The sequence below is a fragment of the Lepisosteus platostomus genome, unplaced genomic scaffold, assembly GCF_059453375.1.
Source record: "Lepisosteus platostomus isolate fLepPlt1 unplaced genomic scaffold, fLepPlt1.hap1 Scaffold_60_H1, whole genome shotgun sequence".
Lineage (NCBI taxonomy): Eukaryota > Metazoa > Chordata > Actinopteri > Semionotiformes > Lepisosteidae > Lepisosteus > Lepisosteus platostomus.
The window spans coordinates 401,516-524,187 of NW_028291676.1; the positions used below are offsets into that span (position 1 = coordinate 401,516).

Below are 122,672 nucleotides of genomic sequence, written 5' to 3' on the forward strand. Positions count from 1 at the left end.
AAACAGGTAAATGTCTCAGGGGCCCATTCCTCATTCTCAAGACACATGTATGCAGTACGTACATCATGCATTGAGCAATAGGGATTAAAGACACCACAGGTAAGGTTAGAAGACATTCTGACTATATTCTAAAATATTGGACTCATATTCTTATGATGGCAGACATGATGCTGTGTTTAAAATCGGGGTTAATGGACATTATATGACTGTCAATTCTGTTTTGTTTTGGAGACTCTTGGCTGCCTATGTGGTACAGTGCAGCGTGAAGAAAACATTTTCCAAAACTGTGTCAGCTCAAAAGTTGTAAGAAAATCTTTCCAGCTGCTTTAACTCTCCTCATTTTTGTCATTTAATTGTCTGTCGGCACTATGTAGCAGCATTGCATGACAACCCATCTCACCACGGAAAGGAACCTAACAGCTTTTGTAAGAGAGGAGAAAAGGACCTGGCCCGTACGGGACTCGAACCCACAACCTTGGTGTTATTAGCTCTAACCAACTGAGCTAACCAGCCTCACGACAGCAATCCTCTCTGTGCTGCAAAAAATCGAACTCAGGGAATTTCTTTTGCCCTCCTTTGAATTGAAAGCCGTGTAATTCAGTGTCTCCGTCACTATGCTGGGGCATTGGGACCCGCACAGACCTCAGGGTGAGCGCCCCCCCGCCGGCACCATTAACACCGCTTCCAGCTGGAAACTTTGTTTTTCCCTGTAGCTCACCCTCATCCGGGTACTGACCTGGCTCACACCTGCTTAGCTTCAGTGGGTTTTCAGTTGCAAGTTGCAAGGGGATGCAAGTGATGGAGCCGCTCGCTGCAAAAGCCACTGCTTTGGCTGGGAATCGAACCAGAGCCTCCCGCGTGAGAAGCGAGAATTCTACCACTGAACCAACAATGCTCAGTGCCCAGGCCTTCAAAAAAGACGCTTTTTTGGTACTCTGTTAAAAAAGCGTCGACATTACCTCTTTCAAAAGGCTTCACTTTCCTAGTCACATTCCAAGGCTCATTGAACCCCGGCTGTTTCCTCCAGCGGTATAGTATTGCAGTTAGACAGCACGATGCCTGCAAGACTAACCGGCGGAAGCGGGGTATTGGGAAAAGTTTTCAACTAGCAATAATTGCGCCTCGGCTAAACCTCACAGGCTACGATACTGCCACTGCGCAAAGCTGACGGTTGCCAGGCAACCGCGGGGATCCTATGGAAATCGTTATCGATCGTCTCATGGCATGTCGTTGCTATAACGCTTCATATTTGTCGTCTTCTTCTTCTTCTAGCTTGAGGTTTTGAAGAATTTCATGACAGACAAGGGCTCCGTCGGGAACAAAGGGCGTTGTGAGAAAACCGTTGCTTATTTTCAGCAGCAGAAATACAACCCTTTAAATACAAGATGACAGAACAATGACGAAGGGCATGCCGGGAGGAACTCATGCACTACAGAGGAAAGGGGGCGGGCACGTACAGTTCACATTCAAGCCACAAGTACTCTTCTCGGATGTTGCATAAACAAATCCTAACGTCCTGAAAGCATTGCAGCATGTTTGTGTCCCACTTCCCGTGGCTGCAGGACGACTGACACGAACGGACAAACACAATTTGTGGCGTTTAGCGTGACATAGTCTTGCAGGCATCGTGCTGTATCACTGCAATACTATACCAGCGTCTGTCGAGATCACTTTTGAGTCAGCGCGAAACGCCGTGTGCTGTCAGTTTGATTTCATATTGCTCGTAGGGCGCCCGGCTTTTGTCTGTCAAACGTTAGGTTGCGCTTCTTCATGCTGCATCGTCGGCATGAGTGGAGCTTTTTAATTGTCTGTACTTGTCTTACTGCGCCCCATAAGAAATCGTTTGTCCCCGTTCAAAAGAGATTGTGCGACGTCCTGCAGCGTTCGCAAAGCAAACCTTTGACAGTTTGAAAAGAGGAATTTATTCTGCTTCCTGTGCGTGCAGTAGTTACAAAGTTGAACGTCTTTACACGATCTGCTGCAGTTTTCAGTGGGCGGGCTTTGTCAGATGGCTTGGAAAAACGCACTGTGTTTCGGCTCGGGAAACATCATGAGCAGTGTCCTGCATGTTTTCTGTGTATAGCTGTCTTTTAACGCATACAGAATTCATTCGAAATCATTGATTTCTCCAATTAACAAGGGTCCCTTTTTGAACCTGCCAGAAGCATTCTTTCAATGTAACAGATTTACTCCGGGGAAAGGCAGCATTACATTGAGAGTAGATCAAGCTTTCAGCACCCGTATCGGACTGCGTGTATGCAGACACCGCTCAGAATCCCCTGTAAGATTCTCCTTCAATTCCGTTTTGCAGTGCTTTAGCTCTTTCAAAAGGCTGCGCTTTGCTAGTCACAATCCAAGGCTCATGACAGCATTTGAAACCAATCGCCACTGTGTTGGCCGGGAATCAAACCCGGGTCAACTGCTTGGAAGGCAGCTATGCTCACCACTATACCACCAACGCACGCCCACAAGTGCCCTGCAGGACACCACCAGAGAATGCTCACGATTTCGGAAGCTGTCTCCGGGACGTTCTGATTCCACACATCCTGAATAAATCATGATATTGTTAGTTGCTGTAGCTAGACGTTCAAATGAGTTTCATGGCCAGATGGACTGTTTCCTCCAGCGGTATAGTATTGCAGTGAGACAGCACGATGCCTGCAAGACTATGTCACGCTCAACGCCACAGATTGTGTTTGTGTTGGACAGTTGGACCCTACAGTTGGACCCTCGTCGACAACCTGAATAGCTTATTCAGAAGCAGTGCTGGACCGGGAACGAACCAGCTTCTTCCCAGGTACAAGAGTGACTTGTGAGGACTCGCGGTCACACTCTGTGCATAGAGACTTTCTACCAGCCAGCCGGACTGCTGGTAGATCCCCTCGGAGCAACGACTGCCCTGTGCGCCGCAGTCAGATTCCTCCGCCCGTCCTACTCCGAGCTGCACCTTGACTGGTTGGCCGGTAGCCAGAGGACGCCGGGACAACGCCCATTGGACAACCGCTGGAACAGAGGCTGCAACAGAGCCTGTCAGCTGGTTTGGTGTTCGTGCCGGGAAATTCCAAATCCATACACAGTGGATAAGTAAACCCCATGTTCTACATTGCGTCTCGAGAATTCAATTGTACCTCAACACAAGTTGTTATCAATTTAATTCATGAGTAATGTATTTACTTCTGAGTTTAGAGTAACAGTGGGTAATAACACTGATTAGCGATTTGGTAACCGAACGATATATATTGACATATATTCTCTGTTGTGTATCTCTTTGTGTTTGCATCTCTTCGGGATTATATACCTTGTATATTGATAACCCTCACAGTAAGGTCTGCCACTCGTATCCAGGCAGACTAGTATATGTTTGGTGCACAATTTATATTAATAAATGTATCTAGTGTATTGAACCCCTGTGTGTGCGTTGTTAGTTGTTCTGACGATTGATTTTCTAAAAGCCCCAACGAACAACCTTGTGATTACTGCTACAATTAATAATTGTCTCAGTAAACCCATCAAACCATTACATTTAATGGCGTCCCTGGATGGGCGAGTTTAGAATGAAATGAGAATCAGTCGCACAGAATAACTGAAGTTCAGCACAGCACCGCGGCTTCTATACGCGAATACCGGGTGTGCTGATAACTGCGTAAAGAAATCCCCCTGTTTTCTAGCGTTTAGTGTAACGTGTGCTGATTGGAAATCCATCTGCTCGGGTGTCTAGATTCCATACTGTATTTTGGAAAAAGAAAAAAAAAAGTAATACTCTTAAAGTTTCTCTGACGTAATGACAATGGCTGCTAAAATGTCTGAAGTGGAGTCGCTTATAAGTACTATTTCTAGCGACGACAATCCTGGTTACTGGAGTGGTATCGAAAAGTTGAACTTTGATGATATTGAGAAGCTGCAAGTAGATTTAGTAGCTAAGGTAGCGAACCAGCTTAACACAGGAGTGTCTGTGAACGCAGTTCTGGTCCTATCGAGTTTCACCTTAAATCTAGCTAAACAGCTGGAACTGTCTTTGTCCGAGCTGACAAAGTTTCAAAAGCTTCAGGGAACGCTAGAAAGATATAAGGCGGAGCGAGTCGAGTTGTTGGATATAATCAGAGAAAAGAGAGTGAAAAATGAGGAAAGTGAAGACTGACTCAGGGAAGTTTTAGGTAAATTAGATGACTTGTCTGCTAGAGAAACTGCGGCTGAGGTAACTAGGAGAGACCTGGAAGCGAGCTCGAAAGAAAAAGAAAAAGAAATTGAGAGTTTAAATGAGCTCAGCCAGGAAAGGCAAAAGGAGTCAGATGCTGCCGTACTGGAAGCAAAATAGACTAGATCCCACTTGCATGCCAGCCCACCTAGCAGCCTGGAGCGCTCACCCAGCGCGCCGGGAGGAGGTTTCTCCCGGCCAGGGTCTGTGGTCGGATCGGCATGGGGGAGATCGCCGAGTCCTGCGCGAAACGCAAGGGCGAGTCAATTCAGGCATAGACCCCCTGCTCCTGATCACGGCCGTCTCCCTGCCCGCGGAGAAACCGTAAAAATTAACCTCCACTCCCTGAGGCAGTTAGCCAAAGATGTAGAAAGGTTTGACCCGTCAGTGTCAGGGAATAATGTGGAGACCTACATCGATGAGCTGAGATATACTTTGCAGTTTATGCCCGAAGCGTCCGAACAGGAAAAGGCTATGTAAGTAAGGAAAACTACCAGCCGAGCGGTCCACGAGTGGATGTCTAGACAAGGACCGGAGGTCTGTAATAGCTTCGAGGAGCTGTGTCAGGCAATGATCGGAGAATTTTCGGCTTTTATCGATCCCATAGCTGCCGTGGCTGCTGTGCACCATATTAAGCACGAAAAAGCTGAAGCCCCTCGCGACTATTATCAGAGGCTTAGGCGCACTTATTTTGCAGGGCGGAATGAAGAGGGTTGCGAAGAGAACGTGAATTTCAAAGGTTTATTCATTGCTAATCTGCATCCCTCAGTCAGGAAAATGATTGTGATGCACACACAGCGATGAAAATGGCTGACATTAGAAGGTTGGCTCAAAAAGCCTGGGGAGCTGAAGTCTCTGCTTCCTCAGAGCGAAAACCTGCTAAAACGGCCGTGTTCGCCACTAAAGCCAGCAGGGTTGACGACTCGCCTCAGCTCGAGGCAGCTGAGGTTCCTGAGCTCGCTAAGCCCCGGCGCAAAATAGGCAGGCAGGACCGCACTAAGCGTCAGAGCCGCCGTGAGCGCTACGGGGAAGGCAAGGGCTCAGGCAAAGTCTATCAGAAGACTGGACGAAGGGAGTCGACTGCAGCCCGCCTGGCCAGGCTTGAACAAGCCCTGCCTGAGAGATCAGGACAGGGTAAACCTTCCGCAGCGAATACCAGAAGTGTGAATGAGCTTAGGGGGACCACGCCCCTTCTCACTGGAGGAGGCGGGGATCCGTCCCAAGCCCCTCCCTCAGTCTATCTGATTAGGTGGGAGGGTTCCTGCCTGGAAGAAGGCTGTGACTCTGAGTTGGGCGCTGACCCCGCCCCTGAAGTCAAAGAAAAGGCAGGCTTCCAACAATTCTTAGGGAATCTCAGCCAGAAAGGCAAAGCAAGGCGTATTTATATCAAGGTTTCTCTTGAAAACGTCTTAGATAGAGAAGCACTGATTGACACTGGGGCTGAAATTAGTTTGATGTCAGCCAATCTACTCAGCGAGCTCAAACGAGTAGCGAAAGGAAAAGGCATCAGACTTAAGGTAGAACCGTGTAAGATAGATATTTCCAGCTATACCCAGGATCATGCCAGGATCACACACCGAGTGTGGGTGGCACTTAGGTTCGGGCCAATGAACGTGGTGCATCCTGTTTACATCTCTAGGTTAAAAACAGAGCCACTACTCATTGGCCAAGACCTGCTTGACAGGCTGGAGCCTCTGGTGGACTGCCAGCGTGGAAAATTGTGGGCTCAGGTCAAAAACCCTAAGCCTGTTGCACAGCAAAAAGGGGGATTCAGTGGTTATGCTGTGATCACACAGTGCCCACTGAACACTATAGCTGAGTTGGAGGTTCCTCCTGGTTCCTCTGGACGAGAATAAATGTCTCTTCTTGCTTTCCAAAACTACAGGGAAGTCCTGCCCAGGCCAGCACTCCCACGGTCTCCCAACTACAGGAGCAGTGCTCCAAGCAGCTGCTTGACCCGCCAGGTAAAGCACACCCCCTTTTCATCCCTGAAGAAGAGTGGATCTCCCTGTCCGGTAATGAATGGGAGTCCTTTCTGTGCACCCTGGTACCTCAGGGGGTCCAGGACTACCACCCCATGGTGGTGGGAGGGGGTCCAGGTGGCAGAAGTGCAGGTTGATGATGTAATTCTTAGCCTCAGCTCTGAGAAGTCCATAATCAGTGAAGGTCTGTTCGAGGACCTGTCGCGAAGCTGTCAGGTGACCCTGGTGACGCAGTCACAGGTTCTGTGGTGGGCACCCCCACCTCATAGGTCCATTTGGAGCAAAGGAAGCTGTGTAGCTTCCATCTCCATCGGAAAAAGGAAGTTTGCTCACTACTTCCAGGTAGCACCTCAGCTGACCCATTCAGTCTGCATTGGTGCAGACCTATTGGTTCGACTGGGCGCCCAGCTGGACACAGTAAACAGTGTGCTGTGGAAACGGGTGGACCCAGATGCCCACTCTCTAAGCGGTGACCCCGAGAACATTCGGTCAGGTCAGACGATTCCTCAGGCCTGCCAGGTAGTAAACGAATCGGACCTGATCGTTCCTGCGTCAGCAGCAGGGTTTCCGGTACGCCTTGTCCTAAAGAAGGGACAGAGAATGGACGCTGAGATGGTTTTCTTCCAACCATCAGCTCAGTTTATCAGACTGAACCTAGCAGTCTGTTGTACCCCCAGACTGGAACGGAATGGCCGAGCCACCTGCCTGTTGGTGCAGAACATAGCAAAACAAGATGTCAAAATCCCTGCTCGCACTGACATGGGACTGGAATTGACAATAGTTTCTATGATTTCGAACTGGCCATCCCAGTACTGGGGCAGCTCCCTGGTCCCTTGGCTTCATAAAAGCGCCACTGTAATAAAGAAATTAAATCCAAAATCAAGAGGGCAGTTGCCTACTGAAATACAAGAAGTCATCAATTTTAACCTAGCAACACATTAAAGGCTGCATCTATACAAGTACGATTCTAGAAATGCTCACCAGATTACGTTTTAAGAAGGAACTGCGCTTCAGGTTCTGCCGAGATCTTAATTCGGATGGCAGGATTCAGAGTCCGGAGTGCGGACTGATTGCACACGGAGGGTCCATATACTGTGGATCCCTCAGTGATCTTCCGCGTGTTCGAACAGCCAGCGTGTGACTCCCCTGTCCCCGTGACCTCATTGCTCTGCTCTCTCCTCTGTGCAGCCGAGCCCGATTCACGGTAAAGTGAAAAAAAATATGCCCTCAACGTGAGATTTACTCTGGAGCGAGGATAGATGTTACCTTTTTATCATTGAACAGGATGTATGTGATATGGCGACTAGGTTCAATTTTGTATCCTCTTTAAAAGATTAAGGACTGGGGTGAGCGTGATTTACCACCCTTTCAGCTAAGAACCCGACGTGCGCACCGTTTAAGCTGCATAGACTCGGTCGTTTAACTCTTCTCCATTAGCAGGGTTAAGGTTAAAGAAAAAAAACATTGCTGACTTCTTTTTTTTTTGCCAGCTGCTAGCGCTGATTAGCAAGGTTTGTATTTCATGTTTTGCAAGTTGCATCCATTTTAAGAAAAACAAGTCGTGTTAAAGACAGGAAATGAATACTTGCATTTAATTAAGTCTAGCCGTAGGCGGTTATCCACTGGGATTCAGACCCAGGGCCTCCTGTTTACTAGACAGGCGCTTTAACCAACTAAGCCACAGCGCCCCAGGAGTGCTGTCCTTTTGCAGCCACTTGGACACACCACTCAGACACATCTGCATTCGGTGTGTGCTCCGCCTGCTCGCTGAGCAAGTTGCCACCTTTACATACAATAGCAACATCGACACCAAGAGAAAGGATGACAAATGGCTTTTATCTGGAACTTTTCATGTCCAAGGAGCTCAATGTGCTTTCTGTGTACAACAGGGCCACTGAACTCCACGCTGGCCACTGAACCACAGCAGTGGCTTGCTGGCTTGACATCTCCCAAGGAAAATGTTGAAATCGCATGTGGAACAGGAAAATGACCCTCAAGTACGAGGGGAAAAAAAGAAAAAGATCATCTGGAGCGCGCCAACCCAGTTGGGACAGCCCAGTTTTGTTAACGAGGTGGCCGAGTGGTTAAGGCGATGGATTGCTAATCCATTGTGCTTTGCACGCATGGGTTCAAATCCCATCCTCGTCTGTTTCCATTCTGTTTTTGATCCCTATTGCTCAATGCACAGTGAAAGCATTGCATACATGTGTCTGACAATGAGAAATGGGCCCCTGAGACAGTCATTTGCCTGTTTCACAAATGATCGTATTTTACTAGAGATTCTGTTTGGGATTCAGATGTGCATTCGGACAGCAATCCCTTTCAAGAAATGATACGTTCTGGATGAGGTCAAAGGTGCTGGAACACTGTATTTAGGATGTGTTTGCAGTTATTCTGTGTTTCTAGCTTCAACCCAGTGATATATATATATATGCTCACTGATTTTTTGGTACATGCCCAGGGCAATAATCATTATGAGGATTTATTTCCATATGTGCTAGAGGTAGTGTTGTGAAATACTTCAACACACTGGATCGCAGGTTTAAACCTGCACTCTTACTCCTTAAATACCAACAAATGCAGATATGTAGCAATCATATTGTAGCTGACACTCATTTGCCTGTTTCACAAATGATCATATTTTACTAGAGATTCTGTTTGGGATACGGATGTGCATTCTGACAACAATCTCTTTCAAAAACTGATTTTACCTTATTGCAGCTTTGCCCCTCTTGCCTCTTTGGAAAATATCTCCATCTTGTGGTCGCTGTTGGTAATGTCTAGACAATATCTCCATCTTGTGGTCGTTGTTGGTAATGTCTAGACAATATCTCCATCATGTGGTCGTTGTTGGTAATGTCTTCTTATGCCCTTTTTTTATTTCAATTCTTTATTAGTTGATTCTAGAATCTCTACAATAGAGCTGAAAATATCAGTTTTGTAGCAGACAATATGACATTAGTTATAGTCCAATTAAGACTTTATTACCCTGTTTGTAACATAACAAATTAAAATTGATTAAAACTAAGTTTGGAACACCAGGGAACATAAAAAATGATTTTTAGGAAAACCATGAGGTTCTCTGTGTCCGATGCCTGCAAGGGGAGAAAGCTAGAATCCTTTGCTTTTTCAAAATTTGAAAATAAACATCATATAACAACAGCTTTCATTCCTAGGAGTGAAAAATAACCATTTTTGAAGACATATTAGTTTCCAAAACACTACAATAAAGTTAAAAACATCCGTTTTATATTACTTTTAGTATTTTTAGTGAAATTAGTCATTTATTGCACTATTTTTAATATAATCTCTAATTAAAAGTGAATAGAATTAAGTTTGGAGCAACAAGGAACACAAAAAAAAAAAGATTTTAAGGAAAAAAATATTGTCTTCTGTGCCAGGTGCCTGCAAGGGGAGAAAGCTAGAATCCTACCCAGGCTCCTGGAGCTCTGTCCTAGCTAAAGGAGGGTGAATCCATCCCATTCAAAGCTCCATGAAAAAATGATATTTTTAAATTTGAAAAAAAAAAAAACATTATAGAACAACATCTCTTGGTCCACAGAGTGCAAAAATCCAACTTTGAAGAAAATCCATTGACTGATCCCCGAATCCTGAAGTTTCTTCGCATGATATCGGGCTTGCAACCACTTTCTGGAAAATGATGAAAAATGCCAAAAATGAAAAAAAAGTTATCAATTCTAGAGCCTAAGAGGTAAATAAGACAAATGTATATCTCCAAATAATTTTATGTGCTTCAGAAGAGCCCAGGAAAGTTTTTTGCATACATGAAACCACGCCCGTTTGCACGTAAGCAGACATGGTTGCACACACGACTGCATGAAAGCACGCGTGCATGCAAAATCATCCTGTTAAGCATTTGAAAAGCCGCACCACGGCGCACTTGAAATAGCTCTTACATTAGTGGTCGACGCAGGAATCGCCTTTTTATTTACGCTCTTACCAACGCGATGGAAAGCAAAACAAAGCAAAGCAGAGCAAAACAAAACGAACAAACGCAAAACCCTCACGTCCCGCACTTGCATATAACGCCGTTACATGCCCAAGCGGTATTGTACGTCATCCTAGCACTGCACCCCGGGGCGTACGGTATATGGGAATGAGCACACGCCACGAATTGTCTGAAATCACTCCCTACAGCTGTAAGGCGCCTTGAAGCGTGCACCCCCAACATTCTTCTTTGCGCATCTGTGAAAGGTAAACTCTTGAGCAAACTCTGAACCAGCTCTAAGGAAACTAATCCGATTAGACGTTACTTTGACTCATCCTTTAACAGTTTTCAGTCTCTGTCTTTAAACACCTTGCTCAGTCACATTCAAGCCACAAGTACTCTTCTCGGATGTTGCACAAACAAATCCTAATGTCTTGAAAGCATTGCAGCATGTTTGTGTCCCACTTCCCGTGGCTGCAGGACGACTGACACGAACGGACAAACACAATCTGTGGCGTTTAGCGTGACATAGTCTTGCAGGCATCGTGCTGTCTTACTGCAATACTATACCACTTGAGGAAACAGTCCATCTGGCCATGAAACCCATTTGAACGTCTAGCTACAGCAACTAACAATAACATGATTTATTCAGGATGTGTGGAATAAGCACGTCCCGGAGACAGCTTCTGAAATCGTGAGCATTCTCTGGTGGTGTCCTGGAGGGCTCCCCCGGGCATGTGTTGGTGGTATAGTGGTGAGCATAGCTACCTTCCAAGCAGTTGACCCGCGTTCGATTCCCGGCCAACGCAGTGGCAAGTGTTTTCAAATGCTGTCACAAGCCTTGGATTGTGACTAGCGAAGCCTTTTGAAAGAGCTAAAGCACTGCAAAACGGAATTGAAGGAGAATCTTACAGGGGATTCTGAGCGGTGTCTAAATAAATAAATTCACAGCGTCCGCGGATGGCATTTTGCAGCTGGAAGTAGATGTCGACGCTTTTTGCACACAGCACCAAAAAAGCATCTTTTTTGAAGGTACAGGCATTGAGCATTGGTGGTTCATTGTTAGAACTCTCGCCTGCCACGCAGGAGGCTTGGTTTCGATTCCTGGCCAATGCAGTGGCTTTTGCAGCGAACGGCTCCATCACTTGCATCCCAACTTTTGCAACTCGCAACTGAAAACCCACTGAAGCTAAGCAGGTGTGAGCCAGGTCAGTACCTGGATGAGGGTGAACTACAGGGAAAAACAAAGCTTCCAGCTGAAAGTGGTGTTAATGGGGCCAGCGGGGAGGCGCTCACCCTGAGGTCTGTGCGGGTCCCAATCTCCCAATATAGTGACGGAGAAGCTGTGTTGTAAAAGGGCGCTGTCTTTTGGATGAGATGTAAAACCGAGGTCATAGTGCTCTGTGGTCATTAAAAATGACCACCAAAACCTTTGACAAAAGCTCTTGGTAATTGATGGTCTTCAATAATGTTTCTCCTTTAGGTACATTTAAAATCAGCTGAATAATGCTGTGAAACCATGAAACTGCATGAGAAAGCCCGTACACTGAATTACACGGCTTTCTATTCAAAGGAGGACAAAAGAAATTCCCTGAGTTCGATTTTTTGCAGTACAGAGAGGGGCACTGTTACGAGGCTGGTTAGCTCAGCTGGTTAGAGCGTGGTGCTAATAACGCCAAGGTCGCGGGTTCGAGCCCCGTACGGGCCATGTCCTTTTCTCCTCTCTTACCAAAGCTGTTAGGTTCCTTTCCGTGGTGAGATGGGTTGTCCTGCAACGCTGCCACACAGTGCCGACAGACAAGAGTGTTGCGGGAGAAGAGAAAAGTGTTTGAAGATTTAAGAGTGTCTTAGGTGGAGCCAAAATCAAGTGGCACAAATGCAAGTGGGAAGATTTCCAATGTTTAATATGGTCAAAATAAGCGGAAGTTACCAGCTGGTCCGGCACAGTCTGCCATGCTTTTGTCATATACTGTAAAGTGGTGTCAAACTGGAGCCTCACCATTTGCATATGTGAGGCTCCAGTTATACATCGATTGTCACATTAAATGACAAAAATGAAGAGAGGTAAAGCAGCTGGAGAGGTTTTCTTACAACTTTTGAGCTGACACAGTTTTGGAAAATGTTTCCTTCACGCTGCACTGTACAATATAGGCAGCCAAGAGTCTCCAAAACAAAACAGAATTGACAGATAGGAGAAAATTCCCACTCGTCCTGAAGTTCCCAAAATCCAGCACTGAGCGTAAACAAAGTGTCTAAGTAGCGTGGGAATGTTAAACCTAACCCTAGCTGGAGTTTGAGCAATCCAGCACTGAGAGTAAAAAGATGAGTCAAAGTAACGTCTAATCAGATTAGTTTCCTTAGAGCTGGTTCAGATTTTGCTCAAGAGTTTACCTTTCACAGATGCGCAAAGAAGAATGTTGGGGGTGCACGCTTCAAGGCGCCTTACAGCTGTAGGGAGTGATTCGAGACGATTCGTGGCGTGTGCTCGTTCCCATATACCTTACGCCCCCGGGTGCAGTGCTAGGATGACGTACAATACCGCTTGGGCACGTAACGGCGTTATATGCAAGTGCGGGACGTGAGGGTTTTCGTTTGTTCGTTTTGTTTTGCTCTGCTTTGCTTTGTTTTCCTTTCCATCGCGTTGGTAAGAGCGTAAATAAAAAGGCGATTCCTGCGTCTACCACTAATGTAAGAGCTATTTCAAGTGCGGCGTGGTGCGGCTTTTCAAATGCTCAACAGGATGACTTCGCATGCACGTGTGCTTTCATGCAGTCGTGTGTGCAACCATGTCTGCTTATGTGCAAACGGGCGTGGTTTCATGTATGCAAAAAACTTTCCTGGGCTCTTCTGAAGCACATAAAATTATTTGGAGATATACATTTGTCTTGTTTTCCTCTTAGGCTCTAGAATTGATAACTTTTTTTTAGGATTCTAGCTTTCTCCCTTTGCAGGCATCGGGCACAGAGGACCTCATGGTTTTCCTAAAAATCTTTTTTTTTTGTGTTCCTTGTTGTTCCAAACTTAATTTTAATCACTTTTAATTAGATATTTTATTAAAAATAGTGCAAAAAATGACTAATTTCACTAAAAATAATGTAATATAAAACGGATGTTTTTAACTTTATTGTAGTGTTTTAGAAACTACTATGTCTTCAAAAATGGTTATTTTTCACTCCTAGGAATGAAAGCTGTTGTTATATGATGTTTATTTTCAAATTTTGAAAAAATCAAAGGATTCTAGCTTTCTCCCCTTGCAGGCATTGGACACAGAGAACCTCATGGTTTTCCTAAAAATCATTTGTTATGTTCCCTGGTGTTCCAAACTTAGTTTTACTCAATTTTAATTTGTTATTATGTTAAAAACAGGGTAATAAGTTTCTAATTGGACTATAAATAATGTCATATTGTCTGCTATAAAACTGATGTTTTCATCTCCATTGTAGAGATTCTAGAATCAACTAATAGAGAATTAAAATAAAAAAGGGCATAAGAAGACATTACCAACAACGACTACAAGATGGAGATATTGTCTAGACATTACCAACAACGACCACAAGATAGAGATATTGTCCAAAGAGGCAAGAAGGGCAAAGCCGCGATAAGGAGATTGCTGTCAGAATGCACATCCGGATCCCAAACAGAATCTCTAGTAAAATATGATCATTTGTGAAACAGGAAAATGAGTGTCAGCTACAATATGATTGCTACATATCTGCATTTGTTGGTTTTTAAGGAGTAAGAGTGCAGGCGGTTTAAACCTGCGATCCAGTGTGTTGAAGTATTTCACAACACTACCCCTAGCACATCAGGAAATAAATCCTCATAATGATTATTGCCCTGGGCATGTACCAAAAAATCAGTGAGCATATACATATATCGCTGTGTTGAAGCTAGAGACACAGAATAAGTGCAAACACATCCTAAATACAGTGTTCCTGCACCTTGACCTCATCCAGAATGTATCGTTTTTTGAAAGCAATTGCTGTCAGAATGCACAACTGAATCCCAAACAGAATCTCTAGTCAAATATGATCATTTGTGAAACAGGCAAATGAGTCTCTCAGGTGCCCATTGCTCATTTTCAGACACATTTATGCAATACTTTCACCATGCGTTGAGCAATAGGGATTAAAGATACCAGAGGTAAGGTTTAAAAGTGATTCTGAGGTGCAACACATCAGCGAAACAGCTAGGCATCTGAAATGCGGGGTTTGAGAGCCCTTCAGGGAACACCGTACCCTAAAGGTACCAGAAGTCCACTAGTATAAGCATTAAGTCACTGTCAGCCCTGTTGCAATGTGATTGCTACATATCTTCATTTCTTTGGTTTTTAAGGAGTAAGAGTGCAGGGGGTCTAAATCTGCGATCCAGTGTGTTGAAGTATTTCACAACACTACCTGTAGCCCGTCTGGAAATAAATCCTCATTCTGATTATTGACCTGGGCATGTACCAATAAATCACTGAGTATATATATATATCACTGTGTTGAAGCTAGAGACCTGTATGTAATAATATGATGCTAAAATGTTATTTTCACATGTAAGAAAACCGGCTCAGGGACGCCAAATATGTAATGTTGCCATAGCAAAATTAAATGTAGTGGCTCTCTGAAGGCACCAGTTCTGTAGGGTTTGGGCATTTACTGAGACAATTATTAATTGTAGCAGTAAATCACAAAGTTGATTCTTTTGATGGCTTTAGAATCCAACCATGTGACATAACTCAAACAACGCGCACACACAGGTACTAATACACGAGGATACATTTATTAATACATAAAATATGCATGTAAACCTAACAGATCTTATCGAGAGGGTTATCAGAATACAAAAGATATATATTCAGTCAGTTACGAAGTGTTACACATATCAAGAGGACATACGTTCAGTATATCATTCATTAAGACCGTTTCGTTAATGAACTTGGTTATAACTTCTACATTAGATACTCAAACAAGTACATAACTCTTAGGAATTAAATTGATATCAACTGGTTGGGATAACAATTGAATTCTTGAGCTGTAATGCATTGAAGTTGAATACTCATCCAATCTTTGGGGATTCAGATCTTCCTGCGGGCACAAAGAAACAGTTGCAGGCTGTTGCTGTCCAATCCGCGCTCTCTGGCTCCGTGCCAGGCTGTGCTGTGCGGCTTGCGATGCTGCGCTGCTGATGCTCACTGTGGGCTTTAACTAGCAAAGTTTGTGCACAGGAGAAAAGATGACTGTGGGTCCCAGCAAGTCAGGAAGAGGACCGGTTCGTTTCTGATGAAGAGCTAGTTCTGAATAGTGATTCAGCTGTCCACAGTTCCGACCTGTTCACGAGGCCTGCTGCTGGTGCTAACCTCGGGTGGATCCTCTGGTTATTCTCTGGCAACCTCCGCTCTAGACTCTTAGAACAAAGGAAAGTTCTGGCACTCGGACACACTGGCCGTTCCGTGGTTGTCCGGGCTGAGTCTCAGGATGGTCAGGAGGTGCGCTGCGAGAATGTCCTGCCCTTGGGAGCCTTCTGCTCCTGGGCCGCCCTGCCCTGGAATTCTCCTTTGAATTCCCTTTAGAATTGTCCACAGAATCCTCTGAATCCTCCCTTCTGAATCTTACTGAATCTCACAGGCTCTCTGTGTTGCCTGTTTTTACCTGGAGGAACTTCAGCTCATTGATTGGCTGAAAGTTCCATGGGCATCAGAGTCCCACGTGGGTTACTCAGCCCTACCAGTCCCTGATTGATTGATCAAGGTGAGATATGAGTCACTTAGTCCTGACACTTAGTAATGCAGTCCAGATGTCCAACTGGCACTCCCTAGACAGATAGGCGCCAATGGATGACCATTGATCATGATAGCCAGGCTTAGCTAAGTGCATCCCCCTTTGGGAGCTGTCCTAGAACCTTAAATCACCCTGCATGAATAGTCTCTCTGTGGCTGCACCACAGAGATGAACAGAGAAATGGGGCCTCATTTGGGAAGGCTCAGAACACTTAATTCTGCCTTATTAATAAGCCTCGCCGCTACACACATATATTAATATAATAAATGATTGCTTTTGCTTTATAAACAAATCTAATTAAAATAAAAGCTTAAGTTTTGTATTTATCTTGTACCATAGAACATGATTTTCTTTGTATTTCAATCCCACAAAGTGTCCAAATGACGCACTACATGATATAAGGAAGATTATCACATGCATATCGGTATTATCTTTCTTACGAAAATGCATTCCTTTCATTACCTTTTACTTTTTAAAATGAACTCAAATTGTGTATAATGTAATAATTTAAGTAGAATAGATTCTAATAATATAATGATCCAGTGTGTTGCACTACTTCACTGCTTCACTGCTCTATGCTGTCTGGAAATAAATCCTCAGACTGCTTACTGCCCTGGGCATGTACCAATGAATTACAGGAGCACATCTATTTCTCACTGCGTTGAAGCAGGAGACACACAGTCTCTGCAAACACATCCTAAATACAGTGTTCCAGCACCTTTGACCTCATCCAGAACGTATCATTTCTTGAAAGGGATTGCTGTCCGAATGCACATCTGAATCCCAAACAGAATCTCTAGTAAAATACGATCATTTGTGAAACAGGCAAATGACTGTCTCAGGGGCCCATTCCTCATTGTCAGACATATGTATGCAATGCTTTCACCGTGCATTGAGCAATAGGGATTAAAAACACAGCAGGTAAGGTTAGATGTCATGTTCTATGATCATTTCTTTCAGCATTAGGGACTAAATATACTAAACGTATGATACTAAAATGTTATTTTCACATATATTAATGTAATAAATGATTGCTTATGCTTTATAAATAAATCTAATTAAAATAAAAGCTTAAGTTTTGTATTTATCTTGTCCCATAGAACATGATTTTCTTTGTATTTCAAGCCCACAAAGTGTCCTTTGATCTCTATTCTGTGGTAATCCACGATGACCCCGTTCTTCAGGTGATTCATCATGTCCTCCCTCGCCTGTTGAGAGGCCACCTGATCTCTTCTGCCGTGGCGTGCTTCATACACACCCTCTTGAAGTGAGCAGGAAGCTGATCAAAAGTATTCAGGCACATCTTGCACACCAGGGGAATCCTCGCGGGTTTCCTTTGAAAATAAATAATACCATCTGTGTATAGAAACAAGCTAAGACTGATTTCTTAAATTATCCTTAAAATTCTCTCTCATAGTTTGAGCATAATGATTTTATTGCATTTATATAAGAATTGCTCATTGCTCCAAAATAAATAATGGTCTCAGTCACAGACTTTCCAATAGAAGCCATTGTGGAGTTCAGCAACTGCAGGTCCTAGAAGTGGGGAAGGAATTTTAAAAGAGAAATTGAATTACAATACAGAAGGAATGGCTGAGGGTTCACTGAAATGTATAAATATACAAATTCCAAAGACTGAGTCCATATAGAAACAACTACTTTTCATTTTCAGTATAAGAAAAAAAAAACTATCTTCCAAAGCATCATAAAATTGTCCCTTCTTCCAGACCCTACTTCTCTCTTGTAGTAGTACAGCAGACCTTTCCAGGTGAGCAGATCACAGAGTCCGAAATGAGCTTCCTCCATCAAGCAAAGTACCTGAACATGACTCTGTCTTCATAAAAGCGCCCCTGTAATAAAGAAATTAAATCCAAAATCAAGAGGGCAGTTGCCTACTGAAATACAAGAAGTCATCAATTTTAACCTAGCAACACATTAAAGGCTGCATCTATACAAGTGCGATTCTAGAAATGCTCACCAGATTACGTTTTAAGAAGGAACTGCGCCTCAGGTTCCGCCGAGATCTTAACTCGGATGGCAGGATTCAGAGTCCGGAGTGTGGACTGATGGCGAACGGAGGGTCCACATACTGTGGATCCCTCAGTGATCTTCCGCGTATTCAAACCGCCAGCGTGTGACTCCCCTGTCCCTGTGACCTCATTGCTCTGCTCTCTCCTCTGTGCAGCCGAGCCCGACTCACGGTAAAGTGAAAAAAAAGATGCCCTCAACGTGAGATTTACTCTGGAGCGAGGATAGATGTTACCTTTTTATCATTTAACAGGATGTATGTGATGTGGCGACTAGGTTCAATTTTGTATCCTCTTTAAAAGATTAAGGACTGGGGTGAGCGTGATTTACCACCCTTTCAGATAAGAACCCGACTTGCGCACCGTTTAAGCTGCATAGACTCGGTCGTTTAACTCTTCTCCGTTAGCAGGGTTAAGGTTAAAGAAAAAAAAATAGCTGACTCCTTTTTTTTGCCAGCCGCTAGCGCTGATTAGCAAGGCTTGTATTTCATGTTTTGCAAGTTGCATCCATTTTAAGAAAAACAAGTCGCGTTAAAGACAGGAAATGAATACTTGCATTTAATTAAGTCTAGCCGTAGGCGGGGATCTCCTGTTTACTAGACAGGCGCTTTAACCAACTAAGCCACAGCGCCCCAGGAGTGTTGTCCTTTTGCAGCCACTTGGACACACCACTCAGACACATCTGCATTCGGTGTGTGCTCCGCCTGCTCGCTGAGCAAGTTGCCACCTTTACATACAATAGCAACATCGACACCAAGAGAAAGGATGACAAATGGCTTTTATCTGGAACTTTTCATGTCCAAGGAGCTCAATGTGCTTTCTGTGTACAACAGGGCCACTGAACTCCACACTGGCCACTGAACCACAGCAGTGGCTTGCTGGCTTGACATCTCCCAAGGAAAATGTTGAAATCACATGTGGAACAGGAAAATGACCCTCGAGTACGTGGGGAAAAAAAGAAAAAGATCATCTGGAGCGCGCCAACCCATGTCCGGACAGCCCAGTTTCGTCGACAAGGTGGCTGAGTGGTTAAGGTGATCCATTGTGCTCTGCAGGCATGGGTTCGAATCCCATTCTCATTGCTCTCCATGTCTGACACGTGTGCCTGTTCGACATCGGCCCTCCTGTTGTTTGCTCCGGTGCTAGAGCCGTACATTTTCTAGCAGTGGCTGAACATGGTATAGTAGGCCAACGTCGGTATCGAGCAGTGACAGTAACAGTACTTACTGCGCCCCATAAGAAATCGTTTGTCCCTGTTCAAAAGAGATTGTGCGATGTCCTGCGGCGTTCGTAAAGCAAACCTTTGACAGTTTGAAAAGAGGAATTTATTCTGCTTCCTGTGCGTGCAGTAGTTACAAAGTTGAACGTCTTTACACGATCTGCTGCAGTTTTCAGTGGGCGGGCTTTGTCAGATGGCTTGAAAAAACGCACTGTGTTTCGGCTCGGGAAACATCATGAGCAGTGTCCTGCATGTTTTCTGTGTATAGCTGTCTTTTAACGCATACAGAATTCATTCGAAATCATTGATTTCTCCAATTAACAAGGGTCCCTTTTTGAACCTGCGAGAAGCATTCTTTCAATGTAACAGATTTACTCCGGGGAAAGCCAGCATGACATTGAGAGTAGCTCAAGCTTTCAGCACCCGTATCGGACTGCGTGTATGCAGACACCGCTCAGAATCCCCTGTAAGATTCTCCCTCAATTCCGTTTTTCAGTGCTTTAGCTCTTTCAAAAGGCTTCGCTTTGCTAGTCACAATCCAAGGCTCATGACAGCATTTGAAAACATTCGCCACTGCGTTGGCCGGGAATCGAACACGGGTCAACTGCTTGGAAGGCAGCTATGCTCACCACTATACCACCAACGCACACCCACAGGAAGCCTACAGGACACCACCAGAGAATGCTTTTTTTAAATTTTTTTTTTATTAAACATAGAATTTACAAATACAAATACAACAAGAGGATCAGAGTCATGTACAAGAGAAAAAAAACGCAGCAGAAAAAAGCATTTAACTACCAGAGGTAATTAAGTAATTATGTGATCAAATTGTATATTTTACACGTATCATATTTTCCTTGCTTTAATATTTCTCAATTATTTATAAACTTTAGTTTCAACATGCATGCGTTTCCTGTAAAAAATAAAACTCAGCACACAGTTTTTCTTTTAACAACATTTCGAGTACCTCTGGCATTCATGAAAAAGACATACACAAAAGCAAATAACTAACTCTAAGACTGTCTAAACTATTGAGTTTTTCAAAGAACCATGAAGAAAGATGTGAAGACGGGGGTTTGAATTTAATCCTTTCTGTAGGGGGTTTAGACTTCTAAGTCACAAGCTGGGGTTTATGGCAGGAAAGGGGGCTTTATTGTTCCTTGCATGCAATAAACTCATCTGTTTTACTTCATCTCGGGATCAAGAACCTTATTTCTTCTGTTACAACAAATTTGGCGTAGTTGGCGGATGCTCCAGAAGGCGCAGAACTTCCCATCGGCAGGAGAGACGGTCAGCGCGCACATAACTAAGAGGTAAGGACTCCTCTTTTATTTAAAAGTCCCGACTCTCTCTGACCGATTGGGAAATCTCTGCTCCCTGCGAGAATCGCCCGAGATGACGGAGTAAACGTGAGTTTCTGAATTCCTCTGGCCTGGGGAAGGCACCGGTGTATGTAATGGGTTGGTTGCTGTAAGCCCAGAATTTGGTCTGGCAGGGGTTCCGCGGTATTGTGTACAGGCGTTCGAAGCTGGTGTATGCCTTAATTGCGCGTGGAGTTTTGAACGGGTTTTGGACCCTTACCGTGAAGTTCAGGACTGGTGTGGGTCTTAATTGCACCCGGAGTTCTGAAGGTCAGAACTGGTTTGGGTCTTAATTGCACCCGGAGTTCTGAGGCTCAGAATCGGTGTGGGCCTTAATTGCGCCCGGGGTTCTAGAGCAAGTGGTGCATTAAATGCACGTAGTTCAGGACTGGTGTGGGTCTTAATTGCACCCGGAGTTCTGAAGGTCAGAACTGGTTTGGGTCTTAATTGCACCCGGAGTTCTGTGGCTCGGGATCGGTGTGGGCCTTAATTGCGCCCGGGGTTCTGGAGCTGAGTGGTGCATTAAATGCACGTATAATCCAGGATTGGTGTGGGCTTTAATTACGCCCGGGGTCCTGAGATTAGCTACGCCTTGATCGTGCACAGATTGGAGTGGCGTGGTTTCTGGCGTGGCGTGGTTTTTTTTTTGTTTTAAAGGAAACAGGAGTAGAAGAGATATATGTATGTATGTTTTTGGTGTTTTCCTTGTTTGTGAAATACATATACACACGCACGACACTAACATAAACACACCTCATAATAAAGAGCAAAGCATTAAGTAGCAGGATTTAAAGGACGTTGAGACCCGAGAATCGCCCTGATTGAGCTCAGTGCGTAAGTCCACCCCGGGGCAAAAGCAGCGATGCTGGCGTTCTGGGGATGGTGAATTACTGATCAAGAAAGGGGGTTTTCGAGGTCTCGTTTCTTACCTGTGAACAGTGCGGTGTAAGTCCTCTCTAAAGTCTCGGAGAGGCATTTAGATCTGGAGGTAACAGACGCCCTTGGCTGAATGAGTGCAGTAATGCACAGGTTTTTCCAAGTGAAAACATCCCCCTACTGAATGAGCTGTTACCTCACACACGACAAAAGTAAATCTTAAAGAGACCGAACATGTGCGCTAACTGATGGTTTGAGAAAGTGGTGGAAGGGTCCGTTTAAATATCGGAAAAGTGTAAGTTGACGGAAAAGAAGGAGAAAAATATGGAAAAAGCTGAGTTTGTCAGAGGGAATTTGGGGGCGAAGACGCCTGTAAAGAAAGCATATATGAGTATTGATTGGCAAAAGCACAAGCATGTAGCTCCCACCCTGGTGCACGGCCGGCACCAGTGGTGGCAGATACATGAGAAAATGTATGTGACTTAAAAGTGTGTTTACGGGGAAAACAAAAACCCGGAAGAAAAGATATTTTACTCGCTACGAAAGAGTATAGAAAAAAAGCTAAAAGAGGCAGTACAGGAGAATGAGAAACTAAAGAAGGAATTAACTCCTGGTCACGCTGCACTGGTTAATGTGCTGCAGCCAGCGACTAAGTTATATCCTGCTCTCCCACAGGGGAACAAACAGGCAGGAAACGAAAATAATTGGGATCAATTCCCTCAGTGGCCATATGGAGAAGGGGGGTCTGATTGGGATAACACTTGGTATGAGTGTGATAAAGACGGATCAGGGTCTCCCCTGTTAGAGGGAGGGCGCCCGCAGATCTGTACTCTCACTCGAAGTGGGAAAGGACTTGATGTAGCAGGGGCTGGCGCCGTTGATGACAGTGCCACTCTAACACTGTCTCGCACCCCGTCGAGGGGGTCTGCAATCGCACCTACCTTCCCTGATTTCCCCCATACGATCAAATCCAAAACCGTAAGATATTGACCGGTGGGCTAAAGTACCGCACCCGAAATTAGAAATGCAGCGAACCTGGAGTGCGCTTCAGGAATTAAAAGGATTCATGTAGAAGTAAAACAAGAATACAGCACATTGTATTACGAAGAGAAAAATATATTCTCGATGTGTATGTGTGTTTTATGAATTTGTGTGCCGGCATGTATGTGTGTAACTGTGAGTTTTGGTATACTAAATGACAGTGTGAGTGTGTTTAGCCAGCGGGACTGGCTAGAGACGTAACTAAAGAGACTTGACGAAAATCAACTTAAGGAGATTGGAAAATATAAGAGAGTCTGAAACGTATAAGTACAGTACAGGTGGACGTAAAAGTAGTTAAACAGTTTTTGTATTATTATAAATTATTATAAATTGTAATTTATACAATTAGTTGCAATAATGGAAACAATTTGGTTTTATTCGAATGTCTCGAAACCAGACATGCTGAAACGGTGTAGGTTTAGAATCGAGACTGAAATTCCCTCCTCCCTTGAAATTCCCTAACAGATAAGGGTACGTAACGGCTCATGCGATGCTCAGTTGCAATTTGTCCCAAAACAAACAAGAACAGCAGCTGAGGGTTTGAGTTTGAACATGCACTGTATTAAAGCAGCTTTTATTTCCATTGATAAATGCTAGATATTCCTACAGAGATTCTCCAGGTGAGTAAGCGATTCCTGTTTCTGTTTCTATTTCTGTTTCATATATATATACAGTATATATATGTTACATGTGTCTCTGCAATAGTATAAATGTGTTATACACTATCAGGGGCTGCTTTTTTGTGCACCTCATCTACAACAAGGGTTTTTTTTTCATTTATGTTTGTAAACCTTCACCATTTGAGGAAGTGAGTTAGATAAGAAAGTTACAGGTATGGTGAGCAATGACTGACAAAGGCACGTACTGCGTATTCCTTACAGAAGTGTAAGCAATTTGTTCTAAAAAACACCGGCTAAAGTCCAACATCGTTAGCAATCTTATTACTTAAACAGAATTAACATCAATAAACTGTAAGGTGCTGGTACATGCGAGTAGATTTGATCTTCTATTAAACAAAAATGCAATTACAGCTCTAAAAAGGTCAACCTAGACTTCTGTAACAGATCTGTTCAGGTCATCGCTGTTTCTCTGACCTTGTGAGTCTTTGGAATTTTAAAAGTGTATTTTGCTTGCCTTTCATGTGGTCTGTGTACAAGTCACTGTGGCGTATGCGGTCCTACACAGCCTTGCTATAGACGTGACGAGCCTCCGCTATGTTGCAATGGAGAACAGGTTCAGTACGGAGCTGCCGAGAAAATTCAGCTGGAAAGCTCGTTGCAGAAAAGCATCGTTATCTGTGTCCAGCGGCAAAGCGTCCATCGTGGGTGCTGAAGAATCGATTTCACAGGCTGCGGGTCCAGGCGACTTAGAGTGTTAAAGGTCCCAGCGAAAACGAAACAGCGCTGGTCCTTTTACACGCACGCACGCAACCAAATGCAAAGGACGCCGTAGTCGGCAGGATTTGAACCTGCGCGGGGAGACCCTAACGGATTTCAAGTCCGTCACCTTAACCACTCGGCCACGACTACAGCGAGCGCCGCGGCCGCTGCCTTCTTGCTACAATCGAACAGGGAGTGCGAGGCGGCGGCGGCAGCGGAGGCAACTTTTTTCAAGTTCGCTCTCCGTTTAAGAAACCTTTTACGCCATACGTGCAAGCACACACACACACACACACCTCAGAGGACTTAAGGGTGGCTTCAAGTTGGAATGATAAAGTCTCCCCGTTCGGACATGAAAACAGAACGTTCTTAGGCAGAAAGCAATCAACAACGGAGACATGTGGATGACGATTTTAGTCACTGCACTTTGAATAGCATTTTTACTCCAGTTACAGGAGATGCACCAATGGCCCTTGACCTACGCTCTTACCAATGCCTTGAACATTCAAACAAAACAGCCCTCAAGTCCTGCGGTTTAATATAACGCTGTTACGTGTCGAGGCAGTATTTGACTCTGTCCTACCGTTGAGACACGGGGCGTATATGGAAACGAACACATGCTACGGATCGTCTCTAATCGGTCCCTACAGTTGGAAGGCTCCTTGAAGCGTGCACCCCCATCATTCATCTTTGCGCATCTGTGAAAGGTAGACTCTTGAGCAATGTTTGAGCCAGCTCTAAGGCAACTAGTGCTATTGGACAGACACCTCTGGAAGATCCTAAGAGTCTCTTAACACCACTTCCAGCAGCAAGCTTAATTGTTCGCTGGAGGTCTCCCACCCAGGTACTGACCAGGCAAAGAATCACCAGTACATTGAATGAGGAAGTTAATCCTGAAATCCAATTACATATCTCAAGGTAAGACAAATCCATAAGAACATGTCTTAGTATTACTTCGTTTACATTAGTATGGCACTGAGTTGGAGCTCCTCTTTAAGCTGTGGTTTAGTTTTGCATTCATGTGTTTCTAGAGCAGTTATTTATGGGGGTGGGTGGGTCTTTCACAGAGGCTCAGGACAAATCCCCCGCCTGAAAGTCTAATGTGTGCGTTCAGACAGTCACAGGTCAAGAGCCAGGCAGGAGGACAATGGACAGAAGAGCCAACGAACTAAAAATAAAAGAACAGATATGAAAAAGCCACCATCTTTTTCTTTTTGACATTTTCCGACTTTTATGCAAGCCAGGACAAAGTTGCTCGTAGCTACTTGTGGATTCAAATACTCTATCGAGTGCTTTGATGAGTTTTTGCAATTTGATTGTCGTCCTGTCAGCCTGTTTCTGTTTTTTTTTTTCAATCTAGGGATGGAAAGTATGAGGGAAATGATGGAGCAATCAATAACCGCTCCAGAAAAATGGCAGAAAGAAATGGTCCGTCACTAAGGACATTTGTGAAGCAGAGGAGTGACATCACCACAAAGGCGACACATTCTGCTGATGGTTTTGGTGAATAATGATTGAGGCGCGTTAAGAGAAAGGTAGCTGTGTCAGCATGCGTAGGCTGCAAAGGATCAAGCAAAGGTTTACTCCATGCTGAAAAGAGAAGAAAAGAAGCACAATGTTTCGACTGTGGAGCCTTCTGCGCCATCTTCTTTAGCGGTGATGATGTTTACATTGGAAAAACTGAGACATGTGTCCCCGGGTGGGCTTGAACCACCAACCTTTCGGTTAACAGCCGAACGCGCTAACCGATTGCGCCACAGAGACTGACGGCCGCTTGTGCTCCCTACATTTGCAGGTTTATGGTCAAAGAAAACAATCACTTGCGCTTCTTGCAGCCGGCAATCTTTTTCCACTGACAACCAAGAAATGGATTTCATCTTTCACAAGCTGTATGGATTTCTTCAAAAACAAGTTATTCCAGAAAGGAAATGAATTCTTGCATTAAACTGAACCAAGCTGTACATGTTTGTCTGAAATGATACATTCGGCACAACAAGACACGGAGAGAGGCACCGCTGGTATACAGACCCAGGATCGCCTGCTTACTAGGCGGGCACTTTAAGCCACTAGGGAACAGCGCCAGCGGAGCACCGCGCTTTTACAGACACTTGGACACATCTGCGTTCGGTGCGCACTTAACCTGCTCTCTGAGCCCGTTGCCTCCGTCCCATTTAATAGCAGAACTGACGCCAAGAGAAATGATGAGAAATGGCATTTATCGGGCACTTTTCATGTCCAAGGAGCTCAATGCCCTTGACACCTCCCCAAGGCGACAGAGCTGTGCATTCTTTGGCGACACCATTTTTTCTTTTGTTTAATTTCTATACTTATTGATAGAATAAAAACGATATGTCATGTACTGTAAGGGAAATGTCTCTTTTCATGGGGAAAGCTAGCACCAGCAAATGTTGTGTTTAGAAGAAGTGATTTAACATGACACGTGACCTAATTTACCGGAGCAAAAGCTCACCCAGCAAGCCCTGCTTTACTTCTACAGGAGAGAAGTACTGTAGAGTCTGCAAGATGTTCAGCTGGGTAGCTACGTCAGCATGCCTCGGCTGCAAAGGAACAAGTACTAGGTTTATTGCATGCTGAAAAGAGAAGAACGGAAACACAGCGTTTCGACTGTGAGGTCTTCTCACACCTGAAGAAGCCTCACACCTGTAAAAGGCTCCATGGTTTTCTTTCTTCTCTTTTCAACATGGAATACACCTATTGTCTGCAAGATGTGACAATTTCATGGTGTTTTGGAAGAAAAGCTTTTTTCTTTGAATTCAAAATCAATCGGAATTTCAGCACGACACATCAACACTTTTTCTGTTTTAAGGAGATGATATTTTAAACCTGATAAAAATAGTAGGAAACACAAGTTTCTTGCTGTGAAAATTTAGATGGGGAAGTGTACTACTAGTAGCAGTGTAGAGCTCTCTGTGGTGGAGTGCAAGCGCATGTTCTATGGGCCAGTGGCGTAATGGATAACGCGTCTGACTTCGGATCAGAAGATTGAAGGTTTGAGTCCTGCCTGGCTCGTGAGGCTTTTAAACCTCTCAGGTTCCTCGGTAACAGGTTGCCGTCATGTATATGAACTATAGAAAAGCATTTGCCACAACCCGTAAATTAGCACGCAAGTGCGGGCTGGTGAACACAGAACTGTATGGAGATCATCTCCAGCTCCGAGCTCAATTGCAATGAAAAAACATGCAGAACAGAACTGGAGAGCAGCTGAATTTGTGCTCAGTAGGGTGGGGAGGACTCAGCATTGCTATTGTTCTAATTGGCATGAACTGCAGGGGATCTGAATCAGAACATGTCAGTTAGTTCGATCATTGCGTCAATATGTAGGCCACGTTAATACAGAATTATTACTTTGTCTGTCTCGTCTTTGCATATAGCTGAATGTCCCTGACAATTTCATGTTAGTTTTTAAGAACGACATTGGTGCTAATATATACATATATAGCATATAAGGAACACGTAAAAGTTTAGTCCATGCTGAAAAGATAAGAAAACCGCCACAACGTTTCATCTTGGAATAAATCTTTACTTGTTGTTTTGCAGCCTACCCATTCTGACCTAACTCCTCCCTTGAAATTCCCTAACAGATAAGGGTACGTAACGGCTCATGCGATGCTCAGTTGCAATTTGTCCCAAAACAAACAAGAACAGCAGCTGAGGGTTTGAGTTTGAACATGCACTGTATTAAAGCAGCTTTTATTTCCATTGATAAATGCTAGATATTCCTACAGAGATTCTCCAGGTGAGTAAGCGATTCCTGTTTCTGTTTCTATTTCTGTTTCATATATATATATACAGTATATATATGTTACATGTGTCTCTGCAATAGTATAAATGTGTTATACACTATCAGGGGCTGCTTTTTTGTGCACCTCATCTACAACAAGGGTTTTTTTTTCATTTATGTTTGTGGACCTTCACCATTTGAGGAAGTGAGTTAGATAAGAAAGTTACAGGTATGGTGAGCAATGACTGACAAAGGCACGTACTGCGTATTCCTTACAGAAGTGTAAGCAATTTGTTCTAAAAAACACCGGCTAAAGTCCAACATCGTTAGCAATCTTATTACTTAAACAGAATTAACATCAATAAACTGTAAGGTGCTGGTACATGCGAGTAGATTTGATCTTCTATTAAACAAAAATGCAATTACAGCTCTAAAAAGGTCAACCTAGACTTCTGTAACAGATCTGTTCAGGTCATCGCTGTTTCTCTGACCTTGTGAGTCTTTGGAATTTTAAAAGTGTATTTCGCTTGCCTTTCATGAGGTCTGTGTACAAGTCACTGTGGCGTATGCGGTCCTACACAGCCTTGCTATAGACACGACGAGCCTCCGCTATGTTGCAATGGAGAACAGGTTCAGTACGGAGCTGCCGAGAAAATTCAGCTGGAAAGCTCGTTGCAGAAAAGCATCGTTATCTGTGTCCAGCGGCAAAGCGTCCATCGTGGGTGCTGAAGAATCGATTTCACAGGCTGCGGGTCCAGGCGATTTAGAGTGTTAAAGGTCCCAGCGAAAACGGAACGGCGCTGGTCCTTTTACACGCACGCACGCAACCAAATGCAAAGGACGCCGTAGTCGGCAGGATTTGAACCTGCGCGGGGAGACCCCAACGGATTTCAAGTCCGTCACCTTAACCACTCGGCCACGACTACAGCGAGCGCCACGGCCGCTGCCTTCTTGCTACAATCGAACAGGGAGTGCGAGGCGGCGGCGGCAGCGGAGGCAACTTTTTTCAAGTTCGCTCTCCGTTTAAGAAACCTTTTACGCCATACGTGCAAGCACACACAAACACACACACCTCAGAGGACTTAAGGGTGGCTTCAAGTTGGAATGATAAAGTCTCCCCGTTCGGACATGAAAACAGAACGTTCTTAGACAGAAAGCAATCAACAACGGAGACATGTGGACGACGATTTTAGTCACTGCACTTTGAATAGCATTTTTACTCCAGTTACAGGAGACGCACCAATGGACCTTGACCTACGCTCTTACCAATGCCTTGAACATTCAAACAAAACAGCCCTCAAGTCCTGCGGTTTAATATAACGCTGTTACGTGTCGAGGCAGTATTTGACTCTGTCCTACCGTTGAGACACGGGGCGTATATGGAAACGAACACATGCTACGGATCGTCTCTAATCGGTCCCTACAGTTGGAAGGCTCCTTGAAGCGTGCACCCCCATCATTCATCTTTGCGCATCTGTGAAAGGTAGACTCTTGAGCAATGTTTGAGCCAGCTCTAAGGCAACTAGTGCTATTGGACAGACACCTCTGGAAGATCCTAAGAGTCTCTTAACACCACTTCCAGCAGCAAGCTTAATTGTTCGCTGGAGGTCTCCCACCCAGGTACTGACCAGGCAAAGAATCACCAGTACATTGAATGAGGAAGTTAATCCTGAAATCCAATTACATATCTCAAGGTAAGACAAATCCATAAGAACATGTCTTAGTATTACTTCGTTTACATTAGTATGGCACTGAGTTGGAGCTCCTCTTTAAGCTGTGGTTTAGTTTTGCATTCATGTGTTTCTAGAGCAGTTATTTATGGGGGTGGGTGGGTCTTTCACAGAGGCTCAGGACAAATCCCCCGCCTGAAAGTCTAATGTGTGCGTTCAGACAGTCACAGGTCAAGAGCCAGGCAGGAGGACAATGGACAGAAGAGCCAACGAACTAAAAATAAAAGAACAGATATGAAAAAGCCACCATCTTTTTCTTTTTGACATTTTCCGACTTTTATGCAAGCCAGGACAAAGTTGCTCGTAGCTACTTGTGGATTCAAATACTCTATCGAGTGCTTTGATGAGTTTTTGCAATTTGATTGTCGTCCTGTCAGCCTGTTTCTGTTTTTTTTTGTTCAATCTAGGGATGGAAAGTATGAGGGAAATGATGGAGCAATCAATAACCGCTCCGGAAAAATGGCAGAAAGAAATGGTCCGTCACTAAGGACATTTGTGAAGCAGAGGAGTGACATCACCACAAAGGCGACACATTCTGCTGATGGTTTTGGTGAATAATGATTGAGGCGCGTTAAGAGAAAGGTAGCTGTGTCAGCATGCGTAGGCTGCAAAGGATCAAGCAAAGGTTTACTCCATGCTGAAAAGAGAAGAAAAGAAGCACAATGTTTCGACTGTGGAGCCTTCTGCGCCATCTTCTTTAGCGGTGATGATGTTTACATTGGAAAAACTGAGACATGTGTCCCCGGGTGGGCTTGAACCACCAACCTTTCGGTTAACAGCCGAACGCGCTAACCGATTGCGCCACAGAGACTGACGGCCGCTTGTGCTCCCTACATTTGCAGGTTTATGGTCAAAGAAAACAATCACTTGCGCTTCTTGCAGCCGGCAATCTTTTTCCACTGACAACCAAGAAATGGATTTCATCTTTCACAAGCTGTATGGATTTCTTCAAAAACAAGTTATTCCAGAAAGGAAATGAATTCTTGCATTAAACTGAACCAAGCTGTACATGTTTGTCTGAAATGATACATTCGGCACAACAAGACACGGAGAGAGGCACCGCTGGTATACAGACCCAGGATCGCCTGCTTACTAGGCGGGCACTTTAAGCCACTAGGGAACAGCGCCAGCGGAGCACCGCGCTTTTACAGACACTTGGACACATCTGCGTTCGGTGCGCACTTAACCTGCTCTCTGAGCCCGTTGCCTCCGTCCCATTTAATAGCAGAACTGACGCCAAGAGAAATGATGAGAAATGGCATTTATCGGGCACTTTTCATGTCCAAGGAGCTCAATGCCCTTGACACCTCCCCAAGGCGACAGAGCTGTGCATTCTTTGGCGACACCATTTTTTCTTTTGTTTAATTTCTATACTTATTGATAGAATAAAAACGATATGTCATGTACTGTAAGGGAAATGTCTCTTTTCATGGGGAAAGCTAGCACCAGCAAATGTTGTGTTTAGAAGAAGTGATTTAACATGACACGTGACCTAATTTACCGGAGCAAAAGCTCACCCAGCAAGCCCTGCTTTACTTCTACAGGAGAGAAGTACTGTAGAGTCTGCAAGATGTTCAGCTGGGTAGCTACGTCAGCATGCCTCGGCTGCAAAGGAACAAGTACTAGGTTTATTGCATGCTGAAAAGAGAAGAACGGAAACACAGCGTTTCGACTGTGAGGTCTTCTCACACCTGAAGAAGCCTCACACCTGTAAAAGGCTCCATGGTTTTCTTTCTTCTCTTTTCAACATGGAATACACCTATTGTCTGCAAGATGTGACAATTTCATGGTGTTTTGGAAGAAAAGCTTTTTTCTTTGAATTCAAAATCAATCGGAATTTCAGCACGACACATCAACACTTTTTCTGTTTTAAGGAGATGATATTTTAAACCTGATAAAAATAGTAGGAAACACAAGTTTCTTGCTGTGAAAATTTAGATGGGGAAGTGTACTACTAGTAGCAGTGTAGAGCTCTCTGTGGTGGAGTGCAAGCGCATGTTCTATGGGCCAGTGGCGTAATGGATAACGCGTCTGACTTCGGATCAGAAGATTGAAGGTTTGAGTCCTGCCTGGCTCGTGAGGCTTTTAAACCTCTCAGGTTCCTCGGTAACAGGTTGCCGTCATGTATATGAACTATAGAAAAGCATTTGCCACAACCCGTAAATTAGCACGCAAGTGCGGGCTGGTGAACACAGAACTGTATGGAGATCATCTCCAGCTCCGAGCTCAATTGCAATGAAAAAACATGCAGAACAGAACTGGAGAGCAGCTGAATTTGTGCTCAGTAGGGTGGGGAGGACTCAGCATTGCTATTGTTCTAATTGGCATGAACTGCAGGGGATCTGAATCAGAACATGTCAGTTAGTTCGATCATTGCGTCAATATGTAGGCCACGTTAATACAGAATTATTACTTTGTCTGTCTCGTCTTTGCATATAGCTGAATGTCCCTGACAATTTCATGTTAGTTTTTAAGAACGACATTGGTGCTAATATATACATATATAGCATATAAGGAACACGTAAAAGTTTAGTCCATGCTGAAAAGATAAGAAAACCGCCACAACGTTTCATCTTGGAATAAATCTTTACTTGTTGTTTTGCAGCCTACCCATTCTGACCTAACTCCTCCCTTGAAATTCCCTAACAGATAAGGGTACGTAACGGCTCATGCGATGCTCAGTTGCAATTTGTCCCAAAACAAACAAGAACAGCAGCTGAGGGTTTGAGTTTGAACATGCACTGTATTAAAGCAGCTTTTATTTCCATTGATAAATGCTAGATATTCCTACAGAGATTCTCCAGGTGAGTAAGCGATTCCTGTTTCTGTTTCTATTTCTGTTTCATATATATATATACAGTATATATATGTTACATGTGTCTCTGCAATAGTATAAATGTGTTATACACTATCAGGGGCTGCTTTTTTGTGCACCTCATCTACAACAAGGGTTTTTTTTTCATTTATGTTTGTGGACCTTCACCATTTGAGGAAGTGAGTTAGATAAGAAAGTTACAGGTATGGTGAGCAATGACTGACAAAGGCACGTACTGCGTATTCCTTACAGAAGTGTAAGCAATTTGTTCTAAAAAACACCGGCTAAAGTCCAACATCGTTAGCAATCTTATTACTTAAACAGAATTAACATCAATAAACTGTAAGGTGCTGGTACATGCGAGTAGATTTGATCTTCTATTAAACAAAAATGCAATTACAGCTCTAAAAAGGTCAACCTAGACTTCTGTAACAGATCTGTTCAGGTCATCGCTGTTTCTCTGACCTTGTGAGTCTTTGGAATTTTAAAAGTGTATTTCGCTTGCCTTTCATGAGGTCTGTGTACAAGTCACTGTGGCGTATGCGGTCCTACACAGCCTTGCTATAGACGTGACGAGCCTCCGCTATGTTGCAATGGAGAACAGGTTCAGTACGGAGCTGCCGAGAAAATTCAGCTGGAAAGCTCGTTGCAGAAAAGCATCGTTATCTGTGTCCAGCGGCAAAGCGTCCATCGTGGGTGCTGAAGAATCGATTTCACAGGCTGCGGGTCCAGGCGATTTAGAGTGTTAAAGGTCCCAGCGAAAACGAAACGGCGCTGGTCCTTTTACACGCACGCACGCAACCAAATGCAAAGGACGCCGTAGTCGGCAGGATTTGAACCTGCGCGGGGAGACCCTAACGGATTTCAAGTCCGTCACCTTAACCACTCGGCCACGACTACAGCGAGCGCCGCGGCCGCTGCCTTCTTGCTACAATCGAACAGGGAGTGCGAGGCGGCGGCGGCAGCGGAGGCAACTTTTTTCAAGTTCGCTCTCCGTTTAAGAAACCTTTTACGCCATACGTGCAAGCACACACACACACACACCTCAGAGGACTTAAGGGTGGCTTCAAGTTGGAATGATAAAGTCTCCCCGTTCGGACATGAAAACAGAACGTTCTTAGACAGAAAGCAATCAACAACGGAGACATGTGGACGACGATTTTAGTCACTGCACTTTGAATAGCATTTTTACTCCAGTTACAGGAGATGCACCAATGGCCCTTGACCTACGCTCTTACCAATGCCTTGAACATTCAAACAAAACAGCCCTCAAGTCCTGCGGTTTAATATAACGCTGTTACGTGTCGAGGCAGTATTTGACTCCGTCCTACCGTTGAGACACGGGGCGTACAGATGCAGCTATTCAAAACAAGCGGGCGATACCACATTATTTTGCGGTGCGCTTTACGCAGTCTACCACGAGTTACCGTAAATTCTCCTATAAAACCGCAATTAAAATAATAGTATCCGGAATTTCTGCAAGGTGGAGCTAATAAAGCTCAACCTCTCATGTTTGAGCTGTCGCCATCAAAGTCTTTAACGAAGATATTACTAATAGTATTAATAATGAATGACCTTGGACAAGCTGTAAACTCAAAGTAGTGCCCTGGTCCACATTCTTTTTTTCATTGACCGTCTTTGTAAAAGTAACACCACAGCATTTCGCAATCACGCATTTGTTTCCAATCATGCAAAGTACAGTAATTTTTGAGAATCTCCGATTCACCATGCCTTTCACATGCTCATAAAAGAGATTGATTTAGGAACATAAATATATTACTGTATGCAAACTGTACTGTATACAGTATGTATATGTACATGTATATTTAATGTCTTTACTGTGCCCGTTTAAGCATTGAATATTTATATGGAATTTTACCACTGAAGGGAAATCTTAGTACCTGAGCATAAAAGGAATAGGAGCATACTGTAACACGTGTGAAGGCCATAAACAATATTAATTTTGGAACTTAAACATACAGTATATGGCTGGTCTCGGTACTTTAAAGAAAACATACACACCAGTATTCCATTTCTCCCTAAACATTTTAAGCATCGAAGTCTTTAACTAACGTGATACTGGAGTCAACAAGCTCCGGTACAAGAATTTGATTAAAAGGGAATATAATATGGAATCGCGTATTTAAAGAAATTAATAACGATATAATTATACTCATGTACCGCAACACAAGAATTGTTACATAATGTTTTGTAGGGCTTTTTCTACGTTCTTTGTGTGACCTTGCTGGTGGTGCTGTGGGTTAGCTTCCTGGCTCCCACATCACATGTTGTGTGTTTGAATCCTGCTGGAGCCGTTACTTTTTTTTTTAATAAACATTTTTTAAAAAAAATACAATGTTTCCCTGGCTCAGAGATTAAATAAAACTTCACTCGCACCAAACAAATTTATATTTCTAATTATCACAACATGATCAAATTTAAGTCATTTTAATAACAATGAATAGTCACCTAGGCGTTACAATATAAACATTTATATTGATTTAAAACCCATAAATAAAGCTGATACTGTTTAGACTTTTAATTATTTAAAACTGTATTACAGCAGCATAATGCACAATGCAACGTAATAATAATAATAATAATCATAATAATAATTGCTTACATTTATATAGCGCTTTTCTGGACACTCCACTCAAAGTGCTTTACAGGCAATGGGGACTCCCCACCAATGTGCAGCATCCACACATAAATCGCTATCTTTGTCTTCCGTGTAATAATGTTCACCTCTCTGTCCAGCAATTTAACAATAGTAATAATAATGAACTTTATTGTATATGGCGCCTTAAAAGCTGGCTCCTCAAAGCGCTTTACAGGATAAAAACAATAACAACAATACTGTTAGGCTGGGCAAACGATTTTTTTAAAAGAAATACAAAATGAGATATAATGATGTGTTCCGGCTTAGACATTAATGAAGAGCATAACACGTGGGTGGCCAGCGGGAGTGCTGGCTGTGACGGATTAAACCGGTTTCACAGGTATTTTCACAGTAGAAGGGGACCAGATTTCCAGCGAAAGACACCTCCCCCCCTCAAAAACCAAGGAAGTACAGTACTTACTAGTTAAGAAAGCTAGGCTCCTCAACGAAATCGCTTTAACATGCTAATTCGATGGTGTAACAGTCCGGGCGTGGCAAGCTTCTAATGTCAACCCGACTATGGCGAAAGGAACCCTTCTTTTATTGGAAGAAAATGAACATATTCTAGTCCTAAATGAATTAATAGCAAACATGGTTTACATAAAAGACATTTTTCCAAGAAAGTTTAGCCTTTGTCACTAATGAAACCACTAAATAAAGACATAAATAAAGAAATCCCCTGGTGCAACATTCACAGGTTAGACAGGAGGTTCAGCTGGACGCTGAGACTACTGCGCTGTGGACACACCTGATCCCAGATGCCGATTCCCTCTGCTGTGACCCAGGGAACCTGCAGTCAGGTAACATTATTTCTCACAACTACCAGGTAGTGAGTGAGATTGACCTGATTGTTCCTGCCTCAACGGCAGGGTTGCCAATACACCCAGTCCCCCAGAAGGGACAGGGAATGAAAGCCGAGCCGGTTTTCTTACAGCCACCAGCTCAGTTTGTCAGTCTGAGTCTGACCAACAGTGGTTCAGCACCAACCACTGGAGCTGGATGGGCAAGCCACCCGACTGTTAGTGCAGAACATGGAAAAGGGGGGTGTCAGAATCCCCGCCTGCACTGACATGGGCCTGGTGGGTGATGGTGAGTTCAAAGACAGTGAACTAGCTATCCCAGTGCTGGGGCAGCTCCCTGAACCCCTAGAGAGGGAAGGGGGGAGCGAGCAGGTGTCCTACACCCACGCCCAGCGAACGATTGTAAACATGCCGATAGAGGGATTCCTCAATCAGGAAGTGTGCAGGGTGGACCTGAACAGTGAGAATGGAGTAACAATCCCAGATCCCTCAGGTGCTCCAGATGACCACTAAGCCAAGGGTCAGGCATGCTCCACCGCTGCACCACCCCCTGCAGGGTTCCTAGAGCACAGGCATGAACAAATCGAAAAAGCAGATGTCCTGGAAATGGAGGAGCAGCGTCAGCAGCTGCGTCAGATCTCCTCAGATTTCCAGGATGTTGGTGCCCAAGATGCCACATGGCATACTGAGAAAGAGACCATGTACATGCTGCGCCAACTTAGAAAGGCAACAGTCACTCAGAAGGAGATGACTGGGATCAGCCACCCGAAAAGACTTTTGGGAGGACTGATTGCTGCCGCCACTGTTGTGTGTTTGCTATTTCTGATAGGTTTGCGTGCTACTGGCCCCAAGGAGGCCATAGTACAGCATGGTAACTTGACACTGTACGGTCTGGAACCAGACAACATAAGACCCAACTTGAGGTCGTGGATGCCTTCAGGTGCCACACTATTGAATTGGATAGAAATCCAAGAAACAGTAAGCCCTCAGGAGGTACAGGTAGTTAGTTTGCTTTAATGGAACAAACCTCCAAACCACCCTGGCAGGTGCCCAACACAGGTGTCATGGTTCATCAGGGGGGCTGGGAACAGGAACCGGTGTTATTGTAACACTGCTGCTGGGAAGCTGGATCATGGCTGACAATGTACTCTGAATGCTGTACTCTTACATCAAGATGTACTCCGGGTAGCACAAATGAGTCAAAGGTAGCATTTCAAAAGAAAGGAAGTTACTTCTTCCCCAAATATCTGCCTACAGAGGTATCAGATACTGACAGTGAACTTCCTGATTTGTAATGCCTAGACTGAGATGATGTCTCCTACCGTGTTTATACATACTCCAGATGTTATTCATCCTGTTTGTTCCCAATGCTGGTTCCGGTATGAATTCTTGAGGAGAAATGTGGACATTTAAGGTTAATGTTCTAATGACAGGGGACATCACTTAACTCTGTTTTGTTTTGAAGGCAACAACGTCTCAGGACCTCGTGACCTTCAAAAAGGGGGGATATGTAGAGGCAATGCTTGTTAATAAGACAGAAATAAGTGTTGCTGTGCTTTCCCAAATGAGGCCCCATCTCTCTCTTCATCTCTGTGGTGCAGCCACAGAGAAACTATTCATGCAGGCTGATTTAAAGATGTTTTCTTTTGATAAGGGACAGCTCCCAAATGGGGATGCACTTAGCTAAGCCTGGCTATCATGATCAATGGTCATCCATTGGCGCCTATCTGTCTAGGGAGTGCCAGATGGACATCTGGATTGCATTCCTAGGTGTCAGGAGTAAGTGACTCATATCTCACCTTGATCAACCAGTCAGGGACTGGTAGGGCAATGTAACCCATGTGGGACTCTGATGCCCATTAAACTTTCAGCCAATGACAAGCCAAGTTCCTCCAGGTAAAAACAGGCAACAGAGAGCCTGGAGAACTTGAACTTGAACTTGAACTTTATTGCCATATGTAACCGGTACTGGTACAATGGAATTCTTACTTACAGAAAGTCTCTCGATTGTAAAACAAGTGTAAAAAACAAAACAAAGTGCAACCAGTGCATCAAGACAATGTACAAACAAACAATAGACAATGTGCAGGAGAACTAGTAGGACTATTCCAGTAGGAGAATTCTAAGGAGAATTCCAGGGGTGCAAGACAATTCCATGGCAGGAAGGCCCAGGAGCAGAAGGCTCCCAAGGGCAGGACATTCTCACAGCACGCCTCCTGACCATCCTGAGACTCAGCCCGGACAACCACGGAACGGCCAGTGTGTCCGAGTGCCAGTACTTTCCTCTGTTCTAAGAGTCGAGAGTGGAGGTTGCCACGAGTAACCAGAGGATCCACCCGAGGTTAGCATCAGCAGCAAGCCTCGTGAACAGGTCGGAACTGTGGACAGCTGAATCACTAATCAGAACAAGCGCTTCATCAGGAACGAACCGGTCCTCTTCCTGACCTGCTGGGACCCACAGTCATCTTTTCTGCTGTGCATAAACTTTGCTAGTTAAAGCCAACACTAACTAGCCGGTCAGTGAGCATCAGCAGCGCACTGTCGCAAACCGCACAGCACAACCTGGCACCAAGCCAGACAGCGCGGATTGGACAGCAACAAGCCTGCAACTGCTTCTTTGAGTCCGCAGGAGATCTGAATCCCCAGAGATTGGATGAGTATTCAACTTCAATGCATTACAGCTCGAGAATTCAATTGTCATCCCAACCAGTTGATACCAATTTAATTCCTAAGAGTTATGTACTTGTTTTGAGTATCCAATGTAGAAGTTATAACCAAGTTCATTTACGAAACGGTCTAAATGAATGATATACTGAACATATGTCCTCTTGATATATGTAACTCTTTGTAACTGACTGAATATATACCTTTTGTATTCTGATAAACCTCTTGATAAGATCTGTTAGGTTTACATGCATATTCTATGTATTAATAAATGTATCCTCGTGTATTAGTACCTATGTACAGCGCCAGCAGCCATATCACCCTACGCCAACAGCCATATCACCCTGCGACTCACAACTGGCAACCCACTGAAGCTAAGCAGGTATGAGCCTGGTCAGTACCTGGATGGGAGACCTCCTGGGAAAAACTAAGGTTGCTGCTGGAAGAGGTGTTAGTGGGGCCAGCAGGGGGCGCTCACCCTGTGGTCCATGATTGTCCTAATGCCCCAGTATAGTGATGGGGACACTATACTGTAAACAGGCGCCGTCCTTCGGATGAGACGTAAAACCGAGGTCCTGACTCTCTGTGGTCATTAAAAATCCCAGGGCGCTTCTCGAAAAGAGTAGGGGTATAACCCCGGTGTCCTGGCCAAATTTCCAATTGGCCCTTACCAATCATGGCCTCCTAATACTCCCCCTCTATGAATTGGCTACATTACTCTGCTCTCCTCCCCACTGATAGCTGATGTGTGGTGAGCGTTCTGGCGCACTATGGCTGCTGTCGCATCATCCAGGTGGATGCTACACATTGGTGGTGGTGGAGGGGAGTCCCCATTACCTGTAAAGCGCTTTGAGTGGAGTGTCCAGAAAAGCGCTATATAAGTGTAAGCAATTATTATTATTATTATTATTATTATGTGTGTGCGTTGTTTGAGTTATATCGCATGGTTGGATTCTAAGGCCATCCAAAGAATCATTTTATGATTTACTGCTACAATTAATAATTATCCCAGTTAATGCCCAAACCCTACAGAACTGGTGCCTTCAGAGAGCACGCTACAATCTATACAAGTACGATTCTAGAAATGCTCACCAGATTACGTTTTAAGAAGGAACTGCGCCTCAGGTTCCGCCGAGATCTTAACTCGGATGGCAGGATTCAGAGTCCGGAGTGCGGACTGATGGCGCACGGAAGGTCCATATACTGTGGATCCCTCAGTGATCTTCCGCGTATTCAAACCGCCAGCGTGTGACTCCCCTGTCCCCGTGACCTCATTGCTCTGCTCTCTCCTCTGTGCAGCCGAGCCTGATTCACGGTAAAGTGAAAACAAATATGCCCTCAACGTGAGATTTACTTTGGAGCGAGGATAGATGTTACCTTTTTATCATTGAACAGGATGTATGTGATGTGGCGACTAGGTTCAATTTTGTATCCTCTTTAAAAGATTAAGGACTGGGGTGAGCGTGGTTTACCACCCTTTCAGCTAAGAACCCGACGTGCGCACCGTTTAAGCTGCATAGACTCGGTCGTTTAACTCTTCTCCATTAGCAGGGTTAAGGTTAAAGAAAAAAAACATTGCTGACTTATTTTTTTTTTTGCCAGCCGCTAGCGCTGATTAGCAAGGTTTGTATTTCATGTTTTGCAAGTTGCATCCATTTTAAGAAAAACAAGTCGTTCAAGACAAGAAATGAATGCTTGTATTTAATTAAGGCTAGCCGTAGGCAGTTGTCCATAATGACCAGTTCTGTTCGAGAAGACAGAACAAAAAAGGCACCACTGGGATTCGGAGCCAGGGTCTCCTGTTTACTAGACAGGCGCCTTAAGCAACTAAGCCACGGCGCCCCAGGAGAGCTGTCCTTTTGCAGCCACTTGGACACACCACTCAGACACATCTGCATTCGGTGTGTGCTCCGCCTGCTCGCTGTGCAAGTTGCCACATTTACATACAATAGCAACATCAACACCAAGAGAAAGGGTGACAAATAGCTTTTATCTGGAACTTTTCATGTCCAAGGAGCTCAATGTGCTTTCTGTGTACAACAGGGCCACTGAACTCCACACTGGCCACTGAACCACAGCAGTGGCTTGCTGGCTTGACATCTCCCAAGGAAAATGTTGAAATCGCACGTGGAACAGGAAAATGACCCTCGAGTACGAGGGAAAAAAAAGAAAAAGATCATCTGGAGCGCGCCAACCCATGTCCGGACAGCCCAGTTTCGTCAACGAGGTGGCTGAGTGGTTAAGGTGATGAACTGCTAATCCATTGTGCTCTGCACGTGTGGGTTTGAATCCCATCCTCGTCGCTCTCCATATCTAACACATGTGCCTGTTAAACGTTGGCCCTCCTGTCGTTTGCTCCGGTACTAGAGCCGTACATTTCCTAGCGGTGGCTAAACATGGTATGGTAGGCTAACCTCGGTATCGAGCAGTAACAGTATTTACGTGCCGCTGCTGCCAAGTGGCCCTGGGTTGAGACCACGTTTTTACTTACTTGCAGCACGAATGGAGAAAGTGATTTTTGACAGTCTCTCGAGAGACATCGCTAGGTGTTTAGGGATAGACTTTGTCAGTTCCCCCTAGGATGATGGCCTCTCAAATAGTTTGTGATTCCTCTATACCTTTATACAGAAGAAGCCTGCTTCGTGGCTTAAATCCAAGCTAAGGAAACGAGTTAGAGGTCTGATGCAGAACTGTGAATTCAATGAACGGGAACACTACAGTACATTGCACTGCATGTGTGAGGAAAGCTGCCCCCTTCAGTCCCTTGTCGACCGAACAGAGGACTGTAAAGGATACCGCTAAGAAACTTTAGGATGCTGGTTGGAATCCAGCTCCAAAGTAGCCCCTTTGGGTGTTATGTCATCAAAAAGTAAGAACAGCGAATCTCCCTTTGATCAAAAGCGCAACAGAACTGTTTTCCGTGGAGCAGGTTTCAGACCCGTAGACCTGTTTTATTTGTAGGGCAGGGCGCATTCCTAAACGCGAATCTCCTGTTTTAGAAATGCTTTGGGCGGCGTGAAGTGAAAATAAGAAATGGGCTCCAGATGCACATGGAAGCAATCAAGTGTTTGATCTGAGCTGTTTCAAAGACTGCTCAAGAGCTTTCCTTTCACAGAGGCGCAACGATTAATGATGGGGGTGCACCCTTCAATGCGCCTTACGACTCTAGGGAGTGATTGAGACGATTCGTAGCTTGTGCTCATTTCCCTCTATTCCCCGTGTTGCAGTGGTAGGATGATGTAAATTACTGCTTCGACACGAAATGGCATTATAATCAAGTGCAGGAGCTGAGGGCTTTTGTTTTGTTTCGTTTTCCATGGCGTTCGTAAGCGCTCAAAACAAAGGCAATTCCTGCGTCTAACAGGAATGTAAATGCTTTTGAAAGTGCAGTATGGTGCAGCTTGTAAAATCCTTGTCCACATTTGTGGTTTGTTGATGTTTTTTCTGTCTGCCAAAGTTGCATTTTGACATCCGGACGGGGAGACTTTATCATTTGAACGTGAAGCCAGCCTTAAACCCTCTGAGGTGTGACTGTCTGCCGGCACGTATTTTGTCAAAGGTATTTATTTTTTTTTAACGGAGAGCGACTTTGAAAACGTATCCGCAGCCACCTCGCACTCCGTGTTAGATTATAGGAGGAATGCGGCGGGAGTAGGCTCTCTTTTGTCGTGGCCGAGTGGTTAAGGCGATGGACTTGAAATCCGCTGGGGACTCCCCGCGCAGGTTCGAAACCTGCCTACTCCGGCGTCTGCCGCACGTCACCTTGTGCCTGTGCCTGTACTATAAAAACGCTAAATTGCTTGGACCCGCTGCCATGGAAAGCAATCCTTCAGATAACCACACATCTTGGGTTAGGACCTCTGGTGCTCTACGTATGCCTTTGAAAACCTAATGAATAAAGCTGAAAGAACCGACACGATATGTGGGTGCTCGTAAAGCACGCAGTAAAGAACTGTTAACAGCAAGGGTTTCAGTGGGTTAACTGAGGAGAAGGCGTGATCGCTAATTGTTGATTTTTTATTTGGTGTTAGAAACACTCTTACTGTGCATGAAGTGCAACAAATGTAGCCACAGAAATTGCACCACGCTTTCATGTATGCTATTGCAGACACCAACGTTGCCTAGATAGAAAACCGAAATAGCCGTGGGTTTGCTTGCAGGTCTGAAGGATCTCTCTTCGAATCTCAATCATTTGTCAATGGAAGTAAAAGGGGCTGCAATCTGATACGTTCAGAATCAAACCTGCAGCTGTTGTTCGACTTTATTTCTTGACTAATTACAACTGAGTGTCGCATGAGCAGTTACGTAAACTTGTCTGGTATATTTGAACACAAATGCCGTTCTTCAATTAAAACTAACAGTACATTGTCAGGGACATTCAGTTCTATACAAACAAGAGACAGACAAGAGAATATTTCTACCTTTCATGTGGACTACGTGTTGACTTACTGATCGGAATAATTGAAAAGTTTGGGTCATAGCCGATGCAGTGCGTGCTAATTAAAACAACAGCAACGCTGAGCTCTCAGCACCATACTGAGCCCAGGTGATTTTCTAAAGCTGTCAGGTGCAGTTCATTTACATGAAGGAAATCTCTTACTGAGTACGATTACAATGCAGTAAGTAGCACAGACTACTTAGAGGAGTAGCCTGATGCGTTTACTGACCCGAGCCGGGCAGGAGTCGAACCCACAATCTCCTGATCCGTAGTCAAACGCGTTATCCATTGCGCCACTGGCCCTCGTGTGACACTGTTGGACTGTAACCCAGTGAGATCAGCACTGCAACTAGTAAAATACCCCCGGTCCATTCTTTTCCAAAAGTGAGGAGAAACACCTGTTTACTACATTTTGTCTGTTTTAAAACCATATCTCTTTAAACCAAACCAAGAGTTTGTCTTTTGCACTGATATTCTGATTCATTTCGATTTCAAAGAAAAAAAAAACATTATCTTCCAAAGCATCATAAAATTGTCCCTTCTTCCAGACTCTACTTCTCTCTTGTAGTAGTACAGCAGACCTTTCCAGGTGAGCAGATCACAGAGTCCGAAATGAGCTTCCTCCATCAAGCAAAGTACCTGAACATGACTCTGTCTTCATAAAAGCGCCCCTGTAATAAAGAAATTAAATCCGAAATCAAGAGGGCAGTTGCCTACTGAAGTTCAAGAAGTCATCAATTTTAACCTAGCAACACATTAAAGGCTGCATCTATACAAGTACGATTCTAGAAATGCTCACCAGATTACGTTTTAAGAAGGAACTGTGCCTCAGGTTCCGCCGAGATCTTAACTCGGATGGCAGGATTCAGAGCCCGGAGTGTGGACTGATGGCGCACGGAGGGTCCACGTACTGTGGATCCCGCAGTGATCTTCCGCGTGTTCAAACCGCCAGCGTGTGACTCCCCTGTCCCCGTGACCTCATTACTCTGCTCTCGCCTCTGTGCAGCCGAGCCTGACTCATGGTAAAGTGGAAAAAAATATGCCCTCAACGTGAGATTTACTCTGGAGCGAGGATAGATGTTACCTTTTTATCGTTGAACAGGATGTATGTGATGTGGCAACTAGGTTCAATTTTGATTCCTGCGGCGATTCCTGTGTCTACCACTAATGTAAGAGCTATTTCAAGTGTGGCGTGGTGCGGCTTTTCAAATGCTCAACAGGATGACTTCGCATGCACGCGTGCTTTCATGCAGTCGTTTTTGCAACCATGTCTGCTTACGTGCAAACGGGCGTGGTTTCATGTATGCAAAAAACTTTCCTGGGCTCTTCTGAAGCACATAAAATTATTTGGAGATATACATTTGTCTTGTTTTCCTCTTAGGCTCTAGAATTGATCAGTCAATGGATTTTGTTCAAAGTTGGATTGTTGCTCTCTGTGGACCAAGAGATGTTGTTCTATAATGTTTTTTTTTTTCAAATTAAAAAATATCATTTTTTCATGGAGCTTTGAAGGGGATGGATTCACCCTCCTTTAGCCAGGACAGAGCTCCAGGAGCCTGGGTAGGATTCTAGCTTTCTCCCCTTGCAGGCACCTGGCACAGAAGACATCATTTTTTTCCTTAAAATATTTTTTTTTTGTGTTCCTTGTTGTTCCAAACTTAATTTTAATCACTTTTAATTAGAGATTTTATTAAAAATAGTGCAAAAAATGACAAATTTCACAAAAAATAATGTAATATAAAATGGTTGTTTTTAACTTATTGTAGTGTTTTAGAAACTACTATGTCTTCAAAAATGGTTGTTTTTCACTCCTAGGAATGAAAGCTGTTGTTATATGATGTTTATTTTCACATTTTGAAAAAATCAAAGGATTCTAGCTTTCTCCCCTTGCAGGCATCGGACACAGAGAACCTCATGGTTTTCCTAAAAATCATTCGTTATGTTCCCTGGTGTTCCAAACTTAGTTTTAATCAATTTTAATTTGTTATTATGTTAAAAACAGGATAATAAGTTTCTAATTGGACTATAAATAATGTCATATTGTCTGCTATAAAACTGATGTTTTCAACTCCATTGTAGAGATTCTAGAATCAACTAATAGAGAATTGAAATAAAAAAAGGCATAAGAAGACATTACCAACAATGACTACAAGATGGAGATATTGTCTAGACATTACCAACAACGACCACAAGATAGAGATATTGTCCAAAGAGGCAAGAAGGGCAAAGCTGCGATAAGGTAAAATCATATTTTGAAAGAGATTGCTGTCAGAATGCACATCCGTATCCCAAACAGAATCTCTAGTAAAATATGATCATTTGTGAAACTGGCAAATGAGTGTCTGCTACAATATGATTGCTACATATCTGCATTTGTTGGTTTTTAAGGAGTAAGAGTGCAAGGGGTTTAAACCTGCGATCCAGTGTGTTGAAGTATTTCACAACACTACCCCTAGCACATCTGGAAATAAATCCTCATAATGATTATTGCCCTGGGGATGTACCAAAAAATCAGTGAGCATATATATATATATCACTGTGTTGAAGCTAGAGACACAGAATAACTGCAAACACATCCTAAATACAGTGTTCCTGCACCTTTGACCTCATCCAGAATGTATCGTTTTTTTAAAGGGATTGCTGTCAGAATGCACAACTGAATCCCAAACAGAATCTCTAGTCAAATATGATCATTTGTGAAACAGGCAAATGAGTCTCTCAGGTGCCCATTGCTCATTTTCAGACACATTTATGCAATACTTTCACCATGCGTTGAGCAATAGGGATTAAAGATACCAGAGGTAAGGTTTAAAAGTGATTCTGAGGTGCAACACATCAGCGAAACAGCTAGGCATCTGAAATGCGGGGTTTGAGAGCCCTTCAGGGAACACCGTACCCTAAAGGTACCAGAAGTCCACTTGTATAAGCATTAAGTCACTGTCACCCCTGTTACAATGTGATTGCTACATATCTTCATTTCTTTGGTTTTTAAGGAGTAAGAGTGCAGGGGGTCTAAATCTGCGATCCAGTGTGTTGAAGTATTTCACAACACTACCTGTAGCCCGTCTGGAAATAAATCCTCATTCTGATTGTTGCCCTGGGCATGTACCAATAAATCACTGAGCATATATATATATAGCACTGTGTTGAAGCTAGAGACCTGTATGTAATAATATGATGCTAAAATGTTATTTTCAGATATATTAATGTAATAAATGATTGCTTATGCTTTATAAACAAACCTAATTAAAATAAAAGCTTAAGTTTTGCATTTATCTTGTACCATAGAACATGATTTTCTTTGTATTTCAAGCCCACAAAGTGTCCAAATGACGCACTACATGATATAAGGAAGATTATCACATGCATATCGGTATTATCTTTCTTACGAAAATGCATTCCTTTCATTACCTTTTACTTTTTAAAATGAACTCAAATTGTGTATAATGTAATAATTTAAGTAGAATAGATTCTAAAAATATAATGATCCAGTGTGTTGCACTTCTTCACTTCTTCACTGCTCTATGCCATCTGGAAATAAATCCTCAGACTGCTTACTGCCCTGGGCATGTACCAATAAATTACAGGAGCACATCTATATATCACTGCGTTGAAGCAGGGGACACACAATCACTGCAAACACATCCTAAATACAGTGTTCCAGCACCACTGACCTCATCCAGAACGTATCATTTCTTGAAAGGGATTGCTGTCCGAATGCACATCTGAATCCAAAACAGAATCTCTAGTAAAATACGATCATTTGTGAAACAGGTAAATGACTGTCTCAGGGGCCCATTCCTCATTCTCAAGACACATGTATGCAGTACGTACACCATGCATTGAGCAATAGGGATTAAAGACACCACAGGTAAGGTTAGAAGTCATTCTGACTATATTCTAAAATATTGGACTCATTCTTATGATGGCAGACATGATGCTGCGTTTAAAACCGGGGTTAATGGACATTATATGACTGTCAATTCTGTTTTGTTTTGGAGACTCTTGGCTGCCTATGTGGTACAGTGCAGCGTGAAGGAAACATTTTCCAAAACTGTGTCAGCTCAAAAGTTGTAAGAAAACCTCTCCAGCTGCTTTAACTCTCTTCATTTTTGTCATTTAATTGTCTGTCGGCACTATGTGGCAGTGTTGCATGACAACTCATCTCACCATGGAAAGGAACCTAACAGCTTTGGTAAGAGAGGAGAAATGGACCTGGCCCGTACAGGGCTCGAACCCACATCCTTGGCGTCACTAGCACCACGCTTTAACCCACTGAGCTAACCGGCCTCACGACAGTGGTCCTCTCTGTGCTGCAAAAAATCGAACTCAGGGAATTTATTTTGTCCTCCTTTGAATAGAAAGCTGTGTAATTCAGTGTACGGGCTTTCTCATGCAGTTTCATGGTTCTTGTAACCCAAATCCTACACTGGCCTGAAGTGCCCCCCCATTTCACTGCATTTTTCAGCTGATTTAAAATGTACCTAAAGGAGGAGCATTATTGAAGACCATCAATTACCAAGAGCTTTTGTCAAAGGTTTTGGTGGTCATTTTGAATGACCACAGAGCGCTGTGACCTCGGTTTTACATCTCATCCAAAGGACAGCACCCTTTTACAACACAGCGTCTCCGTCACTATGCTGGGGCATTGGGACCCGCACAGACCTCAGGGTGAGCGCCCCCCCGCCGGCACTGTTACGTCCCAGTGTGTGTTCTGTGTGTTTTTCTGTTATGTCCACACTGCTGACCCTTGATTGTTCTCCCTTCCCCATTGGCCAACCATCACACCACTGTTTCATTATGATGTCATCATCAATCAGCCTTCAGCCAATCAGAACACATTTTATTCACTATATAACATGGAGGCTTTCAGAAAGAAAAGGCCTTTTGTTTGACTTCGGTCCCGTTCGGTTTTGGTTTTCGCTTCGCTTCGCTTCTTGTTATTGCTTCGGCTTCGTTTGTTGGTTTGTTTTGCTTTGTGTTTGTGTATTTTCGTATAGCTTCGGCTTTGTTGTTTTGTTGGTTTTACGTTAGTTTTTTTGTACTTTTGTTTGTTTGTGTGTTCATCCTTGATTTGTCTTTACCTTGCCCAAGTGTTACATGTTCAACTTATGTGTTCTTTTGTACCCTGTCCTGTTGATTACTCTTGTTTTTCCTTATTTGTATTCCTGGTTCACTTGTGTTTTTGTGTGAACTTTTGTATATAAGGTTAGTTTAGGTTGTTGGGTACACTTACACACTTAGTTAATTTTGTATTAGTACACTAGTTTAGTACGGGTGAGTGCCATTTGTCTTGTATGGTTTTGGGTAGTCAGTGCAGGTTAACTAGGGTGTTGAAGACGCAGAAGACCGTGTGTTTCTGGTTTTCTTTTGTAGTCGGATTAGCTTTCCCTCACTTTCCTAGCCAGCTCCATTTTGTTTGTTATTTTCTTTTCTTTGGCACCACTCTAGTTCCTTACCCTTATCACGCTTCCTAGTCCCTCACCAACACCCATCTGCTTCCAAAAGAATTATCCTAAATGTTACACCCCTTTTCCCCTAGACACTTGGGGTCGTAACATTATTGGGGGCTCGTCCGGGATATCAAATTCCCGTCCTAAGGATTTTTTTTTGTGTTGCAGAATTTTTGTGTTGGTACAGGATTTTGATTTGTGGATTGTGTTTTGGCAAGGTACTGTAGTTATGGCTACTTTTGATTTGCGAAAGTTTGTGGAGGAACCTTCCTTTGAGCAGCTGGATAAGTGTAGGAAGGACGAATTGCTCCAAATTGCTGATTACTTCCAGATTCAGGTTTCGACGCAAGCTCTTAAAAGGGACGTCAAGAGAGCTGTGATGGATAGGTTGGTAGAGTTAGAGGTCATTGCATTAACGAGCAGGTACGCCGGTTCTCCTGGGGCTGCTGCTAAACCTGCTATGGTGGTGGAAGAACAGGACGAGGTGCAGGGGGTGGGTGAACACTTAGTGGAGGCTGAGGTCAAGGCCACCTTGCCTCCCTTTGAACCGTTCTCTCCGGTCTCCACCGGGTCAAAAAGCGATACTCGCCTGAAAGTTCATTTGGCCCGCTTGCACATGGAGGCGCAGGAAAAAGCCCAAGTACGCCAGGCAGAATTTGAATTGCGCCTTGCAATTCGTAAGATGGAGATCGAGGCGGAGAAAGAGGTTAAGCTCCGACAGCTTGAGCTAGAAGCACGAAAGAATTCTCCTGCTGTGCAGCCGACCCACTCCGAGGCCTCTAGCGTGTCTCCTTTGCGAGATCCACTCTCTACCACCTTTGATGTAAGTAAGCACATTGCTTTAGTTCCTCTGTTTAGGGAGACGGAAGTTGATTCGTACTTTGGTGCATTCGAGCGAATTGCCACATCACTTCGTTGGCCTAAGGAGGTTTGGTCACTGCTTTTGCAGTGTAGATTAGTGGGCAAAGCTCAGGAAGTATGTTCTACAATTTCTTTAGAAGAAAGTTTGAATTACAATACTGTGAAAGCTGCTATCTTACGGGCTTATGAATTAGTTCCTGAGGCTTATAGACAACGCTTCAGAAATCATCGTAAAGTGTCAGACCAGACATTTGTTGAATTTGCTAGAGAGAAGGGCACTCTCTTTGATAAATGGGTTGTAGCCAGTAAAGTGAGTGACTTTAACTCATTGCGTGAGTTAATGCTCTTAGAGGAATTTAAGAACTGTTTGCCTGAACGCATTGTTGTGTATTTGAATGAGCAAAAAGTAACTACTTTATCGCAAGCCGCTGTTTTGGCAGATGAGTTCGTGCTCACTCATAAGAATGTTTTCATGTCTGTGCGTGCGGAGAAGACTTTGTCTACTCTAAGTTCCCAGTCTCAGTCTCCCCCAGTAAAAACTAGTTCCTCACGTCTTAAAGAGGAGCGTGAATGTTTTTATTGTCACAAGAGAGGTCATATAATTGCAGATTGTTTGGCCCTAAAACATAATCAGCAGCAACAGCAACATCCTAAGAGTGCTGGGTTTGTTAAGACTGTTTCCCGTTCTGCTATTCCGTTGTCTAGTGAAAACCGTCTCCCTGACCCTAGTTATGAACCATTTATTATGGAAGGATTCGTTTCGCTAACAGGTTGTAAGAAAACCGGCTCAGGGACGCCAAATATGTAATCATAGTGGCTCTCTGAAGGCACCAGTTCTGTAGGGTTTGGGCATTTACTGAGACAATTATTAATTGTAGCAGTAAATCACAAAGTTGATTCTTTTGATGGCTTTAGAATCCAACCATGCGACATAACTCAAACAACGCACACACACAGGTACTAATACACGAGGATACATTTATTAATACATAGAATATGCATGTAAACCTAACAGATCTTATCGAGAGGGTTATCAGAATACAAAAGGTATATATTCAGTCAGTTACTAAGTGTTACACATATCAAGAGGACATACGTTCAGTATATCATTCATTTATACCGTTTCGTAATTGAACTTGGTTACAACTTCTACATTAGATACTCAAAACAAGTACATAACTCTTAGGAAATAAATTGATATCAACTGGTTGGGATAACAATTGAATTCTCGAGCTGTAATGCATTGAAGTTGAATACTCATCCAATTTCTGGGGATTCAGATCTCCTGCGGGCACAAAGAAACAGTTGCAGGCTGTTGCTGTCCAATCCGCGCTCTCTGGCTCGGTGCCAGGCTGTGATGTGCGGCTTGCAACGGTGCGCTGCTGATGCTCACTGTTGGCTTTAACTAGCAAAGTTTGTGCACAGGAGAAAAGATGACTGTGGGTCCCAGCAAGTCAGGAAGAGGACCGGTTCATTCCTGATGAAGAGCTAGTTCTGAATAGTGATTCAGCTGTCCACAGTTCCGACCTGTTCACGAGGCTTGCTGCTGGTGCTAACCTCGAGTGGATCCTCTGGTTACTCTCTGGCAACCTCCGCTCTAGACTCTTAGAACAAAGGAAAGTTCTGGCACTCGGACACACTGGCCGTTCTGTGGTTGTCCGGGCTGAGTCTCAGGATGGTCAGGAGGCGCGCTGCGAGAATGTCCTGCCCTTGGGATCCTTCTGCTCCTGGGCCGTCCTGCCCTGGAATTCTCCTTTGAATTCCCTTTAGAACAGTCCACAGAATCCTCTCCAGAATCTTACTGACTCTTACTGAAGCCGAATCTTGTTGAATCTCTCAGGCTCTCTGTGTTGCCTGTTTTTACCTGGAGGAACTTCAGCTCATTGATTGGTCGAAAGTTCCATGGGCATCAGAGTCCCATGTGGGTTACTCGGCCCTACCAGTCCCTGATTGGTTGATCAAGGTGAGATATGAGTCACTTACTCCTGACACTTAGGAATGCAGTCCAGATGTCCAACTGGCACTCCCTAGACAGATAGGCACCAATGGATGACCATTGATCATGATAGCCAGGCTTAGCTAAGTGCATCCCCCTTTGGGAGCTGTCCTAATCAAACCTTAAATCAGCTTGCATGAATAGTTTCTCTGTGGCTGCACCACAGAGATGAACAGAGAAATAATTTGGGAAAGCTCAGAAACACTTAATTATTTCTTATTAATAAGCCTCGCCGCTACAAGGTAAACCAGAAGACCAGAAAACAATTAAAATATTTAGAGATAGTGGAGCAGCCCAGTCATTTATTGTTGTGGATGCACTGCCTTTGTCTGATAAATCTTTCTGTGGTTCGAGCGTATTAGTTCAAGGCATCGAAATGGGTTTTATGAAAGTGCCTTTACACTGTGTACATCTACAATGTGGTTTAGTTACTGGATTTGTTAGAGTTGGGGTATGTCCTTCGCTACCTGTTAATGGAGTAACTCTTATTCTTGGAAATGACCTGGCTGGGGGTAGAGTATAGCATATTGTTTGATTGGTTTTGTCTTCATTGTCCAAACATTAGATGTTTGTTTTTATGGGTGGGGGTGTTACGTCCCAGTGTGTGTTCTGTGTGTGTTTTTTCTGTTATGTCAAACACTGTCAACCATCACACCACTGTTTCAATATGATGTCATCATCAAACAGCCCTCAGCCAATCAGAACACATCTTATTCACTATATAACATGGAGGCTTTCAGAAAGAAGAGGCCTTTCGTTTGACTTCGGTCCCGTTTGGTTTTGGTTTTCGCTTTGCTTCGCTTTTGTACCCTGCTCCTGTTTATTACTCTTGTTTTCCCTTATTTGTATTCCTGGTTCACTTGTGTTTTTGTGTGAACTTTTGTATATAAGGTTAGTTTAGGTTGTTGGGTACACTTACACACTTAGTTGACTTTGTATTAGTACACTAGTTTAGTACGGGTGAGTGCCATTTGTCTTGTATGGTTTTGGGTAGTCAGTACAGGTTAGCTAGGGTGTTGAAGACGCCGAAGACCGTGTGTTTCGGGTTTTCTTTTGTAGTCAGATTAGCTTTCCCTCACTGTCCTAGCCAGCTCCATTTTGTTTATTTTCTTTTCTTTGGCACCACTCTAGTTCCTTACCCTTATCACGCTTACTAGTCCCTCACCAGAATCCCCCTGCTTCCAAAAGAATTATCCTAAATGATACACCCCTTTACCCCTAAACACTTGGGGTCGTAACAGACCTCTAACTCGTTTCCTTATCTTGGATTTAAGCCACGAAGCAGGCTTCTACTGTATAAACGTCTAGAGGAATCACAAGCTATTTGAGAGGCCATCATCCCAGGGGGAACTGACAAAGTCTATGCCTAAACACCTAGCGCAGTCTCTCGAAAGACTGTCAAAAATCACTTTCTCCGTTTGCGTTGCAAGTAAGTGAAAACGCGATCTCAACCCAGAGCCACTTGGCAGCAGCGGCACGTAAATACTGTTACTGCTCGATACGACGTTAGCCTACGCTCGATACCATGTTCAGCCACCGCTAGAAAATGTTCGGCTCTAGTACCGGAGCAAACGACAGGAGGGCCAACGTCGAACAGGCACACGTGTCAGACATGGAGAGCGACTAGGATGGGATTCGAACCCATGCGTGCAGAGCACAATGGATTAGCACTCCATCGCCATCGCCTCGTCGCGGAAACTGGACTGTCCGGACATGAGCTAGCGCGCTCCAGATGATCTTTTTCATTTTTTTCCCTTGTACTCGAGGGTCATTTTCCTGTTCCACATGCGATTTCAACATTTTCCTTGGGAGATGTCAAGCCAGCAAGCCACTGCTGTGGTTCAGTGGCCAGTGTGGAGTTCAGTGGCCCTGTTGTACACAGAAAGCACATTGAGCTCCTTGGACGTGAAAAGTTCCAGATAAAAGCCATTTGTCATCCTTTCTCTTGGTGTCGATGTTGCTATTGTATGTAAAGGTGGCAACTTGCTCAGCGAGCAGGCGGAGCACACACCGAATGCAGATGTGTCTGAGTGGTGTGTCCAAGTGGCTGCAAAAGGACAGCGCTCCCGGGGTGCCGTGGCTTAGTTGCTTAAAGCACCTGTCTAGTAAACAGGAGACCCTGGGTCCGAATCCCAGCAGTGCCTTTTTTTGTTCTGTCTTCTCGAACAGAACTGGTCATTATGGACAACCGCCTATGGCTAGACTTAATGAAATGCAAGTATTCATTTCCTGTCTTGAACGACTTGTTTTTCTTAAAATGGATGCAACTTGCAAAACATGAAATACAAACCTTGCTAATCAGCGCTCGCGGCTGGCAAAAAAAAAGAAGTCAGCAATGTTTTTTTCTTTAACCTTAACCCTGCTAATGGAGAAGAGTTAAACGACCGAGTCTATGCAGCTTAAACGGTCCGCATGTCGGGTTATTAGCTGAAAGGGTGGTAAATCACGCTCACCCCAGTCCTTAATCTTTTAAAGAGGATACAAAATGGAACCTAGTCGCCACATCACATACATCCTGTTCAATGATAAAAAGGTAACATCTATCCTCGCTCCAGAGCAAATCTCATGTTGAGGGCATATTTTTTTCACTTTACCGTGAGTCGGGCTTGGCTGCACAGAGGCAAGAGCAGAGCAATGAGGTCACGGGGACAGGGGAGTCAAACGCTGGCGGTTTGAACACGCGGAAGATCACTGAGGGATCCACAGTATGTGGACCCTCCATGTGCCATCAGTCCGCACTCCGGACTCTGAATCCTGCCATCCGAGTTAAGATCTCAGCGGAACCTGGGGCGCAGTTCCTTCTTAAAACGTAATCTGGTGAGCATTTCTAGAATCGTACTTGTATAGATGAGCCTTTAATGTGTTGCTAGGGTAAAATTGAGGACTTCTTGAACTTCAGTAGGCAACTGCCCTCTTGATTTCAGATTTAATTTCTTTATTACAGGGGTGCTTTTATGAAGACAGAGTCATGTTCGGGTACTTTACTTGATGGAGGAAGCTCATTTCGGACTTTGTGATCTGCTCACCTGGAAAGGTCTGCTGTACTACTACAAGAGAGAAGTAGAGTCTGGAAGAAGGGACCATTTTATGATGCTTTGGAAGATAATGTTTTTTTCTTTGAAATCGAAATGAATCAGAATATCAGTGCAAAAGACAAACTCTTGGTTTGGTTTAAAGAGATATGGTTTTAAAACAGACAAAATGTAGAAAACAGGTGTTTCTCACTTTTGGAAAAGAATGGACCGGGGGTAATATTTTACTAGTTGCAGTGCTGATCTCACTGGGTTACAGTCCTGCAGTGTCACACCAGGGCCAGTGGTGCAATGGATAACGCGTCTGACTACAGATCAGGAGATTGCAGGTTCGACTCCTGTCTGGCTCGGGTCGTTTTTAAACGCATCGGGCTACTCCCTAAGTAGTCTGTGCTACTTACTGTATTGTAATCGTACCCAGTAAGAGATTTCCTTCATGTAAATGAACTGCACCTGACAGCTTTAGAAAAACACCTGGGCTCAGTACGGTGCTGAGAGCTCAGCGTTGCTGTTGTTCTAATTAGCACGCACTGCATCGGCTATGAACCCGAACTTTTCAATTATTCCGATCAGTAAGTCAACACGTAGTCCACATGAAAAGTAGAAATATTCTCGTCTGTCTCTTGTTTGTATAGAACTGAATGTCCCTGACAATGTACTGTTAGTTTTAATTGAAGAACGGCATTTGTGTTCAAATATACCAGACACGTTTACGTAACTGCTCATGCGACACTCAGTTGTAATTAGTCAAGAAATAAAGTCGAAAAACAGCTGCGGGTTTGATTCTGAACGTATGAGATTGCAGCGCCTTTTACTTTCATTGACAAATGATAGAGATTCGAAGAGAGATCCTTCAGACCAGCAAGCAAACCCACGGCTATTTCGGTTTTCTATCTAGGCAACGTTGGTGTCTGCAATAGCATACATGAAAGCGTGATGCAATTTCTGTGGCTACATTTGTTGCACATCATGCACAGTAAGAGTGTTTCTAACACCAAATAAAAAGTCAACAATTAGCGATCACGCCTTCTCCTCAGTTAACCCACTGAAACCCTTGCTGTTAACAGTTCTTTACTGCGTGCTTTAAGAGCACCTACACATCGTGTCGGTTCTTACAGCTTTATTCATTAGGTTTTCAAAGGCATAAGTAGAGCACCAGAGGTGCGAACGCAAAATGTGTGGTTATCTGAAGAATTGCTTTCCATGGCAGCGGGGCCAAGCGATTTAGCGTTTTTATAGTACCGGGAAAGGAGAAGCGGCACTTTGACTTTGCCGCTCAGGCACAAGGCGACGTGCGGCAGACGCTGGAGTCGGTAAATTCCGAACCTGCGCAGGGAGTCCTCAACGCATTTCGGGTCCATCGCCTTAACCACTCGGCCACGACAAAAGCGGGCTCGCCGCCGCCGCATTCCTCCTATAATCTAACACGGAGTGCGAGGTGGCTGCGGAAACCTTTTTAAAGTCGCTCTCCGTTAAAAAAAAAAACCTTTCACAAGATTCGTGCCGGCAGACAGACACGCCTCAAGGTTTAAGGCTGGCTTCACGTTCAAATGATAAAGTCCCCCAGTCCGGATGTCAAAATGCAACTTTGGCAGACAGAAAAAACATCAACAAACCACAAATGTGGACAAGGATTTTACAAGCTGCACCACACTGCACTTTCAAAAGCATTCGTGCAGACATGAGTTCCTGTTAGACGCAGGAATTGCCTTTGATTTGCGCGCTTACGAACGCCATGGAAAACGAAACAAAACAAAAGCCCTCAGCTCCTGCACTTGATTATAATGCCATTACGTGTCGAAGCAGTAATTAACGTCATCCTACCACCGCAACACGGGGAATTGAGGGAAATGAGCACACGCTACGAATCCTCTCAATCACTCCCTAGCGTCGTAAGGCGCATTGAAGGGTGCACCCCCATCATTAATCGTTGCGCCTCTGTGAAAGGAAAGCTCTTGAGCTGTCTTTGAAACAGCTCGGATCAAACACTTGATTGCTTCCATGTGCATCTGGAGCCCATTTCTTATTTTCACTTCACGCCGCCCAAAGCATTTCTAAAACAGGAGATTTGTGTTTGGGAATGCACCCTGCCCTACAAATAAAACAGGTCTACAGGTCTGAAACCTGCTCCACGGAAAACAGTTCTGTTGCGCTTTTGATCAAAGGGAGATTCGCTGTTCTTACTTTTTGATGACATAACACCCAAAGGGGCTTCTTTGGAGCTGGATTCCAACCGGCATCCTAAAGTTTCTTGGCGGTATCTTTTACAGTCCTCTGTTCGGTCGACAAGGGACAGAAGGGGGCAGCTTTCCTCACACATACAGTTCAATGTACTGTAGTGTTCCTGTTCATTGAATTTGCAGTTCTGCATCAGACCTCTAACTCGTTTCCTTAGCTTGGATTTAAGCCACGAAGCAGGCTTCTACTGTATAAACGTCTATAGGAATCACAAACTATTTGAGAGGCCATCATCCCAGGGGGAACTGACAAAGTCTATCCCTAAACACCTAGCGCAGTCTCTCGAGAGACTGTCAAAAATCGCTTTCTCCTTTTGCGTTGCAAGTAAGTGAAAACGCAGTCTCAACCCAGAGCCACTTGGCAGCAGCGGCACGTAAATACTGTTACTGTTACTGCTCGATACCGACGTTAACCTACTATACCATGTTCAGCCACCGCTAGAAAATGTACGGCTCTAGTACCGGAGCAAACGACAGGAAGGCCAACGTCGAACGGGCACACGTGTCAGACATGGAGAGCAACGAGAATGGGATTAGAACCCATGCGTTCTTTCCACCGTGGGGCCCGTTCAGCTCCGGGCTCATCGCCTGCGGCTCTTGGCTTGCGGGCGTGCCCAATCCGTGCGATAACTCGGAAAACACCCGGCCACACTGTGCTGGAAACGACGCACTCTGGGAAGCCGCTATGCAAAGCGAGGTCTGAAGATCCCCTGCGGCCGGACACTTCCCGCCCCCCAAAGAAGAGAGCGCCAATCAGACGGGCGGAGACCGAGGACTCGCAGAGCAGACGGCCACAATCGCCATAACAAGAGCGATTGTGAGCGTTGTTGTTTTCTCTCTTTGACCAGCCCAGCTGCGCCCCACCCGAAGGCAGGGAAGCACAAAAATTGCATGGAGCTCATTCATGCTCCTCTCCACGGAAATCTTTAGTAAAAAGCGAAAGATTTGTACGAAATGAAGAGAAACCAAAGTGCGTGGCTGCACAGCTGCAGGAGCCCAGGCCGCCTTCAAAGCCTCTGCCCTGACGGTCGTGGTTGGCAATGCACCTGGCCTTACAAACGAGCCAGTGGGGCCCGTTCAGCTCCGGGCTCATCGCCTGTGGCTCTCGGCTTGCGGGCGTGCCCAATCCGTACGGGTGTGCCCAATCCGGAAGCCTATTTCAAAGTCGTTCTCTGTTTCAAAAAAACATTTCCAAAATACAAGCCTTGCAGACAGACACGCCTCAGAGGACTTAAGGGTGGCTTCATGTCAGAATGATAAAGTCTCCCCGTCCGGACATGAAAATGCCACTTTGTTACACACAAAAAAAGAATCAACAACAGAGAAATGCCCACAAGCATTTGAAAAGCCACACCACGTCGCACTTGAAATAGCTCTTACATTAGTGGTAGACGCAGGAATCGCCTTTTTATTTACGCTCTTACCAACGTGATGGAAAGCAAAACAAAGCAAAGCAGAGCAGAGCAAAACAAAACGAACAAACGAAAACCCTCACGTCCCGCACTCGCATATAACGCCGTTATGTGCCCAAGCGTTATTGTACGTCATCCTAGCACTGCACCCCGGGGCGTAAGGTATATGGGAACGAGCACACGCCACGAATCGTCTCGAATCACTCCCTACAGCTGTAAGGCGCCTTGAAGCGTGCACCCCCAACATTCTTCTTTGCGCATCTGTGAAAGGTAAACTCTTGAGCAAACTCTGAACCAGCTCTAAGGAAACTAATCCGATTAGACGTTACTTTGACTCATCTTTTTACGCTCAGTGCTGGATTGCTCAAACTCCAGCTAGGGTTAGGGTTAGCATTCCCACACTAGTTAGACACTTTGTTTACGCTCAGTGCTGGATTTTGGGAACTTCAGGACGGGTGGGAATTTTCTCCTATCTGTCAATTCTGTTTTGTTTTGGAGACTCTTGGCTGCCTATGTTGTACAGTGCAGCGTGAAGGAAACATTTTCCAAAACTGTGTCAGCTCAAAAGTTATAAGAAAACCTCTCCAGCTGCTTTAACTCTCTTCATTTTTGTCATTTAATGTGACACTCGATGTATAACTGGAGCCTCACATATGCAAATGGTGAGGCTCCATTTCGACACCCAGTTCGACACCACTTTACAGTATCTGACAAAAGCATGGCAGACTGTGCCGGACCGGCAAATAACTTCCGCTTATTTTTACCATATTAAACATTGGAAATCCAACCACTTGCATTTGTGACACTTGATTTTGGCTCCACCTAAGACACTCTTAAATCTTCAAACACTTTTCTCTTCTCCCGCAACACTCTTGTCTGTCGGCACTATGTGGCAGCGTTGCATGACAACCCCTCTCACCACGGAAAGGAACCTAACAGCTTTGGTAAGAGAGGAGAAAAGGACCTGGCCCGTATGGGACTCGAACCTGTGACCTTGGCGTTATTAGCACCACGCTCTAACCAACTGAGCTAACCGGCCTCACAACAATGCTTCTCTCTGTGCTGCAAAAAATCAAACTCAGGGAATTTCTTTTGTCCTCCTTTGAATAGAAAGCCGTGTAATTAAGTGTACGGCCTTTCTCGTGCAGTTTCATGGTTCTTGTAATCCAAATCCTACACTGGCGTGAAGTGCCCCCCCATTTCACGGCATTTTTCAGCTGATTTAAAATGTACCTAAAGGAGAAGCATTTTTGAAGACCATCAATTACCAAGAGCTTTTGTCAAAGGTTTTGGTGGTCATTTTTAATGACCACAGAGCGCTGTGATCTCGGTTTTACATCTCATCCAAAAGACAGCGCCCTCTTACAACACAGCATCTCCGTCACTATACTGGGGAATTGGGAACCGCACAGACCTCAGGGTGAGCGCCCCCCCCGCCGGCACCATTAACACCGCTTCCAGCTGAAAGCGTTGTTTTTCCCTGTAGCTCATCCTCATCCGGGTACTGACCTGGCTCACACCTGCTTAGCTTCAGTGGGTTTTCAGTTGCAAGTTGCAAGGGGATGCAAGTGATGGAGCCGTTCGCTTCAAAAGCCACTGCATTGGCCGGGAATCGAACCCGAGCCTCCCGCATGTTAGGCGAGAATTCTACCACTGAACCACCAATGCTTAGTGCCTGGGCCTTCAAAAAAGACGCTTTTTTGGTGCTCTGTGCAAAACGCGTCGACATCTGCTTCCAGCTGCAAAATGCCATTCACGGACGCTGAAGAATTTATTTCTAAGGCAGCGGGTACAAGCGATTGGGTGTTTTAAAACCACCAGAAACAGCAAAGAGGCGCGCTTCTTTGCTTGCGCCGGAACACACCAACTGGAGACGGACAATGTAGTCGGCAGGATTCAAACAGGCGCGGAGAGACCCCAATGGATTTCTAGTTCATCGCCTTAACCACTCGGCCACGACTACAGCAATCGTCATAGCACTGCACCCCGGGGCGTACGGTATAAGGGAACGAGCACACGCCATGAATCGCCTCGAATCACTCCCTACAGCTGTAAGGCGCCTTGAAGCGTGCACCCCCAACATTCTTCTTTGCGCATCTGTGAAAGGTAAACTCTTGAGCAAACTCTAAACCAGCTCTAAGGAAACTAATCCGATTAGACGTTACTTTGACTCATCCTTTAAGGGACCTTTGTTAATTGGAGAAATCAATGATTTCGAATGAATTCTGTATGCGTTAAAAGACAGCTATACACAGAAAACATGCAGGACACTGCTCATGATGTTTCCCGAGCCGAAACACAGTGCGTTTTTCCAAGCCATTTGACAAAGCCCGCCCACTGAAAACTGCAGCAGATCGTGTAAAGGCGTTCAACTTTGTAACTACTGCACGCACAGGAAGCAGAATAAATTCCTCTTTTCAAACTGTCAAAGGTTTGCTGCAGGACATCGCACAATCTCTTTTGAACGGGGATAAACGATTTCTTATGGGGCGCAGTAAGTACAGACGTTTATAAAGCTCCACTCATGCCGACGATGCAGCATGAAGAAGCGCAACCTAACGTTTGACAGACAAAAGCCGGGCGCCGCTACGAGCAATATGAAATCAAACTGACAGCACACGGCGTTTCGCGCTGACTCAAAAGTGATCTCGACAGACGATGTTCTCTGCATAACGCTGAAAGAGCTAAAGAGCGTTTCTGTTGAGACGTAACCCATTGGGCAAAAGACGTATAATATACGTCTATTAAACGCATATCTTAGACGTCTAAATGTGGTCTACAATTCGTCTAGAATGAAATTCTAATATACGTCTAAAGTTAAACGTCAATTATACGTCTATATTTAGACGTTCATTATACATAAATGGTTGGAGTTCTATTATACGGATAAATTTAGAGGACTATTATACATATATGGTTGGAGTTCCGGATAACTTTAGAGGTCTATTATACGTATAACTTTAGAGGTCTATTATACGTATATGGTTAGAGGTCTATTATACGGATAACATTAGAGGTCTATTATACGTATATGGGTAGAGGTCTATTATACATCAAAGATAGATTTTATAGGTGTAGAAACAAGTAAAACAAGCCAATGATTAGGTTTAGAAATGTATTCTGAAAATACACATTCACACCTGAAACATATGTATTTCAAATTATACATTGTATACAATCAATCAACAATCAACATATGGGCAATAATCATAAAAACACAACTAGTCTTAAACTTCAGCTACAAATTCTGGTAACATGGCAATATACAGTATAGTAATGACAAACACAAAACTAATTACATTAACACACTAACTCAAAACCACATTTTGATTCAAATATACATTTTAAAATGTACAACTTCTATATTTCCAAGAAAAAAAAAATATTACAATGGAAGTTAAGACGATTTTTGTCCACTATTTGCAAACCCTGTCTAATTGTCCTAACAGAACCAAAAACCTATTATTTTCAGAGTCCAGATCTCCTGGCCCCCTGCCTTGCATATGCATTCTTCAAGTAACACATTGCGTGCTCCTTTATTTCTTTTTCTGTTGATGTAGGGTGGGACTTCAGCACCGCAGCTAGGAGAAAATTATATAATATTACTTCCCAAATAAATGATGATTAATATCTTCTTTAGTATAATCTAAAAAATGAACGGTTTACTAAGCTCAAAGCTGAAATAAATGTATAAAATTTGGCTTGCATCATAGCAGTTGAGCAATAAAGTCTGTCCTAATTAAAGAGTACCCAAAGTTTGAAAGTACAACATAGAATAAGAATAAGAGAAACGGCAAAACGATTTTGTGTCATCTTCCCCATTCACACTATTTTATGTGCCATTTTTTTGCTTTTTCACATACTATTTTAATCAAAATAATATTAAGAAAGATCTGTATGTATTCAGATAGTATTATTATTGTTCATACTTACTCGTCAAAAGAGGATTGCTGAGATATTTGCGGATATACTTCTACGTTTGAAAAACGTGTCCAAAATGGTGACCAACGAATACTAGCAATGCATTGTGGTATATAACCGGAAAATATGCTGGGTTCGATATTTTCTCAACGTATGCGTTTATTAATGTTGTCGATATTATGGTTGAAATTTAACATTGATAATACATCGCTGCTATGTGCCCCCTGCTATGAGCTGATGTGCAATTTTAACGCATGCAATAAGTAAGGATCGGTCACTGTTGTATGGTATTATATATAATGACATTATGGAATAGGATGGGGACAGGCCTGGCATCATGGGGGGAGGGGGGAATGTCGCCGCTTCAGTTTTGGGCAAAAAGTTTTACCTAACTTAATTTGCACCCTAAAAAAATAGTTGTACTTTGTCAATGGTCAGACAACACTAAATGACACGAACAGTCACTCAGTCTGTTTGATGGGCAGGAGGGCTATCCGTCCAGGAACTGCACATATTATTGAGTGTTAACATTACGATCCTGTTTGCTCAGGTGGACCGATTCCTTGCAGTAGTTTATCATTATACTTAAAATCGTTATATAACTAGGACTAGTTATAGCAGTCTGTGCTTTCTGTTGGTTTTACAACATTTTTTTCTTAACGATTCAGAACGTCCATGTAGCTGCAAAAATGAACGCTTATGGTACTTTTCGCTCCAGGCAATACAAACCTTGAGAGTGACGAAAAATGTGAAACTGAACTTCATCGCAAATACCAGATTGCTAGTCGTTATCTTCTATCATGAAGCACTAATCAATGGCATAGCTGCGAGATTTCATTTGGGTAGCTGCACCGTACAGCTCCGTTTCAACCGAAATATCACTCCCCCCTCAGAATTTCAGACGCCCCCCGACAGATTTTTCCTCGGGCACCGCGCACTGATGGGGGACTTTTGTCAAGAAAATAAAAATAGAAACTCTATAGGCACTCAAACATTTTACTGTTTTTTTTCAGGCAGGTGGCAAGACCCCCTCAGCAAAACCCTTGTATGCCAAGCTGTGGGCATTGATTCGTCGAATATACGTATATTTACGGCGGAATTACGGCTATACGTATATATACGTCGCCTCGACGTATAATCAACGTCGAATTGCAACCGTAAAATCGACGACATGAATAAACGCATATATAACGTCGAAAACACATCTAATACAGTGCCTGAGGCTTTTTACTGTATGTATCGTGTGTGCCGCAACTAGGAGTATACGGCACTCTGCACAGTGTACGAAGTTAATTATTTTCGCAGTAATTAATTTATTATATTTACTATATTTATTATACACGTGTAAATTAATTGCTGCGAAAATAATTTACTTCGAACACTGTGCACTGAAAGTTCCCGCGCTCCGCCGCAGGGAAGGCTCGCTCCGTGCGCACACGTCCTTTCGATGCCAGTCCAACAAGTGCTCCGCATTAGCTGCGTCGGGGCTCCGGCGTGTCGCACCTCACCTCACCTCGCACTGCCCCCTCCTTGAATGTCTGCCGCTGGGCATGCCCCGCTCTCCTCCGCCTTATCTTATCGCGTGTGAGCACCGACAATGGCCACAATGCCGGGGAATGGCACCTGTAAAGTGTTAATTGGGGCACAGGAACAGCCCGTCTCGTCTCGGGGGGGCCGGCTTCAGAGACAATACAGCAAACACAGCGGGGCGGGGGAAGAAGACGACACCACACATGCGGGTACATTCAGCTCCGGCGGGAACGAGACATTTGTCGGTCTTTTCAAGTGCCGAGAGCCGAGCAATCCTTCACTTGTATCGTTTCTCCCCGGTGACTAGATCTGGCCCTGCGACTCTCGACTGGGCTCACCCCCGGGGCAGCCCAGCAGGTGTGAGCCTGGCCGGCACCCGGATGGGAGATTCCACCCCGGAAAAGCTCCGGTTGCTGCTGCTCCTGCAAGAGGTGTGACTGGGACCAGTAGGGAGCGCTCACCCTGCGGGCTGTGTGGCTCTCTTACGCCCCAGCCTCCTGATGGCGACACTCTGCTGCACAAACAGGCGCCGTCCTTCGGGGGAGGCGTCAAACCGAGGTCCCGACCCTCCTTGGCCATTAGGAAACCCCAGGGCGTCTCTCAAAAAGAGACGCCGGGGGTGTCCCTCTGGTGTTAGTGCTCCCCTTTACCCATCAGTCGGGGTCTCCTCCTAATCCCCGTCTCACCTGTAACAATCAATGACGAGGCCCCCCTGTCCGTGAGATTTAGTACTCGCGCAAGAGACCGGGGGCAGAGCGCGAACGCGGTCCCCCGCCCCCCACAAAGTGCGCGCTCCGGGTTCCCTCTCGGGGCCCTGCAACACAGCGGAAGGGCAGCGAGAAGGAGCCTCTTGCTCTGACGCCGCAAGGCCACAAGAGGGCGGAGGCGCCGCGCGCCCGGCCGACGTGTTGGACCGGTGCGCTTTACGTGCTGAAATAAACACGCAAAAGCCCCGAAATGTTTCCAGAGTGCTGTGCACTGGAGGTTTTTGTCTGGTGAAGACTTGCCTGGTGCTCCTCCGTGCAGATTGTTTGTCCTCCTCCAGTGCGGGACGAGCCAACACAAGGGAGCGCATTCGCCAACATCCAGGCACGCAATGCGATTTGGAAAGCAGCTCCTTTCCAAAGAGTTGCACACGAACGATCCTTCAGTCCCGCTCGGGGGGCACGGAACCCCCGCCACACACAGCTTCAAGTAACGAGTCAGGCGCTGGGGCTTTCGCTTACGGCCACACCACCCTGAACACGCCTGATCTCGTCTGATCTCGGAAGCTAAGCAGCGTCGGGCCTGGTTAGTACTTGGATGGGAGACTGCCTGGGAATACCAGGTGCTGTAAGCTTTTGCTCTCCCGGCCAGCAGGGGTCGCCGTTGGTGCCGTAGGCTTTGGGAGGAAAACCTGCAGGATGGAAAGGTGATCTATAGCCTCATCTCTAGAGATGTTTTGTTGCTGTGGCATGTGTGTGACCCATATTCAAAAAAAAAAACCCGTCTGTAAAACGAATATCGAAGCTGCCTCTAAATCTGCAAATGAAGATGAGTCGATAAACCACTCGTTTTTCGTATAACTAGACATATATTCATTTGTTACCGATTTCATTCATTGAGCACGGATACAATAGAGGTACAACCATTCACTGTTTGACATGTCTGCACTGGTACAGAACCGAGCAATCAGAAAACGGGTGAAACTGTCTTTAGACTCAGCATACAGTAACCACTCGGCCACCTCGTCTAGGAAACTGGGCTGTCCTGACATGGGTTGGCGCACTCCAGTTGATCTTTTTCTTTTTTTTCCCTCATACTCGAGGGTCATTTTCCTGTTCCACATGCGATTTCAACATTTTCCTTGGGAGATGTCAAGCCAGCAAGCCACTGCTGTGGTTCAGTGGCCAGTGTGGAGTTCAGTGGCCCTGTTGTACACAGAAAGCACATTGAGCTCCTTGGACATGAAAAGTTCCAGATAAAAGCCATTTGTCATCCTTTCTCTTGGTGTCGATGTTGCTATTGTATGTAAAGGTGGCAACTTGCTGAGCGAGCAGGCGGAGCACACACCGAATGCAGATGTGTCTGAGTGGTGTGTCCAAGTGGCTGCAAAAGGACAGCACTCCCGGGGCGCCGTGGCTTAGTTGGTTAAAGCGCCTGTCTAGTAAACAGAAAATCCTGGGTCCGAATCCCAGCGGTGCCTTTTTTTGTTCTGTGTTCTCGAACAGAACTGGTCATTATAGACAACCGCATACGTCTAGACTTAATTAAATGCAAGTATTCATTTCCTGTCTTGAACGACTTGTTTTTCTTAAAATGGATGCAACTTGCAAAACATGAAATACAAACCTCGCTAATCAGCGCTCGCGGCTGGCAAAAAAAAAAGAAGTCAGCAATGTTTTTTTCTTTAACCTTAAGCCTGCTAATGGAGAAGAACCTAGTCGCCATATCACATACATCCGTTTCAACGATAAGAATGTAACAACTATCCTCACTCCAGAGTAAATCTCACGTTGAGGGCATATTTTTTTCCACTTTACCATGAGTCGGGCTCAGCTGCACAGAGGCGAGAGCAGAGCAATGAGGTCAGGGGGATAGGGGAGTCACACGCTGGCGGTTTGAACACGCGGAAGATCACTGAGGGATCCACAGTATGTGGACCCTCCGTGCGCCATCATTCCACACTCCAGACTCTGAATCCTGCCATCCGAGTTAAGATCTCGGCGGAACCTGAGGCGCAGTTCTTTCTTAAAACGTAATCTGGTGAGCATTTCTAGAATCGTAATTGTATAGATGCAGCCTTTAATATGTTGCTAGGTTAAAATTTATGACTTCTTGAACTTCAGTAGGCAACTGCCCTCTTGATTTCGGATTTAATTTCTTTATTACAGGGGAGCTTTTATGATGACAGAGTCAAGTTCAGGTACTTTGCTTGATGGAGGAAGCTCATTTCGGACTCTGTGATCTTCTCACCTGGAAAGGTCTGCTGTACTACTACAAGAGAGAAGTAGAGTCTGGAGGAAGGGACAATTTTATGATGCTTTGGAAGGTAATGTTTTTTTTTTCTTTGAAATCGAAATGAATCAGAATATCAGTGCAAAAGACAAACTCTTGGTTTGGTTTAAAGAGATATGGTTTTAAAACAGACAAAATGTAGAAAACAGGTGTTTCTCACTTTTGGAAAAGAATGGACCGGGGGTAATATTTTACTAGTTGCAGTGCTAAGCTCACTGGGTTACAGCCCTGCAGTGTCACACGAGGGCCAGTGGTGCAATGGATAATGTGTCTGACTATGGATTAGGAGTTTGGAGGTTCGACTCCTGCCTGGCGCTGGTTGTTTTTAAACACATCAGCCTACTCCCTAAGTAGTCTGTGCTACTTACTGCATTGTAATCGTACCCAGTAAGAGATTTCCTTCATGTAAATGAACTGCACCTGACAGCTTTAGAAAAACACCTGGGCTCAGTACGGTGCTGAGAGCTCAAGTTGTGTATAATGTAATAATTTAAGTAGAATAGATTCTAATAATATAATGATCCAGTGTGTTGCACTACTTCACTGCTTCACTGCTCTATGCCGTCTGGAAATAAATCCTCAGACAACTTACTGCCCTGGGCATGTACCAATAAATTACAGGAGCACATCTATATATCACTGCGTTGAAGCAGGAGACACAATCACTGCAAATACATCCTAAATACAGTGTTCCAGCACCTTTGACCTCATCCAGAACGTATCATTTCTTGAAAGGAATTGCTGTCCGAATGCACATCTGAATCCCAAACAGAATCTCTAGTAAAATACGATCATTTGTGAAACAGGTAAATGTCTCAGGGGCCCATTCCTCATTCTCAAGACACATGTATGCAGTACGTACATCATGCATTGAGCAATAGGGATTAAAGACACCACAGGTAAGGTTAGAAGACATTCTGACTATATTCTAAAATATTGGACTCATATTCTTATGATGGCAGACATGATGCTGTGTTTAAAACCGGGGTTAATGGACATTATATGACTGTCAATTCTGTTTTGTTTTGGAGACTCTTGGCTGCCTATGTGGTACAGTGCAGCGTGAAGAAAACATTTTCCAAAACTGTGTCAGCTCAAAAGTTGTAAGAAAATCTTTCCAGCTGCTTTAACTCTCTTCATTTTTGTCATTTAATTGTCTGTCGGCACTATGTAGCAGCGTTGCATGACAACCCATCTCACCACGGAAAGGAACCTAACAGCTTTTGTAAGAGAGGAGAAAAGGACCTGGCCCGTACGGGACTCGAACCCACAACCTTGGTGTTATTAGCTCTAACCAACTGAGCTAACCAGCCTCACGACAGCAATCCTCTCTGTGCTGCAAAAAATCGAACTCAGGGAATTTCTTTTGCCCTCCTTTGAATTGAAAGCCGTGTAATTCAGTGTACGGGCTTTCTCGTGCAGTTTTATAGTTCTTGTAACCCAAATCCTACACTGGCGTGAAGTGACCCCCCATTTCACAGCATTTTTCAGCTGATTTAAAATGTACCTAAAGGAGAAGCATTATTGAAGACCATCAATTACCAAGAGCTTTTGTCAAAGGTTTTGGTGGTCATTTTTAATGACCACAGAGCGCTGTGACCTCAGTTTTACATCTCATCCAAGAGACAGCGCCCTTTTACAACACAGCGTCTCCGTCACTATGCTGGGGCATTGGGACCCGCACAGACCTCAGGGTGAGCGCCCCCCCGCCGGCACCATTAACACCGCTTCCAGCTGGAAACTTTGTTTTTCCCTGTAGCTCACCCTCATCCGGGTACTGACCTGGCTCACCTGCTTAGCTTCAGTGGGTTTTCAGTTGCGAGTTGCAAGGGGATGCAAGTGATGGAGCCGCTCGCTGCAAAAGCCACTGCTTTGGCTGGGAATCGAACCAGAGCCTCCCGCGTGAGAAGCGAGAATTCTACCACTGAACCAACAATGCTCAGTGCCCAGGTCTTCAAAAAAGACGCTTTTTTGGTACTCTGTTAAAAAAGCGTCGACATTACCTCTTTCAAAAGGCTTCACTTTCCTAGTCACATTCCAAGGCTCATTGAACCCGGGCTGTTTCCTCCAGCGGTATAGTATTGCAGTTAGACAGCACGATGCCTGCAAGACTATGTCACGCACTGACGAGACTGTCAAAAATTGCTTTCGACGATTGTATTGCAAACCGGCGGAAGCGGGGTATTGGGAAAAGTTTTCAACTAGCAATAATTGCGCCTCGGCTAAACCTCACAGGCTACGATACTGCCACTGCGCAAAGCTGACGGTTGCCAGGCAACCGCGGGGATCCTATGGAAATCGTTATCGATCGTCTCATGGCATGTCGTTGCAGTAACGCTTCATATTTGTCGTCTTCTTCTTCTTCTAGCTTGAGGTTTTGAAGAATTTCATGACAGACAAGGGCTCCGTCGGGAACAAAGGGCGTTGTGAGAAAACCGTTGCTTATTTTCAGCAGCAGAAATACAACCCTTTAAATACAAGATGACAGAACAATGACGAAGGGCATGCCGGGAGGAACTCATGCACTACAGAGGAAAGGGGGCGGGCACGTACAGTTCACATTCAAGCCACAAGTACTCTTCTCGGATGTTGCATAAACAAATCCTAACGTCCTGAAAGCATTGCAGCATGTTTGTGTCCCACTTCCCGTGGCTGCAGGACGACTGACACGAACGGACAAACACAATTTGTGGCGTTTAGCGTGACATAGTCTTGCAGGCATCGTGCTGTCTCACTGCAATACTATACCGCTGGAGGAAACAGCCCGGGTTCGATGAGCCTTGGAATGTGACTAGGAAAGTGAAGCCTTTTGAAAGAGGTAAAGCACTGCACAACGGAAGTGAGGGAGAATCTTACAGGGGATTCTGAGCGGTGTCTGCATACACGCAGCCCGATACGGGTGCTGAAAGCTTGAGCTACTCTCAATGTCATGCTGCCTTTCCTCGGAGTAAATCTGTTACATTGAAAGAATGCTTCTCGCAGGTTCAAAAAGGGAGGTTCCATTGTTAATTGGAGAAATCAATGATTTCGAATGAATTCTGTGTGCGTTAAAAGACAGCTATACACAGAAAACATGCAGGACACTGCTCATGATGTTTCCCGAGCCGAAACACAGTGCGTTTTTCCAAGCCATCTGACAAAGCCCGCCCACTGAAAACTGCAGCAGATCGTGTAAAGACGTTCAACTTTGTAACTACTGCACGCACAGGAAGCAGAATAAATTCCTCTTTTCAAACTGTCAAAGGTTTGCTTTGCGAACGCTGCAGGACATCGCACAATCTCTTTTGAACGGGGACAAACGATTTCTTATGGGGCGCAGTAAGACAAGTACAGACAATTAAAAAGCTCCACTCATGCCGACGATGCAGCATGAAGAAGCGCAACCTAACGTTTGACAGACAAAAGCCGGGCGCCCTACGAGCAATATGAAATCAAACTGACAGCACACGGCGTTTCGCGCTGACTCAAAAGTGATCTCGACAGACGCTGTTCTCTGCATAACTCTGAAAGAGCTAAAGAGCGTTTCTGTTGAGACGTAAGAAGCTTGTTTCTTTCTACCATGATGTTACCATGACAAAATCTGTCTTTAAACACCTTGCTCAGTCTCTGACGAGACTGTCGAAAATTGTTTTCGCCGATTGTATTGCAAACCGGCGGAAGCGGGGTATTGGGAAAAGTTTTCAACTAGCAATAATCGCGCCTCGGCTATACCTCACAGGCTACGATACTGCCACTGCGCAAAGCTGACGGTTGCCAGGCAACCGCGGGGATCCTATGGAAATCGTTGTCAATCGTCTCATGGCATGTCGTTGCTGTAACGCTTCATATTTGCGGCCGGACACTTCCCGCCTCCCAAAGAAAAGAGCGCCAATCAGACAGGCGGAGACCGAGGACTCGCAGAGCAAACGGCCACAGTCGCCGTAATAAGAGCGATTGTGAGCGGTTTTGTTTTCTCTCTTTGACCAGCCCAGCTGCGCCCCACCCGAAGGCAGGGAAGCACAAAAATTGTATGGAACTCATTCATGCTCCTCTCCATGGAAATCTTTAGTAAAAGGCAAAAGATTTGTACGAGATGAAGAGAAACCAGAGTGTGTGGCTGGACAGCTGCAGGAGCCCAGGCCGCCTTCAAGGCCTCTGCCCTGCCGGTCGTGGTTGGTAATGCACCTGGCCTTACAAACGAGCCAGTGGGGCCCGTTCAGCTCCGGGCTCATCGCCTGCGGCTCTCGGCTTACCTGGCAGGGGAGATACCTTGATCAGCCTGTAGTTGGAGTAGTTGGATTGTTTTCTTGTTTTGTGGAAGCAGTGTTTGTTTTGCAGTTTGAGATGGCAACCTTTGGATCCCGCAAGAATGCTGTACGTTTTGAGCTTTTGGGTGACCTCTTCATGGATCGTATGCAGTTCAGCAGAAAAGTGTTACAGAAGGAACTTGGCTTTGAACCTCGGCACTTGGATTTCATCTTCGCTCTCCCAGGTCAGAAAGCATTTGAGGTTGTTTTTGCTACCTATTCTCTGTTTGAACAATTTGTGGATGTGTTTGAGGCAAAAAGAGGGAAAGTTCCTGCCCTTGAGAAGATCATCTTGCAGCCTCTGACACGGATAGAGAGGAAAACGGTGCATGTTGTTATGTTCTCGGAACTGGCAAAGACGGAGGACATTCACACCTGGCTTAAGCAGTACTGCACCGTCCACCATGTAACTGAGGTTAGAGATGTTGACGGTATAAAAACAGGAGCAAGGAAATTCGAGGTTTGCTTGCTACCGGACAATGTAAATGGAGGCTTAAGGCACCTGCCCTCTACAATCCGGCTGGGCGCCTGCAATGGCTATGTTTTTTATGTGGGACAACCAAAGGTGTGTCGGCGCTGTGGTGCTGTGGGACACCTGGCATCGTCCTGCACTGTGAAATGCTGCAAGACCTGTGGCAAACAGGGACATTTAGCCTCTGACTGTTCAATGCTGCCAAAGTGCAATTTATGTGGCTCGGAAGGACACGTTTTTAAGAACTGCCCTCACGCCTACGCCAATTAACTCAAAATGAGAAAGGATGAGGCAGTGCTTGTTTCAGCCAAACCGGCCCGAAAAGCCAAAGCAAACAACAAGTCAAACAAAGAACCCTTGTTGGACAAAGAGTCTCAGCCTCCAGCCAGGATCAGTCCTGCTGTGGCTCTGGGCCCGGTGGAAGAGAAATCCACTACGCCCCCACAACCGCAGACTGCACCAGACAAGCACGAGGGTTTGAAAACCCCCGAGAACAGCGAGGACCCCTCCCCCATTCCTGCTCCTCAGAACGAGGGCCAGTGTGGGGCCCCCCGGTGGAGCGGGTCCAGCGAGGATACCCAGGATTCAGCGGAGCTGCTTTTCTCAGACTCTGCAAGTGCTACAGATGCCCTCCTCTCCTCCATCCAGTCCATCACGGAGGATCTGCAGCAGCTGGTGGGTGAGGGGGAAGAGGAGACTGGTGCATCGGCTGCACCCCTTTCCCCTCAGTGCTCCCAGGAGCTGGACTTGAGGAAAAGGAAAAATGACTCTGTTTTCTCCCCGAGCGAGGAGGAAGGAGAGCATGGCGATGGGGACAGCTGGAACCCCTCCACCCCTCCCTCTACCCCCTTCCTTGAAATGGACTCCGTGAATGCTTTTACTGCTGCCACCCTGATGAAGGCTCATTCAGAGGATGGCTGGCAGGAAATTGGTAAGAAGAAAAAGAAAAAGAAGAAGGTAACAGGTGAGACCGAAGAGAAATGTGTTTTGTAAAGACTGGTTCCACTTTCTTATGTAATATGGCTCTAAACATAATTTCTCTTAACACCAGAGGTATCAATGACAGAGTTAAATGCCAGTCTGTCTTTGATTACCTCCAGCAGAGAGAGAGAGATGTGTTGATGTTGCAGAAGTGTGCTATAGCCTATCAAGAAAGGTATAAAAGCTTTGAAGATAGGTGGGATAAAGGGCCTTCTGTTTGGTCAGGGGACAATAACAACAGAGCCTCTGGCGTGGCCATTCTTTTCAAAGGATGGGCTTTCAAATTGAAAAGTATTCAGAGGGTCATAGATGGCAGGTTGCTGTGTGTGGATGTGGAATGGGGGACCGTTAACCTGCGGCTAATCAATGTGTATTGTCCTACTGACGTGGGAGGAAGGGTGGAGCTACTCAAGGCACTCTCCCCCCTATTGTTATGTAGCACAGAAGTGATAGTGGGAGGGGATTTTAATTGTATCTTAGAGCACACAGACAGGCAGTCTAGCTCTCCGATAAAATTGGATTCCAGCTCACTGGCCCTGCAAAACTTAGTTCAAGACTTTAAACTCTCAGACACATATAGATGTATATATCCCACAACAGCAGGATATACATGGTCAGGGAGGAATAGCAGCTCCAGAATTGACTATTGCTTTGTCTCAGAGAGAGTGAAAGTTGTTGGGGTCACTCTTCAGCCTGTCTTCTTCTCAGTCCGGAGTGCGGACTGATGGCGCACGGAGGGTCCACATACTGTGGATCCCTCAGTATATCCCTAAACACCTAGCGCAGTCTCACGAGAGACTGTCAAAAATCGCTTTCTCCGTTTGTGCTGCAAGTAAGTGAAAACGCGGTCTCAACCCAGAGCCACTTGGCAGCAGCGGCACGTAAATACTGTTACTGCCACTGGTCGATACCAACGTTAGCCTACTATACCATGTTCAGCCACCGCTAGAAAATGTAAGGCTCTAGTACTGGAGCAAACAAAAGGAGGGCCAACGTCAAACGTAGAGAGCGACGAGGATGGGATTTGAACCCATGCGTGCAGAGCACAATGGATTAGCAGTCCATCGCCTTAACCACTCGGCCACCTCGTCGATGAAACTGGGCTGTCCAGACATGGGTTGGCGCGCTCCAAATGATCTTTTTCTTTTTTTTCCCTCGTACTCGAGGGTCCTTTTCCTGTTCCACATGCGATTTCAACATTTTCCTTGGGAGATGTCAAGCCAGCAAGCCACTGCTGTGGTTCAGTGGCCAGTGTGGAGTTCAGTGGCCCTGTTGTACACAGAAAGCACATTGAGCTCCTTGGACATGAAAAGTTCCAGATAAAAGCCATTTGTCATCCTTTCTCTTGGTGTCGATGTTGCTATTGTATGTAAAGGTGGCAACTTGCTCAGCGAGCAGGCGGAGCACACACCGAATGCAGATGTGTCTGAGTGGTGTGTCCAAATGGCTGCAAAAGGACACCCCTCCCGGGGCGCCGTGGCTTAGTTGGCTAAAGCGCTTGTCTCTTAAACAGGAGATCCTGAGTCCGAATCCCAGTGGTGCCTTCTTTGTTCTGTCTTCTCGAACAGAACTGGTCCTTACAGACAACCGCCTACAGCTAGACTTAATTAAATGCAAGTATTCATTTCCTGTCTTTAACACGACTTGTTTTTCTTAAAATGGATGCAACTTGCAAAACATGAAATACAAACATTGCTAATCAGCGCTAGCGGCTGGCAAAAAAAAAGAAGTCAGCAATGTTAGACGACCGAGTCTATGCAGCCTAAACGGTGCTCATGTCGGGTTCTTAGCTGAAAGGGTGGTAAATCACGCTCACCCCAGTCCTTAATCTTTTAAAAGGATACAAAATTGAACCTAGTCGCCACATCACATACATCCTGTTCAACGATAAAAAGGTGACATCTATCCTCGATCCAGAGTAAATCCCACGTTGAGGGCATATTTTTTTCCACTTTACCATGAGTCGGGCTCAGCTGCACAGAGGCGAGAGCAGAGCAATGAGGTCACGGGGACAGGGGAGTCACACGCTGGCGGTTTAAACACGCGGAAGAAAACTGAGGGATCCACAGTATATGGACCCTCCGTGCGCCATCAGTCCACACTCCAGACTCTGAATCCTGCCATCCGAGTTAAGATCTTGGCGGAACCTGAGGCGCAGTTCCTTCTTAAAACGTAATCTGGTGAGCATTTCTAGAATCGTACTTGTATAGATGCAGCCTTTAATGTGTTGCTAGGTTAAAATTGATGACTTCTTGAACTTCAGTAGGCAACTGCCCTCTTGATTTCGGATTTAATTTCTTTATTACAGGGGCGCTTTTATGATGACAGAGTCATGTTCAGGTACTTTGCTTGATGGAGGAAGCTCATTTCGGACTCTGTGATCTGCTCACCTGGAAAGGTCTGCTGTACTACTACAAGAGAGAAGTAGAGTCTGGAAGAATCGACAATTTTATGATGCTTTGGAAGATAATGTTTTTTTTTTCTTTGAAATCGAAATGAATCAGAATATCAGTGCAAAAGACAAAGTCTTGGTTTGGTTTAAAGAGATATGGTTTTAAAACAGACAAAATGTAGAAAACAGGTGTTTCTCACTTTTGGAAAAAAATGGACCGGGGGTAATATTTTACTAGTTGCAGTGCTGATCTCACTGGGTTACAGTCCTGCAGTGTCACACCAGGGCCAGTGGCGCAATGGATAACACGTCTGACTACGGATCAGAAGATTGCAGGTTTGACGCCTGCCTGGCTCGGGTCGTTTTTAAACGCATCGGGCAACTCCCTACGTAGTCTGTGCTACTTACTGCATTGTAATCGTACCCAGTAAGAGATTTCCTTCATGTAAATGAACTGCACCTGACAGCTTTAGAAAAACACCTGGGCTCAGTACGGTGCTGAGAGCTCAGCGTTGCTGTTCTAATTAGCACGCACTGCATCGGCTATGAGCCCGAACCTTTCAATTATTCCGATCAGTAAGTCAACACGTAGTCCACATGAACGGTAGAAATATTCTCGTCTGTCTCTTGTTTGTATAGAACTGAATGTCCCTGACAATGTACTGTTAGTTTTAATTGAAGAACGGCATTTGTGTTCAAATATACCAGACAAGTTTATGTAACTGCTCATGCGACACTCAGTTGTAATTAGTCAAGAAATAAAGTCGAACAACAGCTGCGGGTTTGATTCTGAACGTATCAGATTGCAGCGCCTTTTACTTCCATTGACAAATGATAGAGATTCGAAGAGAGATCCTTCAGACCAGCAAGCAAACCCACGGCTATTTCGGTTTTCTATCTAGGGAACGTTGGTGTTTGCAATAGCATACATGAAAGCGTGATGCAATTTCTGTGGCTACATTTGTTGCACGTCATGCACAGTAAGAGTGTTTCTAACACCAAATAAAAAGTCAACAATTAGCGATCACACCTTCTCCTCAGTTAACCCACTGAAACCCTTGCTGTTAACAGTTCTTTACTGCGTGCTTTACCAGCACCTACATATCGTGTCGGTTCTTTCAGCTTTATTCATTAGGTTTTCAAAGGCATAAGCAGAGCACCAGAGGTGCGAAGGAAAAGTGTGTGGTTATCTGAAGAATTGATGTCCATGGCAGCAGGTCCAAGCGATTTCGCGTTGTTATAGTACCAGGAAAGGAGAAGCGGCACTTCGCCTCTGCCGCGCAGGCACAAGGCGACATGCGGCAGACGCCGGAGTCGGCAGGTTTCGAACCTGCGCGGGGAGTCCCCAACGCATTTCGAGCCCATCGCCTTAACCACTCGACCACGACAAAAGCGAGCCCGCCACCGCCGTATTCCTCCTATAATCAAACACGGACTGCGAGGTGGCTGCGGATACCTTTTTAAAGTTGCTCTCCGTTAAAAAAAAATACCTTTCACAAGATACGTGCCGGCAGACAGACACACCTCAGAGGGTTTAAGGCTGGCTTCACGTTCAAATGATAAAGTCCCCCCGTCCGGATGTCAAAATGCAACTTTGGCAGACAGAACAAACATCAACAAACCACAAATGTGGACAAGGATTTTACAAGCTGCACCACACTGCACTTTCAAAAGCATTTACGTTCGTGTTAGACGCAGGACTTGCCTTTGATTTGCGCGCTTACGAACGCCATGGAAAACGAAACAAAACTAAAACCCTCAGCTCCTGCACGTGATTATAATGGCGTTACGTGTCGAAGCAGTAATTTACGTCATCCTACCACTGCAACACGGGGAATAGAGAGAAATGAGCACACGCTACGATTCGTCTCAATCACTCCCTAGAGTCGTAAGGCGCATTGAAGGGTGCACCCCCATCATTAATCGTTGCGCCTCTGTGAAAGGAAAGCTCTTGGGCAGTCTTTGAAACAGCTCGGATGAAACACTTGATTGCTTCCATGTGCATCTGGAGCCCACCCAGTGGGCAAAAGACGTATAATAAACGTCTATTAAACGCATACCTTATACGTCTAAATGTGGTCTACAATTCGTCTAGAATGAAATTCTAATATACGTCTAAAGTTATACGTCAATTATACGTCTATGTTTAGACGTTCATTATACATAAATGGTTGGAGTTCTATTATACGGATAAATTTAGAGGACTATTATACATATATGGTTGGAGTTCCGGATAACTTTAGAGGTCTATTATACGGATAACTTTAGAGGACTATTATACGTATATGGTTAGAGGTCTATTATACGTATAACTTTAGAGGTCTATTATACGTATATGGTTAGAGGTCTATTATACGTATAACTTTAGAGGTCTATTATACGTATATGGTTAGAGGTCTGTTATACGTATATGGTTAGAGGTCTATTATACGTATAACTTTAGAGGTCTATTATACGTATATGGTTAGAGGTCTGTTATACGTATATGGTTAGAGGTCTATTATACGGATAACTTTAGAGGTCTATTATACGTATATGGTTAGAGGTCTATTATACGTATATGGGTAGAGGTCTATTATACATCAAAGATAGATTTTATAGGTGTAGAAACAAGTAAACCAAGCCAATGATTAGATTTAGAAATGTATTCTGAAAATACACATTCACACCTGAAACATATGTATTTCAAATTATACATTGTATACAATCAATCAACAATCAACATATGGGCAATAATCATAAAAAACACAACTAGTCTTAAACTTCAGCTACAAATTCTGGTAACATGGCAATATACAGTATAGTAATGACAAACACAAAACTAATTACATTAACACACTAACTCAAAACCACATTTTGATTCAAATATACATTTTAAAATGTACAACTTCTATATTTCCAAGAAAAAAAAATATTACAATGGAAGTTAAGATGATTTTTTTCCACTATTTGCAAACCCTGTCTAATTGTCCTAACAGTTAGAACCAAAAACCTATTATTTTCAGTGTCCAGATCTCCTGGCCCCCTGTCTTTCATATGCATTCTTCAAGTAACACATTGCATGCTCCTTTATTTCTTTTTCTGTTGATGTAGGGTGGGACTTCAGCACCGCAGCTAGGAGAAAATTATATAATATTACTTCCCAAATAAATGATGATGAATATCTTCTTTAGTATAATCTAAAAAGTGAACGGTTTACTAAGCTCAAAACTGAAATAAATGTATAAAATTTGGCTTGCTTCATAGCAGTTGAGCAATAAAGTCTGTCCTAATTAAAGAGTACCCAAAGTTTGAAAGTACAACATAGAATAAGAATAGAGAAACGGCAAAACGATTTTGTGTCATCTTCCCCATTCACACTATTTTATGTGCCATTTTTTGCTTATTCACGTACTATTTTAATCAAAATAATATTAAGAAAGATCTGTATGTATTCAGATAGTATTATTATTGTTCATACTTACTCGTCAAAAGAGGATTGCTGAGATATTTGCGGATATACTTCTACGTTTGAAAAACGTGTCCAAAATTGTGACCAACGAATACTAGCAATGCATTGTGGTATATAACCGGAAAATATGCTGGGTTCGATATTTTCTCAACGTATGCGTTTATTAATGTTGTCGATATTATGGTTGAAATATAACATTGATAATACATCGCGGCTATGTGCCCCCTGCTATGAGCTGATGTGCAATTTTAACGCATGTAGTTAGTAAGGATCGGTCACTGTTGTATGGTATTATATATAATGACATTATGGAATAGGATGGGGACAGGCCTGGCATCACGGGGGGAGGGGGGAATGTTGCCCCTTCAGTTTTGGGCAAAAAGATTTACCTAACTTAATTTGCGCCCTAAAAAAATAGTTGTACTTTGTCAATGGTCAGACAACACTAAATGACACGAACAGTCACTCAGTCTGTTTGATGGGCAGGAGGGCTATCCGTCCAGGAACTGCACATATCAGTGTCGTTATTGAGTGTCAACATTACGATCCTGTTTGCTCAGGTGGACCGATTCCTTGCAGTAGTTTATCATTATACTTAAAATCGTTATATAACTAGGACTAGTTATAGCAGTCTGTGCTTTCTGTTGGTTTTACAACATTTTTTCTTAACGATTCAGAACGTCCATGTAGCTGCAAAAATGAACGCTTATGGTACTTTTCGCTCCAGGCAATACTCTCCAGTGAGAGTGACGAAAAATGTGAAACTGAACTTCATCGCAAATACCAGATTGCTAGTCGATATCTTCTATCATAAAGCACTAATTAATGGCATAGCTGCGAGATTTCATTTGGGTAGCTGCACCGTACAGCTCCGTTTCAACCGAAATATCACCCCCGCTCAGAATTTCAGACGCCCCCCTACAGATTTTTCCCCGGGCACCGCGCACTGATGGGGGACGGGGTTTCCAGGAAATGGTATCAACTTTTCTCAAGAAAATAAAAATAGAAACTCTATAGGCACTCAAACATTTTACTGTTTTTTTTTCAGGCAGGTGGCAAGACCCCTCCGCAAAACCCTTGTATGCCAAGCTGTGGGCATTGATTCGTCGAATATACGTATATTCACGGCGAAAATACGGCTATACGTATATATACGTCGCCTCGACGTATAATCAACGTCGAATTGCAACCGTAAAATCGACGACATTAATAAATGCATATATAACGTCGAAAACACATCTAACACTAGGAGTATACGGGATTCTGCACAGTGTACGAAGTAAATTATTTTCGCAGTAATTAATTTACACGTGTATAATAAATATAGTAAATATAATTAATTACTGCGAAAATAATTTACTTCGTACACTGTGCAGAGTGCTGTATACTCCTAGTGTTAGATGTGTTTTCGACGTTATATATGCGTTTATTTATGTTTATTTCACAGTGTCGTGCACCTTTTCATTGCTCTCGCTTTCAGAGCCTCCGCACGGCACACGACTCGACATCAGGAAGCACATTGAAGTGAAAGCAGGGAGCGCTGCGACATGCACTGTGCAGATCCTGCCACACTAAGAGGTATATAAGCGTCAAAGGCAAGTCATTCCGAGTTGGTCGTTTGTGTTTTCCGTTCAGACGCGAAATGCTGAAATGATCTCTTGGCTCCTCGGTTGTCATTTCTGCTCCGTAAAGGAATCACAGCACGAGTCGGCTTCCAGCACGGTGGGTCGGGATACAATGCCGGGGGTCGGAGAGCGATGTCTTCCTCGTTAGTACAGGACCTGTCACCTGTCCCCACCTGTCACGCGGGAGACCGGGGTACATCAGGACGCGCATTGAAGTGAAAGCAGGATGCGCTGCGACATGCACTGTGCAGATCCCGCCACACTAAGAGGTGAGTGGGTCTGTTCGATCACAGCACTAGGCGAATCCCCAATCCCCTTTTGTGCGTGACGACAGAAGAAGTCTGGTCTGTTTCCGCCCGGTTTCGATCCGGGGATCTTTCGCGTGTGAGGCGAACGTGATAACCACTACACTACGGAAACTGTGGTCAGATGTGCCCAGCGGCCCAGCGCTGAGCTTCGCCAATGCGATTCAGCTGCTTCCAGTGCCTTTATTGGGGTGCGCTGATGGACCGTGCTCTCTCTCCAGAGACCAGCACGCCTGTCATGGATGGAGCAGGAAAGACGGCGCCACATTCTACAGCCCTCTCCACGCAATCGACGAAATCGGGCTACTGAAGTGGAGAAAATCGCCTCTCCAGAAAGTGCAAATATCATCTTGGAGAGTATAAATCCTATTGCCGAAGGTCAGCCCTGTCTACCAGAGTGACCCTCCCACCTCCTGCAGCGATGGTCAGCTCGTCTCACACGCGAGAAGTTTCGGCTGGAAACAAGCGCCCCCTCTTTTCGCACGTTTTGCACGTTGAGTAGTTTTAATGCGGCTCCTTCGTACACAGTGCTGATCTTTTGGAAAGCAGGAGGCAAAAGTGACACGTTCCCATACCGGGAGTCGAACCCGGGCCGCCTGGGTGAAAACCAGGAATCCTAACCGCTAGACCATATGGGAGTGCACAACCCTGCTGTTCCGGGCATCATGCAAGCAAACTACATAAATATGAGAAAACACGCAAGAGAGTTGTCACTCAGAGTGTCGAAGGGTCGATGTATACTGGGGCTCAGTTGAAATGCAACGTCAGGACTTTCCCGAATTATGTCACACGAAGAGAGCACAGCCTTTTCCGCCCTGCCACGTGTGTATCGGTAACTCGCCGTGATCATATAGTGGTCAGTACTTTGCGTTGTGGCCGCAACAACCCCGGTTCGAATCCGGGTCACGGCAGAATAGGGGCGTCTGCTTTTACTACTTGCACGAATGAAGGCAAAAAAAAGCCAATTGATGTGAACGAACGGCGCTTTACAGAGGAGTACTGCCTGACTGGATCGTTGATGAACGACAGAGACCACTCCGACCTCTTCTCGGGTTTCTTCAATGACTTACTAAGGATCTTCTTCACATTCGCCCATGCATGGGAAGCCAGTTACACCAAAGCAAACGCAGGAAAGTGCATTTCATGCAGAGACCAGGAGGGACCTGTTTACACCAAGAGTGGTCGGAGTATGGAACAATGCGCCAAGCCCTGTTTCTGGAGTCGATTCTTGATTAGATCTTGGGCTCACTAAGAAGCCCCCGCTGGATGCTAATCTTTCTGTTGTTCTCGCAGGTGTTGCGCTGCTTTTGAGCCGACAGAGCTCGTCTTGGTCTGTCGGCACAGCCCAATTGCAAATGATCGGCTCCAGGTACAGAAAAAACATGTGTTTGGTACAAGAGTGCATGAAGGCACCGGAAATACATTGGGAACAAATGACTGGTGGTTCAAGACCTCTGTGAAGTGCAGGAGCGTGCAAGAAGAAGCTGTTTGCACCCAGTCTCGAACCGGGGACCTTTCGCGTGTTAGGCGAACGTGATAGCCGCTACACTACGGAAACCTGTAGGGACTGTTGCTGGTGTCTCGCTTGCGTTTCGGGCTGAGAAAGGGACGCGTCACTTTAGGCAGAGGGCGCTGGAGAGAGAAACAAAGGGCGCGATGAAACAAAATGCCGAAACCCGGGATCGAGCCAGGGACCTTTAGAACATACTCTCACGCATCGTTAGAATATGTGCGTTTGATCATCAATTGCGTAACAACCACATTCGTTCGACTTGAGCAATGAAGCTCATAGTTTTCAAATCTTGAAAGCTGTCATTGAGCACATCATAGTGTGCAGTACGCCCCGTAACTTGCGTACTTCAACAGAAAGAAGAGCAGACAGCTCCATAAATATGCGAGGCGCAGAGAGTGCAAGGCGAGCCGCACACGTTTCGGTGGCTGAGAGAGGGCAGTTTTTGCTTCTGCATTTCCCAAGTAAGGACGCATGACAACAAGCGATCGCGGTGCTCATTTACGACATAGTGGTGATGAGTTTTCAGTACGTGTTCTTTTGAACGAGCAATGAGGTTGCTGCCTTGGACAGCTGACTGCACGCTCTCATTGTGCCACGTGATGAGTATTCACCAGGCTCGTTCAGTCATTAGTCCGGAGCGCGCACTTTGTGGGGGGCGGGGGACCGCGTTCGCGCTCTGCCCCCGGTCTCTTGCGCGAGTACTAAATCTCACGGACAGGGGGGCCTCGTCATTGATTGTTACAGGTGAGACGGGGATTAGGAGGAGACCCCGACTGATGGGTAAAGGGGAGCACTAACACCAGAGGGACACCCCCGGCATCTCTTTTTGAGAGACGCCCTGGGGTTTCCTAATGGCCAAGGAGGGTCGGGACCTCGGTTTGACGCCTCCCCCGAAGGACGGCGCCTTTTTGTGCAGCAGAGTGTCGCCATCAGGAGGCTGGGGCGTAAGAGAGCCACACAGCCCGCAGGGTGAGCGCTCCCTACTGGTCCCAGTCACACCTCTTGCAGGAGCAGCAGCAACCGGAGCTTTTCCGGGGTGGAATCTCCCATCCGGGTGCTGGCCAGGCTCACACCTGCTGGGCTGCCCCGGGGGTGAGCCCAGTCGAGAGTCGCAGGGCCAGATCTAGTCACCGGGGAGAAACGATACAAGTGAAGGATTGCTCGGCTCTCGGTACTTGAAAAGACCGACAAATGTCTCGTTCCCGCCGGAGCTGAATGTACCCGCATGTGTGGTGTCGTCTTCTTTCCCCGCCCCGCTGTGTTTGCTGTATTGTCTCTGAAGCCGGCCCCCCCGAGACGAGACGGGCTGTTCCTGTGCCCCAATTAACACTTTACAGGTGCCATTCCCCGGCATTGTGGCCATTGTCGGTGCTCACACGCGATAAGATAAGGCGGAGGAGAGCGGGGCATGCCCAGCGGCAGACATTCAAGGAGGGGGCAGTGCGAGGTGAGGTGAGGTGCGACACGCCGGAGCCCCGACGCAGCTAATGCGGAGCACTTGTTGGACTGGCATCGAAAGGACGTGTGCGCACGGAGCGAGCCTTCCCTGCGGCGGAGTGCGGGAAATTTCTCCCCCCCTCCCGCTGCAGGAGTTGTGTGCACTGCAGCGGTGCCGAGAGAAAAGCACAGAAGGCAGCAGGCTCTGGAGAGCAGGTAAGAGACGGAGCCTTGTGGGCAGGCGAGCAGGCCCGTTTTTTTGGAAATTGCTGAAAAGGTTTGTTCGGTGTGTGGCAGGCGCACGTCGCGAGCTTGCGTGGCGATCTGCCGGTCTGGAGTTATGCAAATGAGGCCGAATTGCATCCCGGGACATGCTGCGAATGCGCAACGGCGACTGCAGATGTGTAGGAAACGGCGCGCTCGTTTTCTCGTTTTGCCCACACTTTTGAGTGTTAGTGTGGCGTGTGAGTGTGTGAAAGAGTGGGCCCAGCAGGAGGCGGTGGCGTGCGGGGCGAGGAGGTGGCCTAGGCTGCGCGATTTGTGCTGTGGGTGCGGGCCGCTTGCAGGGGCCTGTTTAACTCATACTTACCTGGCAGGGGAGATACCTTGATCAAGAAGGAGGTTCACCCAGGGCGAGGCTCGGCCATTGCACTCCGGCTGTGCTGACCCCTGCAAATTCCCCAAATGTGGGAATCTCGACTGCATAATTTCTGGTAGTGGGGGACTGCGTTCGCGCTCTCCCCTGATGTGCTTGGTCCAAAATCAGATACAGGAGGGTTAGGACACCACGAGCTGCGTGGCTGCGGAAGGATCCCGGTTCGACAGGAGTGGACGCCGCTGCTGGTTCTCGCTGGCTTTTAGTTAGGGGTCCGGAGAAGCATCTCAAGCTAGTTCCACTACTCCTTACGGACGTTCATTCCCTTTTCAAAGTCAGTCGTTTTGCTGTAGTCTGCGTTCTTTAGGCTGATTATCGAGGTTAGCCTTTATTTGGTCATGGGGGGCCTCGGTACTGTATGCTGAGTCTAAAGACAGTTTCACCCGTTTTCTGATTGCTCGGTTCTGTACCAGTGCAGACATGTCAAACAGTGAATGGCTGTACCTCTATTGTATCCGTGCTCAATGAATGAAATCGGTAGCAAATGAATATATGTCTAGTTATACGAAAAACGAGTGGTTTATCGACTCATCTTAATTTGCAGATTTAGAGGCAGCTTCGATATTCGTTTTACAGATGGGTTTTTTTTTTTGAATATGGGTCACACACATGCCACAGCAACAAAACATCTCTAGAGATGAGGCTATAGATCACCTTTCCATCCTGCAGGTTTTCCTCCCAAAGCCTACGGCACCAACGGCGACCCCTGCTGGCCGGGAGAGCAAAAGTTTACAGCACCTGGTATTCCCAGGCAGTCTCCCATCCAAGTACTAACCAGGCCCAATGCTGCTTAGCTTCCAAGATCAGACGAGATCAGGCGTATTCAGGGTGGTGTGGCCGTAAGCGAAAGCCCCAGCGCCTGACTCGCTACTTGAAGCTGTGTGTGGCGGGGGTTCCGTGCCCCCCGAGCGGGACTGAAGGATCGTTCGTGTGCAACTCTTTGGAAAGGAGCTGCTTTCCAAATCGCATTGCGTGCCTGGATGTTGGTGAATGCGCTCCCTTGTGTTGGCTCGTCCCGCACTGGAGGAGGACAAACAATCTGCACGGAGGAGCACCAGGCAAGTCTTCACCAGACAAAAACCTCCAGTGCACAGCACTCTGGAAACATTTCGGGGCTTTTGCGTGTTTATTTCAGCACGTAAAGCGCACCGGTCCAACACGTCGGCCGGGCGCGCGGCGCCTCCGCCCTCTTGTGGCCTTGCGGCGTCAGAGCAAGAGGCTCCTTCTCGCTGCCCTTCCGCTGTGTTGCAGGGCCCCGAGAGGGAACCCGGAGCGCGCACTTTGTGGGGGGCGGGGGACCGCGTTCGCGCTCTGCCCCCGGTCTCTTGCGCGAGTACTAAATCTCACGGACAGGGGGGCCTCGTCATTGATTGTTACAGGTGAGACGGGGATTAGGAGGAGACCCCGACTGATGGGTAAAGGGGAGCACTAACACCAGAGGGACAACCCTGGCGTCTCTTTTTGAGAGACGCCCTGGGGTTTCCTAATGGCCAAGGAGGGTCGGGACCTCGGTTTGACGCCTCCCCCGAAGGACGGCGCCTGTTTGTGCAGCAGAGTGTCGCCATCAGGAGGCTGGGGCGTAAGAGAGCCACACAGCCCGCAGGGTGAGCGCTCCCTACTGGTCCCAGTCACACCTCTTGCAGGAGCAGCAGCAACCGGAGCTTTTCCGGGGTGGAATCTCCCACCCGGGTGCCGGCCAGGCTCACACCTGCTGGGCTGCCCCGGGGGTGAGCCCAGTCGAGAGTCGCAGGGCCAGATCTAGTCACCGGGGAGAAACGATACAAGTGAAGGATTGCTCGGCTCTCGGCACTTGAAAAGACCGACAAATGTCTCGTTCCCGCCGGAGCTGAATGTACCCGCATGTGTGGTGTCGTCTTCTTCCCCCGCCCCGCTGTGTTTGCTGTATTGTCTCTGAAGCCTGCCCCCCCGAGACGAGACGGGCTGTTCCTGTGCACCAATTAACACTTTACAGGTGCCATTCCCCGGCATTGTGGCCATTGTCGGTGCTCACACGCGATAAGATAAGGCGGAGGAGAGCGGGGCATGCCCAGCGGCAGACATTCAAGGAGGGGGCAGTGCGAGGTGAGGTGAGGTGCGACACGCCGGAGCCCCGACGCAGCTAATGCGGAGCACTTGTTGGACTGGCATCGAAAGGACGTGTGCGCACGGAGCGAGCCTTCCCTGCGGCGGAGCGCGGGAACTTTCTCCCCCCCTCCCGCTGCAGGAGTTGTGTGCACTGCAGCGGTGCCGAGAGAAAAGCACAGAAGGCAGCAGGCTCTGGAGAGCAGGTAAGAGACGGAGCCTTGTGGGCAGGCGAGCAGGCCCGTTTTTTGGGAAATTGCTGAAAAGGTTTGTTCGGTGTGTGGCAGGCGCACGTCGCGAGCTTGCGTGGCGATCTGCCGGTCTGGAGTTATGCAAATGAGGCCGAATTGCATCCCGGGACATGCTGCGAATGCGCAACGGCGACTGCAGATGTGTAGGAAACGGCGCGCTCGTTTTCTCGTTTTGCCCACACTTTTGAGTGTTAGTGTGGCGTGTGAGTGTGTGAAAGAGTGGGCCCAGCAGGAGGCGGTGGCGTGCGGGGCGAGGAGGTGGCCTAGGCTGCGCGATTTGTGCTGTGGGTGCGGGCCGCTTGCAGGGGCCTGTTTAACTCATACTTACCTGGCAGGGGAGATACCTTGATCAAGAAGGAGGTTCACCCAGGGCGAGGCTCGGCCATTGCACTCCGGCTGTGCTGACCCCTGCGAATTCCCCAAATGTGGGAATCTCGACTGCATAATTTCTGGTAGTGGGGGACTGCGTTCGCGCTCTCCCCTGATGTGCTTGGTCCAAAATCAGATACAGGAGGGTTAGGACACCACGAGCTGCGTGGCTGCGGAAGGATCCCGGTTCGACAGGAGTGGACGCCGCTGCTGGTTCTCGCTGGCTTTTAGTTAGGGGTCCGGAGAAGCATCTCAAGCTAGTTCCACTACTCCTTCCGGACGTTCATTCCCTTTTCAAAGTCGGTCGTTTTGCTGTAGTCTGCGTTCTTTAGGCTGATTATCGAGGTTAGCCTTTATTTGGTCATGGGGGGCCTCGGTACTGTATGCTGAGTCTAAAGACAGTTTCACCCGTTTTCTGATTGCTCGGTTCTGTACCAGTGCAGACATGTCAAACAGTGAATGGCTGTACCTCTATTGTATCCGTGCTCAATGAATGAAATCGGTAACAAATGAATAAATGTCTAGTTATACGAAAAACGAGTGGTTTATCGACTCATCTTCATTTGCAGATTTAGAGGCAGCTTCGATATTCGTTTTACAGACGGGTTTTTTTTTTTGAATATGGGTCACACACATGCCACAGCAACAAAACATCTCTAGAGATGAGGCTATAGATCACCTTTCCATCCTGCAGGTTTTCCTCCCAAAGCCTACGGCACCAACGGCGACCCCTGCTGGCCGGGAGAGCAAAAGCTTACAGCACCTGGTATTCCCAGGCAGTCTCCCATCCAAGTACTAACCAGGCCTTACGCTGCTTAGCTTCCAAGATCAGACGAGATCAGGCGTGTTAAGGGTGGTGTGGCCGTAAGCGAAAGCCCTGGCGCCTGACTCGCTACTTGAAGCTATGTGTGGCGGGGGTTCCGTGCCCCCCGAGCGGGACTGAAGGATCGTTCGTGTGCAACTCTTTGGAAAGGAGCTGCTTTCCAAATCGCATTGCGTGCCTGGATGTTGGCGAATGCGCTCCCTTGTGTTGGCTCGTCCCGCACTGGAGGAGGACAAACAATCTGCACGGAGGAGCACCAGGCAAGTCTTCACCAGACAAAAACCTCCAGTGCACAGCACTCTGGAAACATTTCGGGGCTTTCGCGTGTTTATTTCAGCACGTAAAGCGCACCGGTCCAACACGTCGGCCGGGCGCGCGGCGCCTCCGCCCTATTGCTGCCCCTGCAGCTGCTTCACTTTTCCCTTTAGTTGCCATCGATTTTTTTGTAGTGCTATACATATACGATTGAGGTATCTTAGATTTCTCCTTCGAAGACCCAGCACTCTCTTTTCTTTTCCCAGTGTTACTCATATCGGACTTTTTAAACCTAAAAAAAAATCGTTTTTTCTTTCAATTATAACTGAAGTTTAAACAACTAGTGTTAAGTCCTTATTTTTCTGTAGTCAAAAAAAGCAAAAATTAACATTCAGGTCATGAAAACCCCAAAAAACCTCCCCAACCACTAAACTTTACCTCCCACCTGAGCGCCATCTTGAACGCCCCTACCACCAGAGAATGCTCACGATTTCGGAAGCTGTCTCCGGGACGTGCTGATTCCACACATCCTGAATAAATCATGATATTGTTAGTTGCTGTAGCTAGACGTTCAAATGAGTTTCATGGCCAGATGGACTGTTTCCTCCAGCGGTATAATATTGCAGTGAGACAGCACGATGCCTGCAAGACTATGTCACGCTAAACGCCACAGATTGTGTTTGTCCGTTCGTGTCAGTCGTCCCGCAGCCACGGGAAGTGGGACACAAACATGCTGCAATGCTTTCAAGACGTTAGGATTTGTTTGTGCAACATCCAAGAAGAGTACTTGTGGCTTGAATGTGAACTGTACGTGCCCGCCCCCTTTCCTCTGTAGTGCATGAGTTCCTCCCGGCATGCCCTTCGTCATTGTTCTGTCATCTTGTATTTAAAGGGTTGTATTTCTGCTGCTGAAAATAAGCAACGGTTTTCTCACAACGCCCTTTGTTCCCAACGGAGCCCTTGTCTGTCATGAAATTCTTCAAAACCTCAAGCTAGAAGAAGAAGAAGACGACAAATATGAAGCGTTATAGCAACGACATGCCATGAGACGATCGATAACGATTTCCATAGGATCCCCGCGGTTGCCTGGCAACCGTCAGCTTTGCGCAGTGGCAGTATCGTAGCCTGTGAGGTTTAGCCGAGGCGCGATTATTGCTAATTGAAAACTTTTCCCAATACCCCGCTTCCGCCGGTTTGCAATACAATCGGCGAAAGCAATTTTTGACAATCTCGTCAGAGACTGAGCAAGGTGTTTAAAGACAGATTTGGTCACGGTGATATCATGGTAGAAAGAAACGAGCTTGTTACGTGTCAACAGAAACGCTCTTTAGCTCTTTCAGCTTTATGCAGAGAACAGCGTCTGTCGAGATTACTTTTGTGTCAGCGCGAAACGCCGTGTGCTGTCAGTATGATTTCATATTGCTCATAGCGGCGCCTGGCTTTTGTCTGTCAAACGTTAGGTTGCGCTTCTTCATGCTGCATCGTCGGCATGAGTGGAGCATTTTAAACGTCTGTACTTACTGCGCCCCATAAGAAATCGTTTGTCCCCATTCAAAAGAGATTGTGCGATGTCCTGCAGCGTTCGCAAAGCAAACCTTTGACAGTTTGAAAAGAGGAATTTATTCTGCTTCCTGTGCGTGCAGTAGTTACAAAGTTGAACGTCTTTACATGATCTGCTGCAGTTTTCAGTGGGTGGGCTTTGTCAAATGGCTTGGAAAAACGCACTGTGTTTCGGCTCGGGAAACATCATGAGCAGTGTCCTGCATGTTTTCTGTGTATAGCTGTCTTTTAACGCATACAGAATTCATTCGAAATCATTGATTTCTCCAATTAACAAGGGTCCCTTTTTGAACCTGCCAGAAGCATTCTTTCAATGTAACAGATTTACTCCGGGGAAGGGCAGCATGACATTGAGAGTAGCTCAAGCTTTCAGCACCTTTATCTGACTGCATGTATGCAGACACTGCTCAGAATCCCCTGTAAGATTCTCCTTCAATTCCGTTTTGCAGTGCTTTAGCTCTTTGAAAAGGCTTCGCTTTGCTAGTCACAATCCAAGGCTCATGACAGCATTTGAAAACATTCGCAACTGCGTTGGCCGGGAATCGAACCTGGGTTAACTGCTTTGAAGGCAGCTATGCGCAACACTGGCTCGCTCCAGAATAAATCTCACGTCGAGGGCATATTTTTTTCCATTTTACCGTGAGTCGGGCTCAGCTGCACAGAGGAGAGAGCAGAGCAATGAGGTTACGGGGACAGGGGAGTCACACGCTGGCGGTTTGAATACGCGGAAGATCACTGAGGGATCCACAGTATATGGACCCTCCGTGCGCCATCAGTCCGCACTCCGGACTCTGAATCCTGCCATCCGAGTTAAGATCTCGGCGGAACCTGAGGCGCAGTTCCTTCTTAAAACGTAATCTGGTGAGCATTTCTAGAATCGTACTTGTATAGATGCAGCCTTTAATGTGTTGCTAGGTTAAAATTGATGACTTCTTGTATTTCAGTAGGCAACTGCCCTCTTGATTTCGGATTTAATTTCTTTATTACAGGGGCGCTTTTATGATGACAGAGTCATGTTCAGGTACTTTGCTTGATGGAGGAAGCTCATTTCGGACTCTGTGATCTGCTCACCTGGAAAGGTCTGCTATACTACTACAAGAGAGAAGTAGAGTCTGGAAGAAGGGACAATTTTATGATGCTTTGGAAGATAATGTTTTTTTTTTCTTATACTGAAAATGAAAGGTAGTTGTTTCTATATGGACTCAGTCTTTGGAATTTGTATATTTATATATTTCAGTGAACCCTCAGCCATTCCTTCTGTATTGTAATTCAATTTCTCTTTTAAAATTCTTTCCCCACTTCTAGGACCTGCAGTTGCTGAACTCCACAATGGCTTCTATTGGAAAGTCTGTGACTGAGACCAAGTAAGTGTTCACTTTTTTATGAAACCATTATTTATTTATTGCATTTTATATAAATGCAATAAAATCATTATGCTCAAACTATGAGAGAGAAAATTAAGGATAATTTAAGAAATCAGTCTTGTTTCTATACACAGATGGTATTATTTATTTTCAAAGGAAACCCGCGCGGATTCCCCTGGTGTGCAAGATGTACCTGAATACTCTTGATCAGCTTCCTGCTCACTTGAAGAGGGCGTGTATGAAGCACGCCACGGCAGAAAAGATCAGGATGGCCTCTCAACAGGCGAGGGAGGACATGATGAATCACCTGAAGAACGGGGTCATCGTGGATTACCACAGAATAGAGATCGTGTCTGGTGAGGCAAACAGGATAGTGGTTGTAAGACTGCTAGAGTCCTTGGGCCTTTTTGTACATGGGAAGCCTGAAGACACATTGGCAAGGTGAGATATTTTTAATCTGTAAGGCTTCTGTAGTTTCTTTTTGAAATCATTGTTACAACATATTATGTAAAAGCATGTTGAAAAGAATCTACCTGCATTCCAGCGGCCCTGAGCAAGAGGCCGCTGTCCAGGAGGAAGAGATGCCAGAGGCTGCTCTAGAAACTGAAACAGAAGCGGATAAGGAAGGGGAAGATGTGAGCTCTGAAGAACTCTATCAGCAGTAAGACTTTTTTATTTTTCAGATGTATCTATTTTTTACTAAAATTCTAATTTGTCTTATAGGTATAAAATGTTTAAACCGGTGTTTTATATCCTTACAGGCCCTGAGTAGTTAAAAAGTATCAGCAGGCCGGAAGAGAGTGGCCCAAGCTGGACTCTATAGAAAGCACTCCCTGGATGCTCCTCTCCTGATTGGATTCAAACAGTACCTTATCAAGGATCTGGGAGTGGCAAATTATTCTCAGGAGGTATTTATTTTTTAAAGGCATTTAAAATTAAGCAATGGTATCTTCATTGTAAATGTTTTTATTTCTTAGCTTAAAATTCACCCATGTGAAATGATGTCAGCCATAAACATCATGACTCTATATTTCCTACCTGAATCTATTCTACTTAAATTATTACATTATACACAATTTGAGTTCATTTTAAAAAGTAAAAGGTAATGAAAGGAATGCATTTTCATAAGAAAGATAATACCGACATGCATGTGATAATCTTCCTTATATCATGTAGTGCATCATTTGGACACTTTGTGGGCTTCAAATACAAAGAAAATCATGTTCTATGGTACAAGATAAATACAAAACTTAAGCTTCTTTATAAAGCATAAGCAATCATTTATTACATCGCTTCTTGAATTAAATCTTTTGACAAGAGGTGAGACTTCTGTTACATTTAAACCCATGTTTAGCTGTGTTTTTTAGATTTAACTGAACCAATTTCTGTGTGTGATAATGTCCTTGAATTCTGACAACATCACACTAAATTACATGATATAAAACAGCTAATGTTTCTAGAGATAAAATTTCTGAGATGCTTCTAATTACTTTTTATTACCAGGGACAGTTTAATTCACCTTGTACAGTACTGTAAGACCAAGATACTTTTTTTAAAAGTTATTTAACATTTTATAGAACTTTGTCTACTATGGCAACATGATGTGCTTGGTGAAACTTGGAAAAATACTGCTTGGCCACTTATCTTAAGATAAAGATAGGATAAAGGTTTATCTTTTGCACCTACCTGACCCCCAGGGAAGGCCAATGCTTTCTAAGTTGATGGTTCCCTACAGTAGACTGTACTTTAATTTCAAAGGTAATGTATATTGACCCAAATCAGTTTTGGAATCCAATCTACTGACGAGATGGAGCACATCCTTTTTTCAGGATTTTAGCATCATACGTTTGGTATATTTAGTCCCTAATGATGAAAGAAATGATCATAGAACATTTGGACACTTTGTGGGCTTGAAATACAAAGCAAATCATGTTCTATGGTACAAGATAAATACAAAACTTAAGCTTTTATTTTAATTAGATTTGTTTATAAAGCATAAGCAATCATTTATTACATTAATATATGTGAAAATAACATTTTAGCATCATACGTTTAGTATATTTAGTCCCTAATGCTGAAAGAAATGATCATAGAACATGACATCTAACCTTACCTGCGGTGTTTTTAATCCCTATTGCTCAATGCACGGTGAAAGCATTCCATACATGTGTCTGACAATGAGGAATGGGCCCCTGAGACAGTCATTTGCCTGTTTCACAAATGATCGTATTTTACTAGAGATTCTGTTTGGGATTCAGATGTGCATTCGGACAGCAATCCCTTTCAAGAAATGATACGTTCTGGATGAGGTCAAAGGTGCTGGAACACTGTATCTAGGATGTGTTTGCAGAGACTGTGTGTCTCCTGCTTCAACGCAGTGATAAACAGATGTGCTCCTTTAATTTATTGGTACATGCCCAGGGCAGTAAGCAGTCTGAGGATTTATTTCCAGATGGCATAGAGCAGTGAAGCAGTGAAGTAGTGCAAAACACTGGATCATTATATTATTAGAATCTATTCTACTTAAATTATTACATTATACTCAATTTGAGTTCATTTTAAAAAGTAAAAGGTAATGAAAGGAATGCATTTTCATAAGAAAGATAATACCGATATGCATGTGATAATCTTCCTTATATCATGTAGTGCGTCATTTGGACACTTTGTGGGCTTGAAATACAAAGAAAATCATGTTCTATGGTACAAGATAAATACAAAACTTAAGCTTTTATTTGAATTAGATTTGTTTATAAAGCATAAGCAATCATTTATTACATTAATATATGTGAAAATAACATTTTAGCATCATATGTTTAGTATATTTAGTCCCTAATGCCGAAAGAAATGATCATTTGTTTAACAGGGTCTGTCTCAGAGGATGCAGTACTCCTGAAGGGTCTCAAACCCTACATTTCGGATGCCTAGCTGTATCCCTCACATGTGGCACCTCAGAATGACTTCTAACCTTACCTGTGGTGTACTCAGTCCCTATTGCTCAATGCACGGTGTACATAGTGCATACATGTGTCTTGAGAATGAGGAATGGGCCCCTGAGACAGTCATTTGCCTGTTTCACAAACAGGGACCTGGACCTAGACCTGGCCCGTACAGGGCTCAAACCCGCGACCTTGGCGTTATTAGCACCACGCTCTAACCAACTGAGCTAACCGGCCTCACGACAGTGCTCCTCTCTGTGCTGCAAAAAATCAAACTCAGGGAATTTCTTTTGTCCTCCTTTGAATAGAAAGCCGTGTAATTCAGTGTACGGGCTTTCTCGTGCAGTTTCATGGTTCTTGTAACCCAAATCCTACACTGGCCTGAAGTGCCCCCCCATTTCACAGCATTTTTCAGCTGATTTAAAATGTACCTAAAGGAGAAGCATTATTGAAGACCATCAATTACCAAGAGCTTTTGTCAAAGGTTTTGGTGGTCATTTTGAATGACCACAGAGCGCTGTGACCTCGGTTTTACATCTCATCCAAAAGACAGCACCCTTTTACAACACAGCATCTCCGTCACTATACTGGGGCATTGGGACCCGCACAGACCTCAGGGTGAGCGCCCCCCCGCCGGCACCATTAACACCGCTTCCAGCTGGAAGCTTTGTTTTTCCCTGTAGCTCATCCTCATCCAGGTACTGACCTGGCTCACACCTGCTTAGCTTCAGTGGGTTTTCAGTTGCGAGTTGCAAGGGGATGCAAGTGATGGAGCCGCTCGCTGCAAAAGCCACTGCATTGGCCGGGAATCAAACCCGAGCCTCCCGCGTGGCAGGCGAGAATTCTACCACTGAACCACCAATGCTCAGTGCCTGGGCCTTCAAAAAAGACGCTTTTTTGGTGCTCTGTGCAAAACGCGTCGACATATGCTTCCAGCTGCAAAATGCCATTTGCGGACGCTGAAGAACTTATTTCCAAGGCAGCGGGTACAAGCGATTGGGCGTTTTAAAACCACCAGGAACAGCAAAGAGGCGCGCTTCTTTGCTTGTGCCGAAACACACCGACTGAAGGCGGACAACGTAGTCGGCAGGATTGGAACCTGTGCGGGGAGACCCCAATGGATTTCTAGTCCATCGCCTTAACAACTCAGCCACGACTACAGAAAGCCCCACCGCAGCTGCGTTCTTGCTACAATCTTACCTGGATCGCGAGGCGCCGGCGGAAGCCTATTTCAAAGTCGTTCTCCGTTTCAAAAAAACATTTCCAAAATACAAGCCTTGCAGACAGACACGCCTCAGAGGACTTAAGGGTGGCTTCATGTCGGAATGATAAAGTCTCCCCGTCCGGACATGAAAATGCCACTTTGTTACACACAAAAAAAGAATCAACAACAGAGAAATGCCCACAAGCATTTGAAAAGCCGCACCACGTCGCACTTGAAATAGCTCTTACATTAGTGGTAGATGCAGGAATCGCCTTTTTATTTACGCTCTTACCAACGCGATGGAAAGCAAAACAAAGCAAAGCAGAGCAAAACAAAACAAACAAACGAAAACCCTCACGTCCTGCACTTGCATATAACGCCGTTACGTGCCCAAGCGGTATTGTACGTCATCCTAGCACTGCATCCCGGGTCGTACGATATATGGGAACGAGCACACGCCATGAATCGTCTCGAATCACTCCCTACAGCTGTAAGGCGCCTTGAAGCGTGCACCCCCAACATTCTTCTTTGCGCATCTGTGAAAGGTAAACTCTTGAGCAAACTCTGAACCAGCTCTAAGGAAACTAATCCGATTAGACGTTACTTTGACTCATCCTTTAAGGGACCCTTGTTAATTGGAGAAATCAATGATTTCGAATGAATTCTGTATGCGTTAAAAGACAGCTATACACAGAAAACATGCAGGACACTGCTCATGATGTTTCCCGAGCCGAAACACAGTGCGTTTTTCCAAGCCATTTGACAAAGCCCGCCCACTGAAAACTGCAGCAGATCGTGTAAAGGCGTTCAACTTTGTAACTACTGCACGCACAGGAAGCAGAATAAATTCCTCTTTTCAAACTGTCAAAGGTTTGCTGCAGGACATCGCACAATCTCTTTTGAACGGGGACAAACGATTTCTTATGGGGCGCAGTAAGTACAGACGTTTATAAAGCTCCACTCATGCCGACGATGCAGCATGAAGAAGCGCAACCTAACGTTTGACAGACAAAAGCCGGGCGCCGCTACGAGCAATATGAAATCAAACTGACAGCACACGGCGTTTCGCGCTGACTCAAAAGTGATCTCGACAGACGATGTTCTCTGCATAACGCTGAAAGAGCTAAAGAGCGTTTCTGTTGAGACGTAACCCATTGGGCAAAAGACGTATAATATACGTCTATTAAACGCATATCTTAGACGTCTAAATGTGGTCTACAATTCGTCTAGAATGAAATTCTAATATACGTCTAAAGTTAAACGTCAATTATACGTCTATATTTAGACGTTCATTATACATAAATGGTTGGAGTTCTATTATACGGATAAATTTAGAGGACTATTATACATATATGGTTGGAGTTCCGGATAACTTTAGAGGTCTATTATACGTATATGGTTAGAGGTCTATTATACGGATAACATTAGAGGTCTATTATACGTATATGGGTAGAGGTCTATTATACATCAAAGATAGATTTTATAGGTGTAGAAACAAGTAAAACAAGCCAATGATTAGGTTTAGAAATGTATTCTGAAAATACACATTCACACCTGAAACATATGTATTTCAAATTATACATTGTATACAATCAATCAACAATCAACATATGGGCAATAATCATAAAAACACAACTAGTCTTAAACTTCAGCTACAAATTCTGGTAACATGGCAATATACAGTATAGTAATGACAAACAGAAAACTAATTACATTAACACACTAACTCAAAACCACATTTTGATTCAAATATACATTTTAAAATGTACAACTTCTATATTTCCAAGAAAAAAATATTACATAAAATATAAAATATTACAATGGAAGTTAAGACGATTTTTGTCCACTATTTGCAAACCCTGTCTAATTGTCCTAACAGTTAGAACCAAAAACCTATTATTTTCAGAGTCCAGATCTCTTGGCCCCCTGCCTTGCATATGCATTCTTCAAGTAACACATTGCGTGCTCCTTTATTTCTTTTTCTGTTGATGTAGGGTGGGACTTCAGCACCGCAGCTAGGAGAAAATTATATAATATTACTTCCCAAATAAATAATGATTAATATCTTCTTTAGTATAATCTAAAAAATGAACGGTTTACTAAGCTCAAAGCTGAAATAAATGTATAAAATTTGGCTTGCATCATAGCAGTTGAGCAATAAAGTCTGTCCTAATTAAAGAGTACCCAAAGTTTGAAAGTACAACATAGAATAAGAATAAGAGAAACGGCAAAACGATTTTGTGTCATCTTCCCCATTCACACTATTTTATGTGCCATTTTTTTTGCTTATTCACATACTATTTTAATCAAAATAATATTAAGAAAGATCTGTATGTATTCAGATAGTATTATTATTGTTCATACTTACTCGTCAAAAGAGGATTGCTGAGATATTTTCGGATATACTTCTACGTTTGAAAAACGTGTCCAAAATGGTGACCAACGAATACTAGCAATGCATTGTGGTATATAACCGGAAAATATGATGGGTTCGATATTTTCTCAACGTATGCGTTTATTAATGTTGTCGATATTATGGTTGAAATTTAACATTGATAATACATCGCTGCTATGAGCTGATGTGCAATTTTAACGCATGCAAATATTAAGGATCGGTCACTGTTGTATGGTATTATATATAATGACATTATGGAATAGGATGGGGACAGGCCTGGCATCACAGGGGGAGGGGGGAATGTCGCCCCTTCAGTTTTGGGCAAAAAGATTTACCTAACTTAATTTGCACCCTAAAAAAATAGTTGTACTTTGTCAATGGTCAGACAACACTAAATGACACGAACAGTCACTCAGTCTGTTTGATGGGCAGGAGGGCTATCCGTCCAGGAACTGCACATATTATTGAGTGTCAACATTACGATCCTGTTTGCTCAGGTGGACCGATTCCTTGCAGTAGTTTATCATTATACTTAAAATCGTTATATAACTAGGACTAGTTATAGCAGTCTGTGCTTTCTGTTGGTTTTACAACATTTTTTTCTTAACGATTCAGAACGTCCATGTAGCTGCAAAAATGAACGCTTATGGTACTTTTCGCTCCAGGCAATACAAACCTTGAGAGTGACGAAAAATGTGAAACTGAACTTCATCGCAAATACCAGATTGCTAGTCGTTATCTTCTATCATGAAGCACTAATCAATGGCATAGCTGCGAGATTTCATTTGGGTAGCTGCACCGTACAGCTCCGTTTCAACCGAAATATCACTCCCCCCTCAGAATTTCAGACGCCCCCCTACAGATTTTTCCTCGGGCACCGCGCACTGATGGGGGACTTTTGTCAAGAAAATAAAAATAGAAACTCTATAGGCACTCAAACATTTTACTGTTTTTTTTCAGGCAGGTGGCAAGACCCCCTCAGCAAAACCCTTGTATGCCAAGCTGTGGGCATTGATTCGTCGAATATACGTATATTTACGGCGAAATTACGGCTATACGTATATATACGTCGCCTCGACGTATAATCAACGTCGAATTGCAACCGTAAAATCGACGACATGAATAAACGCATATATAACGTCGAAAAAACATCTAACACAGTGCCTGAGGCTTTTTACTGTATGTATCGTGTGTGCCGCAACTAGGAGTATACGGCACTCTGCACAGTGTACGAAGTAAATTATTTTCGCAGTAATTAATTTATTATATTTACTATATTTATTATACACGTGTAAATTAATTGCTGCGAAAATAATTTACTTCGTACACTGTGCAGAGTGCCGTATACTCCTAGTTGCGGCACACACGATACATACAGTAAAAAGCCTCAGGCACTGTGTTAGATGTGTTTTCGACGTTATATATGCGTTTGTTAATGTCGTCAATTTTACGGTTGCAATTCGACGTTGATTATACTTCGAGGCGACGTATATATACGTATAGCCGTAATTTCACCGTAAATATACGTATATTCGACGAATCAATGCCCACTGGGAACAAGCTCGCTTCTTTCTACCATGATGTCACCATGACCAAATCTGTCTTTAAACACCTTGCTCAGTCTCTAACGAGACTGTCAAAAATTGCTTTCGCCGATTGTATTGCAAACCGGCGGAAGCGGGGTATTGGGAAAAGTTTTCAACTAGCAATAATCCCGCCTCGGCTAAACCTCACAGGCTACGATACTGCCACTGCGCAAAGCTGACGGTTGCCAGGCAACCGCGGGGATCCTATGGAAATCGTTATCAATCGTCTCATGGCATGTCGTTGCTGTAACGCTTCATATTTGTCGTCTTCTTCTAGCTTGAGGTTTTGAAGAATTTCATGACAGACAAGGGCTCCGTTGGGAACAAAGAAACCCGTTGATTCTTTTCAGCAGCAGAAATACAACCCTTTAAATACAAGATGACAGAACAATGACGAAGGGCATGCCGGGAGGAACTCATGCACTACAGAGGAAAGGGGGCGGGCACGTACAGTTCACATTCAAGCCACAAGTACTCTTCTCGGATGTTGCACAAACAAATCCTAACGTCTTGAAAGCATTGCGGCATGTTTGTGTCCCACTTCCCGTGGCTGCAGGATGACTGACATGAACGGACAAACACAATCTGTGGCGTTTAGCGTGACATAGTCTTGCAGGCATCGTGCTGTCTCACTGCAATACTATACCGCTGGAGGAAACAGTCCATCTGGCCATGAAACTCATTTGAACGTCTAGCTACAGCAACTAACAATATCATGATTTATTCAGGATGTGTGGAATCAGCACGTCCCGGAGACAGCTTCCGAAATCGTGAGCATTCTCTGGTGGTAGGGGCGTTCAAGATGGCGCTCAGGTGGGAGGTAAAGTTTAGTGGTTGAGGATTTTTTTTGAGTTTTTCATGACCTGAATGTTAATTTTTGCTTTTTTTGACTACAGAAAAATAAGGACTTAACACTACTTGTTTAAACTTCAGTTATAATTGAAAGAAAAAAAAACGATTTTTTTTAGGTTTAAGAATTTCGATATGAGTAACACTGGGAAAACAAAAGAGAGTGCTGGGTCTTCGAAGGAGAAGTCTAAGAAACCTCAATCGTATATGTATAGCACTACAAGAAAATTGATGGCAACTAAAGGGAAAAGTGAAGCAGCTGGAGGGGACGTGGAAAGAGTGCTGGAGATGCGCTCGTACGCGAGCGTTCGCAGCCCAAGTGAGACTCAGCTGCCAGAGGAAGAGCCGGAGTCCCTGCCCAGCACACCTGTGAAAACCCCGGCAGCCAAGAGAGGAAGGGGCGACCTGACGCTGGAGGAGCTCCAGACCAACATCTTCAACATGATGGCACAGAGCATGGGTGAGCTGAAGGAAATGATTTGATCTAATACAGTCGAAATCGAAAGTCTTAAAAAGTCCATGGACTGTGTGTTTAAAGAGGTTGAAGACTTAAAGAGTGAAGTAAAAGTTCTTAAACAAGTAAATACCAAACAAGAAAAGCATATTAAAGAACTTGAATTGAAAGTGAACGATGTAGATAGATACCGTCGATGATGGAATTTAAAATTATTTGGAGTTAAAGAGGAACGTGATAAGGACCTTGTTGCAACAGTGAAGGGTATCTGTAAAAGGACCCTGCCGGACCAGGAGGACGTAATATCGGCCATTGACTTTGTTCACAGGCTCGGGAGAGCGAACATGTCTGGGCAAGTGCGCCCCAGATCGATTATAATACAGTTCACCAAGAGGACGGCGAGGGACATGCTGTGGCGAGCGGCGAGGGGGAATGAGTATTTGAATGGGAACAAACTGAGGTTTGCAGAGGACCTGTCTGCCGCGGACAGGAGCACCAGGAACCAGCTGTGGCCCCAGGTTGAAGCTGCCAGAAGAGAGGGGAGGAGAGCCTACTTTGTGGGAGCGAGGGCCTTTGTGGACGGGAAGGAGATTTGCTCCCAGTGACTGCTCAGTTAATGATTATGTTTGGTTATATTTGTTATACCAGTATATACTAGTGTTTCTTTAGTGTTAGTTTGGAATGGTGTAGTTAAGTGTTAAGGACTGTTATAGTTCTGGTTCTTTGAAAAACTCAATAGTTTAGACAGTCTTAGAGTTAGTTATTTGCTTTTGTGTATGTCTTTTTCATGAATGCCAGAGGTACTCGAAATGTTGTTAAAAGAAAAACTGTGTGCTGAGTTTTATTTTTTACAGGAAACGCATGCATGTTGAAACTAAAGTTTATAAATAATTGAGAAATATTAAAGCAAGGAAAATATGATACGTGTAAAATATACAATTTGATCACATAATTACTTAATTACCTCTGGTAGTTAAATGCTTTTTTCTGCTGCGTTTTTTTTCTCTTGTACATGACTCTGATCCTCTTGTTGTATTTGTATTTGTAAATTCTATGTTTAATAAAAAAAAAATTAAAAAAGCATTCTCTGGTGGTGTCCTGCAGGCTTCCTGTGGGTGTGCGTTGGTGGTATAGTGGTGAGCATAGCTGCCTTCCAAGCAGTTGACCCGGGTTCGATTCCCGGCCAACGCAGTGGCGAATGTTTTCAAATGCTGTCATGAGCCTTGGACTGTGACTAGCAAAGCGAAGCCTTTTGAAAGAGCTAAAGCACTGAAAAACGGAATTGAGGGAGAATCTTACAGGGGATTCTGAGCGGTGTCTGCATACACGCAGTCCAATACGGGTGCTGAAAGCTTGAGCTACTCTTAATGTCATGCTGGCTTTCCCCGGAGTAAATCTGTTACATTGAAAGAATGCTTCTCGCAGGTTCAAAAAGGGACCCTTGTTAATTGGAGAAATCAATGATTTCGAATGAATTCTGTATGCGTTAAAAGACAGCTTTACACAGAAAACATGCAGGACACTGCTTATGATGTTTCCCGAGCCGAAACACAGTGCGTTTTTTCAAGCCATCTGACAAAGCCCGCCCACTGAAAACTGCAGCAGATCGTGTAAAGACGTTCAACTTTGTAACTACTGCACGCACAGGAAGCAGAATAAATTCCTCTTTTCAAACTGTCAAAGGTTTGCTTTACGAACGCCGCAGGACATCGCACAATCTCTTTTGAACAGGGACAAACGATTTCTTATGGGGCGCAGTAAGTACTGTTACTGTCACTGCTCGATACCGACGTTGGCCTACTATACCATGTTCAGCCACTGCTAGAAAATGTACGGCTCTAGCACCGGAGCAAACAACAGGAGGGCCGATGTCGAACAGGCACACATGTCAGACATGGAGAGCGATGAGAATGGGATTCGAACCCATGCCTGCAGAGCACAATGGATTAGCAGTCCATCACCTTAACCACTCAGCCACCTTGTCGACGAAACTGGGCTGTCCGGACATGGGTTGGCGTGCTCCAGATGATCTTTTTCTTTTTTTCCCCACGTACTCGAGGGTCATTTTCCTGTTCCACATGTGATTTCAACATTTTCCTTGGGAGATGTCAAGCCAGCAAGCCACTGCTGTGGTTCAGTGGCCAGTGTGGAGTTCAGTGGCCCTGTTGTACACAGAAAGCACATTGAGCTCCTTGGACATGAAAAGTTCCAGATAAAAGCCATTTGTCATCCTTTCTCTTGGTGTCGATGTTGCTATTGTATGTAAAGGTGGCAACTTGCTCAGCGAGCAGGCGGAGCACACACCGAATGCAGATGTGTCTGAGTGGTGTGTCCAAGTGGCTGCAAAAGGACAACACTCCCGGGGCGCCGTGGCTTAGTTGGTTAAAGCGCCTGTCTAGTAAACAGGAGATCCCCGCCTATGGCTAGACTTAATTAAATGCAAGTATTCATTTCCTGTCTTTAACGCGACTTGTTTTTCTTAAAATGGATGCAACTTGCAAAACATGAAATACAAGCCTTGCTAATCAGCGCTAGCGGCTGGCAAAAAAAAGGAGTCAGCTATTTTTTTTTCTTTAACCTTAACCCTGCTAACGGAGAAGAGTTAAACGACCGAGTCTATGCAGCTTAAACGGTGCGCAAGTCGGGTTCTTAGCTGAAAGGGTGGTAAATCACGCTCACCCCAGTCCTTAATCTTTTAAAGAGGATACAAAATTGAACCTAGTCGCCACATCACATACATCCTGTTAAATGATAAAAAGGTAACATCTATCCTCGCTCCAGAGTAAATCTCACGTTGAGGGCATCTTTTTTTTCCACTTTACCGTGAGTCGGGCTCGGCTGCACAGAGGAGAGAGCAGAGCAATGAGGTCACAGGGACAGGGGAGTCACACGCTGGCGGATTGAATACGCGGAAGATCACTGAGGGATCCACAGTATGTGGACCCTCCGTTCGCCATCAGTCCACACTCCGGACTCTGAATCCTGCCATCCGAGTTAAGATCTCGGCGGAACCTGAGGCGCAGATCCTTCTTAAAACGTAATCTGGTGAGCATTTCTAGAATCGCACTTGTATAGATGCAGCCTTTAATGTGTTGCTAGGTTAAAATTGATGACTTCTTGTATTTCAGTAGGCAACTGCCCTCTTGATTTTGGATTTAATTTCTTTATTACAGGGGCGCTTTTATGAAGACAGAGTCATGTTCAGGTACTTTGCTTGATGGAGGAAGCTCATTTCGGACTCTGTGATCTGCTCACCTGGAAAGGTCTGCTGTACTACTACAAGAGAGAAGTAGGGTCTGGAAGAAGGGACAATTTTATGATGCTTTGGAAGATAGTTTTTTTTTCTTATACTGAAAATGAAAAGTAGTTGTTTCTATATGGACTCAGTCTTTGGAATTTGTATATTTATACATTTCAGTGAACCCTCAGCCATTCCTTCTGTATTGTAATTCAATTTCTCTTTTGAAATTCCTTCCCCACTTCTAGGACCTGCAGTTGCTGAACTCCACAATGGCTTCTATTGGAAAGTCTGTGACTGAGACCATTATTTATTTAGGAGCAATGAGCAATTCTTATATAAATGCAATAAAATCATTATGCTCAAACTATGAGAGAGAATTTTAAGGATAATTTAAGAAATCAGTCTTAGCTTGTTTCTATACACAGATGGTATTATTTATTTTCAAAGGAAACCCGCGAGGATTCCCCTGGTGTGCAAGATGTGCCTGAATACTTTTGATCAGCTTCCTGCTCACTTCAAGAGGGCGTGTATGAAGCACGCCACGGCAGAAGAGATCAGGTGGCCTCTCAACAGGCGAGGGAGGACATGATGAATCACCTGAAGAACGGGGTCATCGTGGATTACCACAGAATAGAGATCAAAGGACACTTTGTGGGCTTGAAATACAAAGAAAATCATGTTCTATGGGACAAGATAAATACAAAACTTAAGCTTTTATTTTAATTAGATTTATTTATAAAGCATAAGCAATCATTTATTACATTAATATATGTGAAAATAACATTTTAGTATCATACGTTTAGTATATTTAGTCCCTAATGCTGAAAGAAATGATCATAGAACATGACATCTAACCTTACCTGCTGTGTTTTTAATCCCTATTGCTCAATGCACGGTGAAAGCATTGCATACATATGTCTGACAATGAGGAATGGGCCCCTGAGACAGTCATTTGCCTGTTTCACAAATGATCGTATTTTACTAGAGATTCTGTTTGGGATTCAGATGTGCATTCGGACAGCAATCCCTTTCAAGAAATGATACGTTCTGGATGAGGTCAAAGGTGCTGGAACACTGTATTTAGGATGTGTTTGCAGAGACTGTGTGTCTCCTGCTTCAACGCAGTGAGAAATAGATGTGCTCCTGTAATTCATTGGTACATGCCCAGGGCAGTAAGCAGTCTGAGGATTTATTTCCAGACGGCATAGAGCAGTGAAGCAGTGAAGTAGTGCAACACACTGGATCATTATATTATTAGAATCTATTCTACTTAAATTATTACATTATACACAATTTGAGTTCATTTTAAAAAGTAAAAGGTAATGAAAGGAATGCATTTTCGTAAGAAAGATAATACCGATATGCATGTGATAATCTTCCTTATATCATGTAGTGCGTCATTTGGACACTTTGTGGGATTGAAATACAAAGAAAATCATGTTCTATGGTACAAGATAAATACAAAACTTAAGCTTTTATTTTAATTAGATTTGTTTATAAAGCATAAGCAATCATTTATTATATTAATATATGTGTGTAGCGGTGAGGCTTATTAATAAGGCAGAATTAAGTGTTCTGAGCCTTCCCAAATGAGGCCCCATTTCTCTGTTCATCTCTGTGGTGCAGCCACAGAGAGACTATTCATGCAGGGTGATTTAAGGTCCTAGGACAGCTCCCAAAGGGGGATGCACTTAGCTAAGCCTGGCTATCATGATCAATGGTCATCCATTGGCGCCTATCTGTCTAGGGAGTGCCAGTTGGACATCTGGACTGCATTACTAAGTGTCAGGACTAAGTGACTCATATCTCACCTTGATCAATCAATCAAGGACTGGTAGGGCCGAGTAACCCACGTGGGACTCTGATGCCCATGGAACTTTCAGCCAATCAATGAGCTGAAGTTCCTCCAGGTAAAAACAGGCAACACAGAGAGCCTGTGAGATTCAGTAAGATTCAGAAGGGAGGATTCAGAGGATTCTGTGGACAATTCTAAAGGGAATTCAAAGGAGAATTCCAGGGCAGGACGGCCCAGGAGCAGAAGGCTCCCAAGGGCAGGACATTCTCGCAGCGCGCCTCCTGACCATCCTGAGACTCAGCCCGGACAACCACGGAACGGCCAGTGTGTCCGAGTGCCAGAACTTTCCTTTGTTCTAAGAGTCTAGAGCGGAGGTTGCCAGAGAATAACCAGAGGATCCACCCGAGGTTAGCACCAGCAGCAGGCCTTGTGAACAGGTCGGAACTGTGGACAGCTGAATCACTATTCAGAACTAGCTCTTCATCAGAAACGAACCGGTTCTCTTCCTGACTTGCTGGGACCCACAATCATCTTTTCTCCTGTGCACAAACTTTGCTAGTTAAAGCCCACAGTGAGCATCAGCAGCGCAGCGTCGCAAGCCGCACAGCACAGCCTGGCACGGAGCCAGAGAGCGCGGATTGGACAGCAACAGCCTGCAACTGTTTCTTTGTGCCCGCAGGAAGATCTGAATCCCCAAAGATTGGATGAGTATTCAACTTCAATGCATTACAGCTCGAGAATTCAATTGTTATCCCAACCAGTTGATATCAATTTAATTCCTAAGAGTTATGTACTTGTTTGAGTATCTAATGTAGAAGTTATAACCAAGTTCATTAACGAAACGGTCTTAATGAATGATATACTGAACGTATGTCCTCTTGATATGTGTAACACTTCGTAACTGACTGAATATATATCTTTTGTATTCTGATAACCCTCTCGATAAGATCTGTTAGGTTTACATGCATATTTTATGTATTAATAAATGTATCCTCGTGTATTAGTACCTGTGTGTGCGCGTTGTTTGAGTTATGTCACATGGTTGGATTCTAAAGCCATCAAAAGAATCAACTTTGTGATTTACTGCTACAATTAATAATTGTCTCAGTAAATGCCCAAACCCTACAGAACTGGTGCCTTCAGAGAGCCACTACATTTAATTTTGCTATGGCAACATTACATATTTGGCGTCCCTGAGCCGGTTTTCTTACATGTGAAAATAACATTTTAGCATCATATTATTACATACAGGTCTCTAGCTTCAACACAGTGATATATATATATACTCAGTGATTTATTGGTACATGCCCAGGTCAATAATCAGAATGAGGATTTATTTCCAGACGGGCTACAGGTAGTTGTGAAATACTTCAACACACTGGATCGCAGATTTAGACCCCCTGCACTCTTACTCCTTAAAAACCAAAGAAATTAAGATATGTAGCAATCACATTGCAACAGGGCTGACAGTGACTTAATGCTTATACTAGTGGACTTCTGGTACCTTTAGGGTACGGTGTTCTCTGAAGGGCTCTCAAACCCCGCATTTCAGATGCCTAGCTGTTTCGCTGATGTGTTGCACCTCAGAATCACTTTTAAACCTTACCTCTGGTATCTTTAATCCCTATTGCTCAACGCATGGTGAAAGTATTGCATAAATGTGTCTGAAAATGAGCAATGGGCACCTGAGAGACTCATTTGCCTGTTTCACAAATGATCATATTTGACTAGAGATTCTGTTTGGGATTCAGTTGTGCATTCTGACAGCAATCGCTTTCAAAAAACGATACATTCTGGATGAGGTCAAGGTGCAGGAACACTGTATTTAGGATGTGTTTGCACTTATTCTGTGTCTCTAGCTTCAACACAGCGATATATATATATACTCACTGATTTTTTGGTACATGCCCAGGGCAATAATCATTATGAGGATTTATTTCCAGATGTGCTAGGGGTAGTGTTGTGAAATACTTCAACACACTGGATAGCAGGTTTAAACCGCCTGCACTCTTACTCCTTAAAAACCAACAAATGCAGATATGTAGCAATCATATTGTAGCAGACACTCATTTGCTTGTTTCACAAATGATCATATTTTACTAGAGATTCTGTTTGGGATCCGGATGTGCATTCTGACAGCAATCTCCTTATCGCGGCTTTGCCCTTCTTGCCTCTTTGGACAATATCTCCATCTTGTGGTCGTTGTTGGTAATGTCTAGACAACATCTCCATCTTGTGGTCGTTGTTGGTAATTTCTTCTTATGCCCTTTTTTATTTTAATTCTCTATTAGTTGATTCTAGAATCTCTACAATGGAGATGAAAACATCAGTTTTATAGCAGACAATATGACATTATTTATAGTCCAATTAGAAACTTATTACCCTGTTTTTAACATAATAACAAATTAAAATTGAGTAAAACTAAGTTTGGAACACCAGGGAACATAACAAATGATTTTTAGGAAAACCATGAGGTTCTCTGTGTCCAATGCCTGCAAGGGGAGAAAGCTAGAATCCTTTGATTTTTTCAAAATTTGAAAATAAACATCATATAACAACAGCTTTCATTCCTAGGAGTGAAAAATAACCATTTTTGAAGACATAATAGTTTTATATTACATTATTTTTAGTGAAATTAGTCATTTTTTGCACTATTTTTAATAAAATATCTAATTAAAAGTGATTAAAATTAAGTTTGGAACAACAAGGAACACAAAAAAAAAAGATTTTTAGGAAAACCATGAGGTCCTCTGTGCCCGATGTCTGCAAGGGGAGAAAGCTAGAATCCTTTTCTAGAATTTCACAGATGCGCAAGAGTTTACCTTTCACAGATGCGCAAAGAAGAATGTTGGGGGTGCACGCTTCAAGGCGCCTTACAGCTGTAGGGAGTGATTTGAGACGATTCGTGGCGTGTGCTCATTCCCATATACCGTACGCCCCGGGGTGCAGTGCTAGGATGACGTACAATACCGCTTGGGCACGTAACGGCGTTATATGCAAGTGCGGGACGTGAGGGTTTTGCGTTTGTTCGTTTTGTTTTGCTCTGCTTTGCTTTGTTTTGCTTTCCATCGCGTTGGTAAGAGCGTAAATAAAAAGGCGATTCCTGCGTCGACCACTAATGTAAGAGCTATTTCAAGTGCGCCGTGGTGCGGCTTTTCAAATGCTTAACAGGATGATTTTGCATGCGCGCGTGCTTTCATGCAGTCGTGTGTGCAACCATGTCTGCTTACGTGCAAACGGGCGTGGTTTCATGTATGCAAAAAACTTTCCTGGGCTCTTCTGAAGCACATAAAATTATTTGGAGATATACATTTGTCTTATTTTCCTCTTAGTCTCTAGAATTGATAACTTTTTTTTCATTTTTGGCATTTTTCATCATTTTCCAGAAAGTGGTTGCAAGCCCGATATCATGCGAAGAAACTTCAGGATTCGGGGATCAGTCAATGGATTTTCTTCAAAGTTGGATTTTTTCACTCTGTGGACCAAGAGATGTTGTTCTATAATGGTTTTTTTTCAAATTTAAAAATATCATTTTTTCATGGAGCTTTGAAGGGGATGGATTCACCCTCCTTTATCCAGGACAGAGCTCCAGGAGCCTGGGTAGGATTCTAGCTTTCTCCCCTTGCAGGCACCTGGCACAGAAGACAATATTTTTTTCCTTAAAATCTTTTTTTTTTTGTGTTCCTTGTTGTTCCAAACTTAATTTTAATCACTTTTAATTAGAGATTTTATTAAAAATAGTGCAATAAATGACTAATTTCACAAAAATTAATGTAATATAAAACAGATGTTTTCAACTTTATTGTAGTGTTTTAGAAACTAATATGTCTTCAAAAATGGTTGTTTTTCACTCATATGAATGAAAACTGTTGTTATATGATGTTTTTTTTTTTTCAAATTTTAAATGATCATTTTTTCATGGAGCTTTGAAGGGGATGGATTCACCCTCCTTTATCCAGGACAGAGCTCCAGGAGCCTGGGTAGGATTCTAGCTTTCTCCCCTTGCAGGCACCTGGCACAGAAGATATCATTTTTTTCCTTAAAATATTTTTTTTTTGTGTTCCTTGTTGCTCCAAACTTAATTCTATTCACTTTTAATTAGAGATTATATTAAAAATAGTGCAATAAATGACTAATTTCACTAAAAATACTAAAAGTAATATAAAACGGATGTTTTTAACTTTATTGTAGTGTTTTAGAAACTAATATGTCTTCAAAAATGGTTATTTTTCACTCCTAGGAATGAAAGCTGTTGTTATATGATGTTTATTTTCAAATTTTGAAAAAGCAAAGGATTCTAGCTTTCTCCCCTTGCAGGCATCGGACACAGAGAACCTCATGGTTTTCCTAAAAATCATTTTTTATGTTCCCTGGTGTTCCAAACTTAGTTTTAATCAATTTTAATTTGTTATTATGTTAAAAACAGGGTAATAAGTTTCTAATTGGACTATAAATAATGTCATATTGTCTGCTACAAAACTGATATTTTCAGCTCTATTGTAGAGATTCTAGAATCAACTAATAAAGAATTGAAATAAAAAAAGGGCATAAGAAGACATTACCAACAACGACCACATAATGGAGATATTGTCTAGACATTACCAACAACGACCACAAGATGGAGATATTGTCTAGACATTACCAACAACGACCACAAGATGGAGATATTTTCCAAAGAGGCAAGAGGGGCAAAGCTGCGATAAGGTAAAATCATTTTTTGAAAGAGATTGTTGTCAGAATGCACATCCGTATCCCAAACAGAATCTCTAGTAAAATATGATCATTTGTGAAACAGGCAAATGAGTGTCCGCTACAATATGATTGCTACATATCTGCATTTGTTGGTATTTAAGGAGTAAGAGTGCAGGTTTAAACCTGCGATCCAGTGTGTTGAAGAATTTCACAACACTACCTCTAGCACATATGGAAATAAATCCTCATAATGATTATTGCCCTGGGCATGTACCAAAAAATCAGTGAGCATATATATATATATCACTGGGTTGAAGCTAGAAACACAGAATAACTGCAAACACATCCTAAATACAGTGTTCCAGCACCTTTGACCTCATCCAGAACGTATCATTTATTGAAAGGGATTGCTGTCCGAATGCACATCTGAATCCCAAACAGAATCTCTAGTAAAATACGATCATTTGTGAAACAGGCAAATGACTGTCTCAGGGGCCCATTTCTCATTGTCAGACACATGTATGCAATGCTTTCACTGTGCATTGAGCAATAGGGATCAAAAACACCGCAGGTAAGGTTAGAAGTCATGTTCTATGATCATTTCTTTCAGCATTAGGGACTAAATATACTAAACGTATGATGCTAAAATGTTATTTTTACATATATTAATGTAATAAATGATTGCTTATACTTTATAAACAAATCTAATTATAATAAAAGCTTAGGTTTTGTATTTATCTTGTACCATAGAACATGATTTTCTTTGTATTTCAAGCCCACAAAGTGTCCAAATGATGCACCTTTGACCTCATCCAGAACGTATCATTTCTTGAAAGGGATTGCTGTCCGAATGCACATCTGAATCCCAAACAGAATCTCTAGTAAAATACGATCATTTGTGAAACAGGCAAATGACTGTCTCAGGGGCCCATTTCTCATTGTCAGACACATGTATGCAATGCTTTCACTGTGCATTGAGCAATAGGGATCAAAAACAGAATGGAAACAGACATGGAAACCAACAAGGATGGGATTTGAACCCATGCGTGCAAAGCACAATAGATTAGCAATCCATCGCCTTAACCACTCGGCCACCTCGTCAACAAAACTGGGCTGTCCCAGCTGGGTTGGCGCGCTCCAGATGATCTTTTTCTTTTTTTTCCCTCGTACTCGAGGGTCATTTTCCTGTTCCACATGCGGTTTCAACATTTTCCTTGGGAGATGTCAAGCCAGCAAGCCACTGCTGTGGTTCAGTGGCCAGCGTGGAGTTCAGTGGCCCTGTTGTACACAGAAAGCACATTGAGCTCCTTGGACATGAAAAGTTCCAGATAAAAGCCATTTGTCATCCTTTCTCTTGGTGTCGATGTTGCTATTGTATGTAAAGGTGGCAACTTGCTCAGCGAGCAGGCGGAGCACACACCGAATGCAGATGTGTCTGAGTGGTGTGTCCAAGTGGCTGCAAAAGGACAGCACTCCCGGGGCGCTCTGGCTTAGTTGGTTAAAGTGCCTGTCTAGTAAACAGGAAACCCTGGGTCTGAATCCCAGTGGATAACCGCCTATGGCTAGACTTAATTAAATGCAAGTATTCATTTCCTGTCTTTAACACGACTTGTTTTTCTTAAAATGGATGCAACTTGCAAAACATGAAATACAAACCTTGCTAATCAGCGCTAGCAGCTGGCAAAAAAAAAAGAAGTTAGCAATTTTTTTTTTCTTTAACCTTAACCCTGCTAATGGAGAAGAGTTAAACAACCGAGTCTATGCAGCTTAAACGGTGCGCACGTCGGGTTCTTAGCTGAAAGGGTGGTAAATCACGCTCACCCGAGTCCTTAATCTTTTAAAGAGGATACAAAATTGAACCTAGTCGCCACATCACATACATCCTGTTCAATGATATAAAGGTAACATCTATCCTCGCTCCAGAGTAAATCTCACGTTGAGGGCATATTTTTTTTCACTTTACCGTGAATCGGGCTTGGCTGCACAGAGGAGAGAGCAGAGCAATGAGGCCACGGGGACAGGGGAGTCACACGCTGGTGGTTTGAATACGCGGAAGATCACTGAGGGATCCACAGTATATGGACCCTCCGTGCGCCATCAGTCCGCACTCCGGACTCTGAATCCTGCCATCTGAGTTAAGATCTCGGCAGAACCTGAAGCGCAGTTCCTTCTTAAAACGTAATCTGGTGAGCATTTCTAGAATCGTACTTGTATAGATGTAGCCTTTAATGTGTTGCTAGGTTAAAATTGATGACTTCTTGTATTTCAGTAGGCAACTGCCCTCTTGATTTCAGATTGAATTTCTTTATTACAGGGGCGCTTTTATGATGACAGAGTCATGTTCAGGTACTTTGCTTGATGGAGGAAGCTCATTTCGGACTCTGTGATCTGCTCACCTGGAAAGGTCTGCTGTACTACTACAAGAGAGAAGTAGAGTCTGGAAGAAGGGACAATTTTATGATGCTTTGGAAGGTAGTTTTTTTTTTTTTCTTTGAAATCGAAATGAATCAGAATATCAGAGCAAAAGACAAACTCTTGGTTTGGTTTAAAGAGATATGGTTTTAAAACAGACAAAATGTAGAAAACAGGTGTTTCTCACTTTTGGAAAAGAATGGACCGGGGGTATTTTACTAGTTGCAGTGCTGAGCTCACCGGGTTGCAGTCCTGCAGTGTTGCACCAGGGTCAGTGGTGCAATGGATAACACGTCTGACTACGGATCAGGAGATTGTAGGTTCGACTTTTGCCTGGCTCGGGTCGTTTTTAAACGCATCAGGCTACTCCCTAAGTAGCCTGTGCTACTTACTGTATTGTAATCGTACCCAGTAAGAGATTTCCTTCATGTAAATGAACTGCACCTGACAGCTTTAGAAAAACACCTGGGCTCAGTACGGTGCTGAGAGCTCAGCGTTGCTGTTGTTCTAATTAGCACGCACTGCATCGGCTATGAACCCGAACTTTTCAATTATTCCGATCAGTAAGTCAACACGTAGTCCACATGAAAGGTAGAAATATTCTCTTGTCTGTCTCTTGTTTGTATAGAACTGAATGTCCCTGACAATGTACTGTTAGTTTTAATTGAAGAACGGCATTTGTGTTCAAATATACCAGACAAGTTTACGTAACTGCTCATGCGACACTCAGTTGTAATTAGTCAAGAAATAAAGTCGAACAACAGCTGCGGGTTTGATTCTGAACGTATGAGATTGCAGCGCCTTTTACTTCCATTGACAAATGATAGAGATTCGAAGAGAGATCCTTCAGACCAGCAAGCAAACCCACGGCTATTTCGGTTTTCTATCTAGGCAACGTTGGTGTCTGCATTAGCATACATGAAAGCGTGATGCAATTTCTGTGGCTACATTTGTTGCACGTCATGCACAGTAAGAGTGTTTCTAACACCAAATAAAAAGTCAACAATTAGCGATCACGCCTTCTCCTCAGTTAACCCACTGAAACCCTTGCTGTTAACAGTTCTTTACTGCGTGCTTTACGAGCACCTACATATCGTGTCGGTTCTTTCAGCTTTATTCATTAGGTTTTCAAAGGCATAAGTAGAGCACCAGAGGTGCGAACGCAGAGTGTGTGGTAATCTGAAGAACTGCTTTCCATGGCAGCGGGTCCAAGCGATTTAGCGTTTTTATAGTACCAGGAAAGGAGAAGCGGCACTTTGCCTTTGCCGCGCAGGCACAAGGTGACGTGCGGCAGACGCCGGAGTCAGCAAGTTCCGAACCTACGCGGGGAGTCCCCAACGCATTTCGAGTCCATCGCCTTAACCACTCGAGCACGACAAAAGCGAGTTTGCTGCCGCCGCATTCCTCCTATAATCTAACACGGAGTGCGAGGTGGCTGCGGAAACCTTTTTAAAGTCGCTCTCCGTTAAAAAAAAAAATACCTTTCACAAGATTCGTGCCGGCAGACAGACACGCCTCAGAGGGTTTAAGGCTGGCTTCACGTTCAAATGATAAAGTCCCCCAGTCCGGATGTCAAAATGCAACTTTGGCAGACAGAAAAAACATCAACAAACCACAAATGTGGAAAAGGATTTTACAAGCTGCACCACACTGCACTTTCAAAAGCATTTACATTCGTGTTAGACGCAGGAATTGCCTTTGATTTGCGCGCTTACGAACGCCATGGAAAACGAAACAAAACTAAAGCCCTCAGCTCCTGCACTTGATTATAATGCCGTTACGTGTCGAAGCAGGAATTTACGTCATCCTACCACTGCAACACGGGGAATAGAGGGAAATGAGCACAAGCTACGAATTGTTTCTAAACAGTCCCTACAGTTGTAAGACGCCTGGAAGCGTGCACCCCCATCATTAATCTTTGCGCATCTGTGCAAGGTAAACTCTGGAGCAGTCTCTGAAACGGCTCAAAGGAAATACGTGATTGATTCCATGTGCATCTGGGGTTCATTTCTTATTTACATTTAATTCAAGGGAAAGGCTTGGGTCAGGTTCAGACAGCCTCCAACAGCGAGATTCAAGCGTCCCACCTTCAGCCCAATCTGCGCCGCCAGAACGCCAATGGCTCCTCTGGTCTCCGGGGTGCGGTTGTGACTCCGTAACCTAAAGTGTTGGTGGCAGACAAATGGAGACTAACAGGTGATGTCCTAGGACATGACTACATTGTGACACTCGGTGGGGATGGTGACCATTGCTTGGAAAAGAGTGCGAGGCCCCTTTAGAAAAACATTTTGTTAACAGGCATTCTGCCTCAGCCTAAACACCTATAGCTTGCAAAGCACATGCTATTAGACAGGCACCTCTGCAAGACCTTAAGAGTCTCTTAAACTAGTGATAGAAAGGTGTTCCCAATGGGCGATGTTCGGCTTTCAAATCATCTCTCCGTGGAAGCGCCGAGATGCAGCTGTTTAAGGCTTAGAAGCAGCTGACTGTTTCACTACCTAGCTGATCACTGTCAGTCAGGGAGCTCAGAGGTGAAAAGCCTGTCTGAGAGACAATTCGTCGTCGATCAGTTCAATATGTTCCGTACCAGCTCGGCGCACCTGAGATCATCTTGGTAGCCGTGTAGCTCAGATGAGTGAGAGCGTGTGTGTGTGTGTACCACCGTGATTGGATGCCGGTCCTTCTCAGGTCACAGTAAACCTTCTGCTGCCTAACTTCCCTAATTTTGGGGATCCCTTTGAAAAAGCAAAGGAAAAAAAAACTGGCTCTCATCAGCGTGATTGACCCTACCCAGTATGCCCCAGTGGCCTAATGGCTAAGACACTGGCCTCCTAAAACAGGGATTGTGGGTTTGAGTCCCATCTGGGGTGCTCCTGTCCCATTTTGAGCGTACAAATGTCCTTGTGATTTGCAAAGCTACAACCCCACCTTACTCAGTGAGCGTCTCTGCTTTTCTCTCACATACAGTTGGGAGAAAAACTTTTGTAAACAGCCCTTCGGAATGATGTGGATTTCTGCATGAATGGCTCCTAACATGTGATCTTATCTTTATCTAAGTCATAATAATTAATAAAGAGAGTCTGATTTAACAAACAACACACGCCCAACATTTGACATTGCTGTTTCTTTATTGACCAAATGGTTTAAACAATCAAGGTCATTGATGGAAAAAGTACGTGAACCCTTATATTAAGGAGCTAGTGGAACCTCCTTTATGACAAAAACCTCAATCCCCACTTTCTGTAGCGGCTGGTCAGACCTGAGCAGCGGTTAGGAGGTATTTTGGCCTATTCCTCTATGCAAAACTGTTTCAGTTCATGTATATTTTTGGGATGTCTTGCGCTGAACGGCCTGCTTCAGATCACGCCACAGCACTTCAATGGGATTGGGGTCAGGACTCTTACTTGGCCATCCCAAAATATGGAATTTCTTCTGTTTCAGCCACTCTGTTGTTGATGTACTCCTTTGTTTTTGTCATGCTGCATGACCCAGCGTCTTTCGAGTTTTAGATCACAGGCAGACACCCTGACATTCTGCTGTAGAATTTCCTGATACATCTCGGAATTCATCGGTCCCTCGATGATTGCAAGCCGTACAGCCTCCGCCATGCTTCCCAGGTGGGATGAGGTTTTGGAGTTGGTATGCGGTGTTTTGTTATCTCCAAACATAACGCTGTGCACATTTACCAACAAGTTCAACTTTTGTCACGTCTGTCCACAGAACATTGTTCCAGGAGTTGCTGTGGAACATCCATGTGGTCTTCAGCAAACTTGAGAGGGGCAGTGGTGGTTTTTTTGGGGGGGAGAGCAGTGGTTTCCTCCATGGTGACCTCGCATGATCACCACTCCTGTTCAGATTTCTTCTTATGGTGGACTCATGAACACAGACGTAAGACAAAGTAAACCACCTGTTTGCTAGATCCCATCCCCACTCAGCTAGTCAAAGATTCCCTCGAAGGACTGGCAGGACCTATAATTAGTATGATGAATGCATCGCTTGCGTCAGGCGTCGTACATGATCAATTTAAGGTAGTGGTTCTTAGACCGCTCCTTAAGAAGTCAAATTTGGATCCACAAGTTCTTAACAACTACAGGCCTGTCTCAAAGGTCCCATTTCAATCTAAGAGTCTTGAAAGAATAGTTGTTGCCCAACATCAAATGGATTCAAATAATATACTTGAGAAATTTCAGTCTGGTTTCTGAAACTGCATTAACAAGAGTCGTAAATTATATTCTCTTAGCTACTGATGCGGGGAATGCAACAGTGCTAGGTTGCAACAGTGCTAGGAATGCAAACGTTAGGTTGCGCTTCTTCATGCTGCATCGTCGGCATGAGTGGAGCTTTATAAACGTCTGTACTTACTGCGCCCCATAAGAAATCGTTTGTCCCCGTTCAAAAGAGATTGTGCGATGTCCTGCAGCAAACCTTTGACAGTTTGAAAAGAGGAATTTATTCTGCTTCCTGTGCGTGCAGTAGTTACAAAGTTGAACGCCTTTACACGATCTGCTGCAGTTTTCGGTGGGCGGGCTTGGTCAGATGGCTTGGAAAAACGCACTGTGTTTCGGCTCGGGAAACATCATGAGCAGTGTCCTGCATGTTTTCTGTGTATAGCTGTCTTTTAACGCATACAGAATTTGTTCGAAATCATTGATTTCTCCAATTAACAAGGATCCCTTAAATGATGAGTCAAAGTAACATCTAATCGGATTAGTTTCCTTAGAGCTGGTTCAGAGTTTGCTCAAGAGTTTACCTTTCACAGATGAGCAAAGAAGAATGTTGGGGGTGCACGCTTCAAGGCACCTTACAGCTGTAGGGAGTGATTCGAGATGATTCGTGGCGTGTGCTCGTTCCCATATACCATACGCACCGGCGTGCAGTGCTAGGATGACGTACAATACCGCTTGGGCACGTAACGGCGTTATATGCAAATGCGGGACGTGAGGGTTTTCGTTTGTTCGTTTTGTTTTGCTCTGCTTTGCTTTGTTTTGCTTTCCATCGCGTTTGTAAGAGCGTAAATAAAAAGGCGATTCCTGCGTCTACCACTAATGTAAGAGCTATTTCAAGTGCGCATGGTGCGGCTTTTCAAATGCTTGTGGGCATTTCTCTGTTGTTGATTCTTTTTTTGTGTGTAACAAAGTGGCATTTTCATGTCCGGACGGGGAGACTTTATCATTCCGACATGAAGCCACCCTTAAGTCCTCTGAGGCGTGTCTGTCTGCAAGGCTTGTATTTTGGAAATGTTTTTTTGAAACGGAGAACGACTTTGAAATAGGCTTCCGCCGGCGCCTCGCGATCCAGGTAAGATTGTAGCAAGAACGCAGCGGCAGCGGGGCTTGCTGTAGTCGTGGCCGAGTGGTTAAGGCGATGGACTAGAAATCCATTGGAGTCTCCCCGCGCAGGTTCGAATCCTGCCGACTACATTGTCCGCCTCCGGTCGGTGTGTTCCGGTGCAAGCAAAGAAGCGCGCCTCTTTGCTGTTCCGGGTGGTTTTAAAATGCCCAATCGCTTGTACCCGCTGCCTTGAAAATAAATTCTTCAGCATCCGCGAATGGCATTTTGCAGCTGGAAGCATGTCGACGCTTTTTGCACAGAGCACCAAAAAAGCGTCTTTTTTGAAGGCCCAGACACTGAGCATTGGTGGTTCAGTGGTAGAATTCTTGCCTGCCACGCGGGAGGCTTGGGTTTGATTCCCGGCCAATGCAGTGGCTTTTTCAGCGAGCAGCTCCATCACTTGCATCCCCTTGCAACTCGCAACTGAAAACCCACTGAAGCTAAGCAGGTGTGAGCCAGGTCAGTACCCTGATGAGGGTAAGCTACAGGGAAAAACAAAGCTTCCAGCTGGAAGCGGTGTTAATGGTGCCGGCGGGGGGGCGCTCACCCTGAGGTCTGTGCGGGTCCCAATGTCCCAGCATAGTGACGGAGACACTGTGTTGTAAATGGGCGCTGTCTTTCGGATGAGATGTAAAACCAAGGTCATAGTGCTCTGTGGTCATTAAAAATGACCACCAAAACCTTTGACAAAAGCTCTTGGTAATTGATGGTCTTCAATAATGCTTCTCCTTTAGGTACATTTTAAATCAGCTGAAAAATGCTGTGAAATGGGGGGACACTTCAGGCCAGTGTAGGATTTGGGTTACAAGAACCATGAAACTGCACGAGAAAGCCCGTACACTGAATTACACGGCTTTCTATTCAAAGGAGGGCAAAAGAAATTCCCTGAGTTCGATTTTTTGCAGCACAGAGAGGACCACCGTCGTGAGGCCGGTTAGCTCAGTTGGTTAGAGCATGGTGCTAATAAAGCCAAGGTCACAGGTTCGATCCCTGTACGGGACAGGTTCTTTTCTCCTCTCTTACCAAAGCTGTTAGGTTCCTTTCCGTGGTGAGATGGGTTGTCATGCAACGCTGCCACATAGTGCCGACAGACAAGAGTGTTGCGGGAGAAGAGAAAAGTGTTTGAAGATTTAAGAGTGTCTTAGGTGGAGTCAAAATCAAGTGTCACAAATGCAAGTGGTTGGATTTCCAATGTTTAATATGGTAAAAATAAGCAGAAGTTATCTGCCGGTCATGGCACAGTCTGCCATGCTTTTGTCAGATACTGTAAAGTGGTGTCGAACTGGAGCCTCACCATTTGCATATGTGAGGCTCCAGTTATACATCGAGTGTCACATTAAATGACAAAAATGAAGAGAGTTAAAGCAGCTGGAAAGGTTTTCTTACAACTTTTGAGCTGACACAGTTTTGGAAAATGTTTCCTTCACGCTGCACTGTACAACATAGGCAGCCAAGAGACTCCAAAACAAAACAGAATTGACAGATAGGAGAAAATTCCCACTCGTCCTGAAGTTCCCAAAATCCAGCACTGAGCGTAAACAAAGTGTCTAAGTAGCGTGGGAATGCTAACCCTAACCCTAGCTGGAGTTTGAGCAATCCAGCACTGAGCGTAAAAAGATGAGTCAAAGTAACGTCTAATCGGATTAGTTTCCTTAGAGCTGGTTCAGAGTTTGCTCAAGAGTTTACCCAGTGGGCATTGATTCGTCGAATATACGTATATTCACGGCGAAAATACGACTATACGTATATATACGTCGCCTCGACGTATAATCAACGTCGAATTGCAACCGTAAAATCGACGACATTAATAAACGCATATATAACGTCGAAAACACATCTAACACAGTGCCTGAGGCTTTTTACTGTATGTATCGTGTGTGCCGCAACTAGGAGTATACGGCACTCTGCACAGTGTACAAAGTAAATTATTTTCGCAGTAATTAATTTACACGTGTATAATAAATATAGTAAATATAATAAATTAATTACTGCTAAAATAATTTTCTTCGTAAATCCTGCAATCCAGATGATTGGGGTATTGGTGCATGGCTACAGTCTGTGCTAGGAACATGGAGAGGGTCTCTGGTTCAATACATATTTGTGGGTCTGGTATTATTCGTTATGATCATATCGTTAATATCCTGTTTGAAAAACATGTGGACTAAAGCTGCTGCTTCTGTGCTAATTGTACGCCCTGAAGGGATCATGAAAGTCAAAAAATGATTTCATGGGAAAGGTTCTCTTATCTAGTGGCAGAACCTGATGGGTAGAACAATATAGCTTTAAGGGGGGTTACCCTTGGGAGTGATTCCCCTAGATGCAAATGATTATTGTGGTTTGTTTGTTCATAATAAGATGTTTTGCAGGAACAGAACAAAGAGAAATTTTACAACTTCAGCTAGAATTGTTCTACAAAACGTCACAGCTGAGGCAGGGGAACAATGTGTAGATTTTTCTAAGAGTTATTACCCAGTTGTTGACCAATCTGTTGACCAATGTTGACCAAAAAAGCCTAAGATTATGCTGGGCTCCAGCCCACAGGGATTTACCTGTGCTGTAAGAACTAATGAGTGAATAAGGAGACTGGATTCTGGTGAAAGACTTCAGGAAAAAGAAATGGTGTTCACTCAGGTGGAGGGGGCTGTACCAGGTGCTGCTGACCACTGCCACTGCTGTGAAGGTCACAGAAATGGTGCCCTGGATTCATGCTTCCCACTGTAAAAAGGTCACAAACGAACTGAGCAAAGCGCAGGAGTGATGTCTCCACAAGGACAGATGGGGATAACCTGCTTGGGACTGATGTGCACAGCCTTTTTCCTTTTTATGTAGAAGCCTGTCACCACCCCAAAAGAGGAAGAATCTAAACACGAAGCCTCTTTGTATACAAACTGGCTGAATGAAACTGATAATGAGGGGGATATGAGTAATTTGTGGTATAAATTTATAAATCATACTGTAAAGTTAAAGAAATTTAATGCATCTTGTTATATATGTGCTTTAATGCCTCATTCTACAGCCTCACCCATGCGACTTTTTATGAATTGTACTCTTTTATTAATATCACGTTAGAAGGCTTAGACGCTATCAAACAAGAATTAAGGGGAGTTAGATTAATGGCACTTCAGAACAGGTTCGTGCTGGACCTTCAAAATGCAGCATCTGGAGGAGTCTATGCTTTAGGAGGAGACTCCTGTTGTACATATATTCCAGCTAATGACTATGATTACGGAAATCTTACGCTCGCTATTCAGCATTTGAAAGAACTAAAAGACAAGGTGAATAAAGAGAGAGGCATAAAAGATACACCGGCTTTTCTCTCCTGGTTAGAATCACTGTTTGGGCCAGGGGGAATGTTTTTCTTTTAAGTTACTAACACCGATTATAGGGGCTGTGATACTTGTCTTCCTGTTTTTATGTTGCTGTATGACATGTATTATTCCAATGCTTCGAAATATGGAAATATGGTACCTAGGGGGATAAACTGTTCATCCTTCCAGTCTGGAGAATTGGCAGCTGTCTGACGTCAGTAAGTGATCCTTAAAAAATTAATAGTTCCATGACAGTGTGCATCACCAGAAAATCAATTTCAATGCATTAAAACTCTTGTTATCCTTCTGATCATTGAAGTGTCATTGCCCCAGCACTGTATACTCTTACTTTTGACGCCTGTCTGAAGTTGGATCCATTTCTAAGAATGGTGACTCACATATCCTCATGCTCAACTTTGGCTCAACCACACAAACTATGAAGTTAATCATCTGCTTTTGCTCCAAGATTTATGTTACTAGGCTCTCTCCTGGGGATCCTCGTGTTCAAATATTGCCCTTATTGTGGATGATCCATGACAGAATTCAGGGAATTCAGAATTCTGATACCTCAGCTCAGATTCTGACTGGGCAGACTGTCATTGCCTGGTGTGAATGTGTGCATATCTGTTTTTGTGCATGTTCTGTGGCCTGTTGTACAGTACATCACAAATGAAAGGGAAATGGAAAACTAAAATAAGACTCAAGTGTTTTATCTTTCATTAACAGTGTTTCATTAGTATCTGTGCTAGATCCTGTCATCCACTGCTTACCACGACAGGCTCTAGCACAGGATAGCAGCTAATACATTTAACAATCTCACTGCACAATGTTGTATATTCAAGGGCTGATCTTCTGTACTTTTTCTTTCACTTTTCATTTCCTAGAAACTCAGTCCTGCCAGGAATAATCTGAGAACAAAATCAATCTGAGTGAAAATCTAAGCAGAGGAAGATTGTTTTACAGAGTCAACAAGGTCTAATTCAAGGTCATCAGCACTAACAACATTCTCTCTGGAGACAGGCGATAAGAAAATTGAAAGTGTGTATTGTTACACAACAGCAGAGACTATGAGTTATGCTATCATGAGAGTGGTGATGGATTTTTTTCATTGCTTAGTTTTGCAGGTTCTGTACATTTGAACATTCAAAGTGACTAAAGTAAAGGAGTTTTCCCTTTTTACCACATAATTTCCAAAGATCAACACTAATAGAAAGCCTAATTCCAGCCAAGATTCAATTACTGTCTCTCAGGCATCACAGCAGTGGATTTCATGACTTCAGACAGCCATCTTTATCAGTGGAGAACTCAATGCTCTGAGGTTTACTGGCAGAGTCTCACACTGGGTAATATGTTGGTAAATAAGGTCCTATGGAATTCTACTATTGATAAATTCTACTATGGAACTGCGATGTGTCCTGAAAAAATCTTCTATGATAGTGGTACAGTCCATCACACCCCACCTACAGCCTTTAAAAGAGAAAAAAAAACTGACAACAACAAAGTAAGTCTGTGGTGTAATCAGCTAGGTCTTGCAAACATCCTTGACCTCTTCCAGCTACCAACATTACAAATGCTGTTTACACATTAGATGGTTATTTTTTGGCTTCTGATATTATGGTGGAAAAAGAGCCCTGGAATCTTTGTTGAAGGACAAAAGACGGAAAGAACGGGCAGTGTAACCATGGCGAAGGGAAGGGAAATATTGGAGAGAGCTTTTTTCATACACTTTTTATCATTGTTTTTCCAGCCCAACAATGATCAACAAATATGGGCAGGCGTCCTGTGCCAAATCCAATCTACCTTTCTTCCAAGCATACAGGAATGTCAGTGAATTAAATATTGACATATGAAAATACCCAAAAATATGCAATCGCACATATGCAGTTTGAGCAAACATAAGACAATACCCAAGTACCACAAACTACCAGGCATCATTAGCAGTTCAGGTGGGGAGCTGTGTCAGCATGCGTAGGCTGCAAAGGAACAAGTAATAGGTCTATTCCATGCTTAAAAGAGAAGAAAGAAAACACAACATTTCAGCCGTGGAGCCCTCACACCTGAAGAAGGCTCCACGGCCGAAACGTTGTGTTTTCTTTCTTCTCTTTTCATCTAGTGTCATTAGCCAGTTCCTGTCAAAATAAAATAGAAATGGATAACATTCTAGAGAGAGTTTGAAATACCAAGGTACAATTTAAACCATATTTCTTCCACTACAACCACAATATTTTGGAGAGATAGCTGAGCCTAACTGTTCTGGCATGCCCGTTAGCCTCTGTCCTGCTTCAGCAATGAATGCAACGGGGCACATTCTGAGGGAGATGCGGTCAATCAGGTTGCAGGAAAACCACGCTATGCTTTTTTTTGAGATCCTGAAAAGGACAGAGGGGCCATGTATATGTGTGCAGCTGGATATGTAATTGCAGGTGGCGTAGCAAATTCTGCTGAAGCCCCACTGCCTGGTGTGGACGGTAGCTGTGCATGTTGCAGCAGAATTGTGCATGTGAGATCAAGGGGGCATGTCATGTGTTTGAGCACTTCACTCCCTTCCGGAAGCACGTGATTCCCTG

At 44.4% G+C, this 122,672-nt stretch overlaps 29 non-coding genes and 3 pseudogenes across 29 annotated transcripts; 12 read left to right on the top strand and 20 right to left on the bottom strand.

The window, feature by feature from the left end:
* Window positions 1-1,013: 1,013 nt before the first annotated feature.
* LOC148632684 (U4 spliceosomal RNA) lies at window positions 1,014-1,166 on the bottom strand (annotated as a pseudogene).
* A 1,223-nt stretch (window positions 1,167-2,389) lies between these two features.
* trnag-ucc (transfer RNA glycine (anticodon UCC)) lies at window positions 2,390-2,461 on the bottom strand. The gene has a single exon. It is a non-coding gene; the product is annotated as a tRNA-Gly (tRNA).
* Window positions 2,462-8,243: 5,782 nt separating this feature from the next.
* Window positions 8,244-8,325, top strand: trnas-gcu (transfer RNA serine (anticodon GCU)). The gene has a single exon. It is a non-coding gene; the product is annotated as a tRNA-Ser (tRNA).
* A 3,435-nt stretch (window positions 8,326-11,760) lies between these two features.
* On the top strand, window positions 11,761-11,834 carry trnai-aau (transfer RNA isoleucine (anticodon AAU)). Its single transcript has one exon. It is a non-coding gene; the product is annotated as a tRNA-Ile (tRNA).
* A 7,877-nt stretch (window positions 11,835-19,711) lies between these two features.
* Window positions 19,712-19,783, bottom strand: trnag-ucc (transfer RNA glycine (anticodon UCC)). Its single transcript has one exon. It is a non-coding gene; the product is annotated as a tRNA-Gly (tRNA).
* A 4,079-nt stretch (window positions 19,784-23,862) lies between these two features.
* Window positions 23,863-23,944, bottom strand: trnas-uga (transfer RNA serine (anticodon UGA)). Its single transcript has one exon. It is a non-coding gene; the product is annotated as a tRNA-Ser (tRNA).
* Window positions 23,945-25,484: 1,540 nt separating this feature from the next.
* trnan-guu (transfer RNA asparagine (anticodon GUU)) lies at window positions 25,485-25,558 on the bottom strand. The gene has a single exon. It is a non-coding gene; the product is annotated as a tRNA-Asn (tRNA).
* Window positions 25,559-26,751: 1,193 nt separating this feature from the next.
* Window positions 26,752-26,824, top strand: trnar-ucg (transfer RNA arginine (anticodon UCG)). The gene has a single exon. It is a non-coding gene; the product is annotated as a tRNA-Arg (tRNA).
* A 1,556-nt stretch (window positions 26,825-28,380) lies between these two features.
* trnas-uga (transfer RNA serine (anticodon UGA)) lies at window positions 28,381-28,462 on the bottom strand. The gene has a single exon. It is a non-coding gene; the product is annotated as a tRNA-Ser (tRNA).
* A 1,541-nt stretch (window positions 28,463-30,003) lies between these two features.
* On the bottom strand, window positions 30,004-30,077 carry trnan-guu (transfer RNA asparagine (anticodon GUU)). The gene has a single exon. It is a non-coding gene; the product is annotated as a tRNA-Asn (tRNA).
* Window positions 30,078-31,270: 1,193 nt separating this feature from the next.
* trnar-ucg (transfer RNA arginine (anticodon UCG)) lies at window positions 31,271-31,343 on the top strand. Its single transcript has one exon. It is a non-coding gene; the product is annotated as a tRNA-Arg (tRNA).
* A 1,556-nt stretch (window positions 31,344-32,899) lies between these two features.
* trnas-uga (transfer RNA serine (anticodon UGA)) lies at window positions 32,900-32,981 on the bottom strand. Its single transcript has one exon. It is a non-coding gene; the product is annotated as a tRNA-Ser (tRNA).
* Window positions 32,982-54,261: 21,280 nt separating this feature from the next.
* Window positions 54,262-54,334, top strand: trnac-aca (transfer RNA cysteine (anticodon ACA)). The gene has a single exon. It is a non-coding gene; the product is annotated as a tRNA-Cys (tRNA).
* A 2,744-nt stretch (window positions 54,335-57,078) lies between these two features.
* On the bottom strand, window positions 57,079-57,195 carry LOC148632697 (U5 spliceosomal RNA). The gene has a single exon (XR_015934233.1). It is a non-coding gene; the product is annotated as a U5 spliceosomal RNA (small nuclear RNA).
* A 2,035-nt stretch (window positions 57,196-59,230) lies between these two features.
* trnav-aac (transfer RNA valine (anticodon AAC)) lies at window positions 59,231-59,301 on the bottom strand. The gene has a single exon. It is a non-coding gene; the product is annotated as a tRNA-Val (tRNA).
* A 5,003-nt stretch (window positions 59,302-64,304) lies between these two features.
* LOC148632699 (5S ribosomal RNA) lies at window positions 64,305-64,423 on the top strand. The gene has a single exon (XR_015934281.1). It is a non-coding gene; the product is annotated as a 5S ribosomal RNA (ribosomal RNA).
* Window positions 64,424-68,201: 3,778 nt separating this feature from the next.
* LOC148632700 (U4 spliceosomal RNA) lies at window positions 68,202-68,343 on the bottom strand. The gene has a single exon (XR_015934263.1). It is a non-coding gene; the product is annotated as a U4 spliceosomal RNA (small nuclear RNA).
* A 1,341-nt stretch (window positions 68,344-69,684) lies between these two features.
* On the bottom strand, window positions 69,685-69,826 carry LOC148632701 (U4 spliceosomal RNA). The gene has a single exon (XR_015934255.1). It is a non-coding gene; the product is annotated as a U4 spliceosomal RNA (small nuclear RNA).
* Window positions 69,827-70,056: 230 nt separating this feature from the next.
* LOC148632702 (U5 spliceosomal RNA) lies at window positions 70,057-70,173 on the bottom strand. The gene has a single exon (XR_015934290.1). It is a non-coding gene; the product is annotated as a U5 spliceosomal RNA (small nuclear RNA).
* A 2,656-nt stretch (window positions 70,174-72,829) lies between these two features.
* trnas-gcu (transfer RNA serine (anticodon GCU)) lies at window positions 72,830-72,911 on the bottom strand. Its single transcript has one exon. It is a non-coding gene; the product is annotated as a tRNA-Ser (tRNA).
* Window positions 72,912-73,290: 379 nt separating this feature from the next.
* trnak-cuu (transfer RNA lysine (anticodon CUU)) lies at window positions 73,291-73,364 on the top strand. Its single transcript has one exon. It is a non-coding gene; the product is annotated as a tRNA-Lys (tRNA).
* A 6,795-nt stretch (window positions 73,365-80,159) lies between these two features.
* Window positions 80,160-80,231, bottom strand: trnae-uuc (transfer RNA glutamic acid (anticodon UUC)). Its single transcript has one exon. It is a non-coding gene; the product is annotated as a tRNA-Glu (tRNA).
* Window positions 80,232-83,124: 2,893 nt separating this feature from the next.
* On the top strand, window positions 83,125-83,288 carry LOC148632706 (U1 spliceosomal RNA). The gene has a single exon (XR_015934259.1). It is a non-coding gene; the product is annotated as a U1 spliceosomal RNA (small nuclear RNA).
* A 636-nt stretch (window positions 83,289-83,924) lies between these two features.
* On the bottom strand, window positions 83,925-84,043 carry LOC148632707 (5S ribosomal RNA; annotated as a pseudogene).
* Window positions 84,044-85,851: 1,808 nt separating this feature from the next.
* On the top strand, window positions 85,852-86,015 carry LOC148632708 (U1 spliceosomal RNA). The gene has a single exon (XR_015934289.1). It is a non-coding gene; the product is annotated as a U1 spliceosomal RNA (small nuclear RNA).
* A 636-nt stretch (window positions 86,016-86,651) lies between these two features.
* LOC148632709 (5S ribosomal RNA) lies at window positions 86,652-86,770 on the bottom strand (annotated as a pseudogene).
* Window positions 86,771-88,076: 1,306 nt separating this feature from the next.
* Window positions 88,077-88,218, top strand: LOC148632710 (U4 spliceosomal RNA). Its single transcript, XR_015934242.1, has one exon. It is a non-coding gene; the product is annotated as a U4 spliceosomal RNA (small nuclear RNA).
* A 5,414-nt stretch (window positions 88,219-93,632) lies between these two features.
* trnag-gcc (transfer RNA glycine (anticodon GCC)) lies at window positions 93,633-93,703 on the bottom strand. Its single transcript has one exon. It is a non-coding gene; the product is annotated as a tRNA-Gly (tRNA).
* A 4,355-nt stretch (window positions 93,704-98,058) lies between these two features.
* Window positions 98,059-98,200, bottom strand: LOC148632712 (U4 spliceosomal RNA). The gene has a single exon (XR_015934250.1). It is a non-coding gene; the product is annotated as a U4 spliceosomal RNA (small nuclear RNA).
* Window positions 98,201-100,445: 2,245 nt separating this feature from the next.
* Window positions 100,446-100,517, top strand: trnag-ucc (transfer RNA glycine (anticodon UCC)). The gene has a single exon. It is a non-coding gene; the product is annotated as a tRNA-Gly (tRNA).
* Window positions 100,518-110,073: 9,556 nt separating this feature from the next.
* Window positions 110,074-110,155, bottom strand: trnas-gcu (transfer RNA serine (anticodon GCU)). Its single transcript has one exon. It is a non-coding gene; the product is annotated as a tRNA-Ser (tRNA).
* A 6,649-nt stretch (window positions 110,156-116,804) lies between these two features.
* trnas-aga (transfer RNA serine (anticodon AGA)) lies at window positions 116,805-116,886 on the top strand. Its single transcript has one exon. It is a non-coding gene; the product is annotated as a tRNA-Ser (tRNA).
* Window positions 116,887-122,672: the final 5,786 nt, after the last annotated feature.